The sequence below is a fragment of the Myiozetetes cayanensis genome, unplaced genomic scaffold (assembly GCF_022539395.1).
Source record: "Myiozetetes cayanensis isolate MyiCay16 unplaced genomic scaffold, myiCay2020 scf39, whole genome shotgun sequence".
Lineage (NCBI taxonomy): Eukaryota > Metazoa > Chordata > Aves > Passeriformes > Tyrannidae > Myiozetetes > Myiozetetes cayanensis.
The window spans coordinates 591,441-732,669 of record NW_026087620.1 but is presented as its reverse complement, the minus strand read 5'-3'; the positions used below and the strand labels follow the sequence as shown (position 1 = coordinate 732,669).

The window sequence follows — 141,229 nt, the reverse complement described above, 5'->3', positions numbered from 1 at the left end:
AGGGAGGACGTGCCATGCGGGACACGGGGATCCCACCGGAGAAGGTTCCAGTTTACAGGGACGTTGCACAAGTTTATATTGACATTCTATTTTAAAGCAGTTCGGCCAAAATCGGTGCAAGATGTTGGCTGACATTTGTAGTCAAGTGTAAGAATAGCTTATTTTGGTTGCCATAAACAGATTCCAAGTTGACATAAACTAAACTAAGAGTCTTTACAGAAGTGTTTACACCAGTTTAACTGAGTTGGTTGAAACCTCCGTGGAAGATTAACCAAGTGGGACCTTTGTGTTTGGATGAACACTGAGCTTGAAATGCACTAATTTAGCTTAGAACAGGAATGAAAACCTCTGGTTTATCTTCAAAAGTAAACTGTGCACTATATTCATCCTCAGCTTCACAGAGAGTCCCTCTTAAAGAAAAGACTCCTCATCTGTATTTGATTGTTTCTGTTTGAATATTTTGCATTAATTTTTGGTACTGATTCTGCTTCATCCAGACAATCTCTTACCACTGGGGCATTCTGGGAATGCAGGGCCACATCTGGAGACAAGGGAGAAAAGTTCTAGCACTTGGCTGCTCGAGAACTTTGCATTTCAAGCCCAATTTGTAGCAATTTCTGATGGCTCTCTGGAAAAAAATGCCCTGGGGATTTGTTTCAGTGAGGTGCTGAGGTGTTGCTGTTTGTTTGCTCAGAGCCAGGGGGAAATCACTTTTTGGAGTGGCTCAGTTTTGAGAGGTCTGGATCTGTAGCATTGCTTCCACCCCTTGCTGCTCTCAGTTAAGATCACCCTGTTCCTCCCTTTCCCACACTTCCTCCTGGGCTTTGTAACCTGCATTGCCCCAAGGAAATGCAGCTGTCACGATGGTTCACAGATCAAAATTCAGCCTTTCATGTAGCTAAGGCTTGATCCATTAACTACTTTGAAGATTATGACCCAAGTCTTAAACTGGCATCTGAAATATGAGACTTCAGCAGGAGTTAATGAGGCCCAGGAAAGCTGCTGGGGAGGCAGCTCTCGTGTCCCACACGGTGCCAGAGACAAAGGAACCAGCACTGCAGCAGGAGTGAGGAGAGGGGCAAAGCAGAGCCTGAGGCACTCCAAAAATTAGGAATTTTAACAGTAAGAAGGGGAGTTTTGGCTACAATATTAGACTCTGATGATGTGAGTGACCATAATTCAATTTATACCCTATGGGTTGTGTCAGTGGAGAGTAAATGGAGGCAAATAACCCAGACTGTGACAGCCATGTGTTCAGATCTGCAAGTTTCTTTTGAGGGAAAAAAAAAAAAAGAACTTCAGTAATAAAAACGACTGTTAAAAATAAGTTGTACCTACATGCTGAGCAGCACAGCACCAGGGAGCCAAAGGTGCACCTATTGTTTTGCTGAGCTGCAGGAGAAAATGAGCAAGAAGGAGCCATCCACAGGATCAGTTAAACAGGAGTCCCTTCACATCAGCATAAAGATAGTTGCTAAGATTAAGGATTGACCAGAAATAGTCCAATAAGTTTCCACTGAATCAACATTTTCTGATGGAAAACTGTCCTGGCTGGAAAAATTTCAGCAAGCTTGACTTATTACATTTAAAGTACCAGCTATCACTTCTCCATTCTAGAAATACCAAATGCTCAGGATTGCCAGCTTATCAAGTTTATTATCATTCTAAATGTGATTGTGTTGTGACTCATTGGGACAGACCAAATGGCAGCAAATGTAAAGAGACAAAACTTGGAGGTTTAGGTATTAGAATAGTCCCATTCAGCCTATGCTTCATGGAGGCTCCCACTGCAAAAATACCTGAACATTTGGTTTTCAAACACCACTCCTTGTGCAATTCACAGTGAAGTCACCACATTTTGGTTGTTCTCTCACCCTCTGAGTGAGCATACATACTCCCGCCTGAATGTTAAAGAAGACAGCCTAAAAAGAAAGAAAATTAGTCATATTTTGTATTTTAAACTGGGTGGTATTCATGAGTAAACAAGTTTTTACCAGCTGACACAGTGAAAATGGTAATGGCCTCGTTCATACAACTACTCTTAAATTACCCTTCAGCCTTCCCCACCAAGTCAGGCAGGATTCAAAAAGCAATGAATTTGAGGGGGCAGGTCATCACCCCACTGATAATGAGGATTTCTTTGTGATAGGAGGAGCACTGGACCTGAGGTCCAAGGAATTTCCTTCTAGTTCTGTGCCCTAATCCGGACAACACCTATAGATTCACTCAGTCTCTCAGTTACAGGAGTGAACTAATCCCAGCAGAGTTAGTTCTCAGCAGGTTGTCAGTGCCAGAACAATTACATCATATCCAGGCACTCTATAACCTTCTGTGAGGGGACAGCTCACAGATGACTTCCAAGAAATGAAGCTCTAATTTAGAATTGGACATTAACTGCTCGCTCTGGTACTTTTGCTGTGAGCAGGTATTCTTTTGGCCTCGTTGTTTGGCAGCTCTGCCAGGCTTCCCTCCCTGCAGCTGGAAGTGAAATGGGAAATGATTTTTTTATAGTGATTTGGGGGGGGGTTTGCTGCTTTCCAGAGGCTGAGGTTTAGGTAAAAGGTGTTTGTTTCCCAGACCTCGTCCCACTGTTCGTTACACGCACACACTCTCTGGGCCGTGGGCTCCACGGCTCCATGAGCACAACTGTGCCCATGTCCTGGCACAGCTCCAGAACAGCATGGCCACTTGTGCCATGGCAATGGCTCAGCCATGGACACTCCCCCAGGCTCCAAGAACCCCCCAAACCGTGTCCCCCTCCAGCCCATGTGCAGCTGTCTCACTAATGAACTGCAGCACTTCCCATCCCCAGCAGACACAGACAGTTCATGGTTTATGGATTGCAAGCACTTGGCTGCAGAAACTCCCACATGTTCTTTATATCCCTGTAGCTGGAATTTTTTAGTCTGGAGCCATGGCATGCCAGCTCCAGCATGGCCTTAGCACCAGTGAACTCACCACTGAGACGAGTAGGAGTTAATTTTGTTAAAGTGTTCTGAAAACATTTGTGATCCAGGATTTGAATAAAGTAATCTGAAGGAGTGGCTTTGGATATCCAGTCCCTTAACCCCTCCAATCCCACTTCCCACAGCCAGCATTAACCTTACACACAGCCAGCAGAGGAATTTGTTGCTGCCTGTCTGCAGCTGCAGAGCTGCTCTGATGCCCCCATGCTCCTGGATCTCTAGATATTCATTTCCAGCTACCTGCAGATATTTTGCAGGAGAATTTGCTGCAGGGCAGGAGGGAAATTATTGTTAACTCTTTCCAGGCCAGTCTGTAATCTGACAGTGAGCCAAAATCCTGGATTAATACCAGGATATCAGTGATTCATTTAGGAGCTCTCACAACCAAACCCACTTGGTTGTCCTGTGGCACCAAACGAAGCTCTTGGCCTTCTGAGGGTTCAGCGTCCACATGGCAAGTTGGCCCTTGCTCTGAGTCATGAGGAGAGAGGGCAGGATTTACCCTCACTGGTCCCCTGGTTGAGCTCAAGTCTGAAAGTTTGCCACTGGAAAAGATGCTGGTCCAGGCAGGATGAGTGTTTTGAGGGAGACAGTGCTTGCAATCTCCCAAATGACACAGTTATCCTCAGCATACAGGGGATACCCATCAGTTTGATCCTCAGCCTTGGTGGGTCCCAGCTCTGGGTCCATTCCTGGGAGCACCCAGGGCTACCCAAATGCCCTCCCCAGCCTGGATGTGCAGTGCAGCTTTCCCCAGACAAGCTGTGGACACTTGAACTAACATCTTCAGATTGTTATTGATATGCACAGGAAAGGAAATATGGCAACAATGAGAACATGATGCAAGATCCCAGACTGACTTGGTCTGTCTTCGACAGAAATTAAAGCCTGGCTCACTTCTCAAGGGAGAAAAACCTGGAGTCTGTTCACCAGGGAGTGAGAGGAACATCTATAAAAATAATCTTGGGAGAAATCAGCACAGCATCTTATTTCTTCTGTTGGACAAGAAAACAGAAACATTTGTATTTTCTCTTTATTACAGCTTTGCAGTTAGCAGAAGGCAACGTGTTCTTAGCTGTACAGCCTCATAAAAGCCATCTGCAGTTACACAGATGTGTGTTTGGCTACAAAAAATCTCAAGTTTATCCGTATTGGATCCTACTGATCTTTTTCAGTTCCTCTGTCTGATATCTAGTGATGATTCTGGGTGTTAGAAGTACCTGTTCACTGCCAAGCACTGCACCACAGACAGGCTTCAAACCTGCATTAGACAACAAAGGAAAACACAAAGCTGTTCTGGGGAAGTGCAAGTGGAGCTGTGCTCCCAAATGCATCATTTACCTCTTACAGACATGGGATGGGTTTATTGTGGCTGACAGGCAGAGCAGGAAGCTGAGGAGAGTGTTGGTGGGTACCACTGTCACTGAGTACATGCCCCACAGCCTGTTCAGAGGGGCTCCTTCTGTTCCCTTGGGATACTCCAGGAGGCACATCTGGCTGTGAGTTATCATGGAAGCTCTTTCAAGAGCAATACAAACTTCTCAGTCCACTGAAATTCTAGGGCTCAACTAGTGCAGCTTTGCAATGATTAGTAATTGTATTAAATGAGTAAATTTAGTTCAGTTTATCCCTGCTGAGCAGCACTGCCCTACTCCTGGGGACTCTGTGGTGATCTACACAACCACTGGGAATAAGGGTGATTTGGAGCAGGGACACCACAACTTCAGGGAGTTGTTAGTGATTTTTCTGGCTCTCTGTGCATTCAGACAGAGCGAGGGAAGGGCATAAATCCCTCTAGACCAGCCAATCAATAAAAAATGGACTCAGACCAAGACACCAGGTGAGCCCTGAGCAACACAAACCCTCTGTGATCCTCAGTGCTGCTGACTGCAGAGCTGTGCCCTGTGCTGCTGCACATTCTCCAGTGGGACATGCAGAGAATCTACAACCCGCTGTGCCAGGCTGCTTCCAACTACTGGAGATGCTGCCTTTATGTGCCAAAAGCATCCAAGTTCCCTGCCCAGCTGGTGCAGATTGGCTCAAGTCTACATTGCACAGCTCTGTGTGCTTGTCCTGAGATTTCAGTGATTGTTGGTTCATTTTCTTCCTCAGCTGAAAGTACATGAAATAATAGTTGGCTGTGTTGCAACCTCCCACAGCAGTGTCTTTGTAGGATGGCACCAAAGGTACAGATCCCCTTTAGGCATCTGAGGATGTAAGAAAAAACTTGGTGCAGTTTCATGTCCTTCTCTGAAGGTTGAAAATGTCCCTTGGTTTCTTTTCAATGCTGGAAGGAACCCAGAAGTAAATAAACCTGACTGGGGCCCACACTGAATTTGTACATTCACGTCACTGAATCTTCAGTGGATTTAATGATGATCTGTCTCAAACATTTCCCTTGAAGCTTTCCTCTGTATAGGAACCCCAGTCTCCTGGGGAAGAGCTCTCAGGCACTAATAATAGAATGCAGGGGCTGGAAAGTTCCTGGGTTTCAGCCCTTGGCTCTCTATCCTGGGACACTTCTCTGCAGGTACAGAACTCCCCCTGGCAAGGGGAGAAAAGGGGCTCAAAATGTGTTAATAATGTAAAACACCTAACTCTTGATTTGGTGAAAAACTGCACAGAAGAAATAGCTCCAATAAATACAATATTTTATACTTTATCCATTGGCTGAAGCTTTACACACAACCTCAGCAAACTCAGGCAGTACCTCTGAAAATGCAGGGTTGGTACTCAGTTTAAACCCTTGTTTCTGTTGTTTCTATAAATATGTTCCTCTTGGGTCAAAGCTTTCCATACTTAGTTCTAGATCAAAGGCCAACTTTTGTGTTTGAAAGACGAAGTGAAATGAGTTTTCAACTGTGAATTATTCAAAAGTGGGAGTAGAAAGGAAAGAGACTTTAATGCTGTGATAAAAAATTTTGCCCTCTGGTAACCAAAAATTCCTAATCAACTCCAGCCATCTTTCCGAAGCCTGGACTGAGGGGAAGCAGGTCTCAGTGACTCTCAATTCACCCAGACTGGCTGAGGTTGCTTTGGGAGACTTTCTCTCCAGACGTGGATCAGCTCTAATGGGGTCGGTGCAAACGTGGCACAAAGAGCTGGGGATTGGATTTCCCGTGGTCAGCACCCCTGCACTGAGCTCATCTGCACAAAGACAATCTGCATGTATAAACCAAAGAGCTCCTTCCTCCAGATGGTGCAAAAGCTCTCCCATCTGAGTGTCTGTACAGGAGGGGTGTGGGAGAAACAGGAATGACCCCAAACCAAACCTCTGAGAATGCAAAAATGGGTGGATCTGTAAAGGTCACGTTGCTCTCACTCCCTCTACCTTGGCTCTGACTGCACTTCCCCCTGCAAGGTAAACCTTAGCTGGTGCTGTTGTTTGCTCTTTGCACACACCATAAAGTATCCAGGATATGAAACCTGGAAATCCAGAAACGCAGGAACACCTCTCAGTTAAAGGGTTTTCTGATTTCATACTGCTCTAAAGCTGGAATTTTGCTCTGGTTTGGTAGCTGCCCTCAGTACTGCCCAGTGCCTCTTTCACCAGTGAATGACCCTCTGTGTCTCCTGGATACTTGGCTGGAGACAGAACTCCCCCAAATTGCCAGGGATGCTGGCCTGAGTCAGCAGATGCCTCTGGCCGCGTCAGACTGGCTGAAAAGCAGAGAAATACACAAAGCAGATCAGCACGGTGCCGTATCTGCAAGATACCTTTATATCAGAAGCCTTAGGGGTAGGTGCCATGTGGAATTTGGGCGCAGTGTGGACCAGCCCGGGCCGCTGAGGCGGTGGGATCACGGTCCCGGGGCACGGCCATGGCACGGGCAGAGGCGCCTTTGCTAAAGGCTGACATTCACTTCACCTCCCCGGAACGCGGTGTCAGATAACCCAGCCGTGCCCAACAATGGCTCAGCCCCCACGGCAGCCGCGGGCTCTGCACTGGGCATTCTCCAGCAGCTTTATGCACAGGTACCACGGGGCTGCGGGCAGAGCGGGTGGCGAGCGCTGCCCCCGGCCATGTGCCAGCACACGGGTGGGCAGCAGGCACGGCTGGCACCTGTCCGAGCTCACGGGACACCTTGGAGCTCCGGGAAGGGCTGGCAGCCTGTCCGAGCTCATGGGAACACCGGGCAGGACTGGCAGCCTGTCCCAGCTCACCGGGACACCTTGGAGCTCCAGGGGCAGGGCTGGCAGCCTGTCCCAGCTCACCGGGACACCTTGGAGCTCCAGGGGCAGGGCTGGCAGCCTGTCCGAGCTCACCACGGAGCACCGCTCCGCTCTGCCTGGCTTTGGTTCCTCTTGCTAACAAGTCTCTCCTTGAGCTGCCAAGCCGGCCTGTTCCCCAGAGAGGCTGGAGGCAGGCAGGGTTCTCCTGACTCATCTTTCATAGACAGCGTTTGGAGATGTGTGACTGCAGCTCCTTTAACCCGTGACACACGTGCTGCTGTTTGCTGGGCACCCTCCTTCTGTCTCAGGAACTTCAGGAATGGACTGAAGTCCTGCAGAGAGACCCAGAATGTCCCCATTGGAGCAGAAGTCAGGTTTTACAGTTGTAGCCACTGTTAGAAATAACAGGCTGGCACTACCATGGAATAATCTAAACATTAAAATTGACCAGAGGCTTTTCATATCACAGCTTGTTTTTCTGCTCTGTTCTTTGAGCTTAGAGAAATCTGAACTCAAAAGTTGCAAATGGTTCCTTTTCTCACCTGCGCACTACTCTTGCAGTGGCTGTACAACCCACCCCTCCCACAATTTTTCATCACTGGAAGGTTTCACTTCCCACCTCCTGGTGTCTTTAAGGAAAGTCCTGAGCAAGACCCAGAACCTCCCTAAAGTCACATTAAAAACCCAAAGGGGCTGTGGCTTTGTGTCAAATTCTCTGACTCTGCCCAAGAAGCACTGTGTGAGATGTCAGGGGTGGCCCTCATTGTCTTGTAATTCAAACAAAGGTCTGTCTGTGGTTGTATAGTTAGAATATATTATTCCAATAAATAAAGTCCTTATTGTTACTAAGTAGTTAAATTCTTAGATCTGAATTTTAACAGCTATTTTAACTTTGACTGGAGTTTCCTTCAGAGTCCTCCACAAAGCAGACTTACTGAAGAAGTTTTTGTAGCCCTCTGTACAAGTGGGAGCGAGCCCCATCAGGAATCAGCCTCCCTCCACCAGGAGAGAAACTCCAGCACTTGCTCCCAGCTGATAACAGGAGGAGATGGAGCCACATAAAACAACTGCACATCAAGGATGCAGTTTCAACCACAAAGTCGTTATCAGCACCAAGGAGTGCCTTTGTTCTCCTCCTGGCTCTTGACCTGTATCATGAAGGCAAATATGCTTTAGAGCTGCTTTCCCTGGGGCTGTGGCCTGGGATAAGGAAGGATGAAGAGCTGGGAAAGTCTGAAGTCCTTGTTCCGACCACGGCAGTTGAAAGCCTGGCCTGATCTAAGCACGAGTGTTACACAGCACGGTCTGCATTGAAACCTCTGCAGTTGTGACATCTCACATCTCCCCCCACACAGAGCAAGTGCAGGTTTCTCAAATCCCAGCTCTGTGTGTGTTCCCTGCTGTCCCTGCGCTCGGGATGGAGTGTTGGGCACAGTGACAGTGTAACATTCATCAGTGCTCTCATGGTGGTGGGGAGAATAAAACCTGCAATTCTTTCCCACAAATCCTCACTCTAACTCAGGTGTAAGTGTGGACTCTGGAGTCTTCTCCCTGGATTTGCCTCTGCTGAGCTGCTGCATTGCTATTAGGGCAGTCTATGAAACCCAGCAGTGCTCCCTGCTGCACTCAGGAATGAACTCCTGACACCCAAAACTGTCAGAATCATCAGATTTACTTTCAGCCATCAATTTTATGAGGTAAGAAAGAAAAGGGAAAAAAGGAGTTCTTTTTCTCCACACTGATATTTCTTCTGCATTGTCTCAGGCTATCATTTTCAGACTCAGCCCTGTCCCAGACATACAAAAAATGCAGTTTTCTATGTAGCAATATGGTGTGATTGTTCTCTTCTAAGAAACAGAGAGGCTGCTGATACTTCTAAATGATATAACAGTCATATGGGAGTTCACTCCCTTGCTCAGATTTGGTCCCTGGTTTTCAGTGTCCCCACTAGAAACAATACATATTACATGGAGATTTCAAGGGCCTTGAGAGCCTGTGTGAGAAAGGCAAACAAAATGTTAACTATTGCATCATCTCAGAATGTCAAAGTGACCAGGTACAGAAATTTATGTAAGAAATACAGGAATTTGTTAATGTTATTTTGCTTTTATTTTTGTCCAGTATTAAGCTACCAGAATAAGGGCATATTTTAGTCAGTAGGGTTTGCAGTTGTCTCTCAGAAGATGGGATGTAAAGAGGGACTAGATAGAGTAGCCTACTTTGATTCTGAAAAAAACACAGAACTTCCTTAAGCACTGTAATAAATCAGCTAAAATTACTTTATTTGGCATAACATATTTGCTCAGTTTAGTAGTGACAACTGTAGCCAGGATTGTTATTTGCTGCAGACATCCAGGCATCTGCTTGTCTGCCCTGCCCCACTCTTGTACCTGCCCCTCTGAAAGCACTTGCCTCCTTCAGGCTTCTGATCTGCATAAACAACTATAAATCAACCCCCAGAACAGAGAAACCAAGTAAAAACACTGTAACAACACTCGAGAAGTAAATCCAAGTCATGAACAGAGCTCCTTGGAAATAGTCTTTGTGTACACAATGCCTTTTCACCGCTGAACTCGTTCAGATCATTTTCCTGAACACAAAAAGTGAGATCAAAGGTAGTAGAAAGTCCATGTTGTGACTGTTCAGTCTGCTGGTGCATTCAGTTCATAAGAAATGAGGGACTTCTGTCCAGTCCCATTCAGTTCATAAGAAATGAGGGACTTCTGTCCCTCTCTGAAGGAAATACTTAGGAAAGTAGATATTGAATCATTTTGGGTGATGGTATAAAGGACAGGCATGTTATAACTGGAACTGCATTTAAAAATGTGTCAATGAAAACCATGTATTGAGCAAAACAGCTCAGGGAGCTGGGTCTGGTTAACATTTGACAGATGAGTAATTTTTCTCTCCCAGTGAAACAAGAGAGAGGAGATCCCAGCCTTCAGTCCACAGCAAATTCCTCATATTGAAGGAATTAATGTGAAATGGTTTGGCTCTGCTCATCCTGGCACACTCTGTACTCAAAAAAAGAGAGACAAGATCTCCCAGAAAGTAACTTAAATAAAAAATGAGAGTCCACTTCTTTCCTTGGAGACCCCTCATGTAGGTACTGCTGTAGTCAGGCTGTGTGGACACTCTCATCCCCTCCCAACAACATAATTAAATTGCTGTCTTTGAAGTTACAGGACTGAATAAAACCTTTGGATTTGAACTTGGTTATCTAAGCCTTCCACAATTATCTCCCTATCATTGGTTTTAAGCCCTGCCTTCTCCCCACTACAGCTTTCTACATGAAAGGTTTTTACCGTGTCCAAAAAATAGAATAAGCCAGGGAAGCAAAGAGCAAAGTTCCTGCAAGGAACACCTCAGGATAGGTGGGAAACAATCTTTCTCTAGAGATTATTGTAAAGAAACTGTTCCTTAGTGGCATCTACACAGATTAGGGCTTGAATAAAATAGCCCTGCATTTGAGAATGCAACAGCAGAACTGGTGTTTACCCTGATGCACAGGACTCACTGGCTGCTTCACAAATATTTACATGCCAGGAGCTTAAGGCTTCTTGTGTGTCCTGCACTCAGGGCCTGGCTTGTCCGTATTTCTTGGAGACAGGAATGCACAGAGCGGATGAATTATGGCCAGAAGTGGGAACTCAGCCCTTACTGCTCACTCAGCTAAGCAGCACCCCGTTTTCTCTCCCAAACTACCTGGAGGTAGTTTCTAGCCTGGAGGCTTCCTAGAATATCTGGAGGCTTCCTAGAATATCTAGCATTCCCTGCCCTGCACAGACCCCTCTGCACATCCATCCCACAAAAAGCACTGCCATGGCCCTGCAAAGCTGGACACAAACACAGAGCACACTGAAATCTCTTTTACTGAGCTTGTGTATTAGACAGGTTGGAACAGATATCTCAGTCACACTCTGGCTCTTGCACTGTGGCCATCCCTGCTTTCTCCTGGAATATTCCTCCCAAGCAGGGCAGAGCCCCCTGGCTGAGCTGAGGGTCCCACATTTTCCGTCCTGTTGGTCACATCTGCTTGGGAGGAAGTCCAGAGGAGGCACCAAGATGAGCAGAGGGATGGAGCCCCTCCAGGCTGAGAGAACAGGGATTGTTCAGCCTGGAAAAGACTTTGGGGGGACCTGATTGGGGCCTTCCAGTGCCTGAAGGGAAACAACAGGAAAGATGGAAGAGATTATTTACAAGGGCCTGGGGTGACAGGACAAGGGCAATGGCTTCACACTGACAGAGTAGGGTGAGCTTGGATATTGGGAACAACTTTCTCCCTGTGAGGCTGGGCAGGCCCTGGCACAGGTTGCCCAGAGAAGCTGTGGCTGCCCCAGCCCTGGAAGTGTCCAAGGCCAGGCTGGACGGGGCTTGGAGCAACCTGGGCTAGTGGAAGGTGTCCCTGCCCATTGCAGGGGGTGAAATGGGATGGGATTTAAGGTCCCTTCCAACCCAGAGCAGTCTGTGACTCCATGATTTGCCCCCCATTCCACACTGTGTGCATTTCCAAGTGCAAGCTGGAATCTGGCATCTCTCAATTCCTTCTTAGCAGAGATGCCTCAGTGCTATCTTTTTAGGATCCCCCTCCTCCATGAGAGCACTTCCATGGTGCTCTCAGAGACTGAGGAATGACTGGGGAATGGAAGCAAGGTTATCCAGAAGCAGAGACATTCAGGACATGGGAAGGGAAGAGGAAAAGCAGCAGCTGACACTTGTGCAGTGGGGGAAGAGGCTCCTGTGCCCCTGGGTCTGGATGGGCTTTGCAGCTCAGGTCATTCACATAAAGGTATTTGGGGAGCAGACAAAGGTGGTGGCACAGGAGGCAGCTCTCAAGGAGAGGATGGGACTAACAAAATAATCAATGCAGGATAAAGGATTCCTGTTTTGCATCAGAGTTGCTGGAATAATCAGAGTTCTGAAATCATTATTAGTGAAGATTTCTTCCAAGTCTATTTTCAGTTCTGTTGTCAGGTGTCCCTGCCCATGGCAGGGGGTGGAATGGATGGTCTTCAAGGTCGCTTCCAACCCAAACCATTCCATAATTCCACGATTCTATGCTTTCCAATGCCACTCACACCTCAGGCTGTGCTCACCTCAGGGGGCTCCTTGGTGGTGGATAGTCCAGAGCTGCTCCCAGTTGTGCAGAGGCCAATCCTCTCTCAGCATTCCCTGGACTTTCTGCCTGGAGGACCTTCCCTGAGCCCAGTGGGTCAACCACAGGCATTTCTCAGACTCCTGAGCTCACACTCCCTGACATAATCTGTGCACATCCAGAGTGTTACAAAATGGAAAAAAAAAATCACAAATCAGAAACTCCCTTAAAAAAAATCATTATTACTGTTTTACCAATTAAAAAAACAGAGTAAGGCAATGGGCAACGGGCAAATTGCCAATGGGCAAACCTTTGACTCAGCATGAAACCAGGACCTGAAGCACTTTCAAGCAGGTGCCTCAGACTACCAGCCAAGCAGCAGCGAGAGAAAGAGAAGGGTTTGGGTCACTTAAGGAAAAATCTGAATGAAAAGAACAATTCTATGGGAAAGTTGCATCAACATGGGAGACTAGGAAGTTTTCCACTTCAGCTGTGCTTGAGGTGATGAGACACTGCAGCACCACAGTGGCAATAGCAGCTCCTAAACTGTGATATTCAGAATTGGGGGTAAATAATATCAGTTTTCCTTTGGTTCCTTTTAAGAATTTGCTAATTGGGACAATGAAAATGAAGAGTTAACCCTGAACGAGGAGGCCCAAGGAGAAACAAGGAAACGTGATACAAAGAGTATCTGAAAAATGAGAGGAGGAGGATACAGGAGAATACAGGGTGTGTTTTTACAATCTCTTCCCAGCTCATGCCCAGCAGAGCAGTGAAGGAGAACACTTCCTGCCTGTGTGTGAAGTGGCATCATGCACAGCTGGCACAGCTACCTGCAGTGAGGTGAGCAAATACCAAATACTGACTGCCATCTTCACCAAGCAAACGTGCTCATGTCACATTCTTAGCCTGGACCTCTTTTAAATATGCCAGGAATAAAAATAAACCCCATAACCTTCTTTATGCAGAGGAGAAAACTGACAGATAAAGTTGGTTGCTCTGTTCAAGATCTCTGCTTTACAGTTCCTTTACTCGGCAGTTGTTACTTCTGAAGAGCCAGAGAAGCTGCCTTGGAAAGAATTCGTTCTCAAGCAGTGTCAGAGTGACACACCACGTGTAGATTCAGTGTCCTGGCTGCCCAGTTGTGCTCTGCAAGTGCAGCTCTGCTGGGGGGTGTCTGTTGTTCCAGGGCAAGCTCGATGCTTTCTGTTGTCCTGATTCCCACTGTCCCAGGCACCGAACTCTGCCAAACCAGGGATAAACACCAGGGTACAGTGGGAGGGCAGGGGCTGAGTGTTTCCCACCCAGCCACCTGAACTTTATTCCCTGGAGGTGCTTCAGGAGCAGTGGAGCTGCAGTGGGACGGGCAGGCTGAACTCTCCCTTCTAATCTGGGCTCTGCTGCTGACTCACCGTGTCACCTTTGGGACAGAACTGCCTCCAAATTCCTTCTTCTGCCTTCAAGTTGCCGCATTCTGTTGGGGACATTAGTTACCATAGTTACAGATCCTAGAATAGTTAGGATGAAGGACTTCTCAATCAGATAACTTGGCGATCCTTCCTTTTGTTCTCTGCTACAGGGCCAGAAGTGACAGAAAACTAAAAATTAAGTTCGAGCAAGGTAATTAAACCAGATTTATTCCGGTTGCACAGTGTGGAAGAGTGAGGTAAAAACCTGAGAGCTGCTCACCCAAGGCTGGGTGGAAGATGTGGCCCATATTTATCCCAAACACAACTGGGAGTTGCAGTTCTGTGTGGATCAAACAAGCCATCATAACTTGGAAAATGTGACCTGGGAGATAAGTGCCAGCAGTGCCCTGCTGCCAGGCAGCCTATTCTTATTTATCCCCTGCAGTCACCCTCGCTGACAGCAGCCCTTTTTAAAGGCAGTCTGCTCTCTGCGTGCCTGGCCTGTTCCTGGGTAACCTCGGGGCTTTTGCAAACCCCCGGCCTTGCTTTTGGAAATCAGCTCACACAAACCTGTCGTAGGACAGACCTGTTCGCACCTTTCATTTCTCTTGCCTTACCCCTAACCCTTCCCAGCTGTTCTTTACGTTTTGGTGAGCTCCTGGTGCCTCCTTTGCCAGCCGTGCTGATGCTGAGCAGAGGGCTGAGCCCCGCGGTGCTGCCAGTGCCCGGGCTGTGCTCTGGGCATGCTGAGCAGAGGGCTGAGCCCCGCGGTGCTGCCAGTGCCAGGGCTGTGCTCTGGGCATGCTGAGCACAGGGCTGAGCCCCGCGGTGCTGCCAGTGCCCGGGCTGTGCTCTGGGCGTGCTGAGCACAGGGCTGAGCCCCGTGGTGCTGCCAGTGCCCGGGCTGTGCTCTGGGCGTGCTGAGCACAGGGCTGAGCCCCGTGGTGCTGCCAGTGCCCGGGCTGTGCTCTGGGCATGCTGAGCACAGGGCTGAGCCCCGCGGTGCTGCCAGTGCCCGGGCTGTGCTCTGGGCATGCTGAGCAGAGGGCTGAGCCCCGCGGTGCTGCCAGTGCCCGGGCTGTGCTCTGGGCATGCTGAGCACAGGGCTGAGCCCCGTGGTGCTGCCAGTGCCCGGGCTGTGCTCTGGGCATGCTGAGCGTGGCTGTGATTCCTGCCGGGCAGGCACTGCGGATCCAGTTACATCTGCTGGCGTCAGGCAGGCTCTGCAGCCCGCTGGGAAACACTGGCCCTAAAAATAACAGAGTGAAAAAGTACAAACCCGAAGAGAGAGGGGGATATTAAAATTCCAGGAAAACTGTAGAAAAGTTTGGAAGAGGCACACAGGCAGTCCTGGGGGAAAACACTGATGTACTGGGGGAGTTTAAATTAAGCCCATGGGTTTGCCTTTTTTAGCTCTGGCACCCATGTGACACTGCAAGGCTCAGCCTGTGGGTCCAGGTATTTCTGCTCTCACAAAGAATGCATTGGAGCCTCTGGAAAAGCCAAACCATTCCCACTGTCCCAGGTCCCTGTGTCTCCCTGTGAACTGGTAACCCCGGGGCACTTGGCTGGGCAGTCCCAGTCCTCTGGATTTCTCCTTTGGATCAAGCCCCCCTGGATGGTGCTGACTGGGAGTGGGAAGAGGTTCCAGGCTCTGGTGAGTCTCAGCAGGGGCAGGAGGGGGAATGTGACTGTCACAGCTTTTGCAGCACTTCTAATTGTACATATGGAAGATTAATGGATCTGTGAACCCAGCCAGAGGGTCAGCATTAAATACATGCTCAACCTGCTCCAAAAGATTAAATTAATGAGTCTGAGATCGATCGAGAAGCACCAGTGCTATTTCTAAAGGGGATTTTATGACTCTCAGATGAAGAAATCGGTGGAAATTTCCTCATTTTCTGCTGAAAAAAATCTAGTAATCTTTGAAATTGCCTTTTTTTTCTTTATTTAAATATTAAACCAGCACAAGGTTTAACTTTTACCAAGTGCAAAGCTGCATTTTGAAGCGCAACGCTTGTGCCTGCCTGTTCCCATTTTCGGAATTCAGACTGCCTGATTTTGATTTGTTTGTAGAAACCCTTGCTGGGTTTAATCGGAGCCTGCTCGCAGGAGGCTTTGTTTCTGCCTGCTCGCTGCCGCTTTGGCTGGAGGCAGCCGAGTGTTGGGGGTGTTTGCACGGCGCGGGGTGCGGGACAGGAGCCCGGGGTGTCCGGGGATGGCTGGGGCGCTGTGCGTGTCCCGCACCGCGTGTTCCCCGCGGGCCAAGGGCCAGCCCCGGCGTGGCAGCGCTGGCAGCGCTCGGGTTGTGCCCTCGCACCCATCGCCGGCACCTCCCGCAGCTCGGACAGGCTCAGGGGTCTGCAGTGTTTAGGTTTGCTTTCGTTGCTGATCTGAAGAACAGCAGCTCCCGCTGTGCTTTTCTAAAGAAACCTCCAAGGGGTGTCCTGCCAGCATGAAGTGGGTGTTTAAAACTGCCCAGGTGGTTCATTTTGGGGTTAAGGACCGTAAGACTAAGCCCCTGTTGTCCCAGCTGTGTGACCCTGGAAGTGTTTCACATGCAGCATTTTATACTATTGAACAGTATAGCTAAAATGAAATGTTAATATCACAGAATCACCGAATATCCTGGGCTGGAAGGATCCACAAGGATCATCCAGTCCAACCCCTGGCCCTGCACAGACACCCCAACAATCCCACCCTGTCCCTCAGAGTGTTGTCCAAACCCTCCTGGAGCTCTGGCAGCCTTGGGGCTGTGCCCACTGCCCTGGGGAGCCTGTTCAGTGCCAACCACCTTCTGGGGGAAGAACCTTTCCCTGAGATCCACCCTGAGCCTGCCCTGACACAGCTCCAGCCATTCCCTCGATATTTTAAAAACTGCACTGCTAATTTACATTTCCTAATTTCCCTTCACTAACTTTGTAGAAGAAAACTGGACTTATATATTTTAATTTACAGCAGAGGAAAGGCTGAAGGAAGCATCAGGCAGGCATGTGAAGCTGTTTCCCTGTGTCTCAGGCTGTGTGTGTTCTAAACCAAAACCATCTGAAAATGAATATGCAAAATACCTGTTACTTATGTATATGAACTTGGCAGATTCCTTTATAGTTTTGCAGCACATCAGGTTTGCAGCTAAACAGTTGATTAAGTGCACCTTCCAGTGAGAGATTCTGAGGGTACAGAGAACAGCCATCCACATCCTCTGATGGAATACAAAACTCCCAACCTTTCGGCTGTAGCTAGAAGTGTTCCACAGAAGTCAGCTTAGTTTTTGTTTACAAATATATATAGCCCAGGTTACATATATATAAATACATATAGCCCAGGTTACATATATATAAATATATATATATATCCCAGGTGTCTGTGCATTCATTTTCACTGTTAGCAGCAGGTGCTGGGGACAACTTCAGTGTGTGCTCAGACCACAGTCCACATGCTGCCAAAATTCCCTGGGTTTGGATGCTCGTAGAAACACTGGTAATTCAAAACCTGCAGTGTTTCCTGACCTCAGTGCTGACCCTGCCCCCTTTACCTGTGCCTGTATTTCAGGCTCACATCACCAGTCTAGCAGAGTTAGAACTTGCCCTCCAAAGATCTGGGTCACAGCTCGCTTTTGCTGCTTCCTGAGGTCATGAACTAAGGTGGCAGCAGAGTTAATTCTGTGTGGTGCCCTTTATTTTCTTGCTGTATTTGAAAGAATAATTGCTGGAGCAAGTTGAATGTGTGGCATCTTGAGTATTATTGAGGCTGGAAAGCAGCCAGAACAACCAAGGAGCAAAACTTCTAGGCAGTTTTCCATATCTGCAGCAAAACTGAGGCTCCAGCAAAGTTATCTGAGGAATTCAGGGTGAGAACAACAACTGGAAAAGGAATGACACAGATAAAAGGAAGAAAAAAAAAAAAGTGAAGCATTTTATGATTTTGGACAGTTTCCTGCTAGGGTTATATCACTGCACTGCTATCATTCCTCAGCAAAATCAGAGTCAACCAGAGTGCTCCAGCAGCTGCTCTCCTGTTCTCATTCCCTGGAAACCTGGGAGAGGTGGATCAGAAGTTATTCCCCACCCTTCCCGTTCCTACCATGGTGAAATGAACTCCAGCCAAGGGCCAGAATGCTGTGGATCCTTCCACCCAGTATTTGAATTCCTGGGTGCCTCGTGTATGGTACAATTTGCCTCTTTAAGAATGAGGAGGCTGAGTCCATTTAGGGTGTTGGACAAACCCCATTGCCCTGGGAGCTGCAAACTAAAGCAGCACATTCATGTGGCCTCATCCCTGAAGCCCCTTTGGTGCCCACTGTATATAACAAATAAAGATACCTGGGCTGTGTTTCTCATTTCAGTGTCACCCCCGTGGGCAAAGCCCATGGGGAGCTCGGCCAGCTGTGGCTCAGTCACAGCTGTGGGGACGTGGGGACAGCCTGAGAGCAAGCAGGACAGTTGGTGCCTGGGTCCCTTCTTCCCTTCAGCTGAGGAATGAACATGGTTCCTTTCTCTGTCTCCAGTTGCTGATTTGCCAGAGACTGTAGAAATTGAATTCTTTTTGAGACTTTGACTCATGTGCCAAATATGTATGAAATTTGGAGCAAGAGATAGACTGAACCATTACATAAGCTTCCTCTCCTTAGGAAAGCACCTAATCAAGCTTGTTCCATGAAAACTCCCCGCCCAAATGACTGGAAATGGATGTTTTTTTACAAACACAGACCTGTGCAAACAATAGCCATCAGAAGCCCTTTGCCCAGTGTCCTTTTTCTTGGCAGGGGAAGGTGCTTGTGTTGGACCATGGAGCTCACATTGTCCTCTGGCCTGAAGGAGTTTACAGGTTGATAGTAATGGCAAGTTATATTCCCAGCTTCAGTTCTGCTGCATCCAAATCATTAATAGATGACCATTAATCAGGCTGTAGAAGAAAGAATGGAAATGTAGTAAGGTTCCTTTTCCCCCACAAAGTTGTGTTACTGGATTTTCCCCCTCTGAGCTGCAAAGCTGCACTGTATTTCAGTTCACTGGCAGATGTCCCACACTTCCTCAAAATCTGAAGCAGAAAGACTGGGATGAGTGTTTAGGGCAGTGGATGTTGGATTCCTGTGCCTGCACTTTGGACTGTGCTGGAGTGCTCTGAGCTCCTTCCTCTGTCCAGCTGGGGGAACAGCAGAGCATTGCCTGTATTTTCCTTCTGAGCACAAAGATGCTCCATCGCTCTCCTGGGAGAGCTGAACGAGGGTGGAGGTGCCTCATAAAGCCCCCCGAGGAGCAGCAGCTGCCTGCAGAGCCAGAGGATGGGAAGAGCATTCCCAGGATGAGCTGTGCTCCCTCTGCACTGCCCTGAGCCCTGCACAGACCCCCCTGGGGTCACACAGCTCCCCCACGCGAGAAGTGCTTGGGGTTATTTCGTTGTTAATCATTCTGCTCGGGAGGTTTCATCGAGGAGCTGTTCGTTTGGGTGCTCAGGATGGTGCCAACTTTTGCAATCACTGAACACAAGCGCATTCAGTTGGACACTCAGGTTTAATCCCTGCTCATTTTGGTCCCAGAAGGTGCACAGAGGTCCCTGCTTAAAGAACCTCACGTCTGAGGTTCCTTGGCCTGTTCCATCCTTGAATATTGGAAACCAGGAATCCCTCTTTCCCCTTGCCTCAAACCTTTTTGGCACCCTGGAGTTCTCAGTAGCAGGAAGTGTCAGGGGGTTAAGACAGAAACCTTCTTATTTTGGAGGCTGCAGGCAAAGACTCCAGAATCCTGTGGAAAGGTTTTATTCCCTTCTATCTTTCCCCTTGTTCAGTTGCAGTACAAGAACAAAGTATAAGCAGTCCCATAAAGAATGTGGACTTTTATTGAGAGGGAAGAATACATCCCTGTGGTGCCTAAACACTCTGGTCTGTGAAATGATTGCTTGGTCAGGAAAAGAAAAACAAAAAATGCAAAGTTTTGGCAAGCCCTGGCTTTGCATGCCCCAAACCCCAAGTAGGCACCTGCACAAATATTGTTTGCATACAAATAAAAGTGTGTACACAGGGGTGGAGAAAAAAAAATCTAAAAGCTGAACCACTCTGTAGAAGTCAAGGCCAAACTCTCCCACTTTTACAGTATGTCAGTATTGAAATAACTATTAAAGTAGCTGCATTAAAGGAAAAGAATAAACATTTTTGCTAAATGTTGACAGGTTCCCACTCTGACACTGGGACTTTACAAGCATTTTTAACCAGTTGACTGAATTTTAAGCAGAGGTATTTTTAGCTGCACCTGTAGGTTGGTTTTGCCTTTGTAAAGTGTCTGCACACACCTCCAGCCTTCCAACCACTGCATCCACGTGTGATCAAAGCACCACACATAGAGAATCACCCCCCCACACTCCTCGCCAACCAGCTACCTGAAACAGATGAGATCCACAAGATTTACAGTGTCCTTTTGTGTTCTGAAAGCAGGGAACCCCCAGGTGGGCAGTGCAGGGCTGCTGCTGCTCCTCCCCTGGTGCTGCTGGGGGATGAGGGGCAGTTCCTGAGCCCCCCCTGCTTCCCACTGCTCACCAGGGTGTGCCATTCCCAACCCCACTGGGAACTGAAAGGAGGGGAAAGTGCTTGAACTCAAATGGATACCAGGACAATGTTTGTCTTCAGCTGAACTGAAATTGTCTTCCCAACTTCCAGCTTATTTTTTTCTTACTTTTACTTCTTATCACATACATGGGAATAATTTCACTTTTTTTTACTAGGAAACTAGAACTTAATCTGTTTGTCCACCACTTCACCAATACCTAAAGCAGCTAGCTAAAACTGAGTATCCTTCTGTAATTTCATAGGGAGAAGTATTTAACCTGTTTTGTAGGAAATCTGTAGTGGATTTGCAATGATCCTGGTAGTTATGAGAATTAACTGACATGGAACAGCTTTGGACACAGAAGCTTCAAACCTCAGGCAGAGGAGGCAGTGCTGCTGTCCAGAGTAAAGGCTTCCTGTCATAAACCCTGTCCTTTCTGTGCTTTCCAAAAGCCAAACATCAGGACCCTGGGATTGATTATTTTCTGGTGTCCTGTCTGCTCTCCCACCCAGGGGAGAAGGCAGAGGCCACGAGGAAGGAACGGGCACCACAATAGGAGTCAGCAGGGAGGAGGGGGTTTCTCCAAAGGAGAAAAAGGGAAGCAGAGCTGCTATTTTGGTATTATTTTAGTACTTTGGTATTTTAGTACTTTGGTATTTTGGTTCAAGCCCTTTTTTTGCTGCACTGTCACTCCACGCTAATCTGCATTTCATTCTGCAGCCTCCTCCCCACTTTCCCCAGGCACTGACTTTCACCAGCTACTCTTCCTAACAGCAGAATCCTTTCAAACTGAGGCAGTGGAAGACACTTCATTGTAGTGCCTTTGTCTGTGTGCAAAGTGCCAAGTGCAGGAATAACCCCGATTTTGCACAGTGGGTGAAGCTGGAGCTGCTGTGCAGAACTGCTGAGCACCTGGAGCCAGTGGGGAGCAGCAGCAACTGCAAACTGAGGCTCCTGCCTTATTAAGTCAAGTCAATACTTGCTCAATGATCAGAATCTCTCCCAGTTTCAGCCTTGTGCTGAAGCTCAGAGGAGATTTCAGGCAGGCTTCACTGTTCTTCTAAGAGCTAATAACCAGTATAAAAATGGAAGCAGGAGAGATCTGTCTTGCCTGGGGATATTATTGAAACCTGGTTACATGTAAATTCATTCTTATTTGGTGATGGCAACTCCCAATCTGAAGTCACCTGCAGCAGGTGAGGAATTCCTTGGGTGTATCAGATATTTCATTTACCTTTGGGCAGATGGGAAGAAAAATTACAGGTTAGTTTGCTAGTTCAAAAGGGGGAAAAATGCATTGCAATTAGAGAGCCCATTCCAGGCAGGAGATGAATACCTGCCAAGCTGCATTCTGGGATGCTGGGATCAGTTCCCAATGCCATCAGATGACATGCAGGAGATGCAGTGAGTGCAAGGCTTTGATTTAGAAATTATATACATAAATATATACACACACATCTATATTTTATCTGAGGGGAGATTGTAATCACCGTTTAATCAAAGGTAAATGTTTCTGAGGGGCAGAAGCAACTCTGGCCTTCAGATTATGTATTGAAGTTGGATACACGTTTCTGAATCTTGTTTTGTTGTTTTAAATTGTGGAGATGGTTTTACCAAAACATACAGTGACTATCCTGAGAGAGCTGATGTATTTACTGTCTGGGAAATTGGTACCTTGGCAGTTGTGAAAAGCATTTCAATACCACAGTTAATTTGACACGTGGGCTGGAGACAGCTCTAACTTTTTGTGTGGAAACACAAGGCATTAAGAGAGCCCTGGGACAGTTTTGGGTGCTCTTGGAACACCTTGAGCTCATCCATTAAACAAACACTGCTCAGAAAGGGGCAGGCAGACCCTGAAGCTCGTGTGGCAGCTCTGACTCGAGCAAGCAGAACCCAGGAATTCACCCAGTTCCTGCAGGAAATGTTCCAGCTGGTGGATGGACAGTCTCATGGCCATTTGATCTCCTCCTCTGCTCAGATTAACTCCCTCCACCCCTGTGTGAGTGGCAGGTGATGCTTTGGGAGTGTATGGGCTTGTGGAAGAGGGGATTCCTGTAGCAAGTTTATTCCTGAGAACATACTACTAGAGTGCATTACAGAAGTCACTGATCCTATGCACTGAGATTAAAAAAAGTACAATTTGATATCTGCTTCTTTCTCCTACTGCAGTTGAAGGAACCTGTGTCTGAAAGACTGATAAGAAGGCTCAAATTCATGATACACTACTTTATGATTAAATTATTATTTTTAGATTTATACAAGATTCAGTTTATAAGACTCAGATCTGTCTAGAACCCAGATCAGTGTAGTTTGGTGTCTGTGAGGGAATGCAAGGGAAATCTTCTCTGAAACCTTCTCTCTCCTAGGAACAAAAAGCTTTCTCTGAGCACCCTCTGATGCACAGGGCTCTGAGCCCAGGCTGGGGGAGTTCAAGTAACCTGCTCCTCTGCTGTTTCCACAGTGCTGCACCTTTCAGGAGACAGCCCAGGGGTGTGAGAGTGCAGCTGAACAGCTGACACCTGAGCATCTGCTGCCCAGAGTGCTGCAGTCTGCAGGGAGGGCTCCTGCTGCTGCAAGGCCAGGGCTGGTGGGAGAGCTCTGCAGACAGGCAGCTTCACAATGCCCTTTCCAGTGCCCTCCCTTGCTGCTTAGTGCCATTCCCACCTGCCAAATGAAGCTGAATTCCCCCTAAACCACCCCTTCAGCCTCCCTGGCAGCTCCCTGAGTTGGATGGCTCTCCCACCTTGCCTGGGAGTGGCTCCCACGGTGTTTTCCAACACCTTTCTGAACCTGCTTTCTCTCCCAGGCTTTGTGTTGGATTCCTTCTCTTACTGCCAAAAGCTCACAGGCCTTTCCTCAGAGTCTCAAAGTCCCAAAGGAATGCTTTGCCTGCCTTTCCTGTCCTTGCTTCCAGCCAGTTCTCCTTCCAGACCCAGAGCTGAGAGCAGGCAGTGCCAGCCCCAGTTCCCCCAGCACGTGCCAGCGATTGGTGCTGGTTGGAGGGCTGGTGAACCTGTGGGTTTCTGCCCCACAGCAGCACGTGCTGCCCCCCTTCAAAGCTGATTTGCTGACAAGGGCTTGTGGAAAGTTTGTTATTCACCACAGAATGACTCAAATTCTTGGGTGCAGGCTAATGAAGAGCTGCTGGTACGTAAAGTTTTACGCTTTTAGGTTTTAATCAGAAACTCCTGCAGTGCTGTCCAGATTCAAATGTGGTTGTTATACCACTTTTGTTGAGACTAAATCGATGGCATGGCACTGATATTCTAATCAGGGTCATTGGAAATGGAAGGGATTACTGACTGAAGTGTTTATTTAGGGTCAAAGATATCACAGATGAACCATGGGGCAGCAGGACCAGCACTCTTTGATACAGGTGGTGAAATGTGTTGTGCTTCAAGCAGCAGTGCAGCCTTCACACGAACATTTCTTATCTAGTGGCTGCCTCTCTTCCTATTTTTCACTCCCTCCACACCCTTACATGATTAACTATCAATTTATAAGAAAAATGTCACTGAATTCTATTGCACCCTGCCCCTTTGACTATGACAAACTGCACCATTCCCACCTTCCTGAATCCTGTGTCTCAAATGTGAGTGGATGCATCCTCTATAGAGACATCCTGCCTTCAAAAGACAGTTTTTTACTGTCCTGGTTTCAATTAGATACTAAATTCTGAGATTATAAAAAGATATGATCTCATTGCTTAAGTGTCTCTGACCACCAGTGGATTAAAATTGGTTTTTGTTATTCAACAAGCAAAATGCAGCATTTCACAGCTCTCCTGAACACACTTGTGGAATTCCTAATGCCATACTGGTAGCTGGTTGTGCTGGTTTTCAAAAAGGCCAGATGGGAAATGCAAACACCCTGGCCATGTTAGCAGAGCTGTGCTGGCCCCTCTTCTCTGCTGTAGGAATCAGACACAGAATATTCCAGTCAGCCTTCCAGTGGGGGTGGGAAATCGCTGAGAAACTGGGAATTTACAGGGATGCTTGTCTTGTTTACGGTAATTTTGTGCACATGGTGACAAGAGACTGTCCAAGAAAAACGTGTTTCACAAATCTTAGGGCAAATACTCTGCCCAGAGCTGGGAACAGCCATGAATTCTGTGAGCAGTGACCTCCTGAGCAGTTCCTACACCACGAGCACCAAAGCTGTCCCAGTGTTCTGTGTGGAGGGTGCACTGAGCTCCCAGCACAGGCTGTGTTAGAGGCACGTCTGCCTTTAATGTTGTCACTTGTCTGGAGGTCAGCAAACCCACCTGGAGTCATCTTAACCAGAAATACCTGCAGTACCCCAGGGAATATGAGCGTATTAAAGCTGCTTTCCAGGCTGACATTCATAATATCTGTCATTTTAACTTGATCTCCCCGTACTAAACCTGACAGGGATATGTTGTGATCACAGCTTTTTTTGCATATGCTGTGAGTCCTCATATAAAAAAGGCTTATTTGGTATCTGCTTTGAAGTAAGCACTAAAGTAACACAATACATTCAGATTTTCTCGTGTTCATGTAATTTACCTGTTCAGAGTCCCAAAAATTATCACTTGATGGGCCTTAAGATTCTGCTTCAGTGGAATTTACTGGGCAATGTCAAAAGCAAGAGAACAAGTTAAGAATGAGATAGAGCTTCCAATCTCAGTGCAGTGCTCAGTGCTGAATTGTCCACAGGAACTGGAACTGCTTTTAACGGGAAGTAGAAGATGTTAAATCTCATTCAGAAGTAGAAATTAGCCATTCACAGATCAGAATCTATTCATATGCAAAGACTACTTTGCAGCTGCTTTCAGATCAGTGTTAATTACTGCCTATACCCTGAAAATAACTGCAAACCAGCAGGGGATGCTTAGGGACATTTGTCAGGGTAATTACTGCTGTAAAAATGCATCTGCTGAATGACACTGATGAGGCTCATGATTTTCAAATTTCCTTGTCCTACGCAGTCATTACTCAGAACATCTCTCTTCAGAAAGAGAACTCATCAAGAATCTTTTGACAAAATGCTGTTCCCTTGGAAAATGAGATTCAAACTCAAATGTTTTGCATGGAAATCAATTTATTTTGGTGAAGCTTTTGCCAGGAAAGGTCTCAGTGTTCCAAGACAGTTTCAGGTTTAGATGAGACAATCCCAGTTTTGGCCAATAGCTTGGGACAAAGCAAGTTCCAGGATTTTGCTCCTATTTCTGTGTATTGAAACCAAGTCAACCAGTTCCATCAGGAGAGGCTGAAAGACTGATCCAAACCCAAGCCCAGCCACCACAGCTGGGTTGGGCTGTCCCCCTGCAGGACCTGAGGGCACAGAGTGTAGATTGGAGGTCCTACCCTTAATGTTGGTGCTGTTTTATTGACAAGCTTCAAAAACGACCTTGGCTTTATCCTCTAAACCTGCTTAGGGGGCTCTGCCACTCCCACCCTGTGATGAAGTCGGTAACTTCTAACCCAGAAAGAACTGCTCTGCAGATTCCAAGTGCAGGTGAACTGTTACGGGACTCGAGATGAGAAATAAGAGCTATTCCATCATTACAGCTTAAATCAGTCTGGATTTCTCCTTTCAGAGAAAAGTAGTAAAAGGAATGAAACTTTCTTTAAAGCAGAAGCATCTTTTGATTGAGTCTTTTGTATCCAGCAGCACAGCAAGCCTCATTTCTCAAGGGTTCTCAGCTAGGTCTTTCTCTCCCAGCACTGTTCCCTTTTTACTAAGTAGGATCTAAAAGGCCAGATTCCTCCTCTCTAGTATGCTTAGTGATAGGATGGATCATCTTCCCATTTCCCATCATGGTCTACTCTTGGAGACATCCTTAAAAAGAAGAAATTAAATCTCCTTTTTTTATTTTTGGTGGATAGCTGTGTGTAGGCTCTCAGTGCTGAATAGCTGCAGAACACCCTCCACTATAAAATCTGCTGCTGGCATTGCAAAATTAACCTCAAAAAAAGCACAGGCTGGATCTCCAAATATCCCGAGGAAGAAAACTTCCCCCACAGCAACAACAAAGCCAGGAGAAGCCTAGGGAGGGTGTGAGTGTGTGTGTATTTGTTTCTGTTGTGTCTGCAGCTCTGCCTGCTCTCCCCACTCAGGGAATGCCACCTCCTTGGGCTGCAGGCACTCCTGGAGCTGCCTGATGGCACAGCCTGCCAGCACCACCCCTCAGTCCCTCTGAGGACGCCCCACAGCACCAGGAGCAGCTCTCACTTGCTGGCCCTATTTACGCCTGCCCTTATTTCCATTTCTGTTCCTCGAGGGCTGCAGGGAGCACCTGCCTCCACCACAGGCTGGAGTTCTCCAGGAATCCCAGTGTTCTTCACCCCTGCCCACGCTGAGAGGGAGAGCAGAGCTGGCTGCAGGAGGGACAGGGAGAAGGGCTGAGGGCTGGCCTGCAGCTCTGGGTACTCTCTGCTTCTCCCCTTCCTATAAAGGCTGCAGTCAGGATTCTGTGTCCCATTTAAAATCAGCTGCAAAAGAATCGTATCCAGTACTGAAAGAAAGCAAGGTCCACGTGCACGAGGACCTGGATCCCAGCAGATGGGGATGGCAGGGAGGCCAAGGAGGTTTCCACAGACAGGGCTCAAAATGGTGTGAGCTGGAGCTGCTGGATTTCCAAAAGAAGGGCTGGATCACAGAACAGAATCATTCTCTGCCCGGCATGATCAGGAGAATCAACACCACTCACTGCCAGAGTTCAAAGGATTAGTCAGGGAATATCATTTGTTCAAGGGAGACAAGGTTATATCAGGGATGAGTCACAGTACTAAGGATACAGGGGAGAATTTCCCTTTGCAGAATTAAACACCTGGCTTTGGGAGGTCAGAGCTTAATGCAAAGAAAAACTTGTATGGGGCCAGAGAGTTCAAGATAAATTCAAGATAAACGTAACCCTTTATTTTGAACTTGCTACTGGGAATCTTCATACATTTTCAAAAATAGATTTGGAAGCAATACTACTTGGTGTTCATTGTTGTACCTCAATGGTGTTTAATTGTCCTTCCCATTAAAGATGAGCCTAAGAAGAGAAAACTGCCTGTCCCAGGACAGCTGGGAGCTGAAGTGGCCATCGCCTTGTTCTCTGGGGAGCTTGCTCCTTTGTGATGGCATTTGCATTTCATACTTTTCAGACACTCACAATTTTGGATCAAATAGCCTCTATAAAATAGTGTCAGAGGGTCTCTAACTACTGCAACATGGCCTGAGTGTTCACTGCCCTCCTTTCCCAGGCCATGGGGCAGACAGGGCTGCTGGCCAGGGAAGGGCAACGTTCACAGCATTATAATGCCATCTCAGTATGCTGGGAAGTGAGGAACTCCTCATTTTGGTTCTGTTTATGTTTTGGACAACAAAAGCAGACTGTTTATGCTGCAAGGGGAACTTTTCCTAGGTAGACATGTGAGATTTTACAGATGGTGCAACAGTAGGAAGTGTTGAAAAGACCAAGGGAAATGTGCCTGTTTCCACTTCAAGGACAGAGATTGATGCATCAGTAACCTGTATGGACCCCTACTGAAGAAAGCATTTCCAAATGTGTTCCAAAACATTAGACCTGAGCTCTCATCACAGCAATACCCAGATCCTTACGATGTTTGGTTGTCTTTGCTTCCCCCTTCCCCACTGAGCCGGGGAGTGGAAAGCAAGGACAAGGAGCAAGGGGGGAATCTGGAGGCTTTACCTGTCTCTGGTGTCTCACAAGACACCCCCTGAGATGCCTTTGCAGCTTTCCTGACCTCCCAGCTCTCCGGAGCTCCGGGCGCTGCTCTGGGCGTGGCGGGAGCACGTTCCAACCGTGGGTGGGTGGGTGGCTGGGTGGGCAGCCCACGGAAGGGCTGGGGTCCTGTGTGGGAGCTGCTCCGGAGGGGGCTCCTCAGAGCCCTTCACACACACGGCATGTGCAAAACTCGCAGCAGAACTGGCAATTCCTCCCCTGTCACCACGTCCTGTGACCGCCTTGAGTCATGGGAGGGTGGGCATCGGTCTTGGGAGGATCTGGGAAGCTCCACTCGGGATTTCAGCCCGAACAGGACAGGACAGGACAGGACAGGACAGGAGGCTGTGCCGGGCGGGTTTCCTTGGCTGTCCCTTGGGAGCAGCAGCCCGGTGAGGACAGCACGGAGCTCACCGAGCGAGGGCTGGGGGGACAGCTCTGCAGTGCCATTTACACCCCGGATGGGGGAAATGATGGCCAAACCCCCTCATCTGCCGGGGACAGCGAGGGACAAGAAACAAATGAGCCTTCCCGGGGGACAGGGCTGATCCTTGCACTTTTTTCAGTGGAATCTCCCAGGTTTGGTTTGGTGCTTTTGAAGCCACAGGTGTGGCTAAAGGAAGGTGTTCCTTGTTCCTGCCTTGCTGCTCCACACGTTTCTCCAGCTGATTCCCACTATCATAACAAAGTAATTCTGGCATTCTTGAAAATCTCTCTCTTGCATTTCACTTAGAGCCAGTGAAACATTTAAAATCTGCTTACATAGATTTCAGTTACTCACCTGAGTGACTGGAGTCTCTCCTGTATTTGAGCCCTTCACTGCTTTAAACCCAAAGCCTTTGTAGTTGTTGCTCATTATCATCTGAAATTTGCCATGATATTGTTCTATATATTTCTATTGTACATTTTATCTTAAAACCACATTATTTCCTTATTAACACGTAGATCTTTGAAGAGAATTAGATGGCACGAAGCATCACACTTGAATATTCAGTCACTCTAGAAGAGAAAACTGGAATTAGTGGGGCTGGACAATGAGTGACTTCACCAACCAGGAGCTCTGACAGGCTCCAAAGCCAAGTGAGGCTGTTGCTGAGTTCCTCACTGGTGTTATGATGTGGTCAAAATTAAAAACAATGCAGAATCAATTCCTGGGCTAATTTAAACCCAAGAGCAGTTCTAAAAGATGGAGCTGGTGAGTCATGTGCAGCTCCTAGCAGGGCCACTTTTTTGTTTGTTTTTTTTCCTAAAGGAGATTGTCAAACTTTGTTTTCTTTCCTTTTCTGGCCACATTCCATGCTGGAAGGAGCAAGAGTTGTCTCCTGTGGTTTGAGATATCCCCTTGGCCCATGATCTCAGGCACCAGGGCATATGGAATGATGCTCTTTGCTGCCACCAGTGTGTACAGCTATTAATTTTCTTCACCCATTCACAGCTCAGCACTGGGGTGTTTTCCAGTATTTCCTATTGGAAGTCTCTAAAGTTGTTGGTTTTGTTTTTGGTTTTTTTTCTGGCTTCCTTAGAATTATTTTAGGGTTATAGTTTTATACTCCAGACTTTGGAAAACATTATCCTGGAGTGCATTACTGTGGGAATGGCAGTGCAGGCTGGTTGTTTTGGTTTTTTTCCTAGAGTTTGGCTGGATGTAATTTTTTTCAGGTGAAAAAAAGTAAGGATTTCTTCCATGTTCACATTACATCACCCCATGTGACTCCTTCCTTCGGGGGCTATTTCTGTAGCCTGTGGTGATATCACTGAGTTCCTAGAACCAGCATGATGGTAAATTTTAACACACAACATTTATTTATTTCGGGAACTTCTGTATTTTTTGACTGCAGAGTTCCTCCTGTTACTTCTCTTTGGAGCCTGGTTTCTGTAAGCTGTCTGTTTGCCATGTTGGGTGGAGCCTGCTCTGATTTCCAGAATACCTGCTTGGGAAAATATTATTTCTCTTTCCTCTCCCCATTCCCATTCTGGTTTTTTTTCCTCACTTATTTACTTACTTACTTTTTTGTGAGAAATCTGGGATGACAATCCTGTGTGCTTTAAACTTGCTTTTTAAAAACATGTTGCACCCTTTCATGGTGCTTTGTTTTGCCAAGTGTTATATGTAAATAAAAGCTCTGAGTCCACCATCATTTGATATATTCTATGCACTTTTACTCACCTTATAACACCCCAGATATTTCTTTAATCCTTTAGTACCTGTCAAGGATTTTCAAGTCATTTGTAGGATTTTTGTAAACACAGGGCAGCTTTTTAACCCTGCAAATTAAACCAGCTGCTTTTTCTGCTTCGCTTTGAAAACTTTTAAAAGTATTTTTATGCCACATTGCTGTTTTTTCCCCTCTGGTTTCTGGGTGCTGGAGAAACAACCGTGTATTTCTCCCACCTAATGAGACAAAGCTCAGGCCCAGCAATCCCTCACTCTGCAGGGTGCTGGGAGGGAACGAGAGCAGCACCAGAGCTGAGCCACAACAGCTCTGAAGAGCCCAGGCTGTCCTGGATTAGCAGATCAGCGTTCTGATAACTGTGGAACATCTGCAGAATAGATCTGGATCTAAATCTTGTGGCCCAGATACTTTTCAGATTTGGAGCTGCCCGTGATTTCCACTGTCAGTGACGCATGGCAGGGATGGATCCCTCGTTCTGCCTGGGCTGCCTGAGATCAGCCAGACCTGCTCTTGGGGCACATTTTGGAGACTGCTGGACTAAGGAAAGGATCAACCACTCTGGCAGGATGGGAATCAAGCACAGCCAGATCAGCCCAGAGCAGAGATAGGATAGGGATGAAAATGCCTTGGAATTGCTCAGCTGAGATGCTGTCACTTAAAAGTGACAAACTGTGATAATATTTCTGTAATACTGGCTGCATTTTATAAAAGGAGAAACTAATTTAAAACCAACTATAAATGTACCTCTTTGGTGGGGTTTTTCTGCATATTTCTATAACACTTCATGTTCTTGCTGCATATAGTAAAACATTAAAATCAGCAGTTTAATATTTCAGAGATGCTTGTAAATTGAAATCTGGTTTAGAGCTTAAAGATGCTATTTTAGAGGCTCAACATAATCTACTGACTTTAATTAAAAAAAAAAAAGGCTCTAGTGTTTAAAATATAAAATCATAGCAAGGTGAACACAAATCCCAAAAGGCACAGAATGCACAGAAAATGCACAGAAACAGAAAACTGGCCTCTAATTCAGGAAAACCTTTCATTGATCAGAACAACACTGGAGGTCACAGCAGGGGAAAACACCTTCCAGTTTGTTTACAGCACTTTTCCTGCTCGTCCATCCCTGGATTTGTGGTGCTTTGATAGGCAATGCCTACAAATACCCAGCAGAGTTCCTGCTGTCTGCGTTTGCCTAATTCTTACTCAAATCTTCTTAGTCCCTAGGAGGTAACTATCTAGACACAGAGAGGTATTTGTCCTATGAAAATAACTTTTATTTTTTCTATCATCCTCTCCCCAGCTGAAGAGTCCTAATGCAGGGAGAAGCTGCTTTATATCTCTGCAAACCCCTGCTGCTCTTTGCTGCTCCTCTTGATTTTGTGGCACATTTTGTGGCCCAGGGACAGACCTGTGTGCTGTGTTCAAAGTGTGGGCACCTCCTCCATTTGTGCAGTGCAGTAAATACTCTCCTCTGCCTCGTTCTCATCTCTCATCCGAAATTCCTGACCTTGTTTCTTGTTCTAACTGTTGCTGAGCCCCGGGCTGGTGTTTTTGGGGAATTGTGCCCTGTAAATCCCACATCTCTCTGTCTGGTTGGCAAGAGCTGAAGCAGAACCCCTGACTGATAACACACCATGTGGGCTGTCTTTGGCCAGACTGTTGCTTTGCATCCACTTGCATAAGATGTAATCTACTATTTCATAATCTAATATTGTGCTTTTTCAGTGTCTGTCTTTTAGTCTCAAGTATCTTGAAAAATGATGTTTATCAGCAAACTTTCTCGCCTTCCTATTTAGTGCTGTTGTTGGGTTTTTATAACCTTTTGAAGGAGTCATATGGGCTTTCTTCAAACCAGGTAACACCTGCAGAGTAAGAGGTAAATTCATTATAATGCATGTAGAATTTTTGAACAATAGACCAAAAAAAGCATTCAAGAGCTTCAGATCTGACTGTGTGTGATCACATTGCTCATGTCAGCCTGACAAACAGCTGAGTCAGCAGGAATGGCTTTGGAGATACGCTTTGCATATGCAAAAGATGCCCTTTCTGGGATCACAGAGCTCCAGCTGCTCGGGCTGCAGCTTCTCCCAGCAAAGAACTGGCTCTGGAAGTGCTGCCAAATGGGGAGATTCCAGTCCCTGCACGGCCCAGCCTTCCTGCTCCTTCCCTGGCCTCGCTCAAGAAGCTCTGGGATTGTGAGATTAGTCATGAAAACATCCAGCCCTGACTCACCCTGCAGCGTCACGGCTCGATCCGTGTGAGGGGGGCACGAACAGCGGCTGGGGCTGCGAGGGGAGAGGGCAGCAGGGTGTAATGAGAGTGGCAGGGACCGTGACACTGCACCCGAGCCCCCCAGCACAGCAGTGCTCCTGCCCTTTGTTCACACAGCAGAAAACTCACAGGGCTTGGTTTCTCCCTGTGACAAACGCTCTGGGGCACTGAGGAACTCGAACCTCTGGCAGGAGCCGTGAGCTGCTCGTCCGCGCTCTCGGTGTGACCGGCTCGGAGCACATCGCATGTGACGGGGTCGGTGCTCACCCTGCTCCTGCTGCGAGGGGAAGTGCCTGCAAATCCAGCCCAAAACCGAAAGTTCTCTAACGAAATACGAAGGCTGACTCAGTCAATCTGTCTGACAGCGAGTGAGAATAATTTGCCAAACTTTTTTCGCTTCATTCTGGAGCTTCTATGAATCGCATCTCCCCCCACCCCCAACCCCCTGCAATCTCCTAATCATGAGTAGCTGAGTGGGGCTGGCATTCCCGGAGGAAGGTGCCTGCCTGGAGCTGGCATTCCCGGAGGGAAGGTGCCTGCCTGGAGCTGGCATTCCCGGCGGGAAGCTCCCTGGTGGCACACATTCCCGATGCCGCAGCAGGGAGGGAGGGCAGGGGCAGGAGGCACGGGGGATTTGGGGCTCCCGAGGACAGGGACCCTCTCTGGCTGTTTGTTCCCGCGTGGAATATCCCTGAGAAATCCCAAGAACAAGTTGAGGGATAAGCTTAAAAATAAAGCGGTTTAGGCTGATTGAAGAGAGATGTTGATGTAAATGAAAGCAGCCCGTGTGGCATCAGCAGCCTCAGCGTGACACACTGACAGTCCTGATGGCATTCCTGGGTTTTCAAAGGCTGATGGAGACCAGGGCTGCCACTGCCTGTAGTAAATGGCTGTGGTAAGAATAGTATTTATATGGTTTATTGCTTTGAAAGTTTTCTACGGTTATTGTGAAAGAGTAATTACATATTCTCTCCTTCTGTGATAAAAGTTTCCTTGGAACTGCTATTCCTGGAACGCAGTATTCAATGGGAAAACTACCTGTTTTCATAGGTAGTAAAAAATACCTGCATAAAGGATTATTTATAGTACTGCTCAACTTTGGCTACCTAGGATTTTATATCCTTGTCAGGTCTTCTTTTATAAGCATTAATTTTTTAAGTATCTTTTTTAAAGCCTGCACAGGTTTCTGCCACAGTAGAACAATCCCATTTACTCAGGAATAGTAAATTATACAGTTCCAGCAACTTCCAAGTGGTGCTTTCTTATCAAGAACCGAACTGCAAAGCCAAGGTAATTTGGGCATGCTGGCTTCTTGCCAAATCCCAGAGTAGGCTCCCTGGGCAAAGCATCATCCCAGAGGTTTCATGGGAGTTCTCCTGCAGCAGTTCCACTTTCCTCTAGGAAAAGCTATTTTATGGCAAAGGGGCCTCGGTGATTCCTCCCTCCTGCCTGTTTTGTTATTTATTGTTCCCTATCAGTGCCCAGCAGTGGCATATTTTGTGGGAATTCTTTCCATTAATCACAAAGACACACAGGCAGCTTGGAGCTTTCCTCGGAGAATTTGGAACTTCCTGCAAAAACAAGCACCAAAAAGCTACCAGGAACACCAACCAAATCACTTTAATCACTGGAGTCTATTTCCTATCCCTCAGAGAAACCAGGATTTTCCAAGTGTTTCAGTTAAATTAAGTGAATTACATGACCTGTATTGAACTAAATCAGTCTATGATGTATTATAAGCAACTCTTGGACTTCTGCTGGGTTTTTATCCCCCATCTCAGAGTTCCTGCAGGATCTTGCCTCCCTGCACCTCTGAGCTCTGTGAAGATGGGTAGGGCAGCACAACTGTAGGAGTTAAAGGGGGAAGTCAGTGATTATACACAGAGTTATAAAAGGAAACAATCTCAGGAATATGCTTTACTATGAAAGCACTAAAAATCTGAGGTCAGACCTTTGTTTTTAATGGAAATATCCTGAACTCTACTACATATAAACAAAGAAGGTGTGAAACAGTATTTTATGTTTAATTTATGATAATATATAAGCTATCATATTTGAAATATTATGGAAATTTGCTTATAACAATGCCATTCTTATTTTGATCAAACTGTGTCTATAATCATCAATACTTATTTAAGGATAAATGTAGCTGACTGCACGTTACTCAATGCTAAATGAAGCCTTGGGAGAGGGGGGAAAGAAGGCAAATTATTTTGCTTGATTCTTGTCAGCCAAGAGTATGACTCTACCTGAAAACCTGATAAAGCAAACCCCTTTACTTGAGGAAATAATTTGTTGCTGTGTACTGACTGTTTCACCCAAATATTTAGTTACAGTAGCTGATTTTGAAGTCCGTTACCCTGAAAGCTACAAAAAGGCAGATAATTTACCCCCAGAGTGCTGAAGGCCTCGTGCACCACCAGCATAAGATCTCTTTGGTCATTCTGGTCCTCATTCACAGCAGTAAGGCTTTCCCAAGAGGAGGAAAAATCCCCAAATCCCCCTTGGTTCATTTTCCAAAGACAGCCCTAAAAGAGGTGTCTCTGTCAGGGGTGTCCTGGGGAGATCTCAGCCACTGATCCTCCTTTGATGGCAGGGATGGTGCCTGTGGAGTTCCACCCTCCTTGCCCCGGGGAAAGCTTTGGCTTTACTGCAATTCCAGAAGCCTCAGAGAGCACCCCTGGCTGAGACACTGCAAGGAACACTCTTGGAATTCAGGGAGTAGGACGGCATGTATGTCAGAATTAACAGGGGGGTGTTGTGGCCATCAGGCCCCCCTTGGAATTCTAGGTAAGCACACATTACACACTGGCCACAGGAAAATCCTTATTCCTTTCCCTCCATCCAACCTTGTATGTGTTAAGGGAAAAAACACCCTTTTGTCACTTGCTGTCCAGAAGCTGGAATGTGACCACAGGACCAGTTACTCTGACTCACAGAGATGTTAGCAGTGCTCACTTTGTGAAAAACAAGGCTTTAGGGTGCCTTAGACTTTGCTTTGTTTGGTATTTATTTGGCCCGACGATCAGATGAAATGGGTTCTCAGCAATCGTCTCAGCAGTTACTGAAGTTCTCATGTCACTGTTCTGTTTCTGTGGAAGGCAGAAGAAAGGCTGACATAACTTGTTGCCAGTGCAAGGCTTCTGTCTCCACCAGAAATAGGTTTGAAGTTAAGGAATGTCTGAATAAATTAAGCTGAACAAATCTGAGTATTAGATATATATCTCCAAAGCATTAAAAATACTCAGGTACAGCCAGACATGTCAACACTCATTTCTCTGCAGTTGCTGAGAGATTTACCAAATCTCCTAACGCAGCACACCGGGGTTCTGATGAGCTGCAGCAAGAGACCTGTATGTTTGCATTCCTTTGACCTGATGTCTTGCCTAATTACTGCTCAAGTCATTTACTTGTTTTGCTCAGAGCATTGTTTTGGCTTTTTATTATCTTGCAGAAAGAAATTAAAAGAAGTTCTGACAAAAAATAAGACCAAAATGAACATTACCCTGGATTAGCAGCTTTAATCACGGTTGAGTTTTCTATTGTAGCAAAAGCAGATGGTGATGCAAATAATCAACCTGATCACCACTGCCCAGCTCTGCACTGCCCAGTGCCAGCCTGCCTGGCTCAGCTCACACTTGTAGGGACACCAAGCCCAGCTGAGGAACAAAGCCCTTCCCTGCTGTCACATCAGCACTCTGCTCCTGAAGTTCTGTGCCTGCAACGCGATTTTGAACTGTCAGGCCCCTCTACCACAGATTGCTGTCTAGGACACAAAATCCCAGCTGGCCCAGGCACGGCTGCATTGCCACAGGGAAGCAGCCTTTGATCACCTATCTTTGTTTATCTGAATGCCTGAGATGCACTTAAAGACAGTGGATAAATTGGCTTGTGCTGGAAGCCAGAGACCTTTTCTCTTCCTTTGCACAGATTTTTCTGACAGAACCCAGCAGGGGAGGGTTCCAGCTCTCCTGGTGCAGGAATGTGTGCACGTGGCTAAAATGGACTTTTCATTTGTCCTCTCGCTCCCTCCACTGAGCCTTTGAATGGTGCAGGGATGTATAACCCTAGACCTACATGCTGATTAGCCTGGTGTTACCTGGGAATAGCAGTTGGACAGATGCAGTGGCTGGGCTGCTTTGGGTTCCTTGTCTCCAAAATCTCCCCTGGATAAAAGCCCTGTGACGTCAGGGAGAGCAGAGCGAGTGTTTCTGCGCACAGAGCAAACATATGAACAGGAGAGCAGAGCTATAAAGAAAACAGCTTGTCCTTTTTATGAAGAAACATGACAAATACGATTTAAGAAAGATAAAGTTTGTATAATATTTTTCAGAGATAGTCTGACACGCATGTGCACGCACACACAGCCTCCTGTTTGACCTCTGCTGATGCACCACTCACGACTCCTCACAGAAAACTGTCCCCTCCTGCCAGCCTGAGGCACATCATTACATGAGCTACTGTAGAGGACCCAAGCACTGAACACAGCTCAGTCCCCACACCAGAAGCTGTCCATGCACAGGGGAAATCCTGCACAGCTCAAGGTCCCCCCAGATCTGGTGATCGGTCCCTCCTGTGGCTCAGGATCAGGTGTGACTGCTCTGCTGCACAGGATATTTTTACTATCTGTTCAGCTCAGGTTCTTCAAATGTTTGTCAGGAAAGAGTTGTTTCTGCTTTGCTATTTTTAAACTGTCCTACCTAGCTCGGAATAGATTTTATTGTGGTTAGACTTTTTCAGAAAGTCAAAATAAACCCAATAAACCAGTCTGGTTGGGTTTCAAAAATAGAATACATGTATAAATCAAAGTGCTGTATTTATTGTCTCTATGGTAGGAATGACTGCTCAAGTAGACACAAATTGTAGCCTAGGTTTTTAATTTTTAAATTGTTTTCTCCAAGAGTGCTGAGTTTTTTATTCCCTGTGCAGGTGGCACCCATCAGGTCAGCATTTCCATACTAAATGTATAAAACATGAATCTAGCATTCTTTTCATGCTGTGCTATTCTCAGTACACAGTGCTATAATATTCCTCTGTGGAATAGGGTAAGATTTTAGATAAATATGTTTCTTACATGAAAGAGTTAAAGCAGTGAGAAGGAAGAAGAGGAAAAATGAAGATAGTAACTTTAATTCAGATGTAGAATGAAGCAATGACCAGGTGGGGCATGGACTGCAGCCAGCCCAACAGCAACCACTTTTAGCTGGATATGGATAAATTCAAAAGTTGAGAATTTCTTCAGGACACACCAGCAAAAATAATTAATGTGAACAGACTGTGCTATGGTTTTCATTCCAGCAAAACAAGTTTACTCATTCTTAACAGCTTTATATGTCCTGTTGTTATAAAGTAATTTATGCAATTTGAATTCTCAGTGCATGAAAAAAACCCAGACTATAAATTTTATTTCCACCCCTCTTCTTTGAACACTTCAGTGACAAGGGCAAATGGTAAAGTCTTTCAGCTGAATGACAAAATATAAATGGTTTATGCATCATCATGACAAACTAGAGATTCTTTGTTTGCAAATGCTTGTGTTCAAGGCCCCTTTCTTCATGGCCTCTGTACACTGGACTTCTTTTGCATGTAACTTGACTTAAACTAAGCAATGTTCTCTTAATAAAAAAAATAAAATCTCAGGGAGAACAGGAAAATGATTTGTAGCACACATCAAACTGGCATGCAGGAGGACAAGGACTGGACTGTGGCTCAAGGAAAGAACTCTGGATAAAATGGCAAAGTTCTGTACAGTAATCCTTGGCTGGAGGAGTCAGGGAGCAAGGTTTGATAGCCCAAATTCCATAATAAAATGTGGATATACATTTCTCCTCTCCCCCAGCCAGCAGTCCACTCCTGATTCTTGCTGCTCGTTCTTGTGAGGCTCCCAGCTCTGCCATGTGCTGTTGGATACTGCTGGAGAGCCCCAGTAGTGCCAGCTCAGTGGGCTGGGAATTCAGGAATATTGCACGGAGCAAACTGAACCCCCACAAATGAGGAAAGGGTTAACTTTCCCAGCTCCTTCTCAGCAGCCAGAATTCCTGCTCTGCTCGCTGGGATCATCCCTCTCCTTTCCAGTTGTGAGCATCCCAGGGTCTGGGCAGCTGGGATGGCTCCGCCTGCCTGAGATACCCCCTGGAGGAAAGGGAAAGAATTCCCAGGATACAGCCACGAGGCAGGGTGCTCAAGATAGTGGTTGCTGTCCTAACTCAGCCTGGCCCAGACCCCAGGGTTCCCATTCCCCTTCAGATCTCTCCTCAAGCTGCTTTTTGTGCAGGCAGAAAACACCTCAGAGGGTGCAAATGTGAGACAGGATGGTGTGCCTGGGCAAATGGAAGTGCAAACCTGGCCATTCACACATCAGCCATCCGAGCACAAACACAAACCAGGGCAGCCTCAGGAAGAACACGGAGAATTTTCAGTTTATTTTGGAAAGTCTGTTCAAGTTTTGCTTCCCTTCCACGTTAGTGCTGCCATGTTCCAGTTTCTTTGATCGCTTTGTTTGCTTTTCTTCTCATTTCTTGTAATTATTGTATTTCTTTGCATGTGCCACATTGTTTGACTCTCTGAAATTTGGCTTGCTTTCCTCCAGCCCTGTGTTTATTTGTTCCATGATCCTTCTGCCCTTTTAAAAGAAGTTTAAAACCTTATGAAAAGTCTTTGCCAAAAGACATTCACCTCTTCTTGAGGTGAACATCCCTCCTTCCTTTCCCCCTTTCTTTTTAAGCTCCTCATGGCAGGTGCTTATATTTTATGTTACAATATTTTAAGATCCTTTTGCATGTTTCTCTAAAGTCTGTACTACTCTCTACCGTGTTACAGGGATTTGCTTAGTCCAAAGCCATGTGAATATTTCTGGTACCCAAGGCACTGTCTTGGTCTGGATTTGGTTTTCTGGTTTTTTTTGGTAGGTCTGAGCCCAGGGCAATGGGGAGGAGGAAAATAAGAGCAGCTCTTTTTTTTTTAAGAGCAAGGCTGAAATCTCCATGTGGTCTGTCTTGTGAAAGAGTGCTACATAAAGCTTAAATGTGTATTTTATCAATATCCTCTAAATTGAAGGTTTTATTACACTGGAATAAGTGGTAACTTCAGAACATATGGGAATAAAACAATGAATCACACCTAAAGACACTCGTGTTTCAGCCTTCCAGAGCTCCTGCCTGCCACCCCCATTCCAATCTCCTGTGACTTGGCACCCACACCTCTTCCTGGAGGGCACCAGTACCTAAAGATTCTGCATGTTTTGGGGTTTTTTTCCTCATGTGGTGCTTAGGAGAGGCAAACCCAGCAGTGCTGGTTTTTCCCTCGCCCTTGCTATGCCCCTGTGAGGTTAATGTGACTTTAGCTGCACTCAGGTCTTGGTTTATATCAGAATAAACCTTCTGCTGTAGAGAAATCCCAAATAAGGCTGAGAGAAGTTTGCTGGAGGCTCTTTTTAGAGAAATGCTTATTTAATTACCCATTAATGGAACTTACATGACTGTAAATGCAAACATGCATGCTCCTTAAAATAGTTCTAGGAGAGATGCTTTCCTGTGCAGTGGCTGTCCTTGGAGCTGTGTTTTGGGGCGATAAATCCCGCTCACCATCTGATGTGCTGTGCCAGACGTTTTCAAAGCTAAAACAAGTGAATTCATGGAGCACTGGGAGCGAGTTCCAGCCAGCAGAGCCCTCTGGTACCCCAACTTTTCCACGGACCCCGAGTTACACGGGGATGGCTGCCTGACAGCTGTTCCCTGTCTCCTCTAGGAAAAGAGCTCGCACGCTGTGTTTTTATAAATTATTTTTTTTTAAAATTTCTCCTCCGCTGCGTTCCCCGCAGCGCACACCCCAACCTGGCAGTGCCGCCCTCGGCAGTGCTGCCCGCTCAGAGCACCCCCTCGGGATCCCGTACCCCCATTCCCTCGGGATCCCCTCAGGATCCCCTCGGGATCCCCCCATACCCTCACGATCCATCCCCTCAGGATCCCCTCAGGATCCCCTCGGTATCCCGTCCCTCCCTTCCCTCACGATCCCCCCATCCCCTCACGATCCCGTCCCCCATCCCCTCACGATCCCGTCCCCCATCCCCTCACGATCCCCATCCCTCACGATCCGTTCCCATCCCTCACGATCCGTTCCCATCCCCTCACGATCCCGTCCCCATCCCCTCACGATCCCCATCCTCACGATCCCCATCCCCTCACGATCCCCCATCCCCTCACGATCCCCCATCCCCTCACGATCCCCCATCCCCTCACGATCCGTTCCCCATCCCCTCACGATCCTGTTCCCCATCCCCTCACGATCCCGTCCCCATCCCCTCACGATCCCCCATCCCCTCACGATCCCCATCCCTCACGATCCTCCCCATCCCTCACGATCCCCCATCCCCTCACGATCCCCCATCCCCTCACGATCCTGTTCCCCATCCCCTCACGATCCCGTTCCCCATCCCCTCACGATCCCCCATCCCCTCACGATCCCCCATCCCTCACAATCCCGTTCCCCATCCCTCACGATCCCCATCCCTCACGATCCCCATCCCTCACGATCCCGTTCCCCATCCCCTCACGATCCCCCATCCCCTCACGATCCCCCATCCCCTCACGATCCCCCCATCCCCTCACGATCCCGTTCCCCATCCCCTCACGATCCCCCCATCCCCTCACGATCCCCCATCCCCTCACGATCCCGTTCCCCATCCCCTCACAATCCCGTTCCCCATCCCCTCCCTCCGCCGCTCCCAAATGGCGGCGGGGCCGATCGAGCGCTCGGGGCTCCCCGGCGGGCCGGGGCGGAGCGGGCGGGCCGAGCGGCGCAGGGCGGTGCGGCGAGCGCCGAGCGGGCGGGGCGGGGATAAATGTCTGCGGGGCGCGGGGCCGCCATTTTCTGTGAGCGCCCAGCGCGGCCCGGGCCGGGCACAGGTACGGGACGGGATGGGCACGGGTAGGGCCCGGGGCGCCGGGACGGGATGGGTACGGGCCGGTGGGCACGGCCGGGGCACCGGCACGGGTACGGAACGGGCGGGGAGAGCCGGGCACGGCTGGGGCACCGGGCCGGCACAGGTACAGGTACGGGTACGGCGGGGAGAGCCGGGCACGGCCGGGCCGGTACGGGCACGGAGGAGGAGTGCCGAGCCGGCACAGCTGCGGGCGGGCCGGGTACGGGCGGGAGCGCCGGGCCGAGCGGAACACAGCTCCGCTCCCTGTCTCCCGGGCCCCCCTCCCGCGGGGCGCTCGGCCCGGGCGCGCTGAGCCTGGGCCGGCCTGAGGGCGGGCGGGCTCGGCCCCGACAGGCCCCGGGGAGGAGCGGCGGGGCCGGGCGGGCGCGGGGCCGAGGGGCCGGGAATGCGGCCGGGCTGCCAGCGGAGCGGAGGGGCCCGGGGGAGCAGCCGCGGCCGGAGCAGGACATGAGCGGGGGCAGCTGGGACACCTGGAGCCGTGCCTTGTGCGGGGGGATGAGCATCCCGCACAGCTGGAGCCGTGCCTTGTGCGGGGGGATGAGCATCCCGCACAGCTGGAGCCGTGCCTTGTGCGGGGGGATGAGCACCCCGCACACCTGGAGCCGTGCCTTGTGTGGGGGGATGAGCATCCCGCACAGCTGGAGCCGTGCCTTGTGCGGGGGGATGAGCATCCCGCACAGCTGGAGCCGTGCCTTGTGCGGGGGGATGAGCACCCCGCACACCTGGAGCCTGTCCCGCCTGTGACAGGCAGAGCAGTGGGATCCCTCGCAGCGGGACTGTGCCACGGCCAGGGGAAGAGCAGCAGGATGAGTGTCCCGCCCCCTGGAGCCGTGCCCTGTGCACAGGGGATGGGCAGGGGGCACTTGGAGCGCCTGGAGCCGTGCCCTGCCAGGGCGATGGGCAGTGGGACGAGCATCCCGCCCCCCCGAGCCTGCCCTGCCCACAGCGGAGCCTGTGCTGGCCCGGCCTGCTCGTGTCCAGCTGTAGCTTTGTCCCTCCCGCTCTTCCAGGGGGCTCCCTGACCCTCCTGTCGCTGCGATCCACAAGCTGCTGGAGCAGGAATGGAAAATGCCTTGAGGTTGTATCAGCACAACGAAAGCTTTCTGCTCAGGCATTCTTTGGTTAGAGCTGCTTGCTTGATTTTGTGTTGGGGTTTTTTTGTGATTTAAATTCAGTTAAAAAAAGCTATTTGCAAACTGGAGGAAGATCCTTTCGTGTCCTAATTTTCCCTAAACTGTTCCAGCCGTGCCAGGTAGCAGTGGTATTCCTGCAGGGCCAGGGCTGGCTCTGGCCTCTCTTTATCTGCAGTCTCACTGCACACAGAGATAATCTGCCTGTGTGGCTCTTTTTCCTTCTTAGCCTTTAAGTGACACCCATAAATACAGGGACCTCGGCTGGGACAGTGAGACCCCACCCCCAGCTGCAGTGGGATTGCTGGAGCACAGTGTGTGTCCCAGGTGCAGCTGTAGGTTGTCACAGGTGAGCAAAACAAGGATCTATAGTGGAGCAAAACTCAGATTCCTCCAAAACCAAACCAGCTTAAAATATCTGAAAATAGTTTGATACAAAAGACTTTTAAAATGTCTTTTAGTGCTTCTGGAAAAGTCAGCTCCAGATACTAAAGTATCACTGCATTGTGTCAATCCAGGGTGTAATTTGAAGGGGTATCCTTGTTGTTTAGGATATGTCTGCAGTGTTGTTGCAGGAGGAAGGATTGACGTGGGGAATGGGAGAGTTAATTTCAGGCAGTTCAGTTAAATCTCTGCTGTGGTCACCCATTCAGAATGGAAGTGGCTTTAATTTGGTTTGTCTTAATGAACATTTTCTGTAGGCAAACCCTAGGGCTACGGTTTATCCTGAAAGACGTATGGATCTGGATGTGTGTTCATGAAATGCATGGTCAATGTAGTAAGCAATTTAGTGTTAGATTATTAAATCAGAAGTGAACCAGCATAGCTGGGTTGGAGCAGCAGTGCTTTCAGAAACCTGGAACGTGTTTTTCATATGGTTTTTTGCCATACCTAATATCTTCAGGACTGGACAACTTATTGTGCAACACTGCTGACTAACCTGCTTTGAAAGAAAATCTGGAAGTAGCAGAGAAAATAGCTATTTTTTTTCTAAAGAAGATCAAAAACTTATTTTTTTTAGTTGAATCCCTTTCCTATTTTTTATTCTTAACACCACCGCATTCTGTTCAAATGACGTATGAAGTCACTGCTGTCTCAGGGCCTGAACTTACTACAACTTATTAAAATAGCTCATATTTTATAAGCCACAGACATGACCCACAGAAATCATTGGTCAGCACTTCTTGGTAAGCTAAATCAGCACTAATTTCTTCTGGAACATATACTCCCCTCCTCCCCCCAGATTATTTGTGTGGCTCCTTCTTCAGTGTTGGGAAAGCAGGAGCTGAGGGAGAAAGCCCTGCTTTGCCTCGTTTGCAAAGATTCAGTTCAGAGCTGCTGCTTGTAAAGGAGCTGGGAACCCAGAGCTGTTGGATTTCTGTGTTCCAGTCGCTTCCCCATCTTTGCTGCTGCCTCACTTCAACACCCCCCAGAGTTTTCTCCTCCTGCCTCAGCTCTGAAGTTGCTTGTCCTGCCTCCTTGGCCTGAGGGAGGCTTTGCCTCGGGCTCCTTAGCTGGGAATGTGCTCCTGCAGCACACCAGGGGTTTGTGCTGTGCTGCTCTGGCTGATGGAGAGCTGAGAGTTCTGCCATCCTTTGGCTTCCTCGGCCTGTGGGAATGTCCAGTTCTTCCTGCCTGTGCCTCCCTGCTCAGCTGGAATAAGGGGATACAACCCACATGGCTCGTGCAGCTGCATTTCCAAAACTGCCATACAAATTCAGCTTGAAACAAGTGCTTGGAAAGTATTATTGCTTTGTATGAAACAAGTTTCTGGACCAGAAGAGAAGCAGAGGTCAGCCTTCTATTTCTCATAAAAACATCACATTGCAGAAGTCAAGATTATTTTTACCTGGGGAAGTAACAAAAAAATCTTCAAAACAAGATTGAAGCTTGTGATTTGCCAAATTTCAAGACTGGTAATTTAAGCCTGAAGGTTTCACATAAGTTGAATTTGTAAACAGACAGGTTTACATCTACACTGGACCAGTTTTGATTGATTTTGTGTAATTGCTTATGCAAAACCCTTCAGTATGTTCTGATCTGAAATACACCCACTGGGTGTCCAACGAGGTGGTGGAAACACTTGGTCAGCTCTGGAAATTAATGGAAAGAGGAGTTAATACAATGCTGGGAAATCAGGTAACTATGACCAACTAACAAGGTATTTTAGCAGTGAGCTCATGGCTTTTGAGACAGCATGAAGCAGATACAACTTAATCTGTATGGGTAGTCCCTGCTTAGTGATGTTCTTATCTTTCCTGCAGAGAAAGTCTGTTTTGGCCCCAGTTCTGTGAAGAATTCTCAGAGCTGTGCTGGCCCTGCTGCGTGAGCTGGGTTTCTGTAAACAAGGATTTTGCTTTGAAAAGCAGCTGGCGCACGTTTATTCCCTGAGTGACTCGAATATTGTGTTTGTACTAGAAATGTCATCTGTTTTACACAAAGTTGATTTTATTGCAGCAGTGTGTACTGACCTTTTACAGTTTAATAGAGTATGGTCATCTCGTGTCCCGAAATGGTGCAGTGCAACGGCACAGGAGGGTAAACAAAGCGCCCTTCTGGAGGCACTTGGAAAGGAGCAAAGCATTTTCCTGGGGGACTCCAGAGCTAGGAATGAGAGCTGACAATTAATAAGGAGAATGCTTACATAAGCAAGTATATTTTTTCAGGGTTTTCAGCGGCGTAGTCCATGGGATTGAAGTGTGTATTTTGCAGAGGGTTTTGCTTGCTTGTGGGGGATGCCAGCCTTTCCAGAGGTGAGATTTCCCATGGAGAAGCTGGAATTGTGCAGTGGGTTTGTCTGCAGGTGCAGCTGAGCCTGCCGTGCCTCTCTGCTGTGCACACTGTAAATGCATCCCGAGCGCAGAAAGGAGCAGAGCGCAGGGAAATCAGAGCTCAGTCCTTCCCCTTCAGGCAGAGCAGCTGTAGAGAGCCGTGCAGTGCTCTGTGCCCGTGGCAGTGTCCGTGGGTGTTCTCTGGGGTGTCCGCAGCTCCCTGCCGGAGCCCCTTTCCCGCTGGGGGGCTCCTTTGGGAGCCGGCTCCGGGCTGTGTCTCTGCAGGTGCCGCGGTGAGCCCGGGGCTGTGCTCCCTCCCCGATGCATTGTTAGTGCTGCATTTGGGACCGGCAGCTGCAGAGAGGGCGGTGATTGCTGGGGCATTCCGATGCAGACACGTAGTATCGGGGCAGAGCAGTGCAGCCTCGGTGTATTTTTAGTTCCCAGGCAGAGGGAGGTTGTTTCAGTGGCTGCAGCTGGGTGTGGCGTGGGGTTAACCAGATTAATCAAGGCTGGCTCAGGGCTTCAACTTTCAAAAACGGCTCAGAGCCCCCATCAGTTTTGTTGTTCCATACAACAGAACAAGCTGGAGTTTTAAAAGGGGGGTTTTAGGAACCGCGAGCTGTGAGGGATCAGCAGGAGGGAGATGCAGGGTAGTGCCCAGCTAGAAGAAAGATGTCTCTAACACCTTCAGATCATGGGAAAGCGTTTAAGGTATGGGCTCCTTCCAGCCCAGGATATTCTATGATTCTATAGATTGAAAAACTTATAACATGACTAATGCTCCCTTTTCTGCCATGTCTTTTATTTTGCCAGTCATTGCTTCCAGTGTATGTCCCTGGCAGCTCTGCCAGGAACTGGTGCTAGTTTTTGGATATTCCGCTTTCTTGTTCTGTTCTCAGTCATTTCAGAGGGTTTGCTCAAAGTCTGGTCATCCTTTCAGTATTTTCCAGTGCTCTTTTCAGTCTGTTAGCACACCACAAAAGGCACTGCTCTCTCTTTACTTGCCACCTGTGGGACAGATGAGTAAATTATTCCTTTGGATTTATTCTAATTTTCTTTGTGTAGAATAAGATACAATAAGAATAAGATGTGGGATTTTACAGGAGAGTTTCCTGGTGAGACTGAAGGAGCACAGTGAGACAGGTGACGGTGCAGGTACTCCCTTTGGTTTGCATGGAATTGTGCCACAAATGTAGGAGTACAGAGGGATAGTCCTGCACAGTAATACAGCAGATGTAGGGAGGACCATTAGATTGGAAGCTTCAGTGGTGGAAATGTTGCTGGGAAGAAAAAACACCAGTTAATCATATTTTAATTAAAAAAAAAAATCCTGATTTATTGTTACCCAAAAAATGCCAGTTACATTATTCCCAAGTGATTTTCATAGAAAGTACCGTAGCTAAAAGGTTTCTTGTAGAAGAAAAAGAGGGATTTTTATTCCACTTTATGTGGAGATGAGAGAGCCTGTAATCATCACCTCTCCAGTGATCTTTCATTTCAAAAGGCGTATTTTGATACATAGCAATCTGGTGGTTTTTAAGCTTTGGTGTAGAAAGTGTGCTAAGTTTCTATGAAAGTTGATCATATTTGGTACATAGGATGTAACCTCAGCTTCACATTCTAAAGAAAACTTATTTTTTTGATTCCTGAAGTTCAGAATTTATCTAGCAGTAGTTAATACCAAGGTTACAGTTGGGTTAATATTTTCCTTATTTTGATAATTTTTGATAGAATTTGAATTCCTTCAGATCTAATCTACTGCATAACCCTATCAAAATATTTTAATTTATTAATTTATTTATTAGTAAAATATTGTTGTGCATTTCTGTTGTAATTTAATGGATTTGGGGTTTTTTTTGCAAAGCCTGTGTTGTAAAACTCATGCATTAAATATGGCCAAAGTGTCTCAACTCTCCTACTTTTGAATTTGCGTGAGATCTGTCTGTAGTTCTTCACAGAGACAAACACTACAGGGGCCTTTCTGTGCAAACAGAAACATCTCTTGATTATTCCAGCACTTTCAGGTTTAAGGGCAGTTAAATATGTGAATGATAATTCAGTTTTCCTTAGATGAGGGAGAAAAGTGTCGGAGCAGAGGGGGCCCTGCTCTTGTCTAGCTCTGCCCTCGCTGTCTCCGTGTGCAGGGGCTTTGCAAAGCTGTGTCCGTCACTCATCTGCAGGGTGAGCAGGCACAGAGCCGGGAGGGTGCTCATTCCACGGGGAACAGAGTCAGGCTGTGGGATGTGTGGGAGCAGCAGTGTTTGGGATCCCTGCTCTGGACAGTCTGTGTCAGTGGGACTCAGTCAGGCTGTGGGATGTGTGGGAGCAGCAGTGTTTGGGATCCCTGCTCTGGACAGTCTGTGTCAGTGGGACTCAGTCAGGCTGTGGGATGTGTGGGAGCAGCAGTGTTTGGGATCCCTGCTCTGGACAGTCTGTGTCAGTGGGACTCAGGCTGTGGGCAGGGGTGTGTGGGAGCAGCAGCGTTTGGGATCCCTGCTCTGGACAGTCTGTGTCAGTGGGACTCAGTCAGGCTGTGGGGTGTGTGGGAGCAGCAGTGTTTGGGATCCCTGCTCTGGACAGTCTGTGTCAGTGGGACTCAGGCTGTGGGCAGGGGTGTGTGGGAGCAGCAGTGCTCCTCGCTGGGATCGCTGCTCTGTGTTCCCGGTGGGATAGCTGTTGTTGTTATGTGGAGAACCCTGTGGAGCTGAGCTGTGGTCGCTCAGGGGCTGGGGGTCGGGCCAGAGCAGGTTCCTTGGCGGTGTTTGGAGTCCCTGGAGCAGCTGGCAGTGGTTGCAGCCGGCAGAGGCAGCAGAGGTGCGAGGCTGCAGCTTTCTGCTGACGTTGGCCCAAGAATGAAGCGCGTCAGAGCCATCACCCTGGGTGCTGCAGAGCCGCTGAGCAGAGCAGGCTCTCACTGCTGCAGCGGTGCCCGTGGCAGGGATGGGTTCGGCTCACACAGGCACCCCCTCCTCACAGGTGTCCCAGCCCTGTGCAGTGACTGGGACTGCGGCACTGGTAATCAAGAGGTTACAAAAAGAGAGCCAGCTGATGTTGCAATCTAAGCACTGGCCCTGCAGTGGAAAGACTGTCCTTTGGCATGTTCACTAGTGCTATTTTTACCTATTCCAGTAAGATCTGCCCTTGTGATGTTGAATTACAGGACGGTACCTGCAGTAATTTTGTTTTACAGAAGTGCTGCATGCTCTGAAGAAAATTTTCATTAAAATTGTTGGGCAGATTGAGACTATAATTGTCTTTCATTGAAAATATTTTTTCTTCTGTCACCATAAATAATACTGCCCTGGGACTGCAGGAGATTCTTTCACTGTTGTGTGCATATTTTATGTCTGGCAGAGGGATTTTTTTTTAATGTTCCTTTGTATATTGATTGTCGTGTCTTTCTCAGCTTCTCATGTGGCGACTCTAAAAAGGCAATGTGGTTTTTAAAGGTGGGGATTAACAGTGTAGCCCAGGAATAAGTGTAGTAGGAGTTTTTTGTCACAACTTCTAAAGGGCCTGGCTGATTTTGATAAATTTTTAAGTTGATGGTTCCTTCACCCAGTGGGAAATCAGTGTGTTGTTTTCTGGGAATAGCCTTCCAGCACTACCAGTGACAAAGGGGTGCATTTACCAAAGTGTTTGCAATGAAAGGTACAGGAAACAGCAGGAGTGCTCAGAGTGTGACACTGGGGCTCAGCTGGGGAGGTGTCACATGCAGATGTCAGATGTATTAGGTACAGTGTTGTTCAGGTGTGTTTGCTCAAACCAGCAGCATCTGGTTCAAAAGTGACTTGGCAACCCTGGAGCACAAACCCCAGGCTTTTGTTGGGCCTGGTGTGCTCTTTGTTATTCAGGTGTGTGTTTGGAGCAGAAGGCAGGGTGTGACACGAGTGGGATCAGTGCTAACCTGGGTGGGTTCAGCACTCCCCTCCCAGCACACCTGCTGCTCTCGCTCCTCCTGCTGCTGCCCAGTGCAGCTCAGGTGGAAATGCTGCAAACAGGCCAGCTCCTCCAGACCACACTCAGTTCTGCTCCCTTGGCTTTGCCATTGTCTTTGCTGAACAATTGTCTGTCTTGGGTTTGGCTCTCACATCTGCAGTAACAGCCGGTGTTTTTGACAGCTCTTTCACTTAGATCCTCCTTGATGCCATTTCTATTAACAGATGTCCTTACTGATTTTTTTGTCACGTGTCTCATCTGTCAAGTATGATGTGATTTGTCCTCCCTCACGACTGTTGCTTTGGTTGCAGGTAAAAACACTGTATCTGCTGCTTCCTTATCCCATCACACTTGTTTTATGCTGTACCCTCTCTTCTTGATTGGTGTATGAGATTCTTTTCTCTTCTGTCTGATTTTACAGTAAAAAATACTTTGGCTTCTCATTCTGTAAACTCTGTACCCTTCCCCATCAAGTTTTTATCTTCTTTTTCATACACCATTATCTGTCACACTGACTGGATTCAGTGGCTTCTCTTGTATTCAGTTACAACTGAAGATCTCACAATTCCTTCCTCCCTTCTTTGCAGTCTCCCTGGTTTTCTTTGGCCACGATGGAAATCATACCCACACCATTTTGTGTGTCACATTCCAAAATGCTGCAGAGAGGTGCACGAGGTGGGAAGCAGGACAAATGCCCAGTTCAGACTGGAGGTTGTTTTTAATGTTTCAATGGCCAGGTGGCTCAAGGTGAAGGTCCCAAAGCATTCTTCTGCTTTCTTGTTAGCCTTTGGGAGTTTGCTGTCAGGGGAAGATCAGTGCAGCTTGGTTTATTCTTTTGATTTTTCCCCACCTGCTCTGTGCAGAAGGGAGGGTACTTGTAACCAAAGGTGAGCTACAGTATAAGCTGTCCTGTTGATGTTTTTGTTACCTGTGCTCTCTTTCATTTCATACAAAGGCAGATGTGAGAGAGGTGGTACTGCTCTCACAGTAGTGCTTAGTGCCCCAGAGAGCCTTCAGAGGCTCAGCTGCTTTCTGCTCTTGGTTGGTTTGCATCCAAGGTGTCCATGTCTGTGAGTCAGCAGAGTGTTTGTGTGAGTGAGGAACTGCTGGGGGAGAAGACAGTTTTCAACTCCATCTTTACTTTGGTTACTTTTGAGCTTAAAGGATCTTTGCAGTGCTCTGGAATGGGAATGATGTTCTATTGGACTGGGTGGCCTCTGCTTGTCCTGCAGTCCGGCCTTGGCCGTGGTGTCTGATTGAAATGGGGAGAAATGCTGAGAACTGACAACTCTGACATCGGGAGGGTGATCATTTAACTGTTGTTGATGTAATTCACAAAGGGGCTTCTTTGTTATTAATTTGATCTGTAGTTTGTTAAAATAGTAAATCTCTTCTGTTTTTGTGTTACCTTCCACAGATGATGTGCTTCATCCTTTTGTCATAGGACTTCATTCACTTAAAGGAAAACTGAAGGTATAAATAACTTTCTCTTGTTGTATCCCCCTTCCTCCTTATCTTGCCCCATTATTTATCCTGAGGTGCCTGGACCTTTCCTGGGGGCAGGGAAACTCAGCCAAGCTCTGTGCTTGTATTCTTGCACTGCTGCTAAAATTTGCTTTTTGTTTTTTTTTTTTTTTTTAAAATACCACAACATGGCTATGGAACCTACAGTTGTTTCAGTGTTTGCTTTATCAGAAGTGTATATTTAACCTCAGCTCTTACTTTAGTCGGTCTCCAGGGATATTTACTTTGCAGGGGAAAAGCCCTTGGTTTAGAACTTTAGATCTTGATGTTTGCCTGTCTTCTCCAAACAGCATTTGCCTTTGCACACAACTGCAGCTCTGGTGGGAATAACCCAGACCTAATGGACATTGTGTCTGTGATGCTATCTTAGAACTCTATCTGCGAGGCAGAAAGGCTGTTCTGGCACTTTGTTAAATAAATAAAAGCCCACCCAAAGCAGAACTGGAGTTCCATGGATGTATTTAGTAAGATAATGTAAGATTGAGTTAAAATGGAGCAGAGTATCTTTTCGAAGACTCTCAAGACATAGTAATTTAGTAAATATTTGACGTAGTCTAAGTAAGTTTGCTTGTGTACAGTCTTTAATTTTTAGGCACATTCCATTTTTATTTGCCATTTTATACAGGTTTCTTTGCAAATACAGGTGGATAGAAACCAATAAAATAAAGTTATTAGAGCTGTCCAGGCAGTTTGTAGTTAAAATACTCAAGTAGTACCGTGTTAGATTTAGTTCTTATTGCAGAGAGATGCGTTCACCTGCTCTCAGGTGCACTTTATTTTAAAATGTAAGGGAAAATCATTTATTTTATCTTCTCAGGAAGCTATCTCAAGGCTTTTTCAAACTTTTCTTGATGATCTTGCCCTTCTGCTCTGTTCTCCTCTCATCCATTGTTCCCATGCCCAGGCTCTTGGAATCCCAGCATTGACCTCCTCGTGGCACTGCTGGTTCTGGCCCAGAGCCCACATTGAATAAACTGAATTTATTAGCTCAGAGCTGCCTTGGCCCAGCTGATCCCTGCCTGCTGTGCTGCCTGTGCAGCTCAGCTGGCACTGGCTGTGTTTTGCAGCGTGTTCCACGAGCAGGGAGCTGTGGAGCTGTGCCCTGCAGTGATTGCCAGCTGAGCTGAGCTTGTGGGGAGCTCTCAGGGCTGCTCCTCATTTACTGCCCAGCTGAGGGAGGGCAGGGCCAGGAATTCTTCGTGCTGAGGTTCTCAGTGGCTTGGTCAGCCCTGAGAACTCGTGTGGGAAGGGCATTTGGGGGATTGCTGACATTTGAGGAACTTTGTCGTCTTGGCTGGAAAGTGGACGAGTTCCAGGCAACTGCAAACACAGTTTGGGGCTTTCAGCCTTGAAACAAGTGGAGCATGAGCAAGGTCGGAATGCAGATGGCACGGGACTGGGAGTGCATGTGCAGTGATGGAGACACAGGACCAGAAAGGCTTGTCCAAAGTGTGTGCTCTGTGGAAAGACAGAACACTCACAACCCCACCTCTGTAGTGCTTGCAAGAGCTACCTTTGGAAATCTTTCTTTGAAGGAAGATTTTAACATGGGGAAGAAACAAAAAGTCCAAGAGTGTCAAATAATGTGATTCTGATAGATCAGATCCACGAAAGCAGTGCTCAGGATGCTTTTTGTTTCTAGCAATGTGTTTGAATTTATGAAATTAATAAAGGAGAATGTTTGCAGTATCACTTCAGTGTTAATAGCCTTCATGTTAAGGGCACATCAGATAAAAATTTACAAAATATTATATAAAGAAGAAGCAGAGGTTTTACTCTGGGACAAAGAGTTCTGGTGCTTTGTTAGCAAAACTTCTGCAAGATTTATGTGCAACATTGGTGTACTTTCCTTGCTTGCTTTTTCCTTTTAAAGGTGTTCCTGTGGCAGTTTTATACACTTTGTGAATATATATAATCTCAGCACCCGTACTTAACCACAGTTTAAAAACATTCTGATTGCTTGGAAAAACCTGTGGCATTTTTATTTTTACCTGGGATTGGTTTGTTGCTTTGGGAAAGGGAAGGATTTGGATTCTGCATCTCTCTTTTAAACACAAGGGTGTTCAGTGCTCCTGTTTCTCTAATGTTCTTACTGTGTGTAAATAGTGACTAAGAGGGGAATGGTTGTGAGAAATAAAGAAAAAGATGAGCAAAATACTTCCAAGATCAGAACAGCTGAGGCTGAAGTTATATATGTTTCTGTACTGGTTGGTTTTGTTCTGTTTTGAGTTTGTTTTTTTCCCTGAACACTAACATTTCCTCCAGTTAATTTTTAATTTCTGTCAGTTGTGCTAGGGAGGAGTTTACTTTTTGGCATCCATCTCCTAAAATGAAGGACACACAGGGGAAAAACACCAACCTTGGAGATGTAGGAGAGATGGGCTTGGGTTGTTAAACTGATCCCAACTCGTGCCCTGCATGTTAACATGGATCACAGCTTTATTTATTAATATAGGAACGTGTCTATGTTTATCTTCTACTGCTCTGAAAAGCTACTTTAAAAAAAGATACTGCTCTGTTTCATGATAGATCTTTGTTTGGTGTGGGTTTCTGTTTGTCCCCAGACAAGGGGTCACCCAAGCAATATGAAATCCCTCAATAATTACTCTATGGGAGGAGAAAAGGCCACAGTTAAATGTGTGTCAGAAAAGAAAACATGGCTTATAAGCAACTTTCAAAGCTTATATTTACTGACAGAAATGTTAAGTTTGAAATGGATTCTGGGCTGTGTTCTTTGTAGATGTATTTCATGAAATATGACTTAATTAAATGTGACTGTTAATTGGGTGGATAAAAATGGCAGCACGTGTGTGTGTTGGAACTGTTCTTACATTGCTGGGAAAACTTTTGGTGTTTGTTTCAGAATAAAAAGAAAGGGCAGGTACCTAAGAGAGGAGTTGAGCTCTGTATCCTGGGAACTTCCAAGTTTGGCATTTCTTAGGGAGGGAGGGAGACTGAAATTGTTAGCAGTGCAGACTAAACACTTTTCCTGGTCATGGAAAATGTGAAAGTGACTGAAAGTACCTTCTGAATGTGATGAGTGACGAGTGCGTGGAGTGGGCTGAGGGACTGATCTCCAGGAATTTGTTTCTGTCAGATGTGCACGTTCCACAACCCTTCTGTGCATTTGATTATTCAAAGAATTAATTATCAGGATCTGGAATTACCCAGAAAGCACTAATGAAAAGTACCATCTTGGTCGCAGCGTGCTGTATTCCTGTAGGACTGGGAGGAAAATATGACCTCATTTCTCTGCTCAGACTGAACATGTAATGTGAAACCGCTCAGGATCAGCTTCCTGCAGTGCTGCATCTGCAGCAGGACTCACACACTGCACTATCTTCACATGCTCTTGGAATGCTGCAGTTGCAGTTTGCAGCTGTGGACAGGCTGGTTGAAGTCATTGTCATGGAAGTGAGGAGCTGCAGGGAGAAAAGTTGGAAAAGTTTTAGAAAGATGCAGGAAAACATTCAGGTGGCATTGGATTATTTATTTGAGCCTGGCATAAACATAAGTGTTATACCTGGTAATGATTATGTTTCAGAAACATGCTGGCAACTCGTTTAAAGGAAGGAAACATAGTTTTTCTGGAACAGACAAACTAAGAATAATATATTTATAAAGGCATCATTGTAAAATCTTTCCTTGTTTAAGTGAAATTTCTCTCTAAAACATATCACACAGCTTTTCACTGGTGTGGATCGTGGCGGATTTGGAATAAATGAATGTAGTTTCACTAAAAATGCCTTTAATCAATGACTGCCTGGAGCAAAATACCCAGAGTAAATGGAGGAGTGGATGCCAGGGCATGGGTTCCTGGGCTCGGAAAAGTGAGCTGTGCTCTACCCAGGAATTCTCTGCTAAGGTGGACTCAGACCTGTGTCCTGTGGCACAGACCGTTGTGTCCTGCAGTTGTGCTTGGTTCAGTGTTCAGTGAACCACCTAGAATGGTGTGTGAATGTGCAATGTTCTGTTGTGTCATTAAATGTTATTTTCTAGTCAGCTTGGTACCAAACTTACCTTTTGTCAGAGCACAGGTTTGAGTTTCTTGGTACTTCCTGTTGTGTCAGGAATTTTTCAGGCAGTGTTGGCAGCAGGTCAGGATGTTAAATAGGCTGTAACATTGAGGTGGTGTCACCTGCATCAGCACTGAAATCAAGAGGGATTTGATGACTGTCCTGCCAGTCCTAATCTCAACTTCCCAACTTGGTCTCCTCTTATTTTGGCACGTGTATTACGGGGAGGGGTGAAAGCAAGAAGCTTCCATAGGGGGTAAGTTGAGAGAAGGAAGGGGGCTGAGCTGGCTGGGTTTCACCTTTCCCCTCTTACCTGGCAGTTTCTCTCCACTCAGGTTTATTGCTGCCATCTACCTGGCTGCTCCTTTAGCTGCCATGTGCACTGTGTGGGTGTTGTAACTGTACATAACTTTATTCACCTTTCTGATGCCTGACAGTAGGGCAGTGCTTATGGACTGGGAGATGCTGTCCTTGCAGTTGCTTATGTGTGGTGAACTTGGGTTGGGTTCCTCGATTTTATCTGCCCTTTTTATTCAGAATGTCTCTGTCTTGCTGTTCATTGTTCCCTCTTTACAAGACTGTTGTCATGTGCCACAGATTTAAAAATTCAAAGAAATCCCAGGTGCCTGAATTGTGTTAGATTTCAGTGGGATATTGAGTTTTACTTACATTTAAAGGTCTTGGGCCTTTTCACAACTGGAGCTGCTCAGCTGATGGGGTGGGTGCAGGAGTGACGAGGTTGGCAGGAGGATGTGTTTGCTGTCACTGTACACCTTGTGAGTGAAAGATGTTCAGGAGCTGACCCAAAGATCCTGTGAGGGGGCAGGCCCAGGGCTCTGCTGCAGAGTTTGCATGTGATGGGGGGCCTTGTGGGAACCACACCTTTCTCTGGAAGCTTGTGTTGTGTTCCCTTGCCAGCTGCTGGGCAGACCTGGGGGACTGCCCACGAAGTGGATTGGACTTGGCACTAGTGGAGATCTTTTTTATCCAAGAATTCCACTGTTTTACCTCTTCAGTTGTAGCAAACACCTTAGTGTTTTCTCTGACATAAACATGAGCTGGAGGGTTCCAGTAATGTGCAATTAAAGAGGTGCAGGACCATGGAAAGAGGCTGGAATAGCTCGTGGTGGGTGTTAGTGAGGAGTGTTGGCTACTGGATTAGGTTGTTAGTGAGTGCAGGAAACGCTGCAGGTCTTCCAGCCAAGTCTTACCTGGACCGTGAGGGGATTGAATTAGGGTTGCTTGGAAGACCCTGATTTTGGCATGTCCTGATTGATTTGCTTTTTGGCTTCACAGTTCTATTACGACTTTCTGATCCCCTTTCCTAGAGGTGATCAGGAGTGTGGGTGGTGTGTGCAGCCACTGGAGATGACTTTGGAAGCAGCTACTGCCATGGGGAAGGTGTGCAGATGCACTGCACAGTCCTGGCATTGCTCTCCCAGGTGTTTGTAGAGGCTGCAGTTCTGTGGAGGACATAAATTACTGTGCCCTTTTCAGTGGTTATTTTTTAATTGTACTTTTCAACCTTTGGTAATAAATCTGACTACTTGTAAGTCTGGAAAGGAGGACAGACTTTCTTTTCACTTAGTTTTGAATAAGATACCTTTGGAGTACAATTTGGAGTTTGAGCTGTGTCGCAGTTGTGATGGCTGGGAGAAAAAATGTACAATGACACCTTTATCTTTGTCTGTGTGTGTGCTGAAAATGTACTGTGTGCTGATTTGGGAGTGTGCAGGGGCTTGGTTGTGTCCTTGCACTGGGAGAGGTTTATAGAATCCCAGAATGGTTTGGGTTGGAAGGATCTTAAAGCCCATCCCATTCCACCCCCTGCCATGGGCAGGGACACCTTCCACCAGCCCAGGTTGCTCCAAGCCCCATCCAGCCTGGCCTTGGACACTTCCAGGGATCCAGGGGCAGCCACAGCTTCTCTGGGCAACCTGTGCCAGGGCCTGCCCACCCTCACAGCCAGGAATTCCTTCCTAATATCCCATCTCTCCCTGCCCTCTGGCAGTGGGAAGGCATTCCTCTTGTCCTGTCCCTCCAGACCCTTGTAAATAGTTTCTTTCCATCTTCCCTGCAGGCTCCTTCAGGTCCTGGAAGGCCACAATGAGGTCTTCCCAGAGCCTTTTCCGTGCTGAACAATCCCAATCTCAGCCTTTGTTGATGCTGAAATGTAACTGAGCACAGTGTGTGTGAGGGCTGAGATGGTTTTTATGCTGTTCCATACTGTGTAAGTTGTGACAGTATTAAAAAAAGGAAAAAATGTTGTTGAAGTTCTCAGATGCTTTCAGAAAAGCTGAGGTTTGTTGTCTCAGGAAGACAAAGTCCCAAAGGATGTTGTCGTTTTCCCTGACTCTCCCAATTTTTGTTCCCTAGACCACACCCATGGAGCACATTCAGGGAGCTTGGAAGACCATCAGCAATGGCTTTGGACTCAAGGATTCTGTGTTTGATGGCCCCAACTGTATTTCCCCCACCATAGTGCAGCAGTTTGGTTACCAGCGCCGAGCCTCTGATGATGGCAAAATATCCGACACCTCCAAAACCAGCAACACCATCCGCGTGTTCCTGCCCAACAAGCAGCGCACCGTGGTGAGTGTGTCTGCCTGCAGCACTGCCTGAACACACTGCTGACACTGCTGGGGCTCAGGCTGTCAGCAGCTGGTTCATTCTAGGGGACATGTTTTGAAAGCATTGTATCTGTAGAGAATCAGCCGGGTTGGAAAGGACCTCTGAGATCATCAAGTCCAACCCTTGATCCACAACCACCACAGTTACCAGACCATGGCACTGATGCCACATCCAGTCTCATCTTAAACACTTCCAGGGATGGAGAATCCACCCCCTCCCTGGGCAGCCCCTTCCAATGCCTGATTACCCTCCCTGTAAAGAATTTCTTCCTAATATCCAGTCTAACCCTCCCCTGGCACAGCTTAAGACCATGCCCTCTTGTCTTACTGAGAGCTGCCTGGGAGAGGAGACCAACCCCCACCTGGCTCCCCCCTCCTGTCAGGAGTTGCAGAGAGTGCTGAGGTCTCCCCTGAGCCTCCTCCTCTCCAGGCTCAACAACCCCAGCTCCCTCAGCCTCTCCTCACAGCACTTGTGCTCCAGTCCCTTCCCCAGCCTTGTTGCTCTTGTCTGGGATGTTCAGAACCTGTATTTCTCTGCCTCAGTGCTGTGAATTTTCCAGTGTGCACAAGCTGCATACTCTACTTACATAAATCCCATTAAAAAGCAGTCGTTGGCTGGCCCAAAGAGCGGTGTCTGTAGGACAGTCACTTCTGTCACCGTTTTCCTCACTTGGATACCCACAGTCAAATGTGGTGGTTAAAGCTGAAGTGAAACTTCTTGGGGGAGCACTTCTGCTCAGTTTCTTGGAGCTGAGAATACTAATAATAGTCTTACACAAAGTTCCCTGAAGTCTAAATCAAGCCTTTGTCTGTACTTCAGGTAACTCCATTTGTCTCCATTTTTTATTTACTTCTCTGGGCTTGTACCTACCTGTATAAAATCCCCTTTGATAGAAACTTAGGGGTTGTAAGAAACCAAGGAGTTCATGAAATGGCTTCAAAACTTCTTTGCAGGGGTACACAATAGGTGGGGATGTGGCAGCAGATGTGCTGGCCTGGCAGGTTGGCTTCATGTGCAGTGAGTTAAGTTGGAAGGCACAGCACTTTGTGGTTACATCATACAAGTAATTTTTGCTTATCTGTTTGTCCAAAGTAAACAACTGTGTGGTTTTACTGGAATTTCTAAAGAAAATGAGGAAAAAATGGCCTTCCACTGCTGGAAAAGCTTAAAGAAGTTGTGCAGTCCCTGAGTAAAGGTTTTGTTGGCTTTGTTTGCCGTTGGTCACAGGTGAATGTGCGAAATGGGATGACCCTGCACGACTGCCTGATGAAGGCACTGAAAGTGAGAGGCCTGCAGCCAGAATGCTGTGCAGTGTTTCGACTTCCTGAGACAAAAGGGTAAGAGGGGAACTTCTCAGCAGGAGAATGTGAAAATCCTGGGTGTGGCACAGCAACAGCAATGCTCTTCTCTGTGGCTGCTTCCTTTGAAAAGCACGGGTTGGTTGTGAACTCTTCCATGGTGCTTTTGTTACCCTCCTCTGGGGATACTCCTTCAACTTCCAGGGTATTAACAGTTCTAGTTTGGTTTAGAGCTAAATATCGAAAATACTGAAAATGGAGGGATTTACTCAAGTGCTTGGAAGGTCTCACTGAGGCTTTGGTTATACTCTGGATGAAGTGATGCCTTCATATTTGAGATGCCTTTCACTGCTGCATATGTAGTTGGTAAACTTCAGTGCTGGTGATTCTTAGCCAGCTTAACTGGACATCTCTGTGTGCTCAGTTTAGAGGCTCTGATTCCTGTACAACTTTCCAATGTTTGGATTTAAATCTCACTTTAGATATTCCCTGTTTTTTTGTAGGACTGGGGATGCTGCTATTAAATACCAAATGATTGTTTTACAAGCTGAGGGAGTGAAGGTATCTCATGGAGTTAATACACTTAACTTCACTTGTGAGGCTTGGGCTTAATGCTCCTGGAAGGCTCAGTCCCGAGGCAGGAATTTGGGGGGTTACATCTCTGTGGAACTCAGGCCATTCTGGCGTCACCAGTAACTTCAGTGCCGAAGCACTTTCATGTCACTGAGTCACTGAGTTTGTAATTTCTCGTGTTTTGTTTGCAGGGGTATTTCTGGGACTCCATTCAGGCTTCCAGGTGTCTCATTTGAAATAACACATCCATATAAAAATGTCTTTCATGTTAAAAACGAGCAGAGGGAGCGGTGACCTGCTGCGTGGTCAGAGCTGCTCCTCGTGATGTCAGCGAAGGGCACTGGGATGGAGCTCCTGCAGGAGGCTGGCCATGCTCTGTGTGGTGTTTTTCAGTTCACTCAGGAAAACTCACACAGCACAGGTGGTTGGTTGGGCCAGACTTTTTATCTCCTGAGGAATTTTGTGTCCTGTGTTTTGTCTTTCAGCAAAAAGGTGCGTTTGGATTGGAACACGGACGCTGCCTCCTTGATTGGAGAGGAGCTGCAGGTGGACTTCCTTGATCATGTGCCACTCACTACACACAACTTTGTAAGCTTTATTTTATATTTGTAAGCTGTATTTTGATGTAAATTGTATCAGTTGAACCACGTGCTCAGTCCAAGAATGTTTTGGGCATTAGACAGCTTTTGGCTTCTTAAACACAGGGATTTTCAGAAGTGATGATTGATTCCTTCACCCCTACTCCCCACAAATTACACTGGCTAAGTATCAATCTGCATTGAAATGCCAGAATTGTGTTTATTTCATTAGTGATTCCTGGGTGGCAGAGGCTCTGAAAGCTCACATTATGCATACTCTTCAAAGGTCTGATGATTACCATTTTTATTTTATATAAATACATAGTTATGTAACTGTTGTATTAAGATATTGTGTCTTTGAAGTCCAGAACTGTGAGATAATTTGCATTTTCAGTCTCTGGCTCATCAGTCAAAAAAGGCTGGATAAGTTCAGGACATTTACTGGACTGATGGTATTTGTACTGGATACACAGGGAGCCTTAATCCTGCAGGTCATGGCAGTGCTCTGCCAGCTGATGCTGCCTGGGAGTTTGACAGAGTGGCTTTTTGGGGATGAAAGGCTTTAGTCTCCTTCTCAAAAATGGATTATTTATTCAATAATAAATAAATAAGGTTTTGTGTTTTAAGGTTTGTTGTATATGTGTGGGTTTTGTCTTTCTAATTATTTTTTTACAAAGAGATAATGCCCAACTCCTCCATTATCATCTTCTTCATGGGAAGGAACTCCATTCCTCTGTTTTAACCTTTTTGTTGTTTAGTTCCAGAAATACATTGTGCTAAGTGGCAAACCTGCAGGATTGTCATTTACAGCCATTAGAAAGGTTAGGATTGATTTACAAAACCTGAAAGTGGCATCATTTCTACTTGACGTTTTTAGAAAACTACAAAAAAAAATCATCTGCAGTTGGTCACCAGAAAATGAATATTTTTTGCAAGATCTGGAAGAAACTCAAACTTCAAGATTTCCTCCCCAGTGTGTTCTGGAGGAAGAAACCCTTTGGCTCATTTTACTTTTTTTTTGTGTTGTAGAAGCTTCAAGAGAAACTTGTGGGCTGCCATTTAAAAGAGTAGAAATTCCTTAAGCTATTTTATTTCCTAAGGAATTTGTTTCTCATGCAAGGGATATTGGTTAGTCATAAATATGCACCAGGGCTTTTGACTAATAAAAATACTAACGAGGTGGTCCTTACAGTCAGATCCTCCTTCACCTCCCTGGTGTTACCAAAAGCAAACAAAAACCCCCAGTTCTTGACCCACCGAGCTCTGTCACCTTACTGGGCAAAAAAATTGCTGTGGCATTGGACAGAACACTTTGTTTCTTTGTTTTGTAAACAAAACCCTGAGTGTTTCTCACTTCCAGGTTTCCAACCGGACTGGGAATCTCTGCAGGCATATTCAGGTTTGGTTTCAGTGCAGCAGCAGTCTGGGGGCACTGATAACAACAGCACAGACTCTGCAGACCCCAGTGGGGTTAATGAGAAGTCTGCAGTCAGCTGAATGACCTGGTGTATTTTCCAGGCTCGGAAGACCTTCCTGAAGTTGGCCTTCTGTGACATCTGCCAGAAGTTCCTGCTCAACGGCTTCCGCTGCCAGACCTGCGGCTACAAATTCCACGAGCACTGCAGCACCAAGGTCCCGACCATGTGTGTGGACTGGAGCAACATCAGGCAGCTCTTGTAAGGACTGTTTGTTGTTAGTGGCAGCAGTTTCTCTGTAGCAGACGAGCTTGTTTGTCTCTCTTATCGTGGTGATATGTTTGGATGGTTGGGAAGTGGATCAGTATCCAGGCTTGTGCATTGATTTCATGAAACAGCCAGCAATGATTGTCTGTTCCCAGGGAAAGAAGGCCGTTTACATTCAAGGCATTTTACTCTGGCACTGGATTTTAATATTCTGGGGCGAGCAAACAAATACCCTGAATGACCCTCTGTTTGAACAGTGATAGCAATTCCTCACATAACACTTTTGTTAGGAATGAAAAAGGCCATGATTCGGTTGGTTTTTAGTGTGCAGAACTACCCCAACTTCTGACACTCTGTTGAAAACATACAGGATGATGAAAGAACAGATGAAGGATAATACTTCCTAGTATTGCTTAAAAAAAGTGGAAAATCATTGTTAGAAGTCCTTTCATGCAGAAGTGCTAAAACCTGGAATGGTTCTTGTGTCTTAGTGATTGTATTTTTTTGTAACTGAACTTGCTCCTACAGTTATGCATTTCCTCACACTGACTAGTGGTTAGAGTGGAGGATGACTCTGGGTTCAAAGGAACTTGAAAAATGTGGGTCAAATACCCTTTCAGGAAAATCTGAAGTTTAGAAGGAACACATGGATGTTGTTTTTGGAAATCTGCAGGCACAGGTTTTAGTTGTACCACACACGGGGAAAACATGATGCAAAACCAGGAATGTGTTCACCAAGTGAATTATGCTTCAGAGAAACAGCCCTTTAAAATCTGAGCTTTCAAGAGCATTGTACAGGAGGTAGTGTAGCAGTTGAAGTTGTAATTGTTTTTGTTGATATTTCAGATTGTTCCCAAATTCAAATATCAGTGACAGTGGTGTCCCTGCACTACCTCCCTTGACAATGAGGCGGATGCGGGAGTCTGTCTCCCGGCTACCTGTTAGGTAAGATAGCATTGCCTGTCATTTCTGCTTTGGGAAACCCTCTTGTTCCAAAACAAACAGTCCAAGCCAACAGAAGAGCCCCAACTCCTCAAGAGCAGAAGGCTGGGATGAATGTGCAGGGTGGCAACACCACTTCATTCACAGATGATGTGCAGTGCCCTTTCTTGTTCTTGAATTTGAGCAGACCGTTGATTTGAGATTTTATGTTTTTAATTTTCTGCCTTAAAATTTGAAGGAAGGGCTTTTGGAGGCCTTTGTTTTTCTGCCTAAGAAAATTCAAGGCTCCCCTTTGGTATTTTTGTGAATGGATTTAATTTTATCTGATCAGGCAGTACGGTGTAATCAAGGGTTTGTGTTGTGCTGGATGATTTGCATACATTAAAATAACGCTGTGATGTTGTGATGACAGATAGGAGTTTAAAGAGAGAACACTGAGAACTCAAAATTGCTCCTCTTCAAGAAAATTCTGATACCTCAAGAGAACATTCTTGTAATTTTAAATGCTAAAATAAAACATGCATTCCTTTCCAAGGGGCCTGTCTCCTGATCCTAACTTGTGCCTGTATTCTTTTCCTTGGAATTCTAGAGGCTGAAGAGGGCAGGCCAGCTTTTGTTTTTTCTGCACCCCTTTGAAAAGTCTTGGCCTATTCAGGAATGAGGCACAGAGCACGTAGCTGACTTGTAAATGGTTCTATGTATTTCTTTATTTATTTTAGTGGGAACTGCATCAGAACTGATCTTTGCCATCTCCTTCTATTTCCACTGTTGTTAAACAATGACTTACTAACTTGATAGATGATTTTAAGGTTTTTTGGGAAGACTGGCTGATTTCAGTTAAGATACATGCATGTTTTGGGATAAATATGGTTTGAGGGACCTTAGCTGTGATTTATGACTTTTTGTGGAACTGGATTTTAGTGTTGGCCTCCTTTTAACTGGTGTTGAGTTTCATGACTTCCTTGCTGGCTGTTCTGAGCAAAGCATTGAACAGTCTTGCAAACCTTGACGAATTCAGGGCTTAGCTCTGAAGCTGTGCATTTGACAGGCTTGAAATGAGCTGTTTGTTTAGATTTCACAGCCCTGAATTCATCTGTCAGAGCCAGTATTTTGTCAGCATATTAAATGTAATTTGATGGGGATTGAGGGGAACTGTGGCAAAATTTGTTATGGCAGAAACAGTCTTATGTTAAACACACTTGTGTTTGTATGTGAGCTGACAAGAACTTCCAGTTTTTTCAGTTTATTTCCTAAGTTAAAGTGGTAATGATTCAGCTGACCAGACAGTTTAGTTGGTGTGGGAGTCCCAACCTTTTCTCTCTTTGGAATTCTGTGTATGTTGCTTTTGGACAGGTTACATTGTTTTTCAGTGTTTTTCAATTGCTAGAGGGGAAAAAAAATAACCACAACTTGCCCTTTCTCTCGCTCTCTCCTCAGTTCCCAGCACAGGTATTCTACACCTCATGCCTTCACATTCAACACCTCCCACCCTTCCTCTGAGGGCTCTCTGTCCCAAAGACAGCGCTCCACCTCCACACCAAATGTCCACATGGTCAGCACTACAATGCCTGTAGACAGCAGGATAATTGAGGTAATCCTGGCACAAAGTTAACCTAAAACTCAGACTGGCCATCTAATAGCCACTGGTTGGGTTTTCTTCTTTGCTTTCTGTCATTTGCTTTACTGTTTGCCTTAGTTGGCTGAGTGATGTACAACGTAGGTGACACATTTGCATAGAAAGTTAGTAATTCATTCTTGCAGTCTATCAACTTTGCTGAACCAATAGGCAGATTTTTGGTGTATGTCAAGATGTGCTGGGGCTTAACAATTGAGTTGTCCAGATCTGAAGAGAAAATAAGCTCAACTTCGCTGCAGAAATGCCTGTTGGGCATGTCTAAAAGTGTTCTTTCAAACTTAAAAGTCTGGGTTTGATGTGGGTTTGGTGTTTGTTTTAGGTCAGACTACAGGTGATGTCAATCTGGGTGTAGTTCTTGGGCTTGGAATACTCAAGTCAAAGCCTACTGGTGATATGTTTTGTGTTCTCCCTGTAGGATAACAGTGATTCTGGGTTTGTGGGCTGAAGCCAGCTTATCTGAGGGTACTTCTGCTGTTACCTGCTTTCAAGCACCTCTTTCTTTTATTTTCCTACCTTGCCTGGCAGTAGTGAGGGACAGCTCTTAGAAGTCAGGCCTGAAGTGGCTGGGGTTTAGTTAAATTCTGTTTTGTGCTCCCCCTGACAGACTGAGGGAGGGGTGAGCAGGAAAGGCTGGCGGGAGTGCTGGGCTGCAGGGCCTCACAGAGCACTGTTTGTTGGTGTCTTCCTTTGGAGTAGTTCAAACACTCTTCAGGCCAGGCAAAAGCCTTTGCCTGCTGAGTTCAGGTGCATCTTCAGCTGCTGGTTCACAGCCTGCTGTGGCACGTGGAGCCTGCACAGTCCTGGGGCCCTTTGGGAGGAGGGACAGGCCCTGCAGCCCCAGGAGGTGTTTGTGCTTGGAAGCTTTGTGGCCCTTCCTCTGGGCTTTCCTTAGGATCACCACCTTCTTCAGAGCTTGAGAGCTCTGCTGACCCTCTGTGATGGCACCAAACATCGTGGAGCACTCAGAGATGAATTACCTTTGCGGAGGGATGAGACTTCAAGCAGACATTGCTTTCTTTATTCCTTACCAGAGCAGGAAAGACAGAAGTGCTTTCTGTTCTGGCTCTTCGCATTGTCATAGGGCTTGACCCTTGTTGTGTCCTAAGGGCTTTTCCAAAAGGCTTTAAAAGAGTCCCAGAGCAATGCAGAAAAAAGGAAGTAGAGACCTTTTAGTATGTCAGGAGAAAGACCACCTTAACAAAGTGGTTTAGCAGAGACAGGTACCAGTGAACTTCTGGTTTGAGCAGGAATACCTATTGGAAAATTTTACTGCACTTACTTACCATTTATCAACCAAATTAGGTTGCTTTTTCTTTCATTTAGCATAACATTTTTAATTTTTTTTTTGTACTTGCTCTGTTCTTTTCTCTTACCTCTTACCACGTTGGCCTAGAATAACAGCCTGAATGCTTCTCCCAGCTCCTGGTGCAGACGGTTTTGTTTGAGGGGAAGAGTAGGTATTTTCTTGGTGCCTTTTGTTTTCTTGTGATTAACAGGATTGCTGTAACTTGTGAGCCATGGCAGTGTCCACGTGAAGTGTGTAATCTGCAGTTGACTGGGTGGAAACCTTTGTGGCATGTTTGTACCTAAATACTGGGGACACTAATGGGAAGAGCTGCATTTCTGTGGAGCTGAGTGGGCTCAGAGCACTCTGAGCTGCAGCAGCCTTGGCTCAGAGAGGCACTTGGTCACACAGCCCTGAAAGCAGAACCTGCTCAAACACATCTCTTGGGTGGCTTTTTCCTTCTGGAAACTATTTTTAGGGAGTATAACCGTACAGAGCCCTGAGAGTGAGGGCATGTACTGTTTTTATTTCACATCAAAGTAAAGTTGACAGACTACAGCACTGTGAATGGTGTTATTTGTGTTGGGAGAACAACTCTAAGAAAGTAGGTTTGGTTTATTTGCTGTTGGATTCATAAGCAAAGAAGAAAATATTCAAATCAGGGTTGAAGTTCAAAATACTTTTTAAAATATACATAAGTATGAGGACAATTGAAAATTCATGAGTTATCCTTTGCCAGCTTAATTTAAAGCAGTTACGTTCTCAGGCTGATGTGCAAAACCCAGCACTTGTTAATCATTCAGGTGCTGAGAGGGTTTTACTGTCCTTCAAATGGACAAAAGTAATAATTGCAAGAGTTCATTGATAGTTTATGGAGATTTTAATCCACTCAGGTGGTGAGTGCAGGAATACTGTACATGGTCAAGCCTGGGAGAATGCAACTAATGGGCTAAAATGATGCATTTCATAAATGAAGCTTTGCTAAGGATAATCTTAATTTGAAACTGTACAGTGGAATGTAGGCTTGTTCTGTCCTTCTGTGAAATCTTACATTTATTATTTTACTAACTAGTTAGTTTGAATTGCCTTCTCTTAACTCTGACAGTATTTAACATTTCTGTAGTGCATGTTCTTGCTTTGTACTTACACAGTCCCTGGATATTTTACCTTTCCTGTATGTTCTTTGGGATAATCCCTATAGCAGGTGAGAAAAGCTGTGCAGTGCTGTTTGTCAGAGCTTAGTTTCCCCTGTGCATGGCTGTAGAGTTGTGTTGTGCCTGTGGCATGAGGTGAGAGCTGTCACCCTGTCCCAGCAGTGCCCTGTGCCACCCCTGCTGTCCAGTGCCAGGCTGCCCTGGGGGGAGATGTCCTGCAAACCAGGAGGGCTTGTGTGAGGGCACCACATGGAGCCTTTTTCTGGGGGTTGAAATAGTAGAGATACTTCAAAATGGATATTGAGTTAGAATATTTTAGGCTTTTTTTTTTTTTTTTTTAAGTTTTTCTACTTGTTCCCCCAGCCCTATTTGGGAACTTGTCCCCTGCAGAGACAGGCCATGCCAGGAGCTGTCCCAGCCCTCAGACACGAGCATGTCCCAGTGCAGGGGGGAATGCAGACAGCACTGATGGTGTTCTTCTTGTTCTGTGTCTTTTTTTTTTTTCCCCACTTTTCTTTCCTTTTTTGGTAGTAATACCCTTTAATATGCTGTGAGTCTTTTCATGTGCTGTAAGAATTCACCAATTGCATGGGTTTAGCACATAGGATTGGTGTAACCAGGAAATCACCCATCTTTTGGAGGGGGTTGGCCAATATTGCACTCAGCAAAACTGCCAGAACCAATTTCAGCACCATTCCTGCTTGTTCCTTGGTGTGCTCTCTGATATTTATTAACTCCATTCTCCATCTTCCCTGTTTTAGGATGCAATTCGAAGCCATAGTGAATCAGGTATGCTTTCAAAAACTAAATAATATCTAATATTACTTTGATTGTTTATTTTCTTGTTCATAAATTATTTTTCTTCTATTTCTGTGTTTCAGCCTCACCCTCTGCTCTGTCTGGAAGTCCTAACAATATGAGCCCAACTGGCTGGTCCCAGCCTAAAACCCCAGTCCCAGCCCAAAGAGAGAGAGCTGCTGGATCTAATACACAGGAAAAGAACAAAATTGTAAGGGTGCTAATATTTGTGTTAATAAAAAAAAAAAAAAAAAGTTAAATTAGGCTGGGAGTAGGGGTGTGTTGAGATAAATTTCTGCTCTTAAAAGGCATTAAAAACTGTGGTAGTGTTGGATTGGTCTGCACTGTGTTTGCAGTAGCAATATAATTTGAACTAATTTGGGAACCATCACACTATTGCCTTGGGTTATAAATACTCAGAACAAAGTGTTCTGCTTTGAGAATGGATTTCAGACAGGAGTGTGAAATTGTTTTGCAGTGCAGATTCAAGGATTACCTTTTAAATCTTTAGAGGCTGCATCTTTCTTATTGGTTTTGGTGTGTTTAAGGTCAGCCTTATCATCACTATTATCAACGTGTTGCCAGAGCTCCCAGAGAAAGTGGATATTAATTTCATTTTCACAGGAAGTTAGTCACAATGTCCCAGGGAGAAACAGCTTTAACAAAATGCAGGTTTTCCCTCAAAGGTTTGATTTAAACTTAGATGATGGAGGGGAAGAAAGAATAGTTAGAATAATAATTATTAGTATTTCTTTCAAAATGCAAGTACAGTTGCTTAGTGGGACTCAACAGCTGTTACTCACTTGGACATGTGAAAATTCCACTCTCATCTTTTTGTTTTATTCCATTTAAATGCATAAAGAGTTCCAGAATTTCAGCATTGTCATTTTGAAGAAGCCAGTAAGGTTCTTAGACATTTCAGATGGCTTTAAATAGTTGATTGTAAAACATTTGATCTTCTTCAGATCTAGGATTAGGGTTTAAGTTTCTAGGGCAGAATTTGGGACAACTTCTTAAGCAGTTCAGGCCATCCAAGAAAGTGGATGAGGAGAAAAAGCAGAGTCCAAACTGCAGGACAAAACCCTCAAGGTTTCAGGTCACATTTTTTTGTGTGTATATATAATATATCAGATTGAAAAGTAAAAACCATGTCAATTCTTGTTCCAGAGGCCTCGTGGGCAGAGAGATTCCAGTTATTACTGGGAAATAGAAGCCAGTGAAGTGATGCTTTCCACCAGGATAGGCTCGGGTTCCTTTGGGACAGTTTACAAAGGCAAATGGCACGGTGAGTTCTGGGCCTGTCACCATCTCACAGCATTGCTGTGCTGGGACAGCATTCCTGACACTGGGAATTTAATGTGCTCTGTGCTCTTCTGCCACCACAGTGCTGGGTGAGAAACAGGAGCTTCCTTACTTTAGCAGCACTGAAATTGAAGGCAGAGAACAGACATTAATCAGACATTTCTGTCATTCATGATTTCTCTACTGCTCTTGGATAGAAGATTTATCCCTCCCCTTCCTAAATGGAGCAGTATCCAAATTTAGAAAGTTGGCTTTTTAGATGAAGTTTTGTTAGAAAGGTTATGTGGATATATACATACAAACATTTTAATATTTAAAGTTAATTGTAAAAATGCTGAAGCTGGATAGCAGAGTGTTGACTTACATGCAAATTAGTAGAGGTGTATTTTGCACAAATTAGGAATTTTAATTACACTGCATATTAACATTATTTTGGAGAGGAGAAAAAAAAAAAAGCTACCTTTTTAGTAACTTTTGTGGTCAATGTATTTTCAGGGGATGTAGCAGTGAAGATACTAAAGGTTGTAGACCCGACCCCAGAGCAGTTCCAGGCTTTCAGAAATGAAGTGGCTGTGCTGAGGTGAGTTGGAGTTTCACTGCTAAACTGCTTTATGCCAAGGCTCAGCATTTGATTCCCACCCCTCCTGTAAGCCTTTTGCCCAGTGTTCTGTGTTGATAGACACAAAAAGCAGATCCCCAGAGCAAAATGAGAACCTTTGTGTTGATGATTCTGTTGCTGTGGAGCTGTGAGACAATCCCAGCTCAGAGTCCCTCGGTGTTCTCTGCTGCTGCTGCAAGGTTTGTGTTCCCCTCAGTAGTGCCACACCCACAACTGTGTGGGAAAAGGTGAGGATTAATAAACTCTGCCGTAATTCTCACCAGCAGAGGACTTGAACTCCAACTCGATACTTTCAAAACTGCAACATAAGACTTTTTTTTAATGCTTAAACATATGCTTTGATCTGAGAGCTTTCTGCTTTCCAATACTGGGGTTTTTTAGTGTTCGAGTAACTCTCTGTGATGTTCCTCCTGAAAGTGAACTCTTTAGATGCCTAAAAACCATCTTCTCATCTGATAATTCCTTCACAGTCTATAGGGACCCTTTAGTTTCCTCTTGGCATTCATTTTTCTCTCTAGTTGTCACTTTTGCACAGCTTTCAGGATGATTCTCTTATTCCAGTAACCACTTCTGATACCACTTGAAAACATGAATGTTGGTTATTGATTTCAAAACACTTGAATCCTCCTGACACCTTTTCCTTAAACGTTGATTTTACATTGCTTCTGTGGAACTAAAAGGGAGTATTTTAACTAACATTTTAACAAAAAAACCCCAACTGATTTTATTAAAAACCAAACAAATTGGCAACTGTGGCATATTTTTATTATTTGTAAAATCAAACTTTAGTCACATATCCAGCTTGGAAAAATTTTGCAGGAAACTCACGTTTTTGGCCTCCAAAGCTGAAATACATCCCTTCGGGCAGGACTCCATTTGTGCAGGCCTTGGAACACGTGTTCTGTGCAGCCCCTGATTTCCCTGTGTGCTCCTCCCTGCAGGAAGACTCGGCACGTGAACATCCTGCTCTTCATGGGCTACATGACCAAGGACAACCTGGCCATCGTGACGCAGTGGTGCGAGGGCAGCAGTCTGTACAAACACCTGCACGTCCAGGAGACCAAGTTCCAGATGTTCCAGCTCATCGACATCGCCCGGCAGACGGCGCAGGGCATGGAGTGAGTGGCGTGGGCAGTCCTGGCCTCGGCCTGGAGGGTGTTTGCCTTGCCCTGCCCACACCCTGACGTGGGCACTCACTGGGCTGAGACAGCAGCTGAACCTCAGTTCAGTCGTTGGTCCCTGGGGATCCTTCAGATCACAGCCTCATGGAATGGTTTGGGTGGGAAGGGACCTTAAAGCCCACCCATTCCACCCCCTGCCCTGGGCAGGGACACCTTCCACCAGCCCAGGCTGCTGCAAGCCCTGTCCAGCCTGGCCTTGGACACTCCCAGGGCTGGGGCAGCCACAGCTTGTCTGGGCAACCTGTGCCAGGGCCTGCCCACCCTCCCAGGGAAGGATTCCTTCCCAGTATCCCATCCAACCCTGCCCTCTGGCAGTGGGAAGCCGTTCCCCTTGTCCTGTCACTGCCCATGTGAATCCCCCTCCCTCCTTTTTATAGGCCCCCTTCGGGTCCTGGAAGGACCAGTGAGGTGTTCCCAGAGCCTTCCCTTCTGCAGACTGAACAAACCCAGCTCAGTTCACCTCACTTATCAGTCACCTCTTGTGTATTTTATCTTGTACAGCTTGAGGTTGTTACAACACACTAAGTAAGATCCTGTTCTAAATATAGAATTAAGGGGTTTTTTCCTTCCCTGTGTTACTGTAACATTGCAGTATTTGACAACCACTAATTTATCCTGCTGGTAGTTCTGTGGGATGAGGGGGTGGCTGTTCCTACTCTGCAGCTCCAGGACTCGCTGAGATACATTCTGGAAGCATTTTGCAGATGTTTGAGTTGATTGAGGCCCCAACTCACTGCTCTGCCAGCACTTGTTCTGCTGCTGGGAGCACACAGGGGCTGTCAGTGCTCATCCATTCTGTGGGGCAGGACCCAGGTTTCCAGTCAGACCCCCAGGAAACTGGGGCATGTAAATGAAGAGGGTTTGTGAGCAGTCCCCTCAGCACAGGGCACAGATTTCATGCACAGGGAGACAGCCCCAGTGCTGCAGGGTCAGTGTAAGGGGTGCCATCTCTGTTCCTGAGGTCCTTGCACAGTCAGTGATGCCCAGGGCATTGTTCAGAGTCACCTGCTGGTGACCAAAGTACCCCCATCTGTCCATGGACCAGAGGTGTGAGAGGTGGGTGAGTGTGCCATGACCTGGCCTGGGGTGAATGGAAGGGCTGTTTGTGAGCAGCCTTGGGAATGACACTGCTCTGCTTTTTCCTTCACAGCTATTTACATGCAAAGAACATCATCCACAGAGACATGAAATCCAATAGTATCCTTTCTGAACGGTCCTGCCTTCAGTGGGAGGGACTTACTGGGGATGGAGCTTTTGGGGGGTTGAAATAGCTGTGTCATAAATACATATATGTGATAAATATTTAGAACACCTCACATGACTGGCAGAAATGAAGCCAAAAATCTGACTTTCAACTCAAGAGAAGGCAACCTTTTACCACTGTATTTTGTGCAAAAATACAGATTGAGCAGTGCATGTGGAGTAAAAATGTTGTGAACTGCCATCTTTTGCCTTTGAAGGTGCCTGCTTTTGGAATTGCCAGGAACAGCAGGAATTGTGACTTCCTTCCATATAATGTGAACAGGATGTTTTGAAAATGTCATCATAAAAAAAAGAATCCAAGTTCAGTAGTTCCATAATGGGGATTCCCATTTTCAGTTAAACCAGAAATAGAGTCATGTCAGTGTATGGGAAGTCAGGAGTTTGTGATTCCTGATAATGATTTTTGTCAAATAAATCAGCTCTGCTTCTGACAGGGAAATGAGGAGTCAGTCATGTTTATATTTCTGATCATCTCTTTGAGCTCAAAACATTCCTAACTGAAATTGTTAAACGATACTTTAAAATAACCCCAACAAAGGAAGTACTGGCTATCAGTCCTAACAGGCAGATCTGTTAAGGACATAATTACAGAATATTTCCAGTTGAAATAGTTACACTGTGGTTAAATGTCAGGAGATCTGCCAGAGAGCTTTATGTAAATAGATATATTTTTATAGTTACTTCTACTTGTAGTTGGTGTAGGGGTTTCTTTGAGTTGTGAGACCTCTGTGCTGTTCCCGTTCAGTATTGCAGTACTTGCAGGCAGTGATGGCAATCAGCATTGTTGATTTCTGCCCTAACCCACCATAAACAGAGAGGTACAAATAATGCTGACACATCTGGTCTTGTTTAGTCCTAAATGTTAACTCTGTAAACATGGATGCCATAAAATTGCTGTTGCTGTGTCGAAGACAGAGCTCGCAGCAGGGTAAATAGAATAATCAGCAATGTTCTTGGACAGTGGCTTGTGTTTGTGATCACCAGACACTTTGTAGCCGTGTCAGGAAATGCAGCATTGTGTCCTCAGGCGTTTGCAGGGTTTCTTTAACCAGTCCTCAGATATCTTTCTCCACGAAGGCCTGACAGTGAAGATTGGGGACTTCGGGCTGGCGACGGTGAAGTCGCGCTGGAGCGGATCCCAGCAGGTGGAGCAGCCCACGGGCTCCATCCTGTGGATGGTGAGCACGCCCTGCCCTGCTCAGCCCCTGCCTGGGGGCTCTTGTGTTCTGCCAGTTGAACACAATTTGCCCCCTAAAGCTCAGTGCTGTTAGTGCTGTGGAGACTCTGCTGGCACTGTGAGTTCAGATTGAAGCGTGAAGTGCTGGAGTGTTCGCTGTGCAAAGGGACACCTGAGGCTTCTGCTCTGGAGGGCTGGAGTTGTGCGAATGCCTGGGGCTGTCACTGTGTCAGGAAGTGTCCACTAAAGACATGAGGATGCTTGGCCAGGGTTAATTTGTGCTTGGTAAAATGCACCCAACACCTGAAACCGAGTTACAAGAGCAGAAATGGTTTCTTCTTTTAAAAACTCGTTACAAAAAGTCACATTTTTTTACAGCTTTCTGTAAAATGATTTAAAACTAACTTACCCAGTGGATACCTGAAACAGATCTTGTGGAAAGAAGCTCCGTATTTGTTCTTTGCTGGTTTTTTTTTTTCATTTTAATAATTTGTAGCCCTTTTTTGCTGAACTGTCATCACATAGAAGGGGGAGGTTGTTTCAATTTCCTTGCAAGTTGCTCCGATCCCCTGTTGGGGTTTTCTTGTGCTGTTGTACTTGAGTAATTCTCAGTAATTCTGGGGGGCTTCAGTAGGGGGGAAAGAATCTCAGTCATTGGGGAAGTTATTTTGATTGTTCCTCTCTGGTCTTGTTCAGTCATTCAAAGTTGTTTCCTTTAAGCCCCTCAGCTTCATAACTGTGGTTTGTTCTGCAAAGATGCTGCAGAGCTCCTGCAGTTCTTCCCTGGTTCCTGCTTGGCTTTCAGGAAGATGTTTTGCTGCAGATGTTACAAAATCTCAAGTGTGCATGGGGATTGTGTGGACGTGGATCCCTGTGTGAGAGGTGGTGGGAGGGTGTGAGGCTGAGCTCAGTGTGAGCCCCAGCAGTGCCCTGAGCTGCTCCCTGTGCTCAGGGTGTGTTTGCTCTCCAGGCCCCCGAGGTGATCCGGATGCAGGACAGCAACCCCTTCAGCTTCCAGTCAGACGTCTACTCCTATGGAATAGTGTTATATGAGCTGATGACAGGAGAGCTGCCCTACTCCCACATCAACAACCGAGATCAGGTGAGAACACGCTGGCATTGCACATCTCACAGGACAGCCACTGAAATGTTGTTGTAACCTGCTTTGGTTCAGCAGCAAGTCTGTGGTACTGAATGTTTATTCAGTATTGACAGCCACTCAAGGGAAAAAAAGTGGTTTTTATAAACATTGTAAGTGCCCTGTTAATTTATTCACAGGTAAAAACTTTTGGTACATCACTAAAATCTTGATTTATACATTTGCAGTTACGGGAACTTTCCCTTTTGATGTTAAAAATGTTGTTCTTGTGTCAGGTTGGATTCTGTGCCTTTTACTAAGACAGAAAAGTAGTGCCTGTTGTCAGGCCTTTGACTGTTGAATGCTGGTGTGATTGTTTGCTAAGCTGCAGTTACCCAGCCAGCACTGAGACCAGGAACAGTGTAGGAATGTGGGAATGTAGGAACATGGGGGATCTTTGGGAGCTGTTTGGATGATTCTCAGTTGTGGTTTGTGTTTTTGGTTGCTTTTTATAAAATTAAGATCTTCTAATGAGAATTGTATGTGTATGGGGATTATGGGGGCAAACAACCAGATTGTAGCCTCTATTAGTGACTCTTATAATCTGTAATAGTTCACGGTCTGTATTCTACATAGAAGAGGCCACTTCTGTCAAGCTAAGGAAGTTTTTTCTTATTTTAAGGTTGTCTACAAATTGGGACATTGGAATATGCTTTAATTCATAATATTGAAATGCTGTGCAGGTTTCAGTAACCATCATGTAACCAACCATTCAGTAACCAAAACATGCAGCAGGTGACCCTATGTGAGTGTTCAGGAGGGACAGAATATTTCCAGGAGAAGAACACCAAGACATTATTTAGGATGAAAATCCTAAACAATGACCATACTAACCTGGATTAAAACAGAATATGTATTTTCCAGCACTGATAACATCTTTTATTGTTTGTCTCAAAACAATCCATCTCCTGTTTTGCTGCATTACTTGGGATTAGTTCTGATGACCTCTTTTACAACGTGACTTCAAGGTTGGATTCGATGGTCTTGGAGGTCTTTTCTGGCCTGAATGGTTCTGTGATTCAGAGATCCCCGACCACAAAGTTGTCACTGTGGACTCAGCAGAAGGAGCTCCCATGTCCATGTCCATGTCATGGGGCACCAACAGCTCCCTGTCGTGCTGAACCTTACAAAGCACAGCATTCCTGGGTGGTCCCACCCTACGCTGCCCACGGCAGCACCACTGGCCTGGTCACCTCACTGGGACAATCTGCAGGGCTCTGGGGGGTCCTGTGCTACACTCAGGTTTAATCACACCAGTGAAAACACTTCCCTGACTTTGGTCTTGTGCTGCTTCCTTGTTGTTGTGCAGATCATTTTCATGGTTGGCCGAGGTTATGCTTCCCCAGACCTCAGTAAACTGTACAAGAACTGCCCCAAAGCAATGAAGAGGCTTGTAGCAGATTGCTTGAAGAAGGTTAGGGAAGAACGACCTCTGTTCCCACAGGTAAGTGTGTTTTGTGCACAGGGTGTTGTATAAATAGCCATTAGCACACAAAAGAATTGCTCAGATGGAAGGTTTGGGTTACATGAAGTGCAGCCTGGGTCCTATTTTTGCCTTTGTTCATAACCCTGCTCCTTTGGCAGTTGGTGTTTTGTTTCTGCAAAGGTCATGAAAATCATGACTCACGGAGCTGAGGCTGTGCCAGGTGACACTGGAGCAGTTTGACAGCTGAGCCACTTTAGGGAGAAGCAAAAACCCCCCCAACACAATTCAAATCAAATCTGTTTCTCTGTATACATTTTATTTTAGTGTAGGTTTGAGGGAAATGAGAGACAACTCGTCCTTTCCTTCCCCACAGCTAAAACAAGCAAACAAAATCCACTGGGGGGTGGAAATCCATGTAGCAATTTTTGGTATTTTTACAAGGGGTAATTTATTTTTTTCTGTCACTGTGAGGATGGGGAAGGTGCTTTCTTATTAAATAGCTGGAATTAAATATCAGTGAATTTTGGAAAAAGAACTTCTTGCTGTTATAAACAGCTTGTTGTTTAAAAAGTTCTTTCCAAATGCAGTTGTTTCCCTGTTACTCTGCTGGGATTGCACAGATGCTTGTTAATTGTCTGAGAACTAATGAAGAACCCCTCCCATGCTCTGAGCCTCAGTGAGGCTCCTCAGAGCACACACTGGATGGCAGAGGTGGGTTATGGCAGCTGGAGTGTTGTTTCAGTGCCCAGAGCACGTTGCTGCTCTGGAAGATGAACTTAAAGCCTTAACTGAGTGGAGGTGGGAAGGACTGGAATGAAGGAATGCATGAGGGTTTAGGACTGAGGCAGGAAGAGCTGCCTGTGAGCAGCCCCTGAGCTGGCTGTGTCCCCAGATCCTGTCGTCCATCGAGCTGCTGCAGCACTCCCTGCCCAAGATCAACCGCAGCGCGTCGGAGCCGTCGCTGCACCGCGCGGCGCACACGGAGGACATCAACGCCTGCACCCTCACCTCCTCCAAGCTGCCCGTCTTCTAGGCCTGCCCCGCCCGGGGACGGGCACAGGACAGTGTGCCCTCCGTGCCTCGGGCACAGGACAGTGTGCCATCCGTGCCTCAGGCACAGGGACAGTGTGCTCTCCGTGTGCTCTCCGTGCCTCGGGCACAGGACAGTGTGCCCTCCGTGCCTCAGGCACAGGACAGTGTGGTCTCCGTGCCTCGGGCACAGGACAGTGTGCCATCCGTGCCTCAGGCACAGGACAGTGTGGTCTCTCGTGTGCTCTCTGTGTGCTCTCCGTGCCTCGGGCCCAGAGCAGCGCCAGGGGAGCCTCCCCGTCCCAAGGAGCTGCTGCGGAGCCGCTGCCAGGACCGGCGTTCTCAGCCCTGCTGGGGCAGGGACACTGCACGTCAAGAGATCTATTACTGGTTCTTTAATAGATGCACTTGAGCCTTACTTTACAGATGCTCCTCTGGCGGTGGTTGTGGCTGGGTGTGTGCTGAGGGGGTGTTCCCACAGCCAGGGTGGCTCTGAGGACAGGTCGTGGTGCTCTGATTGCCACCTCGGTGGGGGAGCTGTGCCTGCAACGGCTCTGCAAACGAGACTGAGGGAAGAGGAAATAACTCTGGAAATCAGCTCCTGCCCTAAGAGCTTCATCAAGCCAATGAAATAAGTTAAAATGCTAATTCAACACAAAATAGTTTTGCAATAGTTTTGCACATAGAAGAAAAACTCTTGCAAAAGAATGGAATCTGTTCCGAATTGTCCTGCTCAGAGAAGGAAGCAGCCGGTCGTGGTCATCCTGAGAAGCCTCACAGCTGACTTTGGTACTAAGGACTGTTCCCTGCAGCCCAGGAGTGGAGAGTGGATCCCAGCCTGAGGGCTGGCCAAGGCTGAGGGATGTTATCCGTCTGCATCCCATGGGAAGCTGTCGTGCAAGAGATGCACTATCAAGAGGAAACTGAGCATATACAGTTTTTCTTGCTGATTTGGGGTTTAATTTTGTTTTTATTGCTCCTGAGAAAATGCATTTATTGTAAGCCAAGGTTCCTCTGATTATCTTATTTTAATAAAATAAATTAAATTTTAGGTGTATGATTCCATGTCATCATTTAATGCACTAATCCACAGTTCTGACTGCTGCATCTGGACTTGGAAAACTCAGAAAACATCATTCTGAGTACTTTTAAAAGAGTTACTATGATAGGTAATAGTGCAAGTAAAAACTTGGTACAACCTGTTTGCCATCACTCCCATGGCAAGACAGCTTTTACTGTAATAATCCTTCAGCAGCATCCAATCAAACCCACACTGATGCCTCTCAAGCTGTTTCACTGCACCACTTCTGCTGTTTTCTCTTGTTTATGGAGGTGGAAGTGAGGGCTTTGTCTTGGCTGAACTCCCTGGATGACAGAAATAGGTGGTTTAATCTAAAAATTGGGTTTTTTTAAATAGCACTCTGTTTAAATATGTTTATTAGGGCAGTGATGGAACCCCAGATGGCTGGAATGGAAGTTTTGCCTTTGTGTGTGCACAGGTGAGTGGGCCCTGCCTGAGCAGTGATGGGCTGCCTGTGACCCCATCCCAAAATGCTGGGATGGTGCCTTTGCTGTCTCTGGGGGCAGTTGCTGTAATGACCAAACAGCCACTGCAGCTTCTTGGGTGCAGCAGCAAAACCCCACAAAGTGCTCGTGAAAGAGGGACTCAAGCCAGGCACAGAAATAATATCTGTACTTGGAACATTCCATAACAAAGGTGGAATATCGATCCTTACAACCACCATAAACTTTGCTAAAAAGTAAACTGAGACTTGAGGTTCTGCATGGGTTTTATTAATACCCTTGGTATTTTAACTGCAACTCTCTCTAATGTAATTTATCGGTAATTTTAACTTCATTATCATCAGCATAAAGAGGGAGAAGAAAAAACCCACCAGAAATGCTTAAGCTGCTTTTCCTTTAGCTCTGATTTCCCCAAAGAAACCATTAAGTCCTGATTTTTAAAATAGATTCTGTGACTCTTTTCAGTGGGAGGGTAGGGGCTGTGTATTTTGAGGTAGAAAGTATGTTTGGGAGGTGCTCTTGAACATCCATCTCAGTGTTTGACATCACTGTTAGTGATGATTTTCCTTCATCTTTGTGATTACTGAGGACCAGTTGTACCAACAGGACTTGGGTGAGACCTTTGCTGGTGCCTCCAGGGGCCAGTTTTGTAAAGCAGCTGAGATTTAGTGTTTGTTACAGACACCAGGCAAGACCTGACTGCAGCCAGCACTGCTAGAGATGAACTCCAGGGGGAAATATTTCTGGGAAAGTTCCCTTTCCCAGCTCAGAGCAGAGAGCAAACCTGGCATGTTCTGTCTGAGGGAAGTGCTGGGCACAGAGTTCTCCCTTACACAGGTGCTGAGCTGCCAGCCAGGGGTTTCTCAGCTCCACTTCTGCCCCAGAAACACCAGCCAGCAGGGGATAGTGCTGGGGTCACTGACTGGGTGCCATTTGCAGGGGTTTGAATCCCAGGTGAAGGTTCCTGCTCCCAGTTCTCCCACCAGAGCAGAGCCCAGTCTGCCCAGCTGGCAGCAGGTTCTGCCCCACAGAGCAGAGATTTCTGTGCCCTGGCCAGTGCAGCCCGGGCAGCCTCGGGGCTGGGGGCAAGGAGCCCTTCAGGGGCTGCAGCCCCCCTGTGGGGGACAGGCTGGAATGGTCCAGGATAAGGAGCAGCCCTGGCAGGGGCACAGCAGAGCTGGGGGGGTGACGGGGTGAGAACCCCCTGGGGGGCTCTGGGCATGGAGCCAGGGAAGGGAGGAGGCCACAAGCAGCAGATCCTGCAGGTGGGACAGTGCTTTTCATCCTGCCAATGTCCCTGCTGAGGAGTAAAAAAGGCCACATTCAGAGGGACATTCACCTGCTCTGAATGTGGCTGAGGGTTTCCATCCCTCCTGATGGCACAGCTGGCTCAGCCCCTGATGTGAGCCAGGGTCGTGTCTTAGAAGGGGTCAGAAACCATCAGAGAGCCCCCAGGTGGGGCCTTGCCCCGGAGCACTGCAGGTGATCCCAGTGCTGCAACCTGGGCTTCCCCCCTGACCCTGAAGGAACATTAACCACGGACCTTGGTGTTCTGTGGCTCTTTCCCCTCCCCGATGGATCAGGACTGTGACCATCACTGGATCTGGGGGGGGGTGAGATGTCTCCACTCAGCTGCTTCCTTTCTCTTTCTTTCTTTCCCTTTTACACTTTCTGAAGTGTTATTTTTATGCCTTTAGGTTGCTGTATTAATACAGATAATAACCAAACTGACTCCATCCCTGCTTTCACTTTAACCAAATTGTTCTAAAATAAACCCTACATACATATATGTGCACACACACACACACATATATATATTTACACACTGTTCATTCATTGTGCTTTCACTCTAATCCCAAGGGATGTATTTACAGAACCTGAGCTTCCCTCCCCTTCAGGGGCAGTAATAGCTCAGGTGTGTTCATGCTGTGACTCAGCAGCCACTTCACCTGTGTCCAGATAAAATTCTTAATTTAACTGCAAAGTTCATGCAAATGATTGAGCAGAATTAACTGCGTATCAAATTTCACAATCAGACTCTCTTTGCAGCACAAACATGAATGCCATTTTTAACAAACCCAGAATTCAGTAAACTGTTCACTCAGCAGAGATGTGCCTGGATCCCCCACCCCTCCCGGGCCTCCAACACCGCTGGCCTTGGCCTGGCCATGGCAGATGGAGACAGAGCAGCTGCAGAGCCACTCCCAGCCTGGGGCAGGGCCGTGGCTCTGATTACTGACAATGCCTTTCCCACGCTGCGGCTTCCAGGCGCCAGTTTGTGCTGGAAGCTCGATTGAGCTCTGCCCTGTGACACCAGTGTTGCTCTGCCCGAGTCTCTGAATCAGTGCAGCTGCATTTGCTTGACAGCAGCTGCTCCAAGAGCCACTTCATCCCCCCTGCACTTCAGTTGGTGTGAAACAAGGGTGGGAACCCAACTGGCACTGTCTGGAGAGCCAGGCCTTGTCCAGCCCCACTCCCAAGACACCCACCCAAGAGTGCAGCAAACTTTATGCTGAACTCCAGGTACTGTCTGAGGTATAATGTGTAACTTCTTAAATCTCAGGTCTCCTTTTTAAGGAGAAAAATATACACTAACTATTATTCCTAGTGGGTTTTGTAGTTATAAATTTAGTTGATTTAGTGGAGGAAACAAAAAAAAAAAGCACCCAAACTCTATTCAGCAACAGTTTTTACCAGCTTAAGCTTTACCTGGCACTGTATTTACACTACCACTCAGCTCACAAGACAGCTTATGTTAGGCCAGAGAGGGAAAAAACCCTCTTGGGATTAAGGGATTTTTTTTTTCTCCATGCAGTCAATTTATTTTTTTAAATATATTTTAGTATTTTTGTTGCCATACAAAAACTATCTGAAAACTTCACCGGGACTGCACAGTAAACCACAGGGCATGTTTGTTCTACCTGTGCTGCAGAGAGTAAAAGCCAGGCTCATAAATAGCTGCAGTGCTGTGGGTGGGGGCTGTGCTGTGCTCACGGGGCAGCAGCAGGGTCCTCCTCAGCCCCCGAGAGGTGCATGAACAGCTCCCCCAGCTCGGTGACCTGGTCGGTGCCCGGCGCCGCCCGGCTCTCCCTGTCCTCGATGAAGTCCCACAGCCGCACCGAGTTGAAGAACTGCAAAGAGAGAGAGGTGCCTGAGCAGGGACCAGCCCCAGACTGGACACTGCCCTGCAGCCCTGCCCCTCATCACAGCAGCCTGGCTGGGGCTGCAGAGCTGGGTCTGTGCTCTGAGCTCAGGCTGACACCCCCCCTGCACCAAGGGCAGTGCACACAGGCCAGGACGAGTTTCTGAGGAGGCTTTAACCTTCTCAGCTGCCCCTGGGGCCAGCTCTGTGCAGGCACATGACAGGAGCTTTTAGCACTGTGGCTGCAAGCTGTAAGGGCAGCACTGCTGCCAGGAAAGGTGTGCCCTGAGGAGGACTGGCTGACCAAATAAAGCAAACATTTTGCTGCTAAGCGAGGTGCCTTTTCCTTTCCCTAACAACAAAGCTTTGCCCCCAGGGGCATCGAGAGGTGCTTTTTGTGCTGGTGCTGCAGGGCACAGCCCCCTCCCCGCAGCCCCAGCTCCCCGCAGGGGGCAGTGCCCGGTGCTCACCCGCACGGTGCCCTCGGAGCTCAGCTGCTTGCGGGGTTTCTCGGGCTCGGCGCGGGTGCCGTCGGGGTACGCGTGCAGGTACAGGCACTTCCCGCCAAACGGGCACGTCCCCTTCCCCTGCTCAAAGTACTTGCAGGGCTTTTTCCTGGTTTAATGAGAAGAGAGAGTTAGTGCCTCCAGCTGGGGAGGAAGGAGCTGCAGGGCAGTCCCCAGGCTCAGCCTGAGTGATGCTCCAGTTCTCACACCCAGAGCTTTGGCCTCCCCTTCCCTGAGAGCAGCCAAAACAGAGGGCAGAGAGCACTGAAAGCAAACAAACACATATGAAACCAGCATCAGAAATCAAACAGTTTCCTTTTAAGCTGTGGAAAGTGAAGGATGTTCAAAGAGCATCACAGTGGGCCAATCCAATTGCTGTTTTTCTATCACATCTTTTTTCCTGCCCTTTCTACCACTACATTTTTAAGAACCAGTTCCCCTTCTCATCTCCTTTGACAATTCTTTGTTAATTTATGTTCCCTCATCTTTGTTGTTCAGCCAAGGTGTCCAGGCTGCCCAGCAAATTGTTCCAGGGTTGATCCTTGCACAGTTTATACAACAGTACCTGGGGGGTGTCGGTGGATTGTTCTACACTGAAAACAGCTGAAACTACAGGGAAAATGCAACAGAACTTGTTAATATGGAAATAGTGATGAAACTGATTCCCAAGACACAGATACATCCATCCAATAGCAACTGCATGGAGCAGAAAGATCAGCACTAACAAAAAGAACACCCAAACACCTGAACAGGGAGGGCATGAAACCCACAGTGAACTGGTCTGGGTTTGGGACTCAACTGCTCTTTGACTTCCAGGTTTCTTGGTCTGACTTTTCTCATCCTGTGTTGGCCTGACCCCAGCTCTTGGTTTAGACTCCACTTTAGCAGCATCTCATTAGTACTTCTTCATTCACCCAACACCAAACCCTCAAATCAAACTAACTACCAAGAGCTCTGTCCACAGAATTTCTTTTCCAAAGACATTGTTACCCACAGCCTGTAATGTGTGAGTCTTAGCACTTCAGCAAAGCCTGTTTTTCTCCTCTCCTGTACAAGGGTTGACAAGAGTCAGACTGGGCTTCCCAGCCCACCTGCACCTCTGCTGCAGGGGCACAAAGGCTGCCCTTGCTGGAACACGGCTGTTTAAAAACTGTGCTGAGGCTTTGCAGCACAACTGGCCACCTCAATCCAGAGTCCTCAGGAGCTAAAACAAACCAAACCAGTGATGGGGGGTTGAAAACCACCCCTCTCTGAAGAACTGCAGTTTAAAGTGCTTAATTTTATTCAGATATTGTGCCTACTAGAAGATAGGATGCTGGGTTAAGTGTTTCATGGAGCAGCACTGCTTTCAGCTGTTCTGCTGAGCTCCCCAGGCCTTCAGGCAGCTGAGAAGCTGCAGCCACAGTAAGGTGGGTCACAGTAAGGCCCATTTTTTCCCATTGTTTAAAGGTGGATGCACATCACAGCATAAAGCTGCAGACCTTCAGCAGAACAGACCAGGCTCACTGGGGTGGGGCCCTGCCTGGTCACCTTAAAAACAGGCAGCAGAGATAAGAAATGGTATCTCCCTGCTCTGTGAACCACACAGCCCTCACACATCCCAGCTCTGCAGGGCTGCTCCAGCACTGCCCTGTCCCAGTGCTCCCAGTGTCCCTGCTGGACAATACAAGGAATGCAGTCCTGCAGTATTTGCCATTTCCAGTAGACATCACAAAAGCTCCATGAATTTTTATCCCATATTGCAGGAGACTATTACATTTTCCTTCCCTCTTTGATCTCAGTGACCAACAACATTCCAGGCAATTGTGTCTGAGGGATAAACTGTAGCAATGAATTTGCCCTATATGGAATGGAAGAAGTCCTGCCAGAGATGGAATGGTGAAGGAAAAGAAGAAAACAGTTCAAATGTTATAGAAACAGAAGTTTTTAATGTTGTTTAAACAGATCTTAAGATGGCTTTTCTGTATTTTGCAAAGTCACTCTGTCTCCTTCCTGACACCCCCCTGTAAAGGACCCTTATGCAGGAATGTCCTGGGCCTTCCCATTGGCTTTGTTCACCTCTTTCTGTTGGCTGTTAACTCTTTACCTGATTGGGTTTTTCTGTAGTACCTTGACCCTGTAATTGGTCCCTTTCCAATCCCCCTGAAAGCCATAGAAACCCCTAGCCCCAATAAACTCTCTCGTCCATCCGTCCCTCAGCGTGGTTTGTGTGAGCTCCTTATGGGCTCATCGAGCCACGTGCTCGAGGGGCACTTTGGGAGAGCATCACACTCCAGAGAATGGTGTAACACCCAGGACCTGAAGGTGCCCCCCTCCAAATCAGCCGTCGTAATAAACAAGCCACGTAAAGCCAATTTTGGCAAGTGAGCTGAAATAACTTCAACACTCCAGAGCACAGTGAGGTTGAATAATTTCTGATCTACAGTTACAGGCCAGACCCTTTGATGGTAGCCACAAAGTTAAGCAGAGGAGTGAGCAGAGATCAGGAGCTCTCTGGACAATGGGCTGGAGTTACATGAAGTTTAGAAGTGCAGGCTCAGTGACTGACTGACCCTTGGTGCACCTAAAGAACAACACACAGAGTGTGTTACTGAACTTACCCCACTCCCTGCTTAAAGGCTTCAATCAGCTCATTCTTCTTCTCCTGCTCCTCCACCCAGTACACACTGGGGATGACGAACTCCGAGATCACTCGGCACTCGGGGCATGACCTGCAGGGAACAGTGCTGTCACCTCTGTCCCCTCCCAGGAGGGGCACCCTCACTGCCTTTGTGAGGGTGCATTTGCACTGTGAGTGCTGCAGCTCCCTTGCAGCACAAAGCCAAACCAGAGGAGAAACACAAATGGAGGTGTCTCAGCCTTTGGAAATGCAATGACCTGACATTCACTTCAGTGAAAGTTGTAGTAAAAGTTGTGCAGAAAAGTTTATTTTGGCAGGAAAATGAAAATATTTCCCATCTTTTCCTCAGCGTGTTTGTAGCTTAAAAGAGAGCTACGCTCAAAAAAGGGAACTGATTGGGTGTTTTAAATTCTCTCACCTGAGGAGGAACATGCAGGGAGTACATTTTTTATGGAGCTGGCAGATGAAGGCATTTACTCAGACACACACAAAGGTGTGATTAGTGGGACCTTTACCTGGAGTAAGTCACAATTTACAGAGAAGTCCTATAATGAAGCACATCCATGTGTGTATGCACAGGTCACTGTGAGGGGCAGAGGCTAACGAGGTCCCAGCTGTTCTAGAGTGTCTGCTCTCTGCCCCAACAACACACACAGGGCCCAACTCTCCCCACACGGGGCCAGAGCATGAAGTGAACTGTTACCAAAGGACACCCCAGGTGTCCCTGCTGCTCTAGGGGACTGCTCTCATAGCCAATCCCTGGAACTGGCCAGCCCTTGGACCTCTTTCCTGAGCTCTCTGCTCATACTTCCAGCTCCAGAATCCCTGCCCAGCAGTTCCCTCTGAAAGCCCCTCCGTGGCAGGGCCCAGGAGAACACTCACTTGATGATGGGGTTCTCAAACTGCTTGGCACATCTCCACTGCCGGATGCAGGACAGGCAGTAGGTGTGGGTGCAGTTGGACAGGATCCCAAACCTCCTCTCCGAGGCCGATGGTTTCTCGTACACCACCTCCATGCAGATGGAACACACCTTGTCCTGGCTGGCCTGGAAGGCAAAGGCCTTCTCCATGTCGTGCTCAAACGTGGCCATGCACATCTGTGGGGAGAGAGGGGAGGGTCACTGCACCCCCTGCCAGCTGGGGCAGAAGGGTCTGAGGAAGGGTCTGTGACAGCAAAAACACAGAGCACTGCTAAGGGCATCACTCCTACCCATCATCATCATTTCATTGAAAGAACAGTAAATCCAATCACTTATTTCAGCCTTCAATGTTCTCTGCAGCTTCAGAACTGTAGAAATAAGGATGCCTGAGCATCTTCATTTACCCCTTTCTGTATCTCTCATGGAACAGGTATTGAATCATTTGATGCTTCAAACACCTCGAGAAAACATCACATTGAGGGTCCAGAACAAGTGCCACACTCAAGGTGTTACTCTGATTATTATTAAGGCCACATTCACTCCTTGGATATTAAGTTTTACCCAGTTAAGGCATTAGGCTCTTATTTCAGGCTTTCCTCCAGCACTTCTCATCCCCAGTGACAATCCAGAACGAGGTGAGCTGCTGCTCACATCTGCAGTTTTACCTCTTTACTTTTCAAAGGTCTCAGGGCTTGAAAAGTAATATAAACTTACAAGACTTCAAAAATATAATGATAATAACATAATCTATAATAATAATCACAAAGGACACAGAATAATTCCCCATTAGTAGCATATCTGACTAGTGCAGCTCCTCATCCAGCACACAGCTCTGCTTCTGAGAGCACCAGTGCCAGGACACTGAGCCAGGCACCAACCAGCTCCAGGAGGAGTGAGCATTCCTGCAGCAGCACATCTCAAAAGTACACACAGACTGCACAAATCTGAGCTTTTTGCCCCCTTGGATTCTGCTCCTGCTTCTCACTAGCCCTGACCTAAACCTGGTAGCCAGGCAGAGGAAAGAGCAGCTCTTCAGCCCATCCTTACCCAGCCAATGCCTGCAAGTTCAGCCCCCAAATCTCTGTGCTGCCTCCCATCTGCCCCACTTGCCCATGGCCTGGACCCAGCCCCAGAAGGAGCGGGTGCCAGGCTGTCCCAGCACGGCAGCCCCAGCCCCACTGTCCGAAGGTGCCCGAGGCACGGCTGAGCTGCAGCCACCGTTCAGCAGTGTCAGTGTGCTGGGAGCAGGCTGCAGGCCGGTCTGACAGGGATGGAATAGATAAAAACAGGGTGATGCCGCATCCCTGCTCCCAGCTAAGCCCCAGGTGCCTGAACACCCCACTGCTAGAACCACTCTCTAGCTGGGTAAGCTCTCTGGGACCGGCTCTGCTGTCAGAGCAAACCCCCAGCCCCCGGGCCCCCTTACCATCTCGTGTGCCCTCCTCTGCTCGGGGTCGTGCGGGTGCAGCAGGGCGAGGCCGCAGATGTCGCACAGGTCCCCGTGCAGGTACGGGCAGCGCTCCCCGGCGGGGCAGGGCCCGCGGGCCGAGTAGGGGCACAGCTGCTCCCCGGCCCCGCCGGGCGCCGGGGGCTCCTCCAGCCCGCTGCAGATGGCCTCCAGGTACGAGTGGGGCTTCCCCTCCAGGCTCTCCACGGCATCGCTGCAGCTCCCCCCGTCCCCGGGGGCGCCCGGTGGCGGCTTCTCCTCTCCTGAGCCACACAGATCTGAGGGGACACACACAGGTCTGAGGGGACACACACACAGATCTGAGGGGACACACACACAGATCTGAGGGGACACACACACAGATCTGAGGGGACACACACACAGAGATCTGAGGGGACACACACACAGATCTGAGGGGACACACACGGCACTGCTGGGCAGGGCAGCCACGGCCCCTCCTCCCGAGGAGCAACAGCTGCATTCACTTTTGGAAGGTTTTTTCCCCAATGAAATCCCATCTCTAAGCCCCTTCTGCTCACAAATCACAGGAACGTTCCCAAATTACCTACTGAAAAGTTCAATTGCAAGATTTCTTCAGCTGCTTTTTGTTTACAAATAGACTAAAAAAAAATCCCAGAATCACTTAGGCTCGAAAAGACACATGAGACAATGGAGTCCCCCCTGTGCCCGATGCCCACCTTGTCCCCCAGCCCAGAGTGCCACAGCCAGGCCTTCCTTGGACACCTCCAGGGCTGGGGACTCCAAACCTCCCTGGGCCGCCCCTGCCGAGGGGGCTTCCCTTTCCAGGAAGAAATTCCTCCTGATGTCCAACCTGACCCTCCCGGGCACAGCTTGGGGCTGTTTCCTCCTGTCCTGTTGATTGTCTGGGAGCAGAGCCCGAACCCCCTGGCTCCCACCTCCTGTCAGGGTGGACAAAATCCCTCAGGAAGCTCAAGGCCAGTCCCTCCACAGGCACTGGAAGAGAGGACAGGCAGGAGGCTCCATGGGGCAGGAATTATCTGCAGCTGGCCATGGAAGTCAAACAATCGGAGGAGGACACCCCCTCCCGCCGCCCGGCCCAAGGACAGCCCCTACCACTCACTCCTGTCCCTGAGCACCAGCGTCCTCTTCTCCCTCCTGCTGCGGGGGCCGCGCTCCGGGGGCTGCCGCGGGCTCGGGGGGGCGGCGGGGGGAGCGGGGGCCGCGGCCCCGCCCGGGGCCGGGAGCTTCACGTGGTCGTACCTGGGACAGAGAGGGGGGTCACGCCGGGTCACGGGTGCTGGGGAGCCCTGCACGGGGCTGCTCTGAGGGCACGCTGGGTGGATCTGTCCCCCCACACCTCCCATCCCCAGGGAGCCACAGCTCACACAGCTCAGCACCTCCTGCGGGCACAGCACCCAGACCTGGTGCTGCCCCACCGCGGCAGAGTCTCCACACAGGAGATAAAGGGCTTCTGAGTTCCTCAAGGACTCAAAACGTCCAGTAAAACTCTGCAAACACACTCCAGCAGCAGAGCAGGAGCACCCGGGGCACTGAAGGGGTCGGTCCAGTAAAGCCACGGCCATACCCAAATGATACATTATTTTTCATGGGAACAAAAATATTTCCCCTCCCTCATGCTGTGCTGAGGACCTGCAGTGCCCACAGACAGAGTGCCCAAACTCCAGCAAAGCTGGCTCAGAACCACCCCACTCTGCAGCCGTGTGAGTGACACAGCCCCAGCCGTGTGAGTGACACAGCCCCAGCCATGTGGAGTGACACAGCCCCAGCCGTGTGAGTGACACGGCCCCAGCCGTGTGAGTGACACGGCCCCAGCCGTGTGAGTGGCACAGCCCCAGCCGTGTGAGTGACACAGCCTGAGCCAGCTGTGAGTGACACAGCCCCAGCCGTGTGAGTGACACGGCCCCAGCCGTGTGAGTGACACGGCCCCAGCCGTGTGAGTGACACGGCCCCAGCCGTGTGAGTGACACAGCCCCAGCCGTGTGAGTGGCACAGCCCCAGCCATGTGAGTGGCACAGCCCCAGCCATGGGAGTGACACAGCCCCAGCCGTGTGAGTGACACGGCCCCAGCCGTGTGAGTGACACGGCCCCAGCACGTCCCACATCCCAGGGCAGCCGCTGGGAGCTGTGGGGAGCACTGGTGTCCAACCCCCATCCAGCCTGGCACAGGAACCAGGCAAAGGGAGGCAACTCTAAGGAAGATCCCTCTCCCAGGTGCAGGCAGAGCACAGACACCTGGGAATTCCTCTGGGAAGGAGCCCTGGGGCACATCCCTGCCGGACCAATGTACCAGCATCAGCCCTGCACTGTATTTCCCAGAGCGTTCCTCAGGGAGTGTGAAGGCTCCAGGGACAGGAGTGGAGCTGGGCCCGCCGAGCCCGGTACCTGCAGCGGGAGCCGTAGGCGCACTGCCCCCGCTGGTAGTACTTGCAGACGGTGGAGGACTTGCTGGTGGACAGGTCGTGCGAGAACAGGCACTTGCTCCCCTCCCGACACACTCCCTGCAGGAAGTACCTGTGGGAGGAGGCGGCTCAGGGCGGGCCCTGCTGGAGGGACAGCACAGAGCACCTGGGGTTGCTCTGCTTTGGTTTTCCTCACGGAGGTTGGAAAAGCCCCCCCAGCCCGGCGAGTCCCCCGTGCCCGATCCCCGCCCTGTCCCCCAGCCCAGCCCCTCAGTGCCTCGGACACCCCCAGGGCTGCGGGTCCACCCCCCGGGCAGCCCCTGCCGGCGCCGGGACACTGCTGTGGGGAACGCCCGGTCACCCGGACGGGCCTCCCCGCCCCACACCCGGTGCTGTCCCGGTACCGGCCCGGGGAGGGGGGCCGGGGGTGAGGAGAGCGAGGAGAGTAAAGCGGGGTGTTCCAGGGGGGTGAGGGGAGTGTCAGCGGTGTGAGGGGGGTTCGAGGGGGTGAGGAGCGTTTTAGGGGTGTGGGGGGAGCACGGCCGGCGAGCGGAGTTGTGAGGGGAGTGCGAGGGTGTGAGGGGAGTGCGGGGGTGTGAGGGGCTGCGGGGTGCTCTGAGGGGACCCGGGGGTGTCCGGCCCGGCCGGGGGAGCTCAGCTCTGCGCGGGCCGTGTCCGTGTCCATGTCCGTGTCCATGTCCATGTCCATGTCCGTGTCCGTGTCCGTGTGTCTGTCCGTGTGTCCGTGTCCGTGTGTCTGTCCGTGTGTCCGTCCATCCCCGCTCACCTGCACGTCACCTGCTTGGTGCTCATGGTGCCGCCGCTGTGCCCGCCCGGCCGGCTCCCCGCGCCGCGCACGCGAGTTCCGCGGGGCTGGGGGCGTGGCCGCTGCCGGCCCTGCCGCCATTGGGCGGCGGTTCCCGCCCGGACGCTTTAGGCGAGGGCGCGGGGCGATGGCGCTGCTGCGCGTGCGTCACTGCCGCGCGCTGCTGTACTGCCGGCGCGCGCCCGCGCGCTGCCCCGCGTGCGGGGGGGCCTTGGCGGCCGGGGGGCTGTCCTCGGCGCCCGTCCGGCTGGACTGCCCCTTCCGGCCCGGCCACGGACAGCCCCGAGCATTCCTCGTCAGGCCCACCCGGGGGGCCTTCCTGCGGTGACCGCCAGGGGGCGGCCAGGGAGCGGGGGAGGGAGGGAACGTAATGGGAATGGGATGGGATGGGCAGGGACAGGGACTGTGCAGGGACAGGGACTGTGCAGGGACCGTGCAGGGAATGGGACCGTGCAGGGAATGGGACCGTGCAGGGAATGGGACCGTGCAGGGAATGGGGCCGTGCAGGGAATGGGGCCGTGCAGGGAATGGGGCCGTGCAGGGAATGGGACCGTGCAGGGAATGGGCAGGGAATGGGACTGTGCAGGGAATGGGACTGTGCAGGGAATGGGACCGTGCAGGGAATGGGACTGTGCAGGGAATGGGGCCGTGCAGGGAATGGGGCCGTGCAGGGAATGGGGCCGTGCAGGGAATGGGGCCGTGCAGGGAATGGGGCCGTGCAGGGCTGTCCCCGAGCTCAGCGCCGTGCCCGCTGTCCCTGCTGGGCTGTTCCCGAGGGACAGGCCCTGATCCAAGTGTTTCCCTGTTGCAGGGGGTACGACGGCAGCTCCGACCTGCACGTGGGGATCACGGACTCCCGCGGTAAGGACAGCCCGGGCCACGGGCTCAGCTGTGCTGGGAAGGGGCCAGAGCTGGGAGCAACTCCAGGACAGGATCACGGAGACCCTGGGAACATCCCAGCCTCTGTCCCACCTTGCAGCAGACACAGCCCCAGTGAAAGCCATATCCCACATTCCACATGGCACTGCATGGGAGGGACAGGTGCCCTCCACCCCTGACACAGGGAAAGGGAAAGCCAGGCCTACTCTAAAGAAGTTACAATGAATTAAATATGGGGTTTGGTGATTCTCAAAATACACCTAATTAAAACTCAAACATTTTAAATGCCACCTTAAAAATCCTACTGGGTTATCCCCAGGGTAAGCCCAGCCTGCAAAATGTCACCTTAGATGTTTAATTAATATAAAGATGGTCTAAGTTGGGGTTAAAAATGAAGTCTGGCCATGCTTAAGTTGTTCTTGTTACCAGAGGGCATCTGAGACTGAGCAGGTTTTTGATGGAAGCCAGGCCTGCAGTTCCTGCTGGGCCCTGAGGGGAGGTTGTGGTGTAACCAGCCTGAAAAAGAACAGGATTATGGCAAACGTCAGAGCTTTCATCCCAAAACATCCCCCCCAGAAGGCTGTTGTGTGTTGCAGGGGTGGTGTACCACTACGACCAGGAGGGTGTGCACAGGGCCCACTGCGGGTGGGAGCAGTGCATCTGCATCCCCCTGGTGCAGCCACAGTCGGGGCAGCTCCTGCACCACTGGGATGGCCTCCTGGAGGAGTTTGCTGAGGGAGAGGCCTGGCTTCCTCACAGGTATGTGACTGGAAATGGGGGTGTCATGGGGTTTTTAGTCTGGGATGATAAACTGGGCTGGACCCAGGGGGCTTGTGTGGCATCCAGAGCCCTGTGCTCCTTCAGGACACATTTCCAAGGCTGGACAACCCTGCCAGGCTGTCCTGAGCCTCCCTGACCTGGCTAAACACAGCATGCTTCAGTTTTAAGAACAGACTCGTGCTGGAACGTGAAAGCTCTAAAACAAGAGGTTCTTTCAGGGAATTTTGCACGAAAGCCCCAGTTGAATGAAACATCACCCACCTGCTGCTGAGCACAAAGGGCTGGTGCCATGCTGGGATTATTGTTCCAGGTTTCTGCAGTTTTAGGTGTACTTGCATTTAAAGGCTGACCACACTGGGACTCTTGCCCAGGTGCGACACTGTGGTGAGAAATGGGAAGCAGCCTCATTTCCAGCTCTTCCAGCTGGTCCATAACATTGCTCTGCATGGGTGAACACAGAAAGGCTTCCTCCCCCTCTGAACTAAACTGGTGTGTCCCACCAAGAACTGCCCTGAAGGGAATGCCCAGGTCAGACATGCCCTGCCACATGCCCACACTGCAGCTCTCCAGGGAAAGCCCTGGGAATGTCCCTGGGAACAGCCCAAGTGACACACAGCCTGCCTGGGCACTGGGGTGCTTCACTTAAAAGAGCCATAAAGAACCCCCCCATCAAATCAAAAGCATTTTTTAGCAATTCTCTACATGCTGACTGTAAATTTCAGAGCTCATCCACCATCTCCCCAGACCAGGAGATGGAAGATTTTGATGTGGAATAGAATTTTTAGATGTTTACAGGACTTGTGAAGCCAACAGGATTTGTGTTACTTTTACAATTCCCAGTGCCTTAACAGGAATACTAAAATTGGCTTGGTGTCAAAAAACCTCACTGGCAGAAGGCAGACAGATGTTTTCATCTCTTCTATCAGCTTTTCTTCACTCTTCTGCCACCTCCTGACACAGTGACCTACTTTTCCCACTAGACCAGTAACCACTGAACTGCCAAAAACTCTTAATTAACTCCTCTGGTTTTCAGTGGACAGGAACTGCACTAAACTAATCCTGGAACTCCTCTGGGTTCAGGCTGAGCCGAGCTCTGAGTTTCTTGATTGCTTGTCATTTACTGGAGGGCAGTGTAGAAGAGCTGCAAAGAACTGCAGCCACAGCCAGGACCAGCAGCACCTGCAGGGACTGGGAGGAGCTGGCTCTCCTGTCTGGATCCAAGGACACGCTTCCCAAAAAGGAGGAGCTGAGCTTTGTCACTGAACAGGAGCTCACAGGTCACTTCAGGTGCCTTAAACCAGGAGAGCTTTGAAGAGAAGAGTGAGCTCTGCTGAGCTGGGCTCAGGGTCCCTTTTCCCAGCCACACTGCTCTGATCCTGCAGAAACCCCCAGGGCTGCCAGGGAATCCTCCCAGACTCCCTGTGCCAGCACAGACCATGGAGAGCAGGAGGCAAGGAATGTCACAGGGCTGGGGAGAACAGGGAACAGGCACTTGTGGGAGCAGCCTGAGGGTGAGGCAGGTGCCTGAGCAAATACAGCTACACAAGGACAGGGGGGATGAACACAGCCTGGGGAGAGTGTGGAGTAAATGCAGGACTTGAAGCTGTGAGAGGCCACCATGAAACATTTGGGAGAACCCAAGGAATATTCTGACAGTGACCAGATAAGTGCTGTCACGTCCTAGGATAGGGTAGCAGGGGTTAAAAAAAAAGAGAAAAAAAAGGCAAAAGCATTTTAAATGGCTGTCACTCCTGTTCCATCAGCATTTGTGTCCTTGCACAGTTGGCACAGCTGGCACAAAACCCAGTGGGGTCCAACAACTGTATCAGCACATCAGTGATGGAAGGCACTGGATTTGAAGGGAGTTTCCATGTTACCACCACACGTGGGGCCTCACAATTAACACTGGGGCTGCAGGAAGGACTTTGGAACAATACAGGGAAGAGCCAAGTCAGTGTAGAAAATAAGAATTCATTACTGTCACGTCTTGTGGCCTCTTCGTTTCTGTGCTCAGAGTTCCTGGTCCCTGCTGGACAGCACAGCTGGTGATGACTGCAGTGTGTTTAACCATCAGCACGGAGGGAGGGGGATGGTTCCTGGGGAGTCCTTGGCTCAGTGGCAGCTCTTCCTAAGGAGGTGTTTTCCCCAGGTATGACGAGCAGGAGCACAACTGCTACACCTTTGCCCTGGCCTTCATCAACCACGTCCTGAGCAGGCAGGGCAAACAGCCCCTGAGCAAGGAGGAGTTCACAGAGAGGTTCGTGCTCCCCCAGAGCAGAAGAGCCTCCAGGTACCTGAGCCTGCAGCGGGAGCTGGCACACAGGGACTGCTACATCGTGCCCCTGCCCCCGGGGGGGCAGAGCAGCGGTGCTGAGCACGACCAGCTGCTGCAGTGAATCAGCTGCTGCAGTGAATCAGCCTGAAGGCTCCACAGCTCAGGGCTTAGGGGGCAGGATCTCATTAGTTAAAACCAGTTAATTTTAAGCTGAAGGATACTGACCTTGTGCATTGGAGTGAGGTAACAGATGTATGATGCACTACAGAGAATTTCTGTGATAATTCTTCCTACGCAAACATGTTTTCTTATTTACATTCACTGGGTGCTCTGCAAACGCACTTCATCCCAGAAATCAAGACTGCTGTGTAATAAAGGGTTTTAGCAAATGAACCGTGGTATCCTCAGCCCTAGCAAACCAAAATGGTTTTTCCTGTCACATTTGATTACTGACGAATGAAAAAAGGGAATATGTGCTTGTGTGCTGCTGAAATCCAGATGCAGATTCACTACGTGTAAAGTGATTTTCCTCTGATTACTAATAAATATAACAACAAAGAAATCCAGCCTCTTTGCCAGATATATTTAGTTTTCAGTTTACATTTTGCACATTTATTCTTCAGACCAAGGCAGATGCTTGGTATTAAGAGGGAATTTAGTGTCTTATCTGTCAGTAGTTGTAATAACCAGACTCTCAGAATTTGTCCCCCCGTGCTCTGCAGCAGCACACACCACCATCACCACACTTCACACGCCTCCCCCTCCATGTTCTTCCACTTCTTGCCAAACTCGAAGTTACAGCTCCCTGAAAACACCCACAGCACAAGTAGAAACACCCAGCTTGAAATGCACTGTCCTGCTGCTGCTGGAGACCTGTCCACCCCCTCCCAGAGCACAGCACAATCCCTCAGCCAGGATCTGGCTCAAACAACTCCTGGTGTCCTGTTTGAGGCAGAATCCTCACTGCATTTCAGTCCTGTGTGTTATGTGCTGAATGATAAATACAGTGCCAAATGATACAACTGAGTTATTTGATCCACCTGCACTGAAACGTGAAGTAGTCCTCTGCTGCTCGAAATAAAACACCTTGACCCTACACCCAACACCTCCACACCTGTTCAGCTTGGAAAAACTTCTGTACAATTAACATTTCATTTGCCATCCTTCCAGTGGGAGTCAGATTAAATGAAAGCAAAGACAGGAAGATCTGCCACCTTGAGGTGCCTGTAGTTTCCTGCATTCATGACATGGCTCTACAACCTAAAGTGCCCAAATAAACATGATTGTGGGGTTGTGCCTGGTGGGAACAGACCGAGGTGACACGATTTTTACCAGGCAAGGAAAAGGTCCCAAACCCCTTTTACAGGGAGTGAAAACAGCAGAGTGTCACTGTCACCAGCTCTGCTGTGTCCTCACTGTTGTAGCAGATGTGTTCTCACAAAACCTGAACAGCAGGGTGAAAAAGGGAAGCCCAGATGGAATTAAAATGCCTGAATGAAGCAGCAAGACTTAAAATGCAGCACAGTTGATACTGAAACCTCCTGGCTCTGCTTGAAAGCAGCTCAGGACCTGCTGTGTTGGGTGGTTGGTTTGTTTTCCTAATGTGGCTTAGCAATAGTAAACATCAACGTTAGCAACCTGCATCCCAGCTGATTAAATCTTGCAAGAAAAAAAGTTAGAAACCAGCAGGCACTATTGTAGCAAAGCTCAGCACTGTCCTGTTCCTCACTCCATCCAAACTGCAGTTTATCCTCATCTGCTGTATGATACCACAGGCCAGGACAGAGAGAGTGCCACAGGAACAAAAATAAATGTATAAAGCGTTGTGGCTTCTGGGTAAAAGGGATAAAAGCAGTGATGAATGTGGGACTCACACTTGCCAAGCTAGAGGCACTGAGTTCCTCTCAGTGTCAGCAAAGCTGGGTTATTTTCTGCACGGTGACTCATCCTCAAGGGAAGGAAGGGCCTCAGCTGGGCTGGGCATCTGGCTGGCACGGGGCAGGACGAGGCCCCTACATCTTACCCAGATGGAGAAAGGTGCCCAACACCTCCCTTTGCTGTTAGGTGCTTAACCCACAGAATTCACTAAAATCCCTGCACATTCTGGGAAGAGTTCCTCAGTTCTGAGCTTTGATTGTGCAAGTAAGGCACTGAATCCCAGGGTCCAGGCACCCAACCACAACATGTCACAATAATCAATACTGCAACAACCAAATCTCTCCCCAAATCCAAATTTGTGCCGTTTCCTCAAGGCTATGAAGTCAGGTTTTGGCTGAGGAAAGTTACCACTGATACTCTAAAAGGTTATTTGATTCACTGTAATTACTGATGGGTTTTAACCACTCAATTTGAAGACCATCAAGTTTAAGCCCTCATTTCTGAAGGGCTTACAATGTGCTGAGCCTTACAATTCCCAACTCTGAACAGGTATTCCCAGAAAACTGTCCCATCCCTCATTGCTCAGGCACTTGGCAGACATTCAGGAGCCAGACCATAGTTGTCCATTCAGCACTAATGCCTGCACCTGCCAGAGAAGTAAAAATTATTTAATATTAACATTTAAAATAGCAACAAATATTAATATTGAAAAAGTTATACGTTACTAATTGCTGCAGCGTAGCCACCACTCATTTTATACTTCCATGTTTTATTTTCATTTTCTGTTTTGAACTGGAACACCGCTTGAATTTTCCCTCCCCTCATGTGCATCACTGTAGCTCAGTGATGTTTTCCAGTACAACAACACACCTCACTTCAGACAGCATTTACACAAACCAGCTGTGTGTTGACAGGAGCTGTTCTGAGGCAATGGGTCATCGTCAGATCAGGGAAAAAAACAACAAGTGGGTTTAAAAAAGTGAGTTTTTCCTGTGCAGTCAGTTAGGCTTCATCTTGCTCACTGCGCTCACGGGAAGAAACCCAACGACTGACAATCAGTTCCTGAAATAAAACCGGGATTGTTATGGAAAACCCCCAAAGCTACAGGTAACCAGTGAGGGATGGGAATTAGGTCTCTAAAATTGATGAATATTGTGTGACCACTGAGAAATTTTAGTAGATGGCTGTGTTTCTTCCTGACATGAGCTGGTCTCACATGTATTTCTCCCTCCATTTTTGAACATATATTAACCTTACAGTCTCCACAGTCACCCCCATTTCCACATGCAAATGCTTCCATTGAGACTAACAGCAACATTCAACTTTAGATCAGAAGATGTGAAGTTTTTAGAGAGGCTGCAATGCACATCTCATGCCCTGGGGCATGAAGCAATCTAATTATTTTATTGCAGCTGTGCTTGAAAAACTCCAAATCGAGGCAGAGAGGCAGGGACAGTTCTTCCAAGCAGCTGTGCAGCTGCTCCATGGCAAAGCCACCCGTGGCACAGAGAGCAGGAACCACTCACCTGGACCCTGATCCTCTTCATACACTCTGGGCTCGACATCTCCTCTGCAGTCATGTCAGAGGGTTTAATCAAATAGCAGAGCATCAGCTCCTGTTGGCAAGCAGCAAACACACACATGGATTCAGAGGGATTATGGAAGCACTGGGCTTGAAGCTCTAGCACAGAGGAAAGCAAGCTGCTCTGTTCAAAAGGAAATCCTGGTAGATGGAGGGGGCTTTAAAAACACAAGTGGCATCAGGAAACAAGTGCCCTCAGGTCTTCCTTTTGTTCCTCACACAGCTTTTAACACTCCTTCAAGCACCAGAACGTTAATAAGCTTCACAGAATTCACCAGGATATTCACCAAAGAAACTTGTGTCCCCACTGGCAACTCAACATGTTGTTCAGCAGGAGGATTCTCTTCCCAGCCTCACTCCTGCTCCTGGGAGCTCACCTGTCCATTTGTACGTTAAAGCAGTTTACAGCACTGACCTTGGAAGCATTAGCAGTTGTCCTGTTGAGCCCAGACAGGGACATCCAGCTGAGAGGTCTGCGCAGAGATCCCTGGAAATCATCATCCACCAGCTCAGCAAGGACAGAGTAACTGCACAGCAGAGCACACAGCACAGCCCACTCAGACAAATTACCATTTTAGCAAGACAACTTTAGAACTAGAGGCTAAAAACTGGTGTTAAACAATATGCCAGCGTGGAGGCAGCAAACTGTGACACTTCAGTCTCTTTCCACAAGGAAAAGAGAAGAAACAATGAAGGTGGGAATATGCCCAGTGCCACCTGCCCTCCCCACCCTGATGTTTGGAGCATTCTCTAATGAATGCCAGGCTGACATTTTTAACCAATTTATTTTACCTCACTAGCTAATGAACACAGACAATTATCATCCCTTTAAAATTTCTTCTCCCAAATTACGTGAGTTATCTATACCATACATTTTCCAAAGTCAGTTTTACTTATTTACTTATAAATCAAGTTACTTTCCTGAGTGCATTCATCAGAAAAGTGTTAAATATGCTCACTGCAGCCTCTAATTTTTAATGGCTGTTAGTTAAATTCAATTAAATTGTGTCATTTAGTATCTCTGCTAAAAGGATTTTCACATTCCCAGTATGAATACATCCAGAAATGTATTTTGACTGATGAACATGTACTTAAGCAGTGAGAATGTGTGAAAGAAATGTAGTTTGAAACAAAGAAATTTGACAGAAACATGAATGTCAAACCTGGCATGATAGAAGGGGGGGCCTTTTCGATACAGCACTGAAATGGAAGAGATACACCTTAGTCTGATAATTGTGAGAGGGCTGTAAGAGGGGACTTTCTTTAACTAGCAGAGCTTTTCTTACACAGCTTTCCCTGTCAGCAAAGGGATGAGTAGCACTTCATTCCATGACTTTTAAAAAATACCTCCCTTAATGCACATTCTCCTCTAATGACAGGCTTTACTGTACTGCTTGTGTGGACATGAGCTAAATGTAGTTCTTGAACTACTTAGCAAGGGATTTTGGGCATTACTAATCATTTCTGTAAGCTTAAAACCCCAACCATTAACAAAGAAACAAGTCCCTTCTCCCTCTACCCAAAAAAAGCCCCAAGAAAAACCACCCAGAGAAACAGTCTTAGCAGTAAGTTCAGCACAAGTCCAGCTTCTGTTAACTGGGATGAATGAGATCCATGGACTTTGTGAATCTGGATCTGGATTCCAACCTGTTATTCTAGGGACTGTCATGTTGACACTGCAGAAGGGGATGGAGGCACTTGGGAAGGGAATTCCAGTGAAATCCTGCAGGAATTATTAACCTCATGAAGGCAAACAACAGGCCTCTGAAGCTGCCTTGTCAGCTACTGACTGTGGGATGGGATTTTCCCCCCACACCCCAACTTACTGCCAAGCCACAGCCAGCCCAAACCAGCTTTTGCCAAGGGCAAGCAGCAAAGGCTGCTGCAGTCCCCGAGCTCCTCCGTGGCACTGCAGCCCTGCCCTGCCCGAGGAGAAGCGAGAGCAGATGCTCCAGGAGGCACTCACGCAAGTCGGTCCCGTACTTGAGCCCCACCTTGGGCACCCAGCCCCGGCTGCGGAAATAGTGATAGGCCATGTAGGTGGTCTTGAAATCAGGCTTCACCTCGCTGAACACCTGCCACAGCTTCAGGATGCTCAGGGGCTCCTGCAGGGCACACACAGGGCACGGGGGCTGCAGGGCACACACCAACACCGGCACAGCCAGACCCGCAGTGCGGGCACTGCCCCAGGGACACACGGAGCCCCGGAGCACAGGCTGCTACAAACCTGCTGTTCTGCTTAGTGGGTTAGTGGGCCTTTTTAGCACTTCACAATCAGTCCCACAAGGCCCTTTCCTAAAGGAAAGGCTGATCAACCTCAAACCAGAAGCCCAGGTTTCAGTTATTTTGCCACGACATTAACCATAGCTTGTTATACTTGGAGATTAATGCTCAAAACTCCAAGGAGTGTTGCCAGCTCAGGTAAGACTATTCACTGTATTGCTTCTCCCTTATTTGCCCTTCCCATGTTTCCTGCCTAAACTATAACAAAAAGCCTTCCTCTGCTTAATTATGTTTGTCTTGCTAAACTGAAAACTTTCAGACCAGTGTTTCCTAAACAGAAATACCATTACCTACAAGAAGAACTTCCCAATTACTCTGTTTGGTATTTCCTCCTCCAGAATTCACAGCATTAATTACTGCTATATTAAGTAAAAATTTCAGACCAAACTGTATCCAGACTAATGGTATCCCCAGTAACCCAAAATTAATCCAATCTCTTACCTCACCATAATAAATACTTAAACATCCCAGAGCATAGACCAAGAAAAAAGCCTGGAAAAGTAAACAGAGTAAGTTTAAGTAATATCTAGTTTCTTCCTGTGGCTTATGTTTCATGCAAGAACAAAGGCTCAAATTAATTTTGTACAAGAGTCCTCATGTCACAAGACTTGTGTTCATGACCTTCACATTTCAACAGACACAGAAAAATCTACGATCTACAAACCATCCCTGCCCGTGCTGCACGTTCCTGGGGGCCTGGTGTTAAATCTAATCTATTTAGAGGCAGCACAGCTGAAGCAGGATTTATACAAATGTAATATTCCTGGTATTTCTATACTTAAATCACTGGTCTCTCTGCCAGTGGAATTATTCATCTAAAGCAAATGGGATTGGACCCTAAATATGTTTAACCATATCATGTAATTCTTGCAGGTTATTAAAAAGAAGTTTAATGACTAAGACAATCCAAATCCTTAGGAGACACAGGAGAGCCCTGTACTTTAGAAACAGGTATTAAATTATGCTGTAACATAGACTAATGTCTACTTTTTCAGATTAAAAGCAAACCAACTTGTACTTGGAACATACCTCTTCCAAACTGAGCTGTAAATACTCAAAAATCCTAAATGGATTTTTTCTGCACACCAGTTTCTCCTTTTTGACAAGCTATAAGAGAAAAAACTACTGTATTACTAAAACTTTTAACAGGAAAAAACACTGAATTCTGAAAACAGCACTCATGCTAGAGATTTTCTAAAAGATCGGGATACTCATTTTCCTTACATTTCCTTGTAAAGAAGCAGAGTCATCTTCAGGACATGAGCTCCCTTCTTCTTCCTCTTGCACCAACACATATTCTGGAGCATTTTGCTTTGCCTCGCCCCCCTGCCCAGCCCTTTGCTCAGGGCTCTGCTTGCCCTCACAGCCACCGAGCACAGCAGCACCACCCTTCTGGCAGGACCCTTCCTGCAGCCCTCTGGAGTCACCTTGTTCCTGCTGCTCACAGCCACACACAGGGCCCATTCCTGCATCTCCTTCCAAACAGGCTTTCCCGGAGCCCCCATTCTGATCCTCGGGACTCAGGGCTCCTGCACTACCAGGATCTGCACGAGACTGGCTGGAAAGTTCAGTATTTTCTGTATTTGGGCCCATCCTGTTATTAGCAGTTTGTTCAGCTCCAGGCTGTGTCAGCTCCAGAGGTTTGGTGTAATTTTCGAGGATCTGGGTAACTGAGCAGTCATCAAGGCCTTGCTCTTGCAGAACACTCCTGGCCCACTGCACACGGCGCTGGTACCTGGGGAACAGGAGACAGGAGAACCTGCAGGGCACTGCATCCTTTAATTCACATTTTGAAAGCAAAGCATCCAGCACAGCTCCCAAGCAAAGCTGGACACACTCCAACAGCTGCTGTGCAAACACAAGTGTGCCCAATGCAATGGGGCTCCAGATTTTAGGGGTCTGGAGGTGACACCACTGAACATCAGGATTCTTCCCCTCCTCGGGTTTTGCCCCTTTAATTTGTGTGGCCCAAACACCACTGCTGGGCCCTGCACAAGGGACTGTGGAGTTTCAAGAAGCAAAAAACTTCACCAGGCAAAAAGTCCCTTCTCCCATGGGAGCCCTAAACCTGAATCCCCCCAAAAACATCCTGGTACCAGAGCTTGCAGGATTAAAATAAGCAATAAGACTTAGCATGCAGAGCTCTCACCCACTTCATCTGTTTTACAGACAACAACTGAGAGCAGTAGCTTCAAAACTCTGTTCTAAGTACCTTTCAAAAAGCAATGGCATAGCAAGAACATCAGGGTAAAAATCTCAAGCAGAAGCTACCTTTTTTAACCAAAAACCTCAGAGTTACATCCCTGAGAAATAACAAGAACCCTATCAGTAAGACAGTAGCTGAAAGATGTAAATATGTCTAATATTTCTCAATTATGATACAGTTTTTAGTGCCCTTCCTGCTATTTCTCTTGGAAAATAACATTAATATGCAGTTGAAGACATGAATCTTCCCTCTGTGCAGCTGCAGGGACCTGAGAGCATCTGTCTTTCCTCAAACCTGGACAACTCCAGGACAATATTCTTCACTTCCCAGAACAAAATCCTGATCAGCAATTCCAGACCAGGTAATGAAGAACTACAAAAAGCATTTAATGCAACTTTCATGTGTCAACACAAACACAAGTTCCTGGGAAGCCTCATAACAAAGCTGTACAATCCAGTGCTGTCCCCTTTGTCACAGAAAAGAGACTGCCCGTGCTCCTGTGATTAATGACCACGTAATCTGCACTTCAGATTTCTACTGGAACAGGTCAGGAAGCCTTTTGTGCACCAATATAATCCCACTGTCACTGATGCTCAGCCACAGCTGGCACATAAAGCTGGCACAAGACAGACTAAGAAGAATGGCAAGTATTTCTGTGAGCACCAGTAACTGTACTAGCACTAGCACTAATATTGATACTGGTTTTCTTATCTAAAACTGAGGACTGAAGGAGCATAACTTTCAAATCTAAGTAATTTTTTTGAAGTTATCATAAGATTGAAACAAACTGAGTAACCCCCCTGCACATGTTTAATAGTTCATATACCATTTAAGCAAAATAAAAATGTGGTCCAACACTGTTTTGCTAAGTGTACAAACCAGCAATGTTAATTGATAATTTGTATCAAAAAAGTAAAATATTAGTACATTATAAAAATTCAAGAGCTGCTTCAGTCTATGCTATAGCAATTCCTTAAGGAAATGGAAGTTGTTTTAAAGAGCTTGCCCCAGAAACTTGTTTTTGCCCTCCTCAGCTAAGAAACAAGTTTATTTTGATTATTATGATTAATCACCCATCCTACTATGCATGCACTCAGTCTTGGCCTCTATTCAGCAATCAATACCTGCAAGATTACATGAAAAAAACCACTGATTATCCCCTACTCTATTTCCAGTTCTTGTAATGTGATTTATAAATGAAATAATGAGAAAAGAAATAGAAGCAAATCATTACTTATACAGCCAACAACCCGAAAACCAGAAGGAAAAAATATAAACCAGAATAATATGTTTCCTCAAAGCACCAAGAATAAGTCAAAGCAAATTAACTTACTTTTGAGATGTAATTATAGGCATGTTTGTGTTGACACCTGTACAAAGAAAAACCACACATTGTTTCATCAATATGAAGATGTTTTTGTGAGGGTTTGGTCACTGGGCTGATCTGCAGCCTGACAGTTACCCCCATCCTTCAAAGCCATTTTGGTCCCACTTGTGTTCAAGGACCCAGCAGAACCAGGAAAGGTGCAGAGGTATCAGCCTGCACAAGGGAACAACTAAATACACCTTTTTTATCCAGCCCATAAAAAGACAATGATGAGGGGATATGATAAAATCCAGTGATGTCCATTGAGACTTAACTGAAAGATGAGCAAAGAATGACAATATAAACAACCAAGGGCAGGCTGGGTGTAATTGGCTACAAGCAGATTAAAAACCTCACATATCCTTCCCTTGTGATTCCATGGACACTAAAACCTAGAGATTAAGGTCAAAAAAACTGGAGAGTTATCTGAAGAGAAGTCCAAGGATCCCTTTATTACAGACTTCCTAAGAACACCCCGGGAAGGCAAGGACAATGCACTGAGGAGCTGTGGCACATTTTCCATTCCTGGGTGTTTCCCAGGCATTCCCCAAGCACTGAGAGGGAAGACAGATCCTCCATCGGACACAGTGAAGACAAGTGGAAGAACCATCAGAGGACATTTACCTTGCCACTTAGCAACCAGCAGGGGGTCTGAAATGCTGAACACCGGCCGACTTCTTGAAAGGATCCCTTTCCCAAAATAGCCCTGCAAAAGGAAGGAAAAATATCCTCATTATGTCTTAACAAAGAAATGAATTTATTTTCAAATTGCAATATGTGGACTGCCAAGATCAGCTGAAACACATCTAAAATTCAGCAGCATTTAAGCTCTGCCCAGAACTTGTTTATCTGCTGGTAAATGGTCAGCATAAAGCCCTGCACTCAGAGATCTACCCAGGTGTGCTGGTTTAACTGGGAGGGTGTCTGGCCTTCTCCTCAATCCTAAAGATTTGTCAGGCAACATCTCCAAATAGACATTTGGAAACAACCACAGGAGACACCGCCTGTGTCCTGGCGCTGTGACAATAGAAACCAAAGAGATACCACTGCACGAGAAGGGTGCTGAAATGGCGCTCGGGCATAAAGGAGTAACGTGGCTTATTTTACACAGGAATAAATCTGAAGCTAAAATAATTACAGAAGCCTTTATAAAATGTTAATATTCCAACCTCCTGGGCTTTAAACACAAGAAAGTAACTTTTGAGAAGTTACATAAAAAGTTGAAAGGAGACAGTAACAAACATGAAGGCTTTGCAGCTGTCTTTTAGGTCACTGTGTCAATTCATTCAAAAAACTTATTGGCTTGAATATAAGAAACACTATTCACATTTGACCCAGAATAAACGTTTTGTACTGATTTCAGGAGAGAAGTGAGATACAAAGAATCACACGAGGCTGAAGGTGCAGGAAACCATAAAGGCAGCAGATTTTAAGCAGTACTACGCTTTACCTGCATTAAAACACTAAAAATACTGTGCAAAGAGGGTGCAGCACCTTGTTATAGAGCTGTTCAATGTCCTCTGGGTTCCTCACAATCACGTGGTTGTTGATGATTTCAGCCTGGCACATTCTGAAATCCTTCCCACCCACATCCACAGGGAAAGGACCCTCGTAGGACTCAAAAACTCTTCTTTTCCTTCTTGGGGGGTGAAAAACTGCTTCTGCCATTTCCTGATGTTAATATTGCCTCCTAAAATGTGGAAAGAAAAGATTCAGTGTTTAGGTTTAGCGTTTTTCTGTATCTCAGCAACATCCCTTTGGCAATAACAAATTATCAATGAATCCTCCACCATAATAGAAGTTTAATCCTGAAACTCTTTTACCACACAAACACAGGCACTGATCTGCTGGTGTTCTCTGTTCATCTGTCTCCCTAGACCAGGCTGGGACGGTTCTCAGCCAACAGTTTATGAAGAGAACTTCCAAATGAAAGATTTATAATTTTTTTAAAAATTTATAAGCGTACACCTGTATATTACGTACTAATTTGTATTTATGAAGTTTAATAATTTATATAAAATAAATTTATACATAAATACATAAAATAATTTTATATAAACACATTTTAGTATAAATACATAAAATAAAATTTTATATAAATATTTATATAAATACATAAAATTTCACATGAATTTATATGGAAAGTTATATAAAATAAATACATAATATATAAAATTAAATTTATACAAAATAATTTTTAATAAAATATTTAAAATAAATTTACATATTAATAAATTTATATATCAATAAATGTATAAATTTGTGCATGCATCTTCACGTATTCGTCAATTTGTAGGTTTCTTGAAGGCCACAGAGGAAAGAGATTACAAAGGGAACTTCAGTACGTAAGCAGTGAGTTTCTGTTAACGCTGCGAGCCCTCCGGGAACAAAGCAGAGGAACGAGCAGAAACCACAGCGCACAAATTTACTGAACACAGACTGAATGCACATTAAAGTGTTCGAGCACAGCGCAGGGCGCACTCTGAGGGGACACGGTGGGACTGAGGGGGGGGGGGTGTCTGGGCAGGGCCGCGGTCGTTCCAGACGGTGCCCGTGGGGTCCCCCCCAAACCCGCACATTCCCCTGACTGAGGGCGGGGCCGCAGCGGGACGGGAATCCCAAGGAATCCCAAAGGAATCCCAAAGGATCCCATTCCCCCCCTCACGCCCCTTTCCCCTCTCCCCTCACGCACCCGGACCCGCCGCTCCACGGCCCGCCGGCCCCGCCCCCGCCGCGCGTGCGCACCGAGCGCGGCCCCGCTGAGGGGACCGGGAGGGGGCCCCGCCATGAGGGGCGGACGAGGAGGGGGCTCAGCCGTGAGGGGCGGACGAGGAGGGGGCTCAGCCGTGAGGGGCGGACGAGGAGGGGGCTCAGCCGTGAGGGGCGGACGAGCCCGGCCGCGGGACCCCGCCTGGAGCAGCTCGACGCCCCTGGCCAGGGGCGTCGAGCTGCTCCAGGCGGGGTCCCGCGGCCGGGGTCGTCCGGTGTCCCCCGCCCCGCAGCGCGGGGGGTTCGGCTCCCTGACAGCGCCTGTCGCCGGCTGTGGCTCGGCCAGGCAAGCCGGGACGACGCAACCCTGGCTAGACCTGCTCGTGTCGTTACAAAAGCGAGGTACCTGAGTGCAATGCCAGGTTTTTTTTTTTTTTTTTTTTCGGGGCAGACATTCCTGCCTTCTGTTTTGGATTCGCGGCTTGAGTGAGCCTTTTGCCCGTCAAACCCACAGTACAGCTGCTCTCTTGTTTTGGGGTGCCACAAAGAGGATCGAGCCGGTTTGGCTCCAGGTGTGAAAAATTGAGGAACTGATTTTATTCCAAGCAAATTAAAATGAACAGGGGGTACTAACAAAAGAACTATTTCTGTATATTTACTAACTTATAGGCGTACCGTGGAGACTGTAAGGTGAAGGGTCCTATCTGGACCTCTCACCAGGGAATCTTTCGCGGCCGGGAACAGGGAACAAATTATGAATAAAAATGTATTCCTCTGTGCCATGTGGATACACAGAGAGACCCTCCATGCCTTGCAATGTGAGGATGATGCAAGACCCCCCTGTACGAGCCCAGGGGAGGTATGTTACAACCAGGCTAAAGATAACACCCACTTCCAAAGCAGAGAAATTACCTTTTAAGGCAACAAGCGGACAGTAAAATGAATATTCAACAACTGATATCAAAGGGTACAAAAAGCGCGGTTTTCAAACAGCGGTGTGCTCTTTGTTTGATTCAAAGGTGCACCCAGCGCTGGAAATGGGTACTCAGCACTGCAATAAAAATCTCTTGCTATATTTCTTTGTCCTGCAGGTATTTTTGCCGTCTTCAAAATTCCAGAGAAAAAGTAACTTATATCACAGGGACGCAGACTCTCAGTAGAGAATTCTGATTCCCCAGCGAGAGAGATCGGTGAGCTCACTGGTGAAAAGTTGTGAAGAACACGTCGTTCTCGTGAGGTGTTTTATCTCCCGTTTCACGGGCAGACTGATGAGCCGTGGGGCAGGGAATAATGGTTTCGAGGCCACACAGGGAATGCAGCGCAGAGAAATGAGAATGCTAAGCTTGTGTTCTTACAGCTGGTGCCTACAGAGGTTCCCTTTCTATGCCAACTCAAGATGTTAATTTATTTTGAATGCTGGTTCATACACAAAGTGTTGAAGCTAAACCACAGAGGGGCCTGTTGTGTTCCTGTCACCAAAGTACAGAGAAACGCTCTGATAACTTCAGGCTCATTCTTATTAAAATACCCGGTGTTAAAATGTTCCGGGTAACAAGATGAAAGCCAGCATTGAAATAAAGGCGAGTTAAAATACAATAAAAATTTTGTTATATTAGTATAATTTACCTATGATGTTAAATGTGACTTTGCAAAATTGTAACTGCTTGAAAGAAGGTTGCTGCCCAAACTGTGGATAATTAAGATAAAGCTAACTTACGTAAACAAAAGGGACTGTCAGGGAAGGCAGGAAGGACTTCTAGCATGGAGCATTGCAAGGGAGACAGAAGAGGGGTGGGGAAACCTAAGCTGATAGAAGTGATAAAACCTTATGTAACTACTCTATAGTAGTAAGAATAGGAGTTAGGTAACCAAATGTCTATTTAGATAAGGCAGACTTTGTAAAGAGTGTATGTGATAGATAATTTTGAAACTCACTCCTTTAAATGTATAAAAAGCTGTTGTGTTCCTTTACTCGGTGGAATGCACGGGGGGCAACCCCCCTGCATCTCCCCGGCCGTAATAAAAGTGTGCTTTACATATGGTTCAAGGATTTCTTTGAATCAGCATCAAAGCTCTTACTGATTCAAAATTGCTTCTAACTTTGTCAAATCAAGCCTCGTTTCAGTGGCAGGGGGGTTTATCTGTGCTGGATATATCTGTGTTTTCTTCTCGTGCAGACATTACCCCCAGATGTGCATTGCAGTGAGAAGGAGACAAAACACAAAGAGCTGCAGGTTTTTCCTTCACATCTCCTTGTCTCTGAACAAGCCTTGAGAGGGACCCCAGCACAAGCCAGTCACTCAATTAACTAATCACTCCCCTATCTCTTCAACCCAAGATCTGCTCCCATTCCTGATGATAAGCCCGGGCTGTGCTGCAGCCAGCACTTGCTGTCTGAAGGACAAGCTCCCTTGGATGAGTCACACCACGTTTCTTTCAGAATACCGATAATTGTACAGACACTTCAAATGTCTGCAGCTCTCTTGTTATGATGAGCCAGCGTTTGGGCAGCACCTAAATGAGAGGCTCTGAACAGCAACCCTCAAGGTCAGAGTGAATCACAGAGAGGCAGGAATATCACACTGCTGCCAGGAGCCAAGGGCAGAGTGATCTGAAATAACTCAGTCCAGAAATGGTAAAATGGGCAAAAGAGACCATTGCAGGAACATGCATTGTTCTGCATGACCACTGGGGTACAGGAGGAGCAAGAGGGTCACACTGCAAAATAATATTGTACCTGTGAGGTGAGGATGACACTGAGGGGTCTATCATGCCCATCACTGGGAATTTTAAGAACAGGTTAGACAAACATCTTCCAGGAACACTACAAATAAAGTTAATCCTGCCTCGAGACAGAGGACTGCACTAAAAGCCCTGGAGATTCCTTTCCTGGAGTTTTCAGGGTCTGTTTTTCCTTCCGGGAGCGCTGCTGCTCTCTGCTGCTCTCTGCAGTGCGGCAGAGAATCCGGGCTCAGTGCTGCCCTGCAGAGGTGAACACCTGCAGCCTCTGTCTAGTCCTCCTTCAGCTTTCCATCCCTGTAACAGTCTTCACTGTTCTGTGTTGTCTCTGGCTGATTCATTGCTCTAACGAGAATTTACAGTTGCTTACTATTTCTTGAAACTCAGCTGAATCACTGCATTATTAAATCAAGGTCCAAACCAATGTCAGATTTCTGACAAGCCTAATATGACTCATGATGGTTGTAACCCTTCAGTTCTAGAAATGCCTTGCCTTCAGCTCTGACACTGCCTTTGCTGCCTGATTTTCAGTGGTGTTGTCTGCCTGTGTCCCTCTGTTTATGTTGGCACCTCTGGAAGTCCCGTGCTATATGGGTATAGATGTTCATTCTATAGCACAGTCCCACCTGGGACACGAGTGCATCCATAGGAAACCCTGTGAACTGACAATGTCCTTCCAGGAGGAAAATGCTTCTGCTCTGCCTTGTTATGGGATTTCTCAGGCAGTGGTGGAGGAGCAGAGCTGAAAACCAGTTACAGTGGCAAGACATGCTTTCCCTGCCAGGCTTATTAAACTGCTCCTGTGACCACACACGTGGTAATTTCCTTTCAAATCTGCATAACATTTACAGCTGTGTGCTCTCAGCCTCTCTGTGGTTTGTGTCCTTCCACAGTGACTGTTACACTGCAGAGTTCATCTGGAATTATTTGTATGAAACACTCCATTTATAGAGTAGGAGTCCATTTAATATTACATTAACTAATATTTAACAACTAATATTAACCAATTGTCATGCTATGGAGATTCTACTTCATAAAATTAAGTTGCCATATGCAGGGAATTTTGTTATCCAAGGTGGTTGTTTCCTGGATGCTTAGGGATTTTTATTGGGAGTTGGGAAGTTAATTCCCAGTCCTATCTCAGCCAAAACATACAGGCCAGGTACTCTTGAAATACATATTTTACATGCTTAGGCTTATTAAAAGAAACAGAAATGTCAGCTTGTAAAACTTTTTGCCCATGTAGCACTTTCAAGCAAGTTAGTCAAAAAATCATAAAAGAATCTATTCTTGTAGTGTCTTTATTTTGGAATCCGTGCCAAGAAAAAAAGGTTTTGCATAGAATCTCATAAAATTCAAGTAATGATTTGTCATTATAATAATTTCTGTCTCTGGTTTCGACAGAATGTGCCTGTGAAGTTTTCTTATCCCATACCAGTATATAAGAACAGAAGAAACATGAGCTCACTCTCCTTTTAAAATAAAGCCCTTTTGTTTCTCACAAGGTGATTTGGACAGTAGTGGGAAGATGGACTGTAGTTATTTACATTAGCGAGTTCCAGTTTCCCCAGACTGACAGCAATTCCCAGGGAAATTCTGGTTACATTAACTTTGACAGAGATATGGGACTGTTTTTGGAAACTTAAAAAAAAAAACAACTAGGGAATACTTTTCATTTTTACTAATATGCAGTATCTTAATTTTGTTTATTAAAGAAATAAATCAAGGTTAGTTTCTGCTTAGTTTCAGATGGTTTTCACAGGAGACCAAAAAAACGAGAAGTCAGACAAATATTGGCCAAGCATCAACCCAGTAAGGAATCCCATAATAGAAATCCCGAGGTGGACAGCAATAAAATGAAGAGCATGAGAAAAGAGAACATTAAATATGAGTGCGCTGTTAGCATTCTTACTTCAGACTTGGACACTGCTTTTGTGTTCTTGGAGATTAAACATATGTGGATGAAGAATTGTAGCAAACCCTCTGATCCAGCTGCCTTCCCATGCCATGCTGTGCCATGCCATGCCATGCCATCCCACCCCATGCCATGCTATCCCAGCAGGTACAGCCCCAGGGCTCTCACAGACCTCACAGGGCACAGTCACTCCTGGTCCTCTTGGGCAGCTCCCAATTTCTGTCACAAACCACATGAATTGAAAATGATGTGAACATTCATTTTCTCTCCATCAAGTCTTTCGACCCTCCCAAAGTCACTTCTTTCCTTCCCCTCATGGAAACTAAAGCAGAAAGTCTGGCCTTGCCATTTCAGGAAAAATTAAGGGCACTTCCAGCCCCCAAGTTTTGCCCAACCCTTGAGCTCCAGCATCAGATTTATTTCCCTTTTGGTGAAGAAACATTTGTTCTTTTGTAGGTCATTAATTTTTCTGCTTCATCAACCCCCTGGGTGAGTTGTTAAATGATGTGCAGCTTCTGTTCTGCCCAGTTCGGACTCTCACCTTCAGCTCATGGGACTGAGCACTGGGCAGGCAGTGAGAAACAAGGACAAAACTCCAGGTTGCACGAGACCATCAGCAACAGCCCGTTTTCAAACTGCATTTCAGCTGGCAGAGCTGTCGCAGGGGGCTGTCTCCACTAGGTGTCCGTGTTTCAGCAATTTTCGATCAAAGCCCCGTGCAAAAAGCAGAACGATTGCCATGCTCTGCTGGAAGATGGAAATACAAGATAGATTCCCATCTCGGGGCAGTGTGCACCTGGGCCTCTGCCTGGAAAGGCACCAAAGCTAGCACAAAACTCTCAAACCCCACTTTTCACTTGCACATCTTAGACTCTCAAACAGGTCCTTTGAGGCTGGCAGACTTTTCACATATTGATTACTGTCTCCCTGATAGTTTACAACCTTACTTTTCCTAATCATTTTTCAAATTATTCTGTGTTTTGTATTAACTTGCAGGGGTAAATAGTTGGAAAAAGCTTTTTTCCCCCTAGTTTCTTTACTCATAGCTCTGTTTTGCATTCAGGTGAGTGCAGAATCCTTAAAGCATTTTTAGATCTGCCTCCATAATTGTTAAATAATTGCTTTGCTCATTGCATTTCTCTTCAAATATTGATGGCTAATGTTTGCCTACTTTGCCTGAGTATCTAATGGGTGTTGGAAGGCACAGTCATGCTCCTGTGCATGTAAATTTATGCTCACAATTCTGATAAAACTGTAGGTTTATTTATTGAAGATGCTCTTCACATTTGTGTGATTTCCACACCCATTCATTAATAAGAGGTCGGAGAGCAGCTGTTTCATTCAAACACTCGGGAGTTCCAAGGAGCTGAAGTGAAGGCCTTATTTAACATTACTGAATTCCCTTTTAGGCATAACCCAGCAGATTTTTTTTTTTCCGCTGTTTTCCTTCTGGTTTTCCTGGCGTTTTGGGTTTGTTAAATGGAAGGATAGAATGGATTTGAGGGAGTGCTGTGTGCCAGAACATTTGAAGGCAGGTTCCAGCACCAGATGCAAACTGGGCTCTAGTGATCTGTAATTCTTCTAGATGTGAGTATAACAGCTAAAACTGAATTGGACTCCAGCACTTTTACCTCTTTGACAATATTAAGAAAAGAGAATAGGCTATTTTTATTACATAACAAAATGAAAATCTGGTGTCACTGCATTTAATTTAGACACTGTCCAGGAATGTACTTTAACGTGCTGTCTGCCTTTAAGCACAGAAACAATCCTACAGGCTTCAGATGTTACCTGAACTGTGTCTCAGAGCTCATCCTAAATGCTCTCCAGGTTCATGTGTCAGAGCTGACAGAAGGACAAAATAACAAGGAAATCAAGATAAAGGTCTGAATCATCACATTCTAAGAACAGAAATAAACCAAACAGATCAATTTGTTGCCAAAAGTATATGTTTTTAAATTAAAAAAAACCAAAAAACAAACGAAAAACAAGCAGACCCAGAACATCCTCTTACGGAATTTATCCCAATCTTGAATCTTTACTTTCCGTTTGTTTAATAACAGGAAAAGGCTTGTAGCTCTTTTGTTGAGTTTTACATGTCAGCATCTAAATATTCTGATGGTATTCTTAAAACTTTTACCAGGAAAAACAACAGTGCCATGGCCTATACTAGGAAATGTTCTGTTTATTTTAAATGCATTTATGAGCACACAAAGGCAAACAATTACCTGTCATAAACCGAGGGAGCAACTCATAATAGCTTGGTGTCTCACTTGTACTTCTTTGTGGAGTTCTTTGGCTCATTTGTCCCTGCCCTTCCTGTGTTCTGTTCCTCACCCCTCTCTGTACCTTTTGAACTTGAGTGTGGGTTAAACCCCTTTTCTCATTGCCCCATTTACCTGCTGGGCTCTGCTTCTCCTGGTGTCTCAGCCACGAGAAACGTTGGGCTAAAGGTTTATCAGGAATCTGTTTCTGGACCCCCTCGACAAGGATTGGCACCAGCATGGAAAAAAGTGAAGCCTGAAACCCAAGGGCTGATTTTTAAGTACATAATCCTGCACTGGACTCTGAAAGAAAGATTGACAAACAATTTTCAAAGATCATTAAGCTTCCTACAGGAGTATTTTAACATATTTTGGCCTTGCCTGTTCTATTGCGGCAACTGCAGTAGCTACAATAAATTTCAGCCTGATCATCTTAAAAAAGAGATAATTCTGTCACTGGAGGGTAGACTAAACTCTAAACTAGGCTAGTTGTTCTCTGTGTGTAACTATGGGCTTGTTTAAACAATGACTAAGCTACAAACAGCAGGCCACTGGATTCCCTTGGACCAAAACTGTGAGCACAGAAGTGCTGAAAATCCAGCTTCCAGATAAAAAAAAATAAATAACTCATAAAAGCAAGTGCAAACAGCAGGGAAATCTTGTTTGCATCTGTCAAGCTGTGTAAGGGACAGTCAGAGTGGAAAGAACAGTCAGATTAGGACGCTCTGGGTGGGCTTTGAGGACATTTTACATACCTGAAGTAGCTGGGGAGGATGTGTGATCTCCACCTGGCTGTTCTGCACCTTCCCTACCTGAGCCACACGAGGGATGTCCTGCACAGACACCAAAGTTTCAAAAGTAAACTCAGGGCTCAGAGACCCAGGCTGTGTTACCACACCTACCTCCTGATCATGGCCAGGAAAATGAGATCCAGCACAAAGCTGGGATCATCACACTCCTTTAAAAGTGGCTGGTCTCACTGCCACAGGGGGGAAAGAGCAGAGCTGCTGATCTGAGGTTGTTCACCAGGAGTTTACCCAGGAAACACCTTTCATAGCTCAGGTGACTGAGACCAGGGATGGCTGGAATGGCAGGTCAGGCCATTCCAAATCATGCCACTGTGGACATGCTGTGCCAGCTAAAGGGGTCTTTGTAGGAAGAAACCGAGTCTATGCAATGGAATTTGAACACTATTTAGTAGTGAGGGCTTTGTAAGCAAGACATATTTCAGAAATCTGAGTGCGAAAAAGGAGATGATCCAGAAAGACTTTCTACATTATGTTAAGAACTGAAAACATAAACATATTAACCCTGATCATGAGTGTGGTCACAGAGGGAAATGTCTGTAATGTTGGTTAATATTAATATGTTACTCTGAAGATATTAATAAGATCATATTAACAACATGAGTAAATTAAAGAGGTTGGCACGGGACAGAACTGGTTGGTCAGGACTTTTCTGAATGGTACAACCAGTGCTTCAACCCTCAGACTGAAAATCACCACTGAAAATCACCTCTGCTCACTTGCAGAAAGAATGGCATTTTGTGTTTCACTTCCCTTGGAAATGGCTTGGCCTTCATCGCTCAAAATGCAGGATAAATAATGGATAAGATGGATAAAGAACTGTTGGACCTATTCTGAAGTAAAAAGAGGAACCTGAGCACTTTGTATTTACCCTGGTGAAACTGTGCCGTGATCCAAGCCCACCCCTGGAGCTGACCTTGATGTGTTGAACTCAAGCTGAAGTGCTTGGTCTTCCCTGAGCTGTTCCCTCAGGGTTCCTTCTGCACATCAGCTGCCACAAAATACTCGCTGGATGTTTCTGCAAGGTTATTTTCACACATGATAAAATTTACAACGAGCTCCAATTCTTTTGCTTCTCCTATAAATCCAGAGCAGAGGAGTGTGGCCAGGCAATATGGGTGGCTGTGCTGGAATATGAACAACACTGTGGTTGCACTGCAGCAGGTTTTGAAACCTCCTGTGCAATTTATGACAACTGGATTTTGTATCACAAGGGAAGAAGTTGATTACAGTCAAATGACAACTGGATGTTGGTATTCGGATGTGCAAAACAACAGATATAAACATGCAAGTCATACACATATAATTGAATGTCCCAGAAAAACCTATATAAATGCCCCATGTCTCATATCTTTTCCCTGACAATAGCAGGGAGAAATTGCAGACATAATTTAATGATCTAAAATGTGTTGGCTTCCAACATTTATGGTATTTCATATAAGTGATTTTCATCCTCTTGTGTCCTGAAACACTAGAGAAAAATGAAGGACGTTTGAATTAGCACTTTCAACCTGCCACAGATGGAAAACTCCATCCAAAATGGATATATTCCAGTCATTGTTTTACAGCCACAGAGACCCACAGGAGAATCACAGTCTGCAAAATGCCTGGAGGGCTCAGCATTTCTGCATTTGGGTCTGGGGTTAGGGAGAACACTTGCAACAGAGCACCCTGATGGATGCACCTCTGAGAAGGCTCACGTGGGTGCCTTTGAAAGTGCTTAAAGTCTGGAACAAACGACCTGTGCTCAATTTGTTCTGGATATGATTGTGGGAGTTTAATGCACAGACTGCCTGGAACAGTGGGATAAACCCTCCTGATTTGTCACACTGTTGTCCACCTGGGGTGAACAGAGAACCACTGTGTGCTGATGAGAGAACAGAGTCCTGTGGGGAATAAGGCTGGAATTCCATGGGAACAGTCTCCAGGACTGTGGATTTTGGGTTTGCATTTTGCTTCTGTTCATATGATGTGCAGGTTGCTGTCAGGGGGTGGCTGCAATTTTGGACCCTAATTGTGCAGTCATATAAAAAGATATTTGTTACATTTAACAGGCCACAGCCATGAAGTGACATCTGAACTTCACGTATTACTGATGGCAGAAAGCATCCTCTTTAGCCTTCAGATAGAAATTTCTGTGCTTCCTCCTAAAGAATGTTCCAGTTTAAACCACACACGTTTTCCTTACTCTCTTACCACATATCAGAGGTCTTCTTTTTGATTTTTTTTTTTCCCCAGAACCTGCTTTTTTAGCTATCTTTTCACCTTGAGGTGAGTGTTTTCCAGTTGGTTTTGCTTACCAACACAAGCATTTTAGATATACCTGCCTTTACAAAAAACGTGTTTCTAGATCTTTTGAATGTGGTATAAATAGTAATATATTTCTGTCCCAATAACATAACTATTCTCATTCTTAATGTTCTTCAGCTTATAATAGCTACTGTCTTGCCTCAACCTTTTCTAGGGCAGGGACTGTTTTTCAAATACAGCAGGAAAATAAAATCTTGTTCCTGCTCGAGTCCTTAACGCTGTTTTAATGCAAATATTGTGGCAGTGTGTATGATTTTTTTTAGTTGCTCAGTGGAAAGTCTTACAGGTCCCAAATTAGCAAAAGTTTTGTAAAGTTCGTATTACTAATCTATGGAATTTATACCAAAGGTGTTGAAATCACTCACGCTTTTGCTGACTCACTTCCCCCAGGGATGGCTGGTGACCTCAGAGATGCCCTCACACGGGTTCAGGGCACAGAGTTGCCATCTGCAGTGTCAAGAACACACTGAACTCTCAACTCTGATCCGTGCTAACATTTTTGCCCCATATACCTTAGTGATCTGCAAACCCCAGAGTCTGTTTCAAAGGCCATTTTCTTTTACAATCTACTCTGACTCAGATGCTCAGTTAGTGTGGTATTTACAAAATATCTGTACCCCCGTGAATTTATCTTACCAACAGAAGTTAAATGGTTACATATTAAAAAGATTTTATAAGCACGATATGCCACAGTAAACATTAGTAAAAGTTGTTCTAAAACTATTTCTGTCTTTTGTTGGGAAACAATTATTGAGGCTTGAAGGGGAAGACTGCTTAGTAAAAGGAAGGAGAATTAAACAGACTGACGTTTTAAAGGAACTCGGCTTTGCTGATTAAGTGCTTTTTACAGAAATGCAACTAATGTTTCCTTCTTTTATAATTCTTAATTCAGGCCCAAGTGCCAGTAAATTACTTTCTTTGCTGTGCGTGGAGGTTTATTTTTAGTCACAAGGAGAGGACAGTAGACTGCAAATCAAGCTGACTGCACAATAAATAAACTACCACACACTTGAACTCTTGGTGTCAACTCCTTCATCTCCCCGTGGCTCAGCTCAGTTTTCTGACAGGAACAACTTTTCAGTAGCCATCTGCCAAGGCTCTGAAACTGCCTCACAGCTGAGCCTGTTCTTGTCTTTCTGAAAGCACCAGTTTTAAAGCTCCAAGGTTCTCCTAGGGTTGAATTTTGCAGTACTTTGAGACTCACAGTGGAGCTGGAATTTGGTCTCCTCTCCTGTAAACTTGCTGTCAATCTGAGAGCAGAACTGTTCCCTGTGGAAGTGTGAGGAGTGCTGGGCACAACCACCACGCTGCCCTTTCAGAACCAACATTCCAGCCTTGATGTGTGACAGATAGAACAGTTCAAAACCAGTCTCACCAAATGTGTAACATCACCTGCTAAGCAGGTGACAAAAGACAGAATCGAATTTTTTCAAAGCCTGCTGGGCTTTTTGGGCAGTTTTTCTCTACATCGAGGGATCCAAGAGGTCCAGCTTTTAAATGAATGATTTTCCTTTCCTCTTGTGTCCACCAGTGCTGTTTACCAAACTCTAGTTCTTGCTGAGCCACTGCTTTTCCCTCCTGTTCCCATCTTGTTGAATCAACACACCAGCAGAGAAAGTCGCTCTGGGATGGTCAGCCTGAAGTGTTTGCTACACCATTAAGGAACAGAACATTCTCTCTCGTGTCATCTGGCTTTCAGCAGTGTTGAAAGATGGAATCAGTTAATGCTCAAGCTCCCTGAGATCCATATATGAGCTCTGGTAAATACACTGTTTGGCTTCAATTAAGTGCATCACCCCCCTGCAGATGGGACTGCACTCAGTGCTGCTGCTCCAGGAGAGCTGGACTCTGCTCACAGCACCTGACCAGATGAAAGGCTGATTGTTTTCAGCCCTTCTCATACTGTAGGGGTAACACAACTCCAAGCAGTGAGCTGCTGATTACAGTTCATCTCCTGAAACTACAAACAGGATTGTTTGCTGAGTGTCAGTCCCTTACAGTGACACAAAGCCATTGGAAGTGACAGATGGGTCACCCAGGGCATCGCTTGCTGGTGTGGGATGAATAACACAGATGAATGTGAGGGTCTGATCTGACCTCTAGAACTTTTTCATTTTGGACACATGGAACCTGTAAGACTCTTACCTTGTGCTGCAGAAGCCAAGCTAAATTTGCCAGGCTGGTACTTGGCAAAAAAAAAAAAAGTGTCTGCAATGTCTGTAGTCAGTGCAAAGTCTGGTACACATAAATACTGTGTCTGTTGTCCCCAAACACCCAGTGAAGTCAGACCCAGCTGTCAGCCATTGTTGCTCACTACAGAACCACACCAAGGGAGTATCTTTGGGCTCTGGCAGAACGGGGGGTGCAAGGGGTGGGTCCTGTCTGTCCCAGCTGCAGGGTCACCCAGTGCCGCCCCATGGCACTGAAATGGATGGAAGGAGAGTCTGGCAACTGCAAACCGTTGACACAACTCACTGCAAGACTGTGGCGGGATTGCAGCAATTCCTGCAATGGGCCCAGGCCCCTGGGAGAGCAGTGTCTGATTAACAAATGACTGGTGGCTGGATTGGAATACTTGGAACAAATAAAGCAGCAGCCCCTATTATGCAAGGTCTATATACTTTCCTCCCAGACTTTCACAGAAACGCCACATTTCTGACACCTTTCCAGCAGCTATTTAGAGACACCCCAGGGCTAGGCAGCCAGGATGTGAGACTGCAAATACGACTCCTGGGTTTGTTCCCTGTTCTGACACGCACTTGACAAACAACACCTCAGTTACTCGGTACCCCGATTTGCAAAAAGGAATGAAGCCACTTACATACAACTTACTCTGATATTAACAGAGAATAGCACTGTTATTTAAGACTTATTATTTCTTATAATTCTTTTTAAGAATCCTTTAAAGCAGCTCTTTTACAAAAATTCACTTCAAAATTATTATGTATTCATAGCAATAGTAACATCTCTGTAAATGCAAATTCACTCCTTCATCCTATTAAGTATCTATAATGCATATTTAAAATCTCCATAAACCTCCCTACTCCATAAGGAATATTCTGGCCTCATAGGTAAGCAGCAGGAATTTGAAAAGGCTCTCTCATGCACACTCATGTTTTGTATGCAGGTTGCAGCAAATTGGAAAGGACCAGAAAATGTAGATTAAAGTAAAACTGCTCTTGAGGACAAGACTTAACTGTTCATTCATGTCTTCAACTCTGAACCAGCAGAAATGGCAAAAGTTGAGACTCTGAATGATAGAAAAGCCCATAAGGAATATCCGATTAAATAGCAGTCTTGTATTTGTTCATGTAACGTCAATTGTAGAGGGGCTGAGGACCATCATTTGTTTGCATTGCTGAGAAATCATTCCATCAGTTAAAAGCTGACAGGTTTTATAACAATACGAATTCCTTACTTCTGCCTTCTCTTGTTCCTGATTTTACACATTCAAGTGAATCAGAACAGATGAAATAAACTCATGCTTTGTTAATCAAAGTCTTCCCAAGCAAGTCTGTACCTATTTTCATGAATGGCAACTTTGAGTATCCCCTAATGTGCCAAAACACCAGCAAGGAGTTGTTAAACTGTGTCAGACCCCAGGGAGTTCTAATCTGGTAACGCTATTCCAGAGTGACCCTTCCTTCTGCTTGAAAGGAAGATGGGAAAAATGAATGTCAGACGTTGCACTTCTGCAGAAGGTTCTGTCTTTGCTGGAATGGGAACCATGGCTGTGGAAAAAACATGTGAAAATCGAGAGCAAGGTCTGAAGTGTCTGGCTTTGAGCTCACTCTCAAGAGGTTACAGCCAGGTTACACTGACTTTCAGAGGGACAGAACCCTGCCCTTGCTACCAGCTCTGAAGCCATGGATTGATAAGGACAGTGGCTCCCCTCCTGACCGTGTCACACAGCCCAGGATGGGGTTTGGAACTGTGGCCTGAGCCCCCAGTGCCAGCCCTGCTGCTCCTTCCACACATGGGATCTGCTCAGAGGGGTGCAAAATAACCCCCCACATCCCAGCTGCTGGGAGGCTGCATGGAATCCAGGATGTTTCTGCCTCTCACTTCTTGAACAAGAGGTTTAAGGTTGGGAAGGGTCAGGAGCTCATCACCGTAATTTAGACTTCTGCACAGAGTATGGGTGCAGATAATCTCACCCCTTTCTTCCACATATCAGCATTTCAAGGCAAACACAACTGTTTAGTCTGTGCCACACTGCTGCAAAGTTAAATAATGTCAGTGTACAGAAATAACTTCAATATATGTACTTTACTGCTTGGAATTTAGTAACATAACCTATTTGCACCACAGGGTACCCAAATTCAGGCTGATAACTGTGACGTGAAAAGCACAGTCCAGGGGTGGGACCTGGAGGACATTTCTGGGGGGCAGCACATATTCAGAATTAGCAGATTCTAATTATCAGGGAAGAAAGGAGGTAGTGGACACCAACTTGTTTCATAAGGAAAACAGGAGTCTGCTGCATCTTATCCCTGTGTAGCCAAAACAAAAAGGAGATGCCAAAGCAGGAGCTTCTCTCAGAGATAGCCCACTATCTGTGTGTGCCACTGAACAGAGGGGGCCAGGGCCAGCCAGGTCTGGCTGTGGGGAACAGCATTTTAGTGACATCAGCAGCACATGTAACCCTGTGGAAGCTGGGGGGGTGTATTTAATACTTGTTTGCAGCCAATAGAAGTCAGTTTGTATTGGCAATAAAGCCAGTCCTCCAGGAGGAGGGGAGATGTCACTGCCTCAACTGCCCTGGCAAGTAAAAGCAAACACAGCAGAATGAATATTCAAACTGGCTAAGGATGATGTTAATATCATTAATTCTAGGAGGGCTTTCTCTTCAGCCAAGTGGCCAGAAACTTCATTTTGTGAAACTCATGCTACAACGTTTACAACCATGACAAGAGGTGATAAAAAGGACTTGCAGCCCACACAGAATAGATTTCTAGAGTAAAATTGCTTGCTCTCTTTAGATCTTTAATGACCATTAATATCAAGTATGTCCTTAACATAAACTTTCTCATGATCCTGAAGCAATTTCCTCCCTTCTGTTAAAATTGAGAAAATGGCAGAAAACATTGAAAGCAAACCCTGTTGAATGATCTCCCAGTCTGCCTTTATGCAGTGTTTTTAAGCTTCTTTCAAGGCTAGAAGATCTGCCACTGTGTATTTCTTTGATCTGAATTGCTGAACAGAGAGAAAGAATAAAATAAATCCTAGAAGAGCTCCTTATCATGAAGAGACAATCAACAACTCAGTGTTTCTCAGGCTGTTCAGAATTTGTTCCCTTCTTCCCTGAACAGTGTGATGTCACTGCTTCACCCTTCCTGGCTCAGAAACATCCTTTTATTCTTCACATGAAAGAAGAGAACATCCAGAGGGAGGAGAAATGAGTAGAGGGGGGAAAGAAGAGTCACAAATGTCAGGAGTGCCGTGCAGTTCCTGCCTGAGCACAGCACATCCCCCTCACTCTGCTGGGGCTCCCTGGCTGTGAGAAACTCTTACACACTTAACCAAAGAGGCATTTCAGGAGCACTAATGTGACTTTAAGGTTTATCCTGAATGCTGGGGTACATTTGCTTTCAAGATCCCAAGCAGTAGACCTTCATGGAAAAAAATATTTTACGATTTATGATTTTTCAGTATTCCTTATTTTTTTTAAACCAAATTGTTTTTATTTTTTTTCTTTAATATGTCCCATTCTTTCCAGTTGCATTTGCAAACATTCTACCTCGTACCCTTCCTGCCTTCCAACCCAAACCAGTCTGGGATTCACTGATTCCCATCACTTTGAAGACATGGGAAGGCCACCTGGGGCAAGGGTTCAACCAGCCCATTTTGGGGCTGCACCAAAGCTCTGCTGTTCATGACCCTCAGGAGACTTTGCCTGGTGCTGAGATGAGGTGAAACTTTTGGTGTCTTTTTCAGACACAGCCCTATTGCAGCCCTGTGAGGTCCTGTTGCATCAACACGAGGTTTCAAAATATGGTAAAACCAACTTGACCCTCAATTATTTATTTATTTGGTGCTGATGGCTCAGGGGGCAGCAGCATTCCCAACAGCAAGAGGATTCCAAGCATCTGTCCTTAGCTTTCCAGTGACCCTAGGGAAGCAACCCATAATCCACATATTTGAATTGCCAGAGGAGTTTGTGGGCTGTGGAGGGGTGGGAATGTGGGCAAGAATACTTCTGGATCTATAATTAATCCTCCTTGTTGTACGAGTGAGATTTATGTGACAGCCTCATCACTACGAGGATAAAGCAGTTGTTACACAGAGATGGGGAGCTCTGTAATTTGGAGGAAGAGAAATACAGAGCAGTTTCTCTGTGTTTAATAAACCAGGCATGTTGGCAAGGCTCTCACACAGTCCAGTACCATGGTGCCAAGAATGATCCTGGGTTTTCTGCAGCCTGAGGATTATTCCAAGAGCGTCCCTAGAGTTTTTGGCTCCAGAGATCAGGATTCACCAAGAATTTGGATTAAGGACTGCAGCAGAAGTCAAAGCTTGCTAAAGTGAGGCTTCCAGGTCTTCTGACAGCAGATGTGGTAGAAGCAGATGATGCCCTGCTCACCTCTGCTCCTTCCCAGGACACCCTGCTGCCAGAATTTGCTCCCCAGGGAGCACCAAAAGGAAGGAATGAACTGTTCTGCCACAGCTTCTTTTCCACTTTGGCAGAAGCAGATAAGGTGTAACGTGGTTATCACTTCAGGCAGTCTCTTTGGAAACCTGGTCGTCTTTTCAAACAGTGTTGCTTATTTTAAGTTTTCCTATGCAAACTCCTCAGCTTCCTCCAGGATGATTCTGCATGAGCAAGGATCTGTATCCCATTGCAGAAGAAATAAGGGCACTGTCAGAAGTTAGCATGCCAGGAGCATTCCTTAGTCCCAGAAGTTGCTGCCCCTGCACACACGGTGTGACCCAAGAGCTGCTGCACGAGGGTCACCTGACAGCTGGATGGGTTCTGCCTCCATCGCTTCCTCTTTGTCCATGTGAGGCAGAGCTGAGGCCGTGCTGAGTCACCCCGTGGTGACAGGACACAGCACACTGTTAGTCAACAGGTTTCACTTACATAAGTGCTCGTAAAAGAAGAATTTCTAGGTACTGTGTGTGACACGGGCCAGTTGCAAAAGACAATCCCCTTCTCTGGTTAGTCAGAATGCAGGGATTTCTTTGCCTGTATTGTTTGGAAGAGTAAGGTGACATATTCTCTGTATTTAAACTGCTGGGAAAAACGTGAAGAAAGGAGGTTTGTGCTTTGTTCCTTCAGCCAGCACCTGCCATCCCACTGATTGCCTCGGAGCTCGGGCTCTATTCACGTCACTAATTTGGATGCAGAGCTCCCCTTAGCACAGTTGCATACAAATAGCTATCATTTGCTAAAATGAGAAATTATTCCATTTTTTCTCCCGTGAAATCTTAAAAATTGCTCTAGAAATTCACTGGCTGATATAAGATTACCTATAATCATCATCAGTTCAGCTGTGGTGTTGTCTGCAGCTTCTCATGTGCCAAACTTCAGGGTCCAAACGCAGCGCTGGTGCAAATGTCTGTAGTTCCCAGGAGAGCCTGGGAAATGCACCACTGGCTGTGCTCCTTACAAAAAGCTTGCAGAAACAGTACTGTGTTAAACTACAACAATTCCAGGTAAAAAATAAGCTCATGTTAAAAAATAAGCTAAGGTTGGCACTGGTGAACCTTCACAAAGCAGGTGTTATTTTTGCTCCATACAGGTGGTATGTTACTTGTAAAATGTACTGGACACAAACCAAGAGAACTTCCATATCTGCAAAGCTCTTGACCAGTGCAAATGCAATGAAATCTGAGCAGAAGCTGCACGGATTGCTCAGCACTTTGCAGAAAACAAATGTGGTTTCCTCCTGTCCATATACCAAAGGACTGAGGCAATTCTGGAGCCCTGCTGTAGACTGGCTCAGCACAGATCAGGAATAAATGGCTACAAATTCTGAATTAAAAGTACCTTTCCAGGCTGCTGTCTGCACACAAGTGACTTCTCAAACAGGGACTGACAGTCTAGCTGCTCAATCACACTGTCCTGTAGGTAAACAGACTCAATTCTCCAGAGATTTGATCTATCTCAGTATAAACAGAGCAGAAAATAAATGGGTAAGACACAACCTGAGTAGGATTCCATAAATGCAGCCATTCTTTTCAAAGCCTTGGAGGAATTTGAGAGAAGCAGCAGCTGATACAGGCTGTTGATCCTGCTGATTGAATTTCTTAAAGCCACTACTTGGGAAAATAAAATAAGAAGTCTTTTTATCAAACATCCTGAACTCCTGGGCGGTTTGGAGGTAGAGACAGGGTACTAGACCTGGAGTACCAGATGTCTGGAATCCCTCTGTCAAAGATGTCACAAAAGAAAAGAAAGGAGCTCTGCCTACCCCCGGGGTGATACATGTGGGGCCATTTCCAGGCTTGGCTGAAAACATTCCTGTCCTTTTGGAAAACATGCTGGTCAGTGCTGGCTCAGACCATGGACCCACAGACAAATTCTTTAACATAAAGCACCCTGTGCTCTCCTTCCTCAGAACAGCAATTGCAGGAAAGGGTTCTGGAGGTGGTGTGGATGGCACTGGGAGTTTAAAACGAATTGTCATTTTGTTGAATTAGGAAAAACAGCAAATACTTAGTGAAGTAAATGATACTGTTCTCATCCTCATGAACAGGACAGTGACACAGAGCCATAAATTCAATGGTACTCACTTTTCAATATCTGGAAAGGTTTCTCCTGTTCGGAGGCAACCACAAAACAAAGTGAGATTTCATGATCAGCCACCAAAAATTCACAGCCCTCCAAGACAAGGAAGCAGGAATAGAAGCCAAGGGAACAGAGCAGCATTTAAGAAGTTCAACTGAGTGAAAAACAAGAGTCAGAAGTCAAGGCAGGGACCTGCAGAGCTGGTCACAGTGTAAGTTCCAACACAAATTTGGTCAGCATTTTTAAAGCCTGTTTATCTGAATACTGCTGAGATTTCAGAAGGGTGACAATAACTCTTCACGCTGGGATTCTGTTTACAGATGTGTCTTACCCCCCCTCAGCAGCAGTGATTTCCCTCTCAGGCCCTGGCATGTGCCCTCCTCACGCTCTGCTGCCCTTCCTGGGGTGCCAGGACAGCCTTTCCTCTGCCTGGGAGTGACCAGGCAACTGCCCTTGCATGGGGGCTGATGGATGTATGGGCAAAGCAGTGCCCAAATCACCTCCCCGGGCCCAGGGAGCACGAGGGGAGCTCTGGGCTTGCAGGGCATTTGTCCCCCCCGTGAGTGGCTCTGGCAGAACGTGCAGCTCAGGCTGGCTGAGAATGAGTCACAATCTGCAGCCACCCGAGGATGTCCAGGCAGAACACACAGCATGTGACCCGGGGCCAATTACAGCTGGGAATTCGGATTAAAAATAAAAGAGGAATGAGAACATTTGTCACAGAATACTCCGTCCTTCAAGGAGAGGGAAATTTTTTACCAGGAAATAAAAACAGCTTTTGTTTTTATTAGAAGTGCTTCTGTTTCACTGTTTTTTTCTGAGCCTCGGAGTATTTCTCCCTCATGAGTTTGGCTTAGGGAAGCAATCTGTGAGACAACACAATGGATGTCCTTTCTCAGCCTGGGAAGAGGGAATGCTGTGCCTGTGAGAAGCTGCCTGCACCTGGCACTTCTGAACAAGCCAAAGAGCACTTGGACTGAGATTCCTTACAGTAGAGAGGTGTGGGACTGAGATCCTACTGCCCAAGAGGGTCAGAACAAGGAAAAAAATGACGTATTTGTTGTCTGGCAGAAATGTCTGGGGAGGGCCCAAGCTGGGTGTTGGGAGGGGATTGTCTGTTTGGAGTGAAGTGTCAGTGGTAACCCAGGGCTGAAAGGCTCCTGTGTGGGTACCAGGCCAGGCAGTGCCCCTCGCTCTGAGTGCTCACCTTGATTCCCTGAACTGCTGAGGAAGGAAGGTGTGTTGTCCTGCAGGCAACAGAGAGTGACACAACAACTCACCTGTTGGAAACACCATCAGACTGGGTCTCTGGGGTTTGTTTGTTTTGAGCTTTTTGTTTATTTGCTGTTGGTTTTGTTAATGCTCATGTCTGCATTGCTGAGTTCAGAAGGGCTCAGTACACACAGAGCTGCCCCCAAGCCCTGGAAGGGGCTGGTGCAGTCCCTCCAAGCTCTGTAGCACAGGATCTCCTCTGCAGTTAATCAACTTACAGCTCCTTCTCCCTAGCCGGCCTCTCCCAGGGCTTTGGTTGGGTTGTGCTGTGGTTACACATTTACCCAGCCTGTGCTCCCCAGCTGGAGAATAATCAGCCATCAGTACAGCCTGTAAGTCCCAAAGTTCTCTGGCTGATAATTTCGTCACTTCTTTATCAGTGGCAGCGCTGTCAGTGTGGCAGGAGCTGGAGCAGTGGCATTCTGCTCACAGATTGGCACTCCAGTGTTTTGTCTATATGCCCAATCCTACACAAGCAAGCCAAGGAATTCTGCTAACTCAGCTGCAGCACTCAGGCTTTGCAAAGCTCTGTAAATACAAAGTTCCCAGAGAAGAAACCCAAGAGTACGTCGTGGCAGGGAAAAATATGTTTTAAATGCATAAAAGTGAGAATTACTTGAACAGTTCATCAATCAAGTGACAAACAAAAAGTAAGATCTTATTTATAATCCCTCTTCGCTTTGGGTATAGTAAAAGGTTAGTGGATGGCAGGAAATTAAAACCATATTTTATTTTTCCACCTGCTTCTCTCTATTCTGCTGTGGCCGACGCTGCATAGTCTTAGTCCATTCCCCAGCAGACCCCAGGCAGTGTGGTAGCAATAATGAAACATCATTGTGTTTTCTGGGAGTGACTGCAAAAGCTGAGGGGAAGATTGGAGGCTCACTGCAGCTATAAGTTATTGCACACATTTTCAGGCAGCTGACAACAGGGAAAATAACTGTACTGAAAAACAGATAAACACTGATTTCTTTGATTGACTTCAGGAGCTGATTTCCAAGAGCACTGAGTCACAGGAATAACTTCTTGTGGCTGTGTTTTCTTTCTTCACTTAAGTGTTGAAATCAATTATCTAAATCAAAGGACATATCTGGTGATTATGAGGCTGAAACCTTCAGCCTCTGCTAAACTAGTCCAACGTGTGTTTTCGTCACATTTTCTGTTCCTTGAAAACAGAAACAGCACAGAAAACTCTGTAAAATAAAGGATTTGGAGCAGGACTGTATTTAACATGGTGCCCTCTGTTAATCCAGGTGAAGCAATAATCAGTTGTTGTCAGCTCTGAAGGACAGGAGTTCAAAGAAGCGTTGAAGAGCACGTGGATATCAAGGTTAGATGTCACCATTTAAGGAAAATGAGGTGGAGGGGTTGGCAAAAGACGTGAATATTATCATTAGAAGCAGAGAAATAGAAGAAAAGTGATGGAAGGGGACAAACGGTCTTCTAATCCATTCTCCTGTTCCAGGGCAGGAGCTGAGTCCTGAACTATTCCTGGTAGACTGAAGGGGAAAATTAGAAGTTGGGTAGAGTTATCTGAAAGAGTGGCTGCTGGAGAAGAGCATGTGTGTATTTTATTGGAGGTTTATTTGAGGTCAGATGAACAAAACTGTGTGTAACTGCAGTACAGCAGCAGGTGTAGCCTGTCCTCCTGCACCATCTCTGGCTTTTTGTGAGCAAATCTGGGAATTTGCCATTCACACAGGTAGTTAAACATACAGTCAGGCTACTCATGGTCTCAAAGGTGGGGTTCTGTTGGCAGCTCCAGATCTGAAAATGCTGTTACCAGAGAAATGGAAAAACCCAACAACCTGAGCTGCGTGAAGGGAACACTTTGCTGAAACACAAACCACTTGCAGCTCCTGCTATCACAGGACAGGGAGGAGGACCTTGACTTGGGAAGCTCTTCATTTCAGGGACTAAACCTTTGCTAAGGAGAACAGCATGGACACAGATGTAGAGAATAAGCACTTCTCCCTCTGCAATAATAAAATCTAGCTCATTTACAGGGATAAGCACAGCAGCACTATTTACATGAGCAGCAGCTGGTGCTCAATTCAACCTGTTCTTGGCTTATTGTATTTTCTGCTAAAGGAGCCACTTGCCACATTGGAATACTTTACTGCACTTTAATGAAAATTCTGCCTTGTAGACCCTTCTCCTTCTGTTCTTGGATGCACCCACTGAAGAGTTTCCCCTCACCCATCCAGAGTTTGCAAACACTGCTGTTCCTTCCAGCCCGATTGCAGTGTTATCCCCATGGCAAACACAATTGCCTAACAGAAACAAACATTAAGAAAGCATTTAATGTATTGTTGCTTGTCCACTAATTGTAAATGCAACAGCTGGAAACAAAGAGGGGAACTGTCACCTGGAACAGGCAGTTCCAAGCACCCAACATTTTGGGAGAGGGTCCAGTAACGTGCACAGTGCAATCTGAAACGGGCCCCCAGGCAAGGCTGGGCCATACTTTTGGAAAGGAAAATTTGAACCCTTTTTCTTGGGTATTAAGATAAATATTGCCGTCAGATCACATCTGTATTACAAAATTTATCTGCTGCTCCGGCAGTGATTTGCAGATGGATGGATTCACACTGAGAGCTCTAAACTCAGCCTTAGGGCGGTCTCTGAGATTCTACAACTAAGGAGTTTTCTGAAAGAGCTGAATGGCATCAGATTTGCTGGGTTCCATGGACACAGGATATTATTTAGTTATAGTAGCAGACCCCTTTAAAATTTCACACATTTGGTGAGAGAAGCAGCCCCTCTGTGTATGACTGGAAAGCAGACACAGGGTGTCCCATTATCGTGGAGACTATGATTGGTCTCATTTTTATTCAGTCATCTAAAATTTACAGCCAGAGCCTGTAGAAGGAGCAGTATCTCCAGAGATAAAGCCATACCCGAGCCTGAGACATCGATCTTTGCAGGAGATTAATGCCATGCTGGACTTCCCCCACTGCAGAATGAGATTAATTGGATGTTTGGCTTTTGGACAGACTTAAATTAAGCATTAGGAAATCAAGCCATAATATACATGCACATTTTTGCCTTGTAAATAATAAAATAGTTAGAGGGGAGGACCTAGAGGGAACCTGAAAATTCATTCAGAAACAGATGTTGGCAAAAACAAACAAACAAACAAACAAACTCAGACTCCTTGGTGGAACTTAAACATCCTTTTTTCCTACATAAAGGAAGCCCTGCTAATTACCCAAACTACCTTTATAGTGTCTGGTGCCATAGTTTTTTTCTGCAGTTTTTAGATCTTTAATGTCCATTAACTCCTGAACCATCAGAGAGATAGTAAAAAAAAAAAAAAGAAAAAAAGAAAAAAAAGAAAAATTACTTCTCTAAAAGGAAAAGAATGTTATGAAAACAAACTGTGGCTTTTTAGGACTTTTTGCAATTTCCTGAGGCTTTTTCTTGAACTGGGGAACATCAAGTCCTGACTCTCCAGCAGCTCGTGGGAACAGCAGGCTGTGCAGGGAGCCTGGGCAGGGGAGCCCAGCAGAGGGGCACGGGCTGAGCTGTGCCACTGCCTGCTTTCCAAAGGGCTGGCCAGAGAGCTGCTGTGCCCACAGCCCAGCCTGGGCGGGAGGGGGGCACTGCCAAACAGTGCTGACACACAGGGACCTCAAGGGCCACCAAAAACACCAGTGGGGCTGCTCTGCTGCTGGCTGGGAAGGATGGTTCTCCTCTCTGACGAGCAGGGTCTTCCTATGGAGAGACATTCCTGAGAAGTGAAATAAGGTGCTTTTCTCCTGGTATTCCCCAATTCTCCTTCTCTGTCTCCTTTTCAGGCATCTCAGGGCTGTGCCATGAGGGTCAGGACCAGGACCCACCAGTTGTCAGCCAAACAGATGTTTTGGCTACCAAGCAGTGCCTGCCTTTTTTAGCAACAGCAGCACAACACTGCTGTGCATTGGGATCATGGGTTGCTTTATCCACATCCTCAAGTTACACTGCCTTTTATTCCACAGTTTGGAATGGCACATTAGAGTTTTCCCTTGTAGGGTAAAACTCCACATTTTTATTTGCTGAACCTCAGAGCTCAGTTTTGAGCCCAGACACTTCTTCCAACATCTCCAGCTCAGGTTCAATTAGAAACTTCTGCTGCAGGAAGCCTGTCTGTGGTGTGATTTAGCAATTCTAGGTGCACTATGTATTTGTTATGCTGCTCATTAAGCAAAGAGCACCCAGGAAAGCCCCTGGGCATCCCAGCTGGTGTGATTTCTCACTTGGACAGCAAACCATTCAGAAAGCCTTTTTCATCCATTTTTGCACCTGTAACACATTTCACTGCTTCTCTATGTGAATGTTCTACATTCAGGTGTGCAGCTGTGTCCCAGCATTTCCACTGCTTCCCTCAGATGCACAAGGTCAGTAGTTCTGTCAAAAAAGGAAATTAAATTAACGTGGCATGATTTTGCTCTTGACAAAAATACTTCTGATGTTGCTATTGGCTGGATATTCTAAGATGGATAATAAACATATCAGTAACTAATTAGCTATCTGAAGCTACACTAACCTGTAATACTCTTGGTCCTTTCTTTTTTCTATAAGAAGGAAAAAAAATAGAAGAAAGAAATCTGTCCTTCTTAAGTCCTTTGAGGCCTCACTTTTCTATGATTCATGAGTTCTTAAAGATAATAAAGCAATGGTTCAGATTGCTTCAGCTATTTCCTTAAACACTCCAGGGTGAATTTCCTTGCTCATTTGAATGTATCCAACCCAGCTGAACATATTTAACCTGCTCTCTTCCTACTCTGTACTCCAGTTTGTTGTTAATTTTAATTATTCTAAGGACCTACTGGGAATTAACATTTACTGTGAAGACTTAAGCAGAGAAGCTATTGAACAATTAATCTTTTTTCTTCTGTTATTTCCTCATCTTCCCTTGGTAGAACTGTGATTTCTATATTTTTGTTTATCTTAACGTACAGAAAGTTTTTTCATCTCCCTCAGTGCTTCTTTCAAACTGTGGCTTTCTCCTTCAATATTATAACACCAGTGGCTATTTCCCATCATGGGTGGCTTTAATAAGTCTGCACAACCAGCAGGGAAATGATTTCAGTCAGTGCAGCAGGGAAAAAACTGCCCTGTCCCAGCTCCAGGGATCTGCCCTGGCCCAGGGACTGTGATCTCACTGTAGAGTTCCATTTGGGTTTACTGTTTGTTATCCAGGCACCCCTGCTCTTCCATGAGACATGAGAAAGCAGCTCACAAAACTACCAGGAGGGGGAAAAAAGGGGAAAAAAAAAAAGAAAAAAAAAGAGTTGTTCACCTGTAAGAACCACACAGCTGTGGAAACGGAATGTTAATAGAACAGTCCTAGGTCAGCTTTCTTATTTGTAAATTAAAATATTTCTGGTGGTGTTTTATAGTGGATTTTTCCTTGGAAAAAGAAACACTTTCAGGAATACTGCAGAAAGTGCTGTAAGAGGGTGACTAAGGCTGAGGCTCGGTATGCAGCTGGCTTTGTGGGTGATCTGAGGCCAACCCCTCACCTGCAATCCCTTTGTTTCACCCTCCCCCATCATGACATGAATTTGGCTGGTACTGCCATGAAACATTTGGGGCAGTTTGCTGGAAGCCCCTTCCTAAAGAGCCCTCTCCACTGCGCTGTCCTGCACGGTGCTGTGAACCCAGAGATGGTCTGAGCACACACACGAGTTTTCACTGCTAAAGGTGCAATTTGGAGATTTTATCTCTGAAACCGCATTTGAAAGACACATTAAAATGCCCAATAAAATATGTTGGAGTCTTAATCCATCGAGCAATTACTCATTTCAAATTAGAGCAGCAGCACTAAAACGCAGCTGGGGTAATTTCTAAGAAAAGCAGCAGATACAATCATATGACAACATTCTTGTGCCCTGCAGTGTTAACATATGCAAAGTGCCTGCTGAGCTGGGGAGGTGTGAGCACGGTGGGACAAGCTTTGTTTTGAACAAGAGGTTCTTTACCGTGCACCTATCAAAGGGAAATTTTGTTCCTCTGGCTGTCAGGCAGAATGTACCCACTGCCTGTGATTTAAGACTCACCAGGCATGCCAAGAATATATTAGCTTACCCTTGGCAGTAGAAATGGTATTTGTGTAACAACAGGCTTTAAAACCCTCTTAAGAAACATTGTCTGATCTGTAGCATGGGACTCATTCGTTTCGTTGTTGTTGTCCTTTCACTGAAAACAAAAAAAAATGCACGAGACATTTCTCCAGAAATCTGTAGGGTACTTTGGAATGTCTTAAAAAAACCCCAACAAACAACAAACACCATGACAGATTGGGTAACTGCTCCATCCACTCCTCACTGAAGACTTGTTTGTGATGTAAAGGAGAATGTTTGTTGTAAGTGTCTCCTGGACACGCCACTGTCCCTACACTGTCTCACAACGTGAATTGCACAAGAATTTCAAAACCAGGGCCTAACCTTAGGCTCTTAAATCTATATTTCAGTGTTCAGGATCCAGCTGCTTGTTGCTCAGCACTTCTGGATTCCAGACCTTGTGTTCATTTGGCCAAAAGCAGATCAGAGGAACACCAGGCAAGGGACAAGGAGAGGCCCATGAGTTCAACCTGCAGAGTGAGGACCAAGGTTTCAGGTCCCTGCACTGCCCTGCAGATGAGCACTGTCCATGTCTATTTGTTTGTGCAAAGCAGAAGAGGTCCATCACAAACAAAGACAAAGGCAAAGAATCTGCCTGCGGTGGCTGGTACCTGCTGGAGCTGAGGAAACTGGATTCCATCTCCAGAATAAGAGTCTGAACTGGATTTCACAAGGGCTTTTCTTGATTTCCTTGGTTTGGCTTGCTGGGAGTTTTGAACTGTCTCATTGTGGTCCCAGTGCAGACTAGAAACTCATTTTATGGATTGCCTTTGTATTTCCTTTCACAGAGGTGCCCTCCTGTCTTCACACTCAGCAGGAAAGCTCTAACTTCTCACTTAGTGTTGTCCCAACCAGAGTTGCTGGGGAAGTTTGCTGCCCTGTGAATTGGCAAGGTGCTCCTTCCCGAGATGCCTTAAGGCTGCCATTGACCCCAGGGTGGCTGCAGAGGGAGGGTCAGCGGGGGCTGCACAGCTCCCATCCCCTGGCACAATGGCTTGGGGAAGGAAATGCTGTTCTAGCTTGTATCCTCAGCCCCTTGGCTGCTCCCCAAAGCATCACAGCTCTGAGCAGGACAGACACTCACAGCCAACCAGGCACAGGCCGGATGCAGGCACAGGAAAGGGACAATGGGGACAGTGTGGGGTGCAGAGCCACGAGCTGTCCCTGCCCTGCACCTTGGGCAGCAGCTCCTTCTGGGAACTGGGCACAGCAGCCTCACTGCCTGGGACAGCAGCACCTCTTCTGTCCCTCCTGTTTGAGCAGTGTCCACAGCTGAACACTGATGTTCCTGCAAGGGGAAGTTGGAGGATTCTCTTGGTGCAGAAGGAAATTTCTCAGGCACTGAAAATCAGTCAGGGCTGGCAAGAAACACACTGTGCTCATTACTGAGTGTGACTCTGTGGCTTTTGGGTGAGTCCTAATGGCACTGACAATCCATTTCCACTGTTTTTAGCATCTGATTTATTCTTAAAAACACTTGGCATTTTCTGTTCTTCAAGCAACCTTTCTGCATGTTTGGGACAGGTGTCCCCAGTATTTAGGATGGAATCCTGCTCACTTTGGGCACCAACAGCACCCAGAGAGTGGTGGGAACACCACTTGTGAGCCATGGGACTGTCTGCACTGGGCTGGGGTGCAGTGTTTGCACATGACCCCAGAAAGCAGAATGGATGTTAAAGAATGTTTCTGACACAGCTGGGGATTTGCTTTCCAAACTGACTCTGTCCTGCTTGCACAGCTCCTATTTCTTTATACAGGACTAAGTGAGGGGGTGTTAATGGTCCAGCTCCTTTCCATGTCATCTCTGGAGGCCAATTCTACAAGCAGAATGTTCAAAGGCTTCTGGCTTGAACTGCTGTGTGACTGAGAGCAGCCAGAACCCAGGCCATGAATACTGGAGTTGTGTCACTTCTAATACAAATATGGGTTTTCTCTAAACATGAACAGCCACATTTCAGGCTTGATCCCACACTTGGACATCTTTCCTGGGATTCAGAAGGTTTTCAGGGAATCTCTGGGTTAGTTGCATTCCAGGCTGGGTTTTAATTCACAGGTACAGCTTTACTGTCACACCAAGAGTGGTGAAGAGCAATCAGGGATGAAAGATCACGCAGAAACTTCCTGAGTGGTGCTTTAGAGCCCCCTGTTTCCTCCCTCACAGCACATCCCTCATCCCTGCCCTGGCAGGGCAGCTGGAACTTGGTGTTCTTTAAGGTCCCCTCCAATCCAAACCATTCTGTGATAGAGTATATTGTATAATTTCCAGTAATGACAATTCATTGTGGTACCACAAGGTAGAAACACACTGCACTTCCATTGTACCTGGCAGATAAGCAACTCACATTCTTCTACAAAGAGCAAATTAAAAGTTATGCCTTTGGGGAACCAAAAATAGCTTACATCAGAAAAAAACCCTCTTTGTGAGCACAGAATTTTTATTGCTGGGTGCCAAAAGAACCCTCCTCAGAACTCAGACTATCCAAAAAACTCCTACATGCCACCTTTGCAACTCTGTCATGTTTGCAAAACCCATTTTTTAGTATGATTTCATCCACTGTGATTTCATTTTGGTCTGATGCCAGTGCCTCTAAGGACATTCTACCAGATTTGAATTAACCTTGCAGGCAGGCTCTGTACCTTTGCATTACAATGGTGAATGCAGTGATCACTTCTTGAAGAGTTCACCCAGAAACAAAGCTAGAGGACTACCAGTGACTTAGCTTTCCATTACCTTCATACATTTTCATTTTTCTCAATAGCAGCTAAAACTAAAACCATACTAATAATTCAATATGTTTTATTTTTATTAATTGGAGCAAACCTGTTTATGACTGTCACTTGCATTGTCTTTTTCCACTGAACTGCAAGTGAAGACTTAAGAATCAGGGAATTTTATTCCATAAATTGATCTTGCAAAGGCAAGCACCTGAGAAGTCCAATCTTCCTTGAATTTGGCTTTAATGCCCTTGTTTACATTTTATTGTCAAAATGCATAGACTAAAAATACAGAATATTTGTGCTCCAACTGTACACAGAGAGTCCAGGAGCAGAAGAACCTGCCCAGCACTCTCTTGCCTGTTAGAGCACAGCTGGGACATGTTTGCTTGCCCAGCAGACTGGAATGAATCACATTAATTCACATTAAAATGGGAAAACTTAAGAAAAAGAAAGTATAAAAGATTTGTGGAAATGTTCAGCTAAAGAGCTACTGGATCTGTTGATTACAATTTGGTTAGGAGATATCAAGTATAACACAATGTGGATTCCAACTCACTGCAACAAAACTTCCTGGCACACAAGGGTGAACTATTGGATTGGGCACATCCTGATCCACTTCTGATTGCAAGGCTCTGATCTCTCCTTTCAATTTGTTCTGGTTTGAGGCTGAACTGTGAATGAGTTTTGTGAGATCCTGTCCTTTCTGAAAGGAGCTCCCCACTCAGATGGCCCCAGCTGGAGTGTCAGGTGTGACAGCTCTGGGTGGCCGTGGGTGCCTGCACAGATCTGTGCAGTTCTGCTCGTGGATCAGGGCCCGGGGTCTTGATCCTGTGCCAGGGACAGAAAGAGAAGGAAACCCAGCAACCACAGTTCCAGAAGAACAGCTGATTGGAGAGATTTCATTGAACCCTTCATGACACTGTCCTGTTATCAAATCCTTTTATTTGGTGTAGAACCCAAACCTTGCCCTTGCTACAGGAGCCACCTCCTTTGCTCTACTGGGAATTTTCATGTAATGTAGCAGGAAGAAGGGAGATGTTCCTTGCCAGCAAACAGATGTCCTCTGAGAAGGTTTTATGAACTGATCAATTGCACAATCCCTCACTGCAATCCTTTGGAAATTCAGATGCCCTCTGTCCTTCCTCCCACCCCAGCCCAGTGGCCAAACTTACGTACAAAATTGTTACTGTAATGTTTTATAGTCACTGGGAAAAAATATCCATTTGGTCTTACAGAATGATGTGAAATGAAGCTCTGGCCTCAAAAAAGAAAAAAAAAAAAAGTCTATTAAAAGTAGCTCTTTTTCCTCCCTCCTCCCTCTCCCAGGCCCCTTTTGCTCCCCTCCCCCAACAATAAAGGATGTTTTGGAACAGCCTTTTCAGGAAACATTTCCACAGCAAAATGCAGCATCATTTATAATATTTAAAGCTACATTTTTGTTGAGATGGCTTGGCAGGCTTTGCTTGCAAATCTGGCAGGATATGGCCAGCTGAGAGTTCGCACTAACAAACTGAGGATATGCTGACACAACAGAATGCTTTAATCATCATTGCAGCAAACAGGACAAGATCTTCTCCTGCACTGCCAGCTCTTCCCAGTGTGAGAACCAATGGTGCTGCGTGTTCCTGCTTCCCTCCCCTGCCTCTGGAGAGTACAGCTCTCCCTTGCTGTCTGCACTGAACTAAAAAAGCCTCGTTGGGTAACAGCACACAATATAATGAGCCACGGATATTCCTCTTGGCCAACGCTGTTATGAAAGTGCTACCCATTTCCAACACAATAAGGAAGCTTAATAATTGAAAAGAAAGTCCTCAAACAATATGTGTCTCAATAGAAGGACTATTTTCACTTTCATCTAAAGCTCTTTTTTGGCTTGACCCTTTTCTAAAGCAGAAAACTACGTTTAGTTGGCAAAATCCTAATCAGAAACTTGTCCCATTGGAGAGCTGGGAACTGATCATGGCCATTTGCATAAATCTATTGAAGTAAATTAATTTCACATTTCAAAGAAGCCCTGAGGAATTTAAGCCCAAAACCTAAGAGTTACTGCCCTGAGTAATGCTTGCCCAGAGTAAGCCTCGCCCACAGAAGCTCCTTTCTGTGCTCTGGCTCAGCCAGCCCAGGTTCCTGCAACCCTTCAGCACAGCATTTGGTACATCAAGCAATAAAGATCTGGGTCCTGAAAGACTGACTGGACTAACCATTCCTATTTCGGGATCACAGCAAGGTGTAGACACTGGTTCCTGGCTTTGTTAGACTAAAACTTCTTGCAAACACCATGTCCATAAGGCATTTGGATGTTGCAGAGAATAAAGGTAAAAACCTGTAAGATCCTGTCTGGGGATCCTGAACAGGGCAGCAAAAAATTCCCTTAGTACCTGGTCTTGGTGTGCAGGATCCTTGGAACGGTGCTGTTGTCTGTAAGGCAAAGTCCAGCAGGGCCCTCTAATCTGCTTTAGGAACCTCAGGTGCCTCGCAGACAAGCGAGTACCATCAGGACGAGTTTCCAAGATGCCACACTGAGCACACTGGGAGGAGGGGTTGGTGTCTCTGCAGAGTGGGCAGCTTTTATACAGGACAGAGCATGGGATACCATCAGCAGGGATGCTCTGTGGAGTCCTTGGAGCTGGGAGGGTGTTTGAGGGGTCTGATGAATGAGCACAGTGACCCTACCCCATCTCCATCCCCTGAGCTGCAGTTGCTCATATCTGTCTCCTGGGACGTGAGGAGATATCTGACAGCTCAAATGTGGGGAGGAATCCAGCTGGATTGATGTTCCTGAAGGCAGGGGTGTGGCAGAAGAGGACTGAGGAGGGACAGGACCAGAGGGCAATGCAGGTTGACCAGGAGCAAAACTACTTATATGTAAACAGTCTTTCTGTACTGGGAAATGAGAGGTTTATGTTTTGAGGCAACTGTCGTAATGTATGAGGAAAAGGTAATGAACAGCAGTTTTTATTGTCTGGAGTTCTTCCACCCATGGATTACTAGCAATGGTTTGTGGCTGGGAGCTGTCCCATAACTGAATGTTGTGTGTGTCCTTGCTCATGTGCACACACACATATAACACAACACTATATTGCATCTGGAGCTTGGGAATCATTTCCTTCTTTCTTTTATTGTTGGGTCAGTCACTGGCTCCTGATTCTTCTCTTACCAGTAAAGATGTGCTGCCTGGCCACTCTGATTTCACACCCATATCCTGCGTATCGAAAGGAAAAATCGGAAATTCAGAAATTGTTTTTCCTACAGTCATTTTCAGGCCTAGGTGGTGTTGATAAGAGTGAAAGTGTATTGCTCATATTCACATACTGGACACATCCCTGTGCAGCTGATTTTTAACCACTGTAGGCAAGGCAGCTGGGATGGGATTCATGATGAGGCACATCATTTTCTCCAGTGAAAACCTGAAGCATTTGACAAGTGTATGACCGACCCAGGAGGTTTTTTCCCCCTAAGTTTTGTTTTTCTCCTACTATTAATCTCTAGCTGCAGCTTAGTGTAGCTTGTGTTTACAAAGTTGATGTTAGGTCCTCTGAAGGGAGAGATGTTACCTCTCACTTGACAGAAAGAAGTCCCATTAAATCGCACTCAACTTCCAGAGGGAGCTTCCAGCTGCCAATCCAACCTGCAATCCTGATCCCCAGGGGACCTAAACTGTGCCCCCCGTGCCTGAAACACAGAGTGTGTGTGCTCAAGAGCAGCAGGCAGGGCAGGCCCTGGCACCTCTGTGGTGTGTGACACAAGTCAGGACAGGAGCCCCCAGGAATTCCATTTTCCAGGACTGGCCAGGGCTGGCTGTGGCAGGGAAGGTGATGTTGGGAACACACAGCCCAGTGCAGCTTTCACGGTGCTGAAAGGGGGTGGGTTAATCACCTGCACGGACACTGAGGGGGTGCAAATGCTCTCAGCTGTCTCTGCTCTAACAATGGGGATGCTGGAAAGGTTTTTATCTCTAAATGTTCAGTCTGGGCTGCTCACAGCAACATTTCCCACAGAACTGGTCCCCAGTGAACTTTGTCTTAAGAAGGTGATTTTCCCTGTTTAATGGGGACTTCTGAGCCTCTACAGGAAATGTTTTGCTGACTGGTTGATGCCTGTCATGGTGAGGGAAATAGGCAGGGAGCTGCTGGACGTGTGCAGGAACACCAAATGGCTTTCTCTGGACACAATTTACCTCCAGCATTTTGCTATTGGAGAAGCAGAGGAGTGTAAAACACAAAACAGAGTAACAGCTCAGGGGCTTTAAAGCCTGTGGGAATGCTCCAGGATCCCACACCATCCCTGAGGATGTTGTGATGTAGTGAACAGATGACTGAGGAACGACAGTGCAACACCAGCAAACTGCAGCTCTTCAAAGCCACGTACCAGCCAACTGCTTCTATTCTTGGGCTGTTCAATGTTTTTAGTAGCACTGAAGATCAAAACCCAAATTGTTCATTTATGGCATAGCCCATTCTGACCATAACTCTAGAGAGTGTGACAACCTAATTATGAACTCCCATTAGCAAGTTTTTGTTTTTAATAAATAAAGTCCCATAGAAACAGAAAGTATTTACAATTAGATCAAAATTCTGAATAGAATTCACAAGAGAAAATGCTATTTTTTGAGAAAATGTTTTCATATCCTCATAACAGTCATTTGTTCTAAATTAGTACATAGAAATTGTCCATTAAATGAACATTTTTCCCTTAAGACCTATTCTTGTAGAAAAGTATTTTAGGCAAAACTTGTTAACCATGATGTAACCGTTTAGAATCAGAACATTTCAGTGATTAGTAGTTCACATAAAAAATCAAAACTTTCCATGGCTTGAGGAAAACATGGTGAATTACTATCAACATGTGAGAGAAGACAGAATGTAGGGAGAGCAATATATTTTATTAGAGCAGCTTATACAGTTGAAGGACAAGTATAGGCTTTGGGGCATTGAGTCCCTTCATCCTCACAAAGGATGACACCTGCTACTGCAAAACTGTCTTCTCTGTCACCTCAGACTGTTGTGACTGCAATTACACCTCTAGTCTCCAAATATATGGGCTGTTGGACTGAATGGCTTAGACACCGTCACTGCTAAACTGCCAGGCCCAAAAATATTGCCCCTTGCAGTAGTGGAATGAAGCTCTTTGGGTTAATGTGCTTCTGGGTTACACAGCTTTGTTTGCTGTGACCAAGGGCTGAACTCAGTTCCACTGTCAGAGCACCTCTGCCAATGGCCTTCGCAGGCAATTTTTAATGTTACTTATGTAAGATCATGCCCTGGAATTCTCCTTTTTTTTTATTTGGAACTATTTCTGAACTTCCATTTCTACTGAGGCCAATGGGAAGTTGGATGGTTTGAGAAATGCAGGCTCAGAGCAGCAGTTCTGCTGTTACTGCTGCAGGAATTCAGTGTTGGAGCTCTGGTCCTCCTCAGTGCCAGTTCCTCCTTGACACGTCCTCCTACGGGAGGGTGTGACCTCACAATTTAATGGAGGTCCTCCCACTGAGTGAGACACGGCCACTTTTCAAATGTCCAGTGGAAAATAACTTAAGAAGAGAGAAAATAATTTCTTTTGAACTGTAACAGCCATAAATTAGAGTGCATGGGATTCCTGTCAGGATCTGATGCTCAGCTGGCACAACTTGCCAGTCTTGAACTGTGCAGGAAACCTGCAATCCTGAGGATTAACCTGCAATGCTGCATCTGCTCCAGAGCAATCACTCCTGAGTTACCTGAGATGAGCCCTTTGCAAACCCAGCCAGAAGGAAGCTTTTCACTTGGGCCTCATGGGGACTTTGTGCCAGTGCATTTCCACCTGGGGGCTTTAAACCCTGAGGCTGAACGATCCAATTCCCCCAACCCCTGCTGGGCACAGCACTCACAACTGACCACAGGCCCAGAGGTCACTGAAATAAAGGGTGGGAAGCTTTTCCAGGTGTAGAAGGCATGAGCTGAAGGGTTTATTTTACAGTTTATCTCTCTCAGCTTCTTTATGGCATAATTTGCATTGACTTAGATTTTCAAGGTCTACATTGGGAGTAAATTTATAATCCCGGAAGATCCTGCTCACACAGACCCCTCATTCCATCTCTGTCCACTCAGAGATCCCCACTCAGCTTGTCTCACTGAGTTGAAGGCACACTCTTTGCTACATAAACAAAACATGGACACGGGGAGGAAAGCAAGGATATTCAACTGGACACTGCTCCTTGCTGTGATATGGAAGTTACAATTGGTGGCTTTTTCCCCCCAGATTCCCTCTTCTGGTTCACCACTGTGGCCCACACCCACCTGACTTGTGGGAGTCAAACTATCAAATGTGGGCAGACAAAATGTAAATCTGAGGGAATCTCACATCAGTACCAAAAATGCCCAAAAAAGAGAGTAGAAGTAAATTTACCTACTGTTACATTTATTCCCTGTCCTGTGCTTTGCTCCAGTGGGATTCTCAGGTTCCATTATAGGGCAACATGTACAAGAAAACTCACAATCTCAGCAGCAGTGAACATCTGCCAGCATTCTTGTTGCCAGTGCCAAACTATGATAGCTGAAGTCAAACTGGTGTTGCAGGGTTTCCATTACAGCTGCATCTTCTCAAGCATTAATTCAAACCTTGCTTTTGTTCAGGAGGACTCACATTATTCCAGTTTTCTATTGTTTTTGACTATGT

The 141,229-nt window shown here is 46.7% G+C and overlaps 4 protein-coding genes across 12 annotated transcripts; 2 read left to right on the top strand and 2 right to left on the bottom strand.

Moving 5' to 3' along the window:
* The first annotated feature begins 41,143 nt into the window (after positions 1–41,143).
* Positions 41,144–77,419, top strand: RAF1 (Raf-1 proto-oncogene, serine/threonine kinase). 6 transcript variants are annotated; one of them, XM_050328262.1, is made up of 19 exons: positions 41,144–41,235; positions 50,534–50,589; positions 57,033–57,248; positions 58,515–58,624; positions 59,644–59,746; positions 61,255–61,412; positions 62,265–62,363; positions 63,798–63,951; positions 67,197–67,224; positions 67,317–67,444; positions 68,401–68,518; positions 69,031–69,115; positions 70,096–70,272; positions 71,486–71,532; positions 72,658–72,776; positions 73,746–73,877; positions 75,223–75,357; positions 76,232–76,418; positions 76,521–77,419. In XM_050328262.1, the coding sequence occupies exons 1-18, from the start codon at positions 41,172–41,174 to the stop codon at positions 76,370–76,372; spliced, it is 2,070 nt and encodes a 689-aa protein (XP_050184219.1). In that variant the 5' UTR covers positions 41,144–41,171; the 3' UTR covers positions 76,373–76,418; positions 76,521–77,419. The 6 variants fall into 6 exon arrangements, with proteins under 6 accessions (XP_050184219.1, XP_050184220.1, XP_050184224.1 ...); XM_050328263.1 differs by having other exon boundaries at positions 76,491–77,419; XM_050328267.1 differs by adding an exon at positions 65,390–65,449 and having other exon boundaries at positions 76,232–77,419.
* Positions 77,420–78,140: 721 nt separating this feature from the next.
* On the bottom strand, positions 78,141–89,760 carry MKRN2 (makorin ring finger protein 2). Its single transcript, XM_050328268.1, has 8 exons — positions 89,717–89,760; positions 88,913–89,041; positions 87,630–87,769; positions 86,507–86,805; positions 85,043–85,257; positions 84,141–84,251; positions 81,505–81,649; positions 78,141–81,023 (listed from the first exon to the last, which is right to left on the bottom strand). Exons 1-8 carry the CDS (start codon positions 89,740–89,742, stop codon positions 80,883–80,885), a joined length of 1,206 nt encoding a protein of 401 aa, XP_050184225.1. The 5' UTR covers positions 89,743–89,760; the 3' UTR covers positions 78,141–80,882.
* A 122-nt stretch (positions 89,761–89,882) lies between these two features.
* Positions 89,883–94,251, top strand: MKRN2OS (MKRN2 opposite strand). The gene is made up of 4 exons (XM_050328314.1): positions 89,883–90,079; positions 90,567–90,616; positions 91,231–91,393; positions 93,564–94,251. Exons 1-4 carry the CDS (start codon positions 89,883–89,885, stop codon positions 93,808–93,810), a joined length of 657 nt encoding a protein of 218 aa, XP_050184271.1. The 3' UTR covers positions 93,811–94,251.
* A 51-nt stretch (positions 94,252–94,302) lies between these two features.
* Positions 94,303–105,733, bottom strand: TSEN2 (tRNA splicing endonuclease subunit 2). 4 transcript variants are annotated; one of them, XM_050328311.1, is made up of 12 exons: positions 105,697–105,733; positions 104,499–104,694; positions 103,629–103,710; positions 102,972–103,008; positions 100,657–101,191; positions 100,462–100,539; positions 99,874–99,924; positions 99,116–99,254; positions 98,313–98,349; positions 97,565–97,676; positions 97,094–97,183; positions 94,303–96,213 (listed from the first exon to the last, which is right to left on the bottom strand). In XM_050328311.1, the coding sequence occupies exons 2-12, from the start codon at positions 104,670–104,672 to the stop codon at positions 96,169–96,171; spliced, it is 1,380 nt and encodes a 459-aa protein (XP_050184268.1). In that variant the 5' UTR covers positions 104,673–104,694; positions 105,697–105,733; the 3' UTR covers positions 94,303–96,168. The 4 variants fall into 4 exon arrangements, with proteins under 4 accessions (XP_050184268.1, XP_050184267.1, XP_050184269.1 ...); XM_050328310.1 differs by lacking the exon at positions 94,303–96,213 and adding an exon at positions 96,317–96,629; XM_050328312.1 differs by lacking the exon at positions 94,303–96,213 and adding an exon at positions 96,317–96,629 and having other exon boundaries at positions 100,657–101,167.
* Between the last annotated feature and the right edge of the window lie 35,496 nt (positions 105,734–141,229).

Excerpts from the sequence above, each read along its gene's own strand:
- TSEN2 (XM_050328310.1), bottom strand. The coding sequence starts at position 104,672 with ATGGCAGAAGCAGTTTTTCACCCCCCAAGAAGGAAAAGAAGAGTTTTT. Across the intron at positions 99,255-99,873 it reads TAAGTATTTATTATGGTGAG|GAGCCCCTGAGCATCCTGAA; the intron begins GTAAGAGATTGG and ends TGTGCCCTGCAG. Across the intron at positions 97,184-97,564 it reads CAACTGCTAATGCTTCCAAG|GAGCTGATGCTCTGCTATTT; the intron begins GTCAGTGCTGTA and ends GCTTGCCAACAG.
- MKRN2 (XM_050328268.1), bottom strand. The coding sequence starts at position 89,742 with ATGAGCACCAAGCAGGTGACGTGCAG. Across the intron at positions 85,258-86,506 it reads AGAGGAGGGCACACGAGATG|ATGTGCATGGCCACGTTTGA; the intron begins GTAAGGGGGCCC and ends CTCTCCCCACAG. Across the intron at positions 81,024-81,504 it reads GCTCCGAGGGCACCGTGCGG|TTCTTCAACTCGGTGCGGCT; the intron begins GTGAGCACCGGG and ends CTCTCTTTGCAG.
- MKRN2OS (XM_050328314.1), top strand. The coding sequence starts at position 89,883 with ATGGCGCTGCTGCGCGTGCGTCACTGCCGCGCGCTGCTGTACTGCCGG. Across the intron at positions 90,080-90,566 it reads ACCCGGGGGGCCTTCCTGCG|GGGGTACGACGGCAGCTCCG; the intron begins GTGACCGCCAGG and ends TCCCTGTTGCAG. Across the intron at positions 90,617-91,230 it reads GGGGATCACGGACTCCCGCG|GGGTGGTGTACCACTACGAC; the intron begins GTAAGGACAGCC and ends TGTGTGTTGCAG.
- RAF1 (XM_050328267.1), top strand. The coding sequence starts at position 41,172 with ATGTCTGCGGGGCGCGGGGCCGCCATTTTCTGTGAGCGCCCAGCGCGG. Across the intron at positions 41,236-50,533 it reads GCGGCCCGGGCCGGGCACAG|ATGATGTGCTTCATCCTTTT; the intron begins GTACGGGACGGG and ends TACCTTCCACAG. Across the intron at positions 58,625-59,643 it reads CGACTTCCTGAGACAAAAGG|CAAAAAGGTGCGTTTGGATT; the intron begins GTAAGAGGGGAA and ends TTTGTCTTTCAG.